Below are 144179 nucleotides of genomic sequence, written 5' to 3' on the forward strand. Positions count from 1 at the left end.
TAAAATAGATTATATCATGTAATTGGCTAAAATTACAAGACTTGAAAATGGATTTCATACAAACCATACACTAAATGCATGTTGGTGTATGGTGTAAAAGTTTTCTCAAACTAGAATTAACGAAAACTTAAAATCCCTTAATCGACAAGGTAAACAAGTTTAACGCCATCCTTTTGTGGGACACTTAAACATAGTAGGGAACTCATAATGGGATAAAGGTCACCTAACCATTATGAGCTAACTAATATGGTTAAGGTAAAATTCGCATGCTTGTGGGATAAAGGTCACCTAACCACTTGTATGTTAATTTTACATGTTTACACAAGTAGGACGACTTGATTTGGGAATCATGAACTTAGGGTCACCGAAGCATGAGGAACAAATAGGCGTTGATGGGATAAATATGCCATGCAAAAGGATTGCATGATCCCATAATTTGGAAGTTGCAAAAGGATTGCAATTGTCATATAAATGACTACCTAGCTAAATCAAATAACGGGATAAAGGTCACCTAACCGAAATTTGATTTATCGTTGGATTCTAATATTTAATAAGTCAATTAAAATTTAAAAGGGTATTGTTTATTAAATTTAAAATCGATACTTAAATGAACTTTGTTAAATTTTGTAGATGGCCGCCAATAACAACAACATGCAAAACGCACCTATTAACTTGAACAACCTATCGTTAAGGTCTCTCCTCGAGAAAGACAAACTCAACCATACGAACTTTATGGATTGGTTCCGCAATCTTAGGATTGTCCTCAAACTTGAGGATAAGGCGTATGTGTTGGAAGACCCCATTCCCGATCAACCCGACGAGGATGATATGGAAGGCATGGCTTATTGGGATAAGTATTGCGCCGATTCGGTGCAAGTCGCTTGCCTAATGCTTGGGACTATGATACCCGAACTCCAAAAGGATTTCGAGCATCATACTGCATACGACATGATCACGCAATTGAAGGAGATGTTCCTTCAACAAGCACGTGTCGAGCGCTTCGAGACCGTTCGAGCGCTTCATGCATATCGTATGGATGACTCCCAATCCGTTTCATCTTATGTCCTTAAGATGAAAAGCCTCATTGATCGCGCAAACCGTCTTAATCTCAACATATCTAATGAGCTAGCCACGGATCTTATCCTAAACTCCTTGTCAAAGAGGTTTGACCAATTTGTAATTAATTACAATATGAATGGGATGGATAAGACCATTGGCGAACTTCATGGCATGCTTAGGACAGCGGAAACTAGCATGGGTAAGAGGACTTCACCCGTGCTAATGATCAATGATGGTGGGTCCAAAGGTAACAACACCTCTAAGCCAAAGGCAGCTAAGAGAAAAGGACCCGCCCATCAAGGCAAGGGAAAGGGGAGAATGGTTACCCCAACCAAAAACAAGAGCAAGAAGCAAAAGGTTACCGGACAAGCAAACCACAAAGAAGACCCGTGCTTTGGTTGCGGTGAAATGGGTCACTGGAAACGCAACTGCCCGGTCTACCTTAAGGAGTTGAAGGAAAAGAGGGATGCGGGGCAAACCTCAGGTAATATATATATGGTATATATAGAGCTTAGTGTTACTTCTTCTAATACATGGGTATTAGACACTGGATGTGGAACTCACATTTGCAATTCTTTGCAGGGGTTCAAAAGAAGTAGCAAGCAAATGGGAACATCAAGTCTCTTTATGGGTAATGGAGCCAAAGTGCAAGTGAAGGCTCAAGGAGACTTTGTATTAAATCTTCCAAGTGGTTTGGAACTTATTTTGAACAATGCTTTGTATGCACCGAATTTATGTCGAAACATTATTTCAGTTTCCCGTTTAAAACAATGTGGTTTTTATCTTAATTTTGTTAATGATGATATCCACGTTTATTTAGATAATGTATTCTATTTTAAGGCTTCGCCTTCAAATGGAATTTATGAATTGATTCATGATGACACATCATCTAGTAGCTCAATATACCATACTAGCACCAAGAAACTCAAAAGGGATTTGAGTGATTCCTACTTATGGCATTGTCGCCTTGGTCACATAAACAAGAATTGAATGCATACACTTCAAAAGAATGGCCTTTTGAAATCAAATGAACTAGACTCGTTTGATGTATGTGAATCTTGTTTACAAGGCAAAATGACTAAAGCACCTTTCAAAGGGACCTATGAAAGGGCTAAGGACTTATTAGGATTAATACATTCGGATGTATGTGGACCCTTTAAGCCCATAACTAGGAACGGTGAAAGATACTTCGTTACTTTCATTGATGACTTCAGTCGTTTCGGATATGTCTACTTATTAAGACACAAGGACGAAACTTTTGAAGCATTCAAGGAATATCAAAACGAAGTACAAAATCAACTCAATAAGACAATCATGGTACTTCGTACCGATAGAGGAGGTGAATACCTAAGCAATGCTTTCCAAGATCATCTTAAAAGTTGTGGGATTATCTCGCAACTTACTCCTCCTGGAACACCCCAACTTAATGGAGTTTCTGAAAGGAGGAACCGAACCCTAATGGATATGGTTCGATCTATGATGGCTAGAACCTCATTACCTCTATCATTTTGGGGTTATTGTCTATGCTCCACGGCTCGTATTTTAAATATGGCCCCAACCAAGAAAGTGGAACGAACTCCTCATGAGATGTGGTTTGGAAAACCTCCATCTCTATCATACTTAAAGGTATGGGGATGTGAAGCTTATCCTAAGCATTACGTCCCTAATAAGTTGAATGCTCGATCCACGAAGTGTATCTTCATAGGATATCCCAAGGATGATATGGGATATTATTTCTATGATCCTTCCGAGCAGAATGTATTTGTTGCTCGGAAGGCGGAATTCCTTGAAACTAAGTTCCTAATGGAAGGTAATCGTGAAAGGAAGATAGATCTTGAAGAGGTTCAAGATCAAGTAGATGATACACAATTGGTTGACACTAGCACTCAACATGAAAATGTTGAGAATGATCAAATGGATGATCAAAGTATACAAGACGTTTGCAAATCTGGTAGGATTAGTAATCCTCCTGAGAGATATGGGTTTCTCATGGATGATTGCTATGTGGTTGATTTGGATGAACTAACTAACTACCAAGATGCTTTATCAAGGATTGATAAAGATAAATGGCAGGAAGCCATGAACGCTGAGATGCAATCCATGTATGACAACCAAGTTTGGGAACTAGTTGTACAACATGCTAGCTCCAAGTTAGTTGATTGTAAATGGATTTTCAAGATGAAAACCGACATGCATGGAAACTTAAATACATATAAAGCCAGACTTGTAGCAAAAGGTTTCACTCAAACTCAAGGGGTTGACTATGATGAAACCTTTTTGCCTGTGGCAATGCTAAAGTCTATTAGGATATTATTTGCCATTGCTGCTCATTATGATTATGAAATTTGGCAAATGGATGTCAAAACTGCTTTCCTAAATGGATATCTTGAGGAAGATGTCTATATGGTTCAACCTGAGGGTTTTGTCGATCCGAAACATCCTAACAAAGTATGTAAGTTAAAGAAATCAATCTACGGATTGAAACAAGCATCTAGAATGTGAAATCATCGTTTTAATGAGGAAGCCAAGAAATTTGGCTTCATTAAAAATGGTGATGAAGCTTGTGTATACAAGAAAGCTAGTGGGAGCACTATCATGTTCCTTGTATTATATGTGGATGATATATTGTTATTTGGAAACGATATTCCGACAATGCAAGGTGTTAAGACTTGGCTAAAAAGCTGCTTCTCCATTAAGGATCTTGAAGAAGCACAATACATTTTGGGGATTAGGATCTACAGGGATAGATCCAAGAAATTGATAGGTTTGAATCAAAGTGCATACATTGAAAAGATCTTGAAAAGGTTCAAGATGGAGAACTCTAAGAAAGGTTTGGTACCTATTCAAAGAGGAACGCTCCTTAGTTCATCTCAGTGTCCCACCACAAAAGATGAACAGGAAAGAATGAAGAAAGTCTCATATGCGTCTGCTATTGGGTCAATCATGTATGCAATGATATGCACTAGACCGGATGTGTCATGCGCTCTTAGCCTGACAAGTAGATACCAGAATAACCCAGGAAACAGTCATTGGATTGCTGTTAAAAGTATATTGAAATACCTTAGGAGGACTAAGGATATGTTTCAAATATATGGGTCTGGTGAGGAGGAGCTCACTGTGAAAGGTTACGTGGACGCGAGTTTCCAAACTGATCGTGATGATTCTCGATCACAATCCGGTTATGTCTTCACATTAAATGGAGGTGCGGTCTCTTGGAAGAGTTCAAAACAGGATGTTGTTGCCTTATCCACTACAGAATCGAAGTACATTGCCGCCTCATTGGCAGCTCAGGAAGCTGCATGGATGAAGAAATTCATCGACGACTTAGGAGTAGTCCCTTCCATTCAGGACCCTCTTGAGATCTTTTGTGACAACGAGGGTGCGATTGCTCAAATCATGGAACCTCGTGCTCACCAAAAGACACGTCACATTGAGCGGAGATTCAACTACATAAGGGATGAAGTTGAAAAGGGAAAGATATGTATTCGAAAAGTTCACACAGATCTTAATATAGCGGATCCTCTCACGAAGCTCTTACATGGAGCAAAACATGCAGGACATGTTTGTGCATTAGGGCTTCGATATTCTAGTGATTGGTCATGATCTGTTTTAAGTATTGTAACGGAACGAAATTTGTTCAAACTCATTAATATAATTATGATGTTAATTTATTAATCATGAGTCAGGTTCCTATTTTGCATATTTTATCCATGAATAAGCTATTATTCTAAATTCCGTAGTCGATCACATTTGTGGGAGCAAGTGTGAGGTTTAGACTATTATGAACTTGGATTGGTATACATTCACGGAATGAATGTGGGGCAAGGTTGCAACCAAGGTTCATAGATATTTGTGGGATACAAATATTGGAAGACCCGCCCTCAAAATTTACTGAATGGAGCCTTTGTGGTTGATCACGTGTAATCTTGAGTAAAGGCGAATATCATTGTATCCTCTGACCTGAGATACATATTGAGTTCAGATATTTATCGAGTATTGTGCCTTGATTCTTTCCTTTGCTATTCTAAAATATGGTAGTTCATAAGGAAGAGCTCAGGTATAATGCAAGGTATATATTTAGGACGTATGTAGTCAAGATGGAATTTTTCCCTCTTATTCATTGAGAGTCAGATGTCTAAGGCCTGATAAAGTTAAATCTAAAAGAGAGTGATCACTCTGTATCTCTTGGATTTAACATGACATCTAGGACGAAAGGATGTGATGAAAGATTCACCTATTCATATTCGATATGGGAACTCGAAAGGGATGATGTTATTGAATGGCACAAAGTCATAACATATTGGGGGTGATGGACGGTCGTTAGGTGGTATCCATCACTTGCATTAATTTCTTATGTTTCTCGTGCAAGTGGGAGATTGAAGGTTTTCGTATGCCCGAGAGACATATTTAATTAATGTGGCTAATATGTTATGATCCAAGTCGGGTCATACCCAATAACAAGCTTACCAACACCTTAATCGTATTTGATCTTAATGAATGGATCATTAAATCAATACGCAACACTTGGATTTTTGAAAATCGGTTTTCTAAAATATTATTACTTGAGATAAATTATTTGGATAATTTGTAAATTAAGGACTTAATTGTTTATAAGGATAAACAATACATTGTGTTATATTTTATAAAAGGTTTATAAAATAAATATGTATGTAACTTAACAAGTCATGTTTTTTTTTTATATACAAGTTTTATAAAAATAAAAGGGTTATTTTATATAAAACCCATGTGAAGTGGAATGCAGATTTTGGGACTCCAAGACAAGCATCCCATGCTTGTTTTGTTACTTTTAACATAACACAAGTATTAAGGTACATGGGTATCAAGTCCTTGACTCAAGAGAGAATACATAATACATCCATACATGCAAAAACACTCTCTTTTTCAAACTTGCTGCATTCTGGCCGAATTTTGGAGCTAGAATAGAGAGTCCTTGAGCTTGTTTGGAAGCTTATCTTCAAGTGTCAATAAATCCTAACCATAGTATTAGGTGTTGGGTAAAAGTTTGGGGTATTATCTCTTGAGGTTTCATAGTTTTGAGGCTCCATTCACCATCATCTTTCTAGTTGCTGCTGATCAGAATTTTGGGTGCAAATAAAACGGTTTTAAGCTTGATTAATTAGCTAGTTAAGTGTCTAAATCTTAACTAACTTAAAGGGTGGTGTTGGTTCATCAAAGGATTAGGGTATTGCACACTTGAGGGTTCATTTTAAAGCTCCATTCTTCAACATCTTCATCATCACTTACAAGCTTGGAGTAGGTATAAACTCTTTACTTGCTTGTAGTTTGTAAGCATACTTCATAACTTGATCCTAATTGGGATTTAACTTTAATTGGTTAAAGATTAACAAGTTTAAATGGTAATAACAACATGCTTCCGCTTTAATTTGATTCTTAAAAGGTTTTATGTATCATGAAACTTGTTAAATCCCAACATATATATATATATATATATATATATATATATATATATATATATATATATATATATATATATATATATATATATATATATATATACATATATATATATATATATATACTAGTGAAATGACCCGTGGAATCACGGGTTTGTTTAAACGAAAGAGTTTAATGATATGTCTTAAGTATTATGTGAACGTAAATGCTAAAGTCATTTAGTTTAATGACCAGTGGAACCACAGAGTCCGACTAAGAAACTCGACAGCTGAACATTTCATCAGACACCTAAAATGCATATTAAACAATCCACATCCAATCATAAGAGATAATATTAGTTGTCATTTTATTTTAAAAGTGTAAATTAAAATATAAATTTAGAATTGGTTTCTTTGCCTAGCTTTTTTACCTTCTCGTACTAAATTTAAAATAATTAATTAAAATAATTCAAAATTATTTAATTTTAATAATTAAAATAATTATTAATAAGATTTAATAATAATAATTAATTGATAAGATTTAATTTTAAGTATAAATTATTTAAATTAATGACATCACCCATCATGTTTAGATTTTTTTTCTTTTATTTTTTAATTTTTTTAACAAAGGAATTAGCCTAATAATGACATCATCATTATAGAATTTTAATAGAAACTATAGATTAATATTTTTGCCAAAAAAAAATATTGGTAGAGAATTCAGAAATTGCAGTAGTTGTGTTAAGATTAATGAATTTATTAGTAATATTCTTTATTAAACCCGTGAAATCACGGGTCCTTCAACTAGTATAATTTATTTTGCTAAATTCTACCCATATATTTTGCTAAATCTACACATAATCATATTCTTTATTTACTTATTAATCATAATCATAATTTTCATTGTACTATTTAATAATGATTAATTAATCAATTAGAATTTCTATAAATAATAATATGATAATGATTATGACTTTTTTTATATTATTTATATTTTAGCTAATTACAACATCATTATCATTTTGTAATTACATCAATAAAAATACAAAATATGTAAAGACCTTAACAATTAATTCTCTGTGAGTGATGCTGATACTGTCATTCTAAAAAAATTGTAACTGCGACCTATAAATAGTTTCTCATGTAGATGAAGACGAACCGATATTGCAAGGACGCCAATGAGGTGTAATACGTGGCATCGGTACTCTCCTTGTATTCCACCATGACCTAATATGTTCTATCAATTACCAGGGCAATTGTGATAGCTCTATGATGATGAGCCTCTTTGCGACTATTCCAAAATAGAAAAATAGTCGTAATGTATGACTTGCTTAAGAAATGGACTATTACAGCTAACTTATTGGCAATCAATATACCCGCCTCGGGTATTTTCATTCAGCGATCTGTAGGAAAAGACAATCCAACGAAACACAAATATGTATACAATAAAAATTACATCATCGCTAAACATCTCTCGGTATTTATAATATAAGTTAGATAACTCTTCTTTCATTTGTTTCGAATGTACTCATAATAATCATGCTCGTTTAATCCGATACAAACTACCAATGCTCGATATCCACAATTTCCATCGCTGGCGAAGTTGTGTATATTTGTTATGTACGGATGAAATACTTTCGGAATATCATATAGCATATTTGAACCATTCATAGATGGCACGTCGTTCAAATCTATCGTGTATGTTCTCATGATCTTATATGGAACCTCGTTGAAGTCTATCACCTCTTGCTGGCTCTCTAACCGAATTTGAGCTAATAAAATCGGACGTGGCATAACAACTATATTTGCGGGAATATTGACAAAAAGGATTAACATGCCATTCATGTTTTGGCCTAATAGTTTGCCTATAGTTAGTATATTCTGCTCACTGTGCCACCTCGAATCTTTAAATTTAAATTTACCGCAACGATCCCACATCAGTACCACTCTATACACGAAACCATAAGAATTTTTATTTGATCTTTTTTTTAATGACGACAAAACTAATCGCACAAAAAGAACATGGTGCATCTGTAGCAAAAAATGATGAAAATAAAAAATGGAGCGCTTAACGGTGGTATAATAAATCTGATGATATAAATTGAGTTACATGTGATCTGTTGAAGTGATCTGTTTGAGTAGATTTTACGACCTACTTGAACAATAACATTAAAGTAACCTTTAAATAAAATATTGCAACAAATGAAACAACCGATTCCTCACAACTTTACGCATCTCGACTCAAATGAATCAATAGAAGATTGAACGCCTTGAAAATTATAGATGGCGAAAACTTGCTGCACTTTGATGAAACCAGATCCGACTCAAAACTTTAAGACTTTCAAACCATCCCAATTAACCACCTCATCGAACGCCTACACACAATATAATAGTGAACACCTGGTTCCGAACACAATGAACTAGCATACGTATCGAGGAAGCAGACTTGTAAGCTTGGCACATCCGGTGGTGCTTCAACAAGATATAAGACTGACACTTAAGGAGAAAAACCCAAGTAAAGGAAAGACCATAGAGTAAAAAAGAACCGAAATATAGAGAGAAATAGTTATGAAAAACACGGTAAAAAATGATTCAAAAATATCTTTGGAGAAATAGTTATGAAACAAGTACATCCATCATTGAAAATATTTTAAGGTACCAAACCACTACAACCCACTCTATTTCGTCGACCAAGCCCCTTATATATATATATTTTGTATCTTTTTATTCGTTTTAGCGTAATTTTTGTATTTTTCGTATTTAGTTCTAAGTTATAGTTTTTGCCATAGTTATTTTTATTTCTAGATTTTTAGGCTTTGCCGTAAAATCCCTTAAGTGCTTTTTCTTTAAACTAAGATTTAGGTGCTTTAGAATTTTGCGACGCCGTTTTTATATTTTAGTACCTTTTTAAGTTATTGCCGTTTTGGGATATAGTATTTCTCTAAGCTTTAATATTTTTAGACGCAACTTTTAATTCTTAGTTTTTAGTTCCTTTTTAAGTTTCGACGCGCTACTTTCTTTTTATTTTTCGACCTTTTATTTTTCGACATTTTTCGACGCGCAATCTTTTTCTTTCTTATTTCTCGACGCTCTAGTTTATAGGACATAGAATTTTTTTTCTATTTCTTCTCTAAAATTTCAAAACGAAAAATTATTTTAAGTGGTTAAATTGATAGACATTCATTTTCTGGTTCGTAGTAATAGTTGGATTTGTACGTGGACCGGGTTATTGGAGCCAAACAGTACTCAATTATATTGAGACCAAACGAATCCTGCCCCCCTGCTGCATCTTTTGGCTATTCGAAACGTGGGCAAAATCAGAAAAGTCTATTAATTTGATAACTTATATAATTTTTATCTTTTATAACTAATAGGATATTCAGTGAATGCACCGAGCAAAACGTTTACCACCTTTTATACGTTCACCACCTGTAACTCGATCAAGACATCTAGCCAATATTGTCGCCGTTGATTTTTCTTTAGAATCATCATCCAGTCGACCAAGTACTCCAATTCAAATTTCCGATAATCCATTTTTTGAACCCGACCTCACAATTGAGAACCCGGAGGATATTCAGGGACAATTCAGAGATCCTGAACCACTAATCTTTCCTCCGGAACCACCAATCATTCAAACAGAGATTGTCGAGGAACCAACCATTAAATCAGAATCCTATAGTGATTCAGATTCAACAAATTCAATCATGGAGAATCTGGAACCTCTAAGTATGGAAGACCGAATGAGAGCTAAACGCACTGGCCAAGGTCACACAATTACTCAACCTGACATTAATGCGCTAGATTATGAAATCAAAGGACAAATCCTACACATGATAACTAATCAATGCCAATTTAGTGGTGCACCGAAGGAAGATCCAAATGAACATCTTCGTACTTTTAATAGAATCTGTACTTTATTCAAAATAAGAGAAGTGAAGGATGAACAGATATATCTCATGTTATTTCCCTGGACTTTAAAGGGAGAAGCCAAAGATTGGTTAGAATCGTTACCTGAAGGGGCGATTGATACATGAGACGTTTTAGTTGAAAATTTTCTTAAACAATTCTTTCCGGCATCTAAAGCCGTGAGACTTCAAGGAGAAATTGTTACGTTCACACAAAAGCCAAATGAAACTCTATATGAGGCGTGGACAAGATTTGGAAAGTTATTAAGAGGATGTCCGCAACATGGTTTAGACACTTATCAAATAGTACAAATATTCTACCAAGGATGCGACATCACTACACGAAAAGACATCGATATAGCAGCTGATGGTTCCATTATGAAGAAAACCGCAACTGATGCTTACAAAATTATTGATAACACTGCTTCCCACTCACATGAGTGGCACCAAGAAAAATATATCATTAGATCATCTAAAGCAGCTAGAGCCGATTCTAGCCATGACTTAAATTCCATTTCCGCAAAGATAGATGCTGTCGAGAGACGAATGGAAAAGATGACTAAGGATATTCACTCAATACGAATTAGTTGTGAGCAGTGTGGAGGACCACATTTAACAAAAGATTGTCTCAATATTGAACAAACAATGGAACAAAGAGAGAATGTTTCATACATGAACTAAAGGCCTGGAAATAATTATCAGAATAATTATCAACCGCCAAGACCAATCTACAATCAAAATCAGAATTATAACCGAAATGTTCCATACAACAACCAACAAGGTCCTAGTAATCAACAAGTATCCAATAATACTTACAATCAGCAAAGACCTATTTTTCAAAATAAAACACCACAAACCGATGATAAAAAGCCAAATTTTGAAGATATGATGTCGAAGCTGGTTGATTCTCAAACACAGTTTTTCACATCTCAGAAACAAACTAATGAACAAAATGCTCAAGCATTTAGAAATCAACAAGCTTCTATTCAAAATTTGGAACAAGAAGTAAGTAACCTAGCAAGGTTAATAGGTGAAAGAAAACCGAGAAGTCTACCTAGTGATACAAATGCTAACCCCCGGAATGAAACAGCTAAAGCTATTACCACAAGAAGTGGTATCACACTTAAACCACCTGAAATACCTGTAATTTCTAAAGACTCTATTCCTACTCCACAAGAACCACAACCTGAATAAGATAAGAAAACAGAACCGATAGTTGAAAAGGTTAATGAAGATAACACAGTTAAGGCTAAACGTTATGTTAAACCATACCAACCACCACTTCCTTACCCAAGTAAAATGAGAAAAGAGAGACTTGAAGCCGAGCAATCCAAATTCTTGGATATGTTTAAACAGATAAATGTCAATCTTCCTTTCATTGATGTAATTTCAGGAATGCCTAGATATGCTAAAATTCTGAAAGATCTAATCACAAATAGAAAGAAAATGGAAGAACTCTCGGCTGTTACTATGAATGCTAATTGTTCTGCAGTACTGTTGAATAAGATACCAGAAAAATTATCAGATCCAGGAAGTTTCACAATTCTATGTTTTCTGGGTAGTCTTAGTTCAATAGAAGCATTGGAAGACTTAGGTGCTAGTATAAATCTAATGTCGTATTCATTATACGCTAAACTAGACCTTGGAGAATTGAAACCAACAAGAATAAGCATACAACTAGCCGATCGATCAGTAAAATATCCTAGAGTGATAATGGAAAACATGCTAGTTAAAGTTGGTACTTTAGTATTTCCAGTAGATTTTGTTATTCTAGACATGGAAGAAGATTCTCGAGTTCCTCTCATATTAGGAAGACCATTTTTAAACACGGCTAAAGAAATAATAGACGTGTTTGGTAAGAAACTGACCTTAAGTATAGAGGACGAGAGTGTTACCTTTTCAGTTGATAGAGCCATGCAACAACCGCAATCTGCAGATGATACATGTTATTATATTCAAACTATAGATTCACATGCAGAATTGTTAGAAGAATTTCCAGAATTACAAGGAACAGGAGAATGTTCTTTAGGAGAAGGAACTGAACCAATTGATGAAGCTGAAATATTAGCTACACTTATGGCTAATGGATATGAACCAACAACAGAAGAAATTCAAATGCTAAAAGAGGAAGACAGATATCGATATAAATCATCGATAGAAGAACCACCGACATTAGAGTTAAAGCCACTTCCAAACCATTTGGAATACGCTTATTTACATGGTGAATCTGAATTACCTGTAATAATATCGTCTTCTCTTACTGAAAATGAAAAATCTCAACTCATTTCTGTATTAAAAGCTCATAAACCAGCTATTGCATGGAAGATTCATGATATTAAAGGAATAAGTCCTTCGTATTGCACACATAAAATCCTTATGGAAGAAGGTCATAAAACGTATGTGCAACGCCAACGAAGACTAAATCCTAATATGCAAGATGTTGTTAAGAAAGAAATTATTAAACTGCTAGATGCAGGTTTAATTTATCCCATCTCTGATAGTCCATGGGTAAGCCCAGTTCAATGCGTACCTAAGAAGGGTGGCATGACTGTCATCACAAATGAGAAAAATGAGCTTATTTCTACTAGGACTGTAACAGGATGGCGTGTTTGTATTGATTATAGAAAATTAAATGACACCACCAGAAAAGATCACTTCCCTTACCTTTCATTGATCAAATGTTGGAAAGATTAGCCAGAAATAGTTACTATTGTTTTCTTGATGGTTTTTCCGAATATTTTCAAATTCCAATAGCACCCGAGGACCAAGAGAAAACCACATCCACATGCCCTCATGGTACTTTTGCTTACAAACGCATGCCATTTGGACTTTGCAACGCCCCTGCAACCTTTCAAAGGTGCATGATGGCGATTTTTCACGACATGATAGAAGAATGCATGGAAGTTTTCATGGATGACTTTTCAGTCTTCGGTGATACTTTTGAATCATGTCTAGTTAATCTTGAACGAATGCTTATTAGATGTAAACAATCAAATCTAGTACTTAATTTGGAGAAATGCCATTTCATGGTTAAAGAAGGCATCGTTCTTGGACATAAAATTTCAAAGGAAGGAATTGAAGTGGATAGAGCTAAAGTAGATGTAATTGCTAAACTTCCACATCCCACCAATGTTAGAGGAGTTAGGAGTTTTCTAGGGCATGCCGGTTTTTACCGACGTTTCATAAAAGATTTTTCTAAAATTGCCACTCCTATGAATAAACTCCTAGAAAAGGATGCTCCATTCATCTTTTCAGATGAATGCATCAAATCTTTTAATATTCTTAAAGAAAAACTCACTAATGCGCCGATCATGATAACTCCAAATTGGAATCTACCGTTTGAACTTATGTGCGATGCAAGTGATTTTGCAATGGGAGCCGTTTTAGGACAATGGATTGAAAAACGATTTCAACCTATTTATTATGCTAGTAAGACTTTACAAGGAGCACAAACGAATTACACAACTACTGAAAAAGAACTCCTTGCCATTGTCTTTGCTTTTGACAAATTTCGTTCATATCTCGTTCTAGCTAAAACGGTGGTCTATACTGACCATTCTGCTCTTAGATACCTATTTTCGAAACAAGATGCCAAACTACGATTAATTCGTTGGATCTTACTCTTACAAGAGTTCGATATTGAAATCCGAGATAAAAAGGGAGCAGAAAATCTCGCCGCTGATCATCTTTCTCGTCTTGAAAATCCTGAATTAGAAGTTCTAAATGAATCGGCCATACAAGATAACTTTCCTGATGAATATCTATTAAAGATAGATTATAGTGAAATTCCATGGTTTGCAGACTATGCAAACTACTTAGTATGTGGATTCCTTGAAAAAGGGTTGTCGTACCAAAAACGAAAGAAATTCTTTAGTGATATAAAACACTATTTCTGGGAAGATCCACATTTGTTTAAAAGTTGTCCCGATGGAATAATACGCCGATGTGTATTCGGAGATGAAGCTAGTCAAATCTTAAACCATTGTCACACAGGACCAACAGGAGGGCATTATGGGTCTCAACTTACAGCAAGAAAAGTTTACGATGCTGGATTCTATTGGCCTACAATTTTCAAAGACGCGCACCTTCTTTGCAAATCCTGTGATGCTTGTCAAAGGGCCGGAAAAATAAGTCAACGTGATGAAATGCCACAAAATGTCATTCAAGTATGTGAAGTATTTGACATTTGAGGTATTGACTTTATGGGTCCATTTCCAAAATCTCATAATAATCTCTACATTCTCGTTGCCATTGATTATGTATCTAAATGGGCAGAAGCACAAGCTCTCCCAACTAACGATGCACGAGTTGTAGTCAACTTTTTAAAACGTCTTTTTGCTAGGTTTAGAACACCGAAAGCTTTAATAAGTGATCGGGGTACTCATTTTTGTAATAACCAACTTGAGAAAGTTCTTAAAAGATATGGAGTAACTCATAAAATCTCAACCGCTTACCATCCACAAATAAGTGGACAAGTTGAAAATACCAACCGAGCTTTAAAACGTATTCTAAAGAAAACCGTAGGATCAAATCCGAAGGAATGGTCAATGAAATTGGAGGATACACTCTGGGCTTTTAGAACAGCCTACAAAACTCCAATTGGAACCACACCTTTCAGACTCGTTTACGGAAAAGCATGTCATCTTCCAGTAGAAATTGAGCACAAAGCATTTTGGGCTTTGAAGACATGTACTCTTGATTTACATGAAGCTGGACATCTACGGTTAAGTCAATTAAACGAATTAGAAGAATTAAGACATGAAGCATATGAAAATTCGTTAATCTATAAGGAAAGAACGAAGAAATGGCATGATAAAAGAATCAGAAGTTCAAAAGAATTTAAAGAAGGAGACAGAGTTCTTCTTTTCAATTCACGATTCAAGCTATTTCCTGGAAAATTGAAATCAAGATGGTCTGGACCATTCATAGTCAAAAGAGTTTTCCCGTACGGAACAGTAGAGTTAATAAATTCAAATGGGATTGAATTTAAAGTTACTGGTCACAGAGTTAAACATTACATAGATAGTCCAATGGAAGTTGAAAATGAAGTTAATCACAATTTCGACACCACAGCTAACTAAGTGTGGGAAGGTTCGAATCTTTTTAGGGTAATGTGTATTTCTGTTAGAGATAGATATTCTATTTTCGTGTAGTTTCAGAGAATGGAATCCGAATGGTCTTTCCCTAGCAGACCCTAAAGAACTAGTCTTCTCCCCCTATTCTGAATTTTTTATTTTTTTAGGTTTTACGAGATGAAGAATTCCTTTGATCTGAACCATGGTCTAATGCTACACGCTTTGATTACTAAACGTAATAATGACACACTCCCGAGTGACCTGGTGTCAGTAATAAGAAGCAGATGTGACGAAGTAACGAAAGAACTCAGAAAAGATCATCATAAGACACATTTTGGTAAAGGCAAATCAAAATCCGCAACAAAAAGAAGAGCACGACACCTTGAAAGATGTTACAAATGCGGAAAATGGTCACACGAAGGTAAATGTTCAAATAATCAAACATATTCAAATACCGAATTTGTTACTCTATGCAGAGAAGGACCGTTTATATGTTTAGAAGAAAAGATATTGAAGATTCGAGGTTATGCTTACGTAGCTATGGAAAACCAAATCACACGAATCTCTTATGAGTCGGCTAAAGCAGGTCTCTGAGAATTCTTTCTCATAGGTAATTATGTACAGTTTTTATTTTTATTTTTATTATTTTTAACCTTTTGATAATAAACGCTAATTCATTCGCTATAAAGTATTAAATTGGTATTCAATTAAATTAGGTATGCTCAATCAAAATTATTGATATCATACAAAAATTTATTACATCACTGCGAAATTTACCGTTTATTCTTAAGGTATAAATATCTTTAATCAATCAACCCAAAATATTTCAGAAATTCGTCAGGAGTAAAACTAGGTTATGGAACCGAAATTACTTTACCGAAAAGTGGGGCGTATATTTTTGATAATATTTGATTGATTAAAGTGGGATAAAAAGACCAAAAAGATTTTTAATTTTAATTTTTACTTTGTTTTTAAAATTAATATTAAATTATTATTATAAACTTTTTAAAATCAATATATTTAAGTTTGTAAATATTTTAAACTACTATTTTTAATATAAGTTTGTAAAATTAAAAATATTAATTACATTTAAATGAATTTTTAATTTTATGCATTTTAAATTTAAGTTTGGTGTGAATTTAAAAACAAATATATACTTTATTTCACTATGATAAAAATATGATTTTTAAAATTCGTCGTGAGTTGAAGACTAGGTCATTGAACCGAAATTGCTTTACCCGAGGGCGGGACGAGAAATTTTATTATCATTATTTTTAATCTTATTGATCTAAAGTATGCCAAAAACATTTAAAAAAAAAACAAACAAAAGCCAATATGTTTGGAAACTTTGGTAAAATTTAATCATTTTTCTACGCTAATGACCCTCAATAATTTAAATTGTACTGATTTCTTGCAAATGAGGGCATTGCAAGATCTTAAGTGTGGGAAGGGGTTAAATTCTTTCGGATTTTTAAAATTTTTAGACTTATACACTTGGTTACCATTAGAAATACTCGTAACGCAGTAGTTATATTAGAATCTAGTGCTCTCTGATAATAAAGAACAGCCCTAGTCTTATATACTGACTACCCAATTCTAGTAAAAATTTTCAAAATTTTTAATTAAATGAACTCAAAATCATGTTTATACATATTTATGAACGATAAAACTAGGTGTTAATTCCGAAATTATTATTACCTCGGAAAGGACATAAATTGAGAAACAACCCAAAATGTTAGAATTCATTTAAAATGGAATAGAGGACAATAAAAAGGCAAAGAAAGGAAAATAAAAGCCAAGTGTGGGAAAAATTTACCAAGTTATTTAAAACACATATCACATATTTTTGTACAAATAATTGAAAATACTTTTGCTTTAGACTTAACTAATCAGTTTTACCCGATTTATTGTAATACCTTTGAAAGAAAAGATGGATCTACACGATGAATCAATTCCATCATTAAAAGGAAGTAAAGTCTTCCGAAAAAGAAACGAGCTTCTTGATTTAGGTCAGGAAGTTGTCGTCCAGACCAGTTGTAGAGTCTACGAAAAACCTTGAAAAGTTTTCTCGAAAATCAGCTGGAAATCCACGGACCTCAGCATCAAACAGGGTCGCCAAGTGGTTAGACTTATCCTAACCATGAGAAGATCTGTCTCGTAAAATGGGGAGGGCGCCGTGCAAATTAGCTTGATAAGACTAATGAATCGGACCCCCAGAAAAGGATAATCTCCTTAAAGATCAAAAATCAGCTTTTAAGCCTGATATTACTCAATCCTAGAGATTGACCTTAAAGATTGAGAATTACAAACTCATGGAATTCAATGATATCTAAACTCGAGCTTGAACGAGAAAATATTTTAATCAAAATTACAAACCGATTTGTTTTCTGAAAACCCATTTTTAATGCGTTCATTACCATTGAACGTAAAATCCTAGGAATTCACCTGGAATTCATTAGGTCACCTGAACCAAATCGGGTGTCAACTGTAAGAACGGTGGTTGCATAGCATGGTCAAAGACAGGACCTTGTGCCAGACCGAAGAACTATAGGGTGAGCATTACTATTACTCCTACAAAGGATAGTAATTGCATCCGACACGTTATATACCATAATTAAAAGCATGTCATGGGACATTGCCTTAACAGTTGCTTGTTTAACGCTTTCCTTTACAACCGGACGGTAGTTTACCGAAAAGTAATATACGGAGCAAGTATACTGGACGTGTTGCTTTCCTAATACAAGGTTAGCAAGTGGGTGACACAAAACCGCAAGTTTTAAGCTAAAATTTTCAAATTTGAAATCCACTAAACCCACAAAAACAATTTCCAAACACCGGTGAAGGGTTATTCCGGAAAACTTATCTAGGGTAAAAGATAGATTGTATTTTCAAAAGATCAAATGTTTTCATAAAAGATCCAATTTCCTTAAGGATCTAAATTTTCATAGTCATGTGGGACTGTAAACCACAACGTTACTATCATTGTTTATACCGCCGTATAGAAATCACTGATGTACAAAGTGTGAAGAATAAAGAAGTGATTCTAGTATTTGTATTTCAAGACTATATTGCTTGAGGACAAGCAACGCTCAAGTGTGAAAATATTTGATAATGCTAAAAACGAACATATATTTCATAGCATTATCCCTCAAGAAAGACAAGCTTTTAGTTGCAGTTGTTCTATTTACAAGTGATATTCGTTTATGTAATAAAAGGTGAAGACAAAAGACAGATTCGATGATTTGAAGACGCAAACAACCAAAAAGCTAAAAAGTACAAAGTACAATCAAAGTGGTTCAAATTATTGATGAGAAACGTCTCAAAATACAAGAGTACAAGATGCAAAACGCAAAGTACAAGATATTAAATAGTACGCAAGGACGTTCAAAAATCCGGAACCGAGACATGAACCAACTTTCAGTGCGCGACGCAACGGACCAAAAATTACAAGTCAACTATGCATAAGAATAAAATATAATATATAATTAATTATATATATTATAATATAATATAATTTTACGCAGCCCACGTTTTGGATCTAATATGTGAGCTGGTTTCCAGACATCCGCACTCGCGGTACTTTTGTGAAGGATACCACCACACTCGCGGAACTCTACAGTACAACGTGGGCCTTTAAAAGCCATCGAATTCTGCACGAATTTTACACACCTTTTTCTAATTCATTCTCTCTATCTCAACGTATATATATATATATATTTATATTATAATTTTAATTTTAATTATAAATTCTAATAATAAGGGTATGTTAGCGAATGTTGTAAGGGTGTAAGTCGAAATTCTGTCCGTGTAACGCTACGCTATTTTTAATCATTGTAAGTTATGTTCAACCTTTTTAAATTAATGTCTCGTAGCTAAGTTATTATTATGCTTATTTAAATTGAAGTAATCATGATGTTGGGCTAAATATTAAAGACGGGGTAATTGGGCTTTGTACCATAATTGGGGTTTGGACAAAAGAACGACACTTGTGGAAATTAGACTATGGGCTATTAATGGGCTTTATATTTGTTTAATTAAATAATAGTTTGTTAATTTAATATAAAGATTTACAATTGGATGTACCTATAAATAACCATATACACTCGATCGGACACGATGGGCGGGATATTTATAAGTACTAATAATCGTTCATTTAACCGGACACGGGAATGGATTAATAGTTAATAGACTTATTAAAACAGGGGTAAATTATGTACAAGGACACTTGGCATAATTGTTAACAAAGAATTAAAACCTTGGGTTACACGCAGTCGATATCCTGGTGTAATTATTAAATAAAGTATTAAGACCTTGTTACAGTTTAAGTCCCCAATTAGTTGGAATATTTGACTTCGGATATAAGAATAATTTGACGAGGACACTTGCACTTTATATTTATGACTGATGGACTGTTATGGATAAAAACCAGATGGACATATTGAATAATCCAGGACAAAGGACAATTAACCCATGGTAATAAACTAAAATCAACACATCAAACATCATGATTACGGAAGTTTAAATAAGCATAATTTATTTTATTTTATATTTAATTGCACTTTTAATTATCGCACTTTTATTTATTGTCATTTTATTTAATTGCACTTTTAATTATCGTACTCTTTAATTATCGCAATTTTATTTTATCGCACTTTTATTTATCACAATTTCATTATCGTTATTTAATTTACGCTTTAATTTAAGTTATATTTATTTTTAATATTTTACATTAGGTTTTAACTGCGACTAAAGTTTTAAAATCGACAAACCGGTCATTAAATGGTAAAAACCCCCTTTTATAATAATAATAATACTGCTTATATATTTATATATTTACAAATATAGTTTTTAAAATATAGCGTTAAACTTGGCGAGTTCCCTGTGGACGAACTGGACTTACTAAAAACTACACTACTGTACGATTAGGTAAACTGCCTATAAGTGTTGTAGCAAGGTTTAGGTATATCCATTCTATAAATAAATAAATATCTTGTGTAAAATTGTATCGTATTTAATAGTATTTTCTTGTAAAAATATAACTATTTTGTATACACCTTTACGCACATCATATGCATGCCGTCAAATTTCGATGTGATGAAAGTTTGTCTTTTAAAAATGAATGCAATGTTTGTAAAATGTATCATTTAGAGGTCAAATACCTCGCAATGAAATCAACTATCGTGAATCGTTTATAATTGGTATGAACGAGTCCTTTCAGTTGGTATCAGAGCGGTGGTCTTAGCGAACCAGGTCTTGCATTAGTGTGTCTAACTGATAGTTGTTTAGATGCATTAGTGGGTCTGGACTTCGACCGTGTCTGCATGTCAAAAGTTTTGCTTATCATTTTATGTCGAAAATTACGTGCTTATCATTCTTAGGGAATCACTTGCTTATCACTCTTAGTCTAAACACATCTTACTGCATTGATTGCATGAATAATGTATAGACAAAATTCATATCTTAGCGTATCTGCTAATTCATATCTTAGCGTATCTTTTACTGTAAACTTTGCCTGACATATTCCGTAAATTCCTCCGTAATCTATGAAATCTTTTGCTCTATATATATAGATATTCTATGTAATTAGAATACCACCCGATAGCCGGAAAATCATTTCATATCGAAAAATCCTTTATTCAATCGTACGAAATGGAATTCGTCATTAGTTCAAGTCCCTCGAGTTCCGAAATGGAATCTCACTCAAGCTCCGAAAGCAGTGTGACTGGAATGGATCATCCAATCAGCCATCATCTATTCTGGATGAATTGGGGATGGGTTCGTAGCCTCCTCAATCATTGAAGACAAGAAGAAGGTGATCCCTTCCATCCACCACATTGCCCTCTTGGTGAAGAACCTGAAGCACTTACCGGCGAACCTGTCTGAAATACCTTCTTCTCTCTCATTTCCAGAGTATCTCATCATGATTATATACTATATCAAATTCTAGATCTTATTTATCCGCTTGTCCGAACCGATAATCATTCCGGAGTAATAGAAGAAGTCAACGAGCTTCACACTCGGGTAGTGGCTTTAGAGAATATGGTGCAAAGGTTACAAGCACCAGCAGCATCACCGACATCAACAGTACCACCATCAGCAGCACCAGTAGCATAATCAGTACCACCAACAATCCAATTTTCAACATCACACGTCTCAACATCATAATCCATACCTCGAACTTAATCATCGTTCTACGAATCGTTCTACATTATTTATCTTCGTTCTACATGAAGATTATGTAATCTCTAAAGTCTTAGAGATTATTTAGTCTAGTTCAAACCGAAAAGCAAATGAGATTAATATCATATTAACTCATTAAATCCATGATTGCATCTGAAGAAAATATACATGTATGTATATTTTTATAAAGATTGTAATTAAAAATTCTTTTGTACAAACTGTTAATGGTGAAAATATTTTAACGGGTAGGTAATACCCGAGGAATATTTAGATTTCACATTAATAAGTTACACTGTACATTCTTCGAATCTGATTCAAAAGTCATTTATTATCCTACTTACATCCACATATATACGAATCCGTTCACCACAGAATAACCATTTTCATTCAATTTCATATTTAGATTTTGACCTACCAGAATCCAACAAGTGGCATAATGAAGAAAACATTTGACAAAATAAAAATTTGTTAGAAACAAACAAATTAACTATGAGAAATTTTGTTAAGAATCCACGCTAACAAAATCCTAGCTAACTGTTCCTAGCTAACTGCTAATTCCTTATTACATTTTATTTATCGCAATTTATTTATCACAATTTTAATTCTCGCAATTTTATTTATCGTCAGTTAATTTCTGTTATTTATTTTACGCACTTTAAATATCGTCGTATAAATCGGGACACATATACAATGCTTTGACATATCATATCGACGTCATCTATATATATTATTTAGAATAACCATAGACACTCTATATGCGGTAATGCTCGAGTTAGCTATACAGGGTTGAGGTTGATTCTAAATAATATATATACTTTGAGTTGTGATTGAGTCTGAGACATGTATATAATGGGTCACGACACGTATTAATTAATTCAAATATTATATATTAAACTATATATGAATTATTGAATTACTAATTGTGGACTACTAACTGTGGACTAATAACATTGGACAATTAAAATAAATTAAAATATTGATTATAACATATGAAACTAAACATTTCTTCAAGTTTGCCACTTGATCTCATCTTAAACCTCATTTGTATCTTGACGATTACAATCTGCGTTCAAACCTTTCATGATTCTTGAAAACACCTCAATCAAGAGGATGAACCAACCGCACTTCATCTACGAGAAGAAGATTTAAGCAATAATCCTGCACCTGGAAAACTCTCGGAAACTTTGTAAAAGTTTAACACGAATCCGTATCAGATCCTGTAAGCATTTTTATTATAACTTGGTAATTCCTTTCAAAGTAGCAAATTTTGTCACAGCTCCAACCAGAAAACTTCGACTTTTCGTTCGAAACAACCTTATTATAACCTTGATATATATGCGAGCTCTTTTATTGTTACGGGGAACCTTTTATATTCCACCATATTACCAGCAGACGTACCAGCAACCTCGTTGCTCCTTGGCATAAATCTCTCCGACAAATCACTATATTATCTATCGAAGTCTTATCATGAACTTATCGGCATCTTGTAACGATAATTTCCATACCAAATACCGAGAGGCATCAATCAAAAATCTCGAATTTCTAAGCGATTCTACGACAACAAATATATATATATATATAACTTCTATCTCATGGATTTACGAACTTCAATTCTGAATTTCTGAAAAGCACTTTAGCCTATGAATCAGTTTTCTGAGTTTTGAAAAAGCTGATGAGACAGTGAAAACTGAAGGCTGCCTTAACAGTCAAAAGTTTGATGATAAAGAATGGAATGTTGAAAAAGCTCAAAGATTTTGATACTGAAAAATGAATTGAGCAAACCATGAAGGAGACTCTGAACAAATCACAAGGAATAAACTTGTACATAAAGAATCTTGATGATTCTGTTCTGATGAAGTCTTTAGCGAATACCCTGCTCCTTACTCTAGACCCTTGTGGACGATATTCTTCATCACCCTCTGATCTTAGATATTCCAAGATATCATCGTATCTTTCATTATAAATATCCTCCATATTTCTAAAGATATTTTCATAACTATTCTACCTGAAATTATTTATCCCTTCGCGCTATTAATGTTACATCATAAGGGAAACTGTTTCAGTTTCTAAATTCTGAAAAATTCGAATTTAAAATATGAATGTTTTTGAAGTATTGTTGGGAACTGAAGCATGAGTTAGTATAATATAATGACACTAGATCAACGTGACTATATTACAGTAAGTCATGCTGAGTTCTAATGAAACGTGATGATTCACAGACCCTACCGTCATCATGTGCCATGTTACACGACTCTTACATTCTATCTAATCTATAAACACATCAAGAACATATTTTCTTGATAGTTCTATCTTTTCTCTTGAATTCTGGTAATTTAACCAATCAAAATCGTGCCATTACAATTTCTCTCTTAGAACATTTGTCATGTTCCTTCGAAACTCCATACTTACGAATTCTGGACCATTATTCGCTTGACTTAAAGTCGGGAAGAGAAAACAAAAGTATGGAACTCTAAAATATAAAGAAAATGGAGAGGGCGGATTTATAGTAAAATATCCGACAGAAAAAATCAAAACAGATTATCTCATTTAACCAAAGAAGATCCTATTTCCTTAATTACCAGAGAATCAAATACGAAGATTTCCACTAAACCCCTCGAATTCTGGAAATCAACCGTGACTACGTCACCGGTTAAGACAAACCTACATTTACTCATTTTGCTCTTTTGTGATAGCTTCATTCGTACTCTTCGAATACTAGAATTATTTTATTCTTATTACTCTATGGTAATAAAACCCTAGTTATCAACTCATAGTCGTCATGAAAATATTTTTATTGTTAGCCATGACGATCTCGATCAAATTTCGGGACGAAATTTCTTTAACGGGTAGGTACTGTGATGACCCGGAAATTTTCGACCAAATTTAAACTTAATCTTTATATGGTTTCGACATGATAAGCAAAGTCTATTAAATTGAATTTCAAAATTTTTGAACTAGTATATGAAATCATTTGACCTTCGACCAGTTCCGACGATTCACGAACAATTAATTGTAAATAGATATATGTGCATGTATATATAAATAATAATTCAAAATATAATTTGAAGTATTATATGATGTTGTTATTAAAAATTAATAAAATAAAAATAGGATATTATAATAATTATTATTTAAAATATATCTCTATATATAAATAAAGTATATTAAAAATAAATATTAAGTGATTGTAATATTCATTTGATGTTTCGATTGATATTAAGCAAGTTAAATTTAAAATTATATTATTTTAAAATAAACGGTGATCCAAAAATGAGTTATATAAATTATAGTTTTATTAATAGTATATTTAGGATCTAATTATTAAATTTTAATACTTTTTATATTTTACCTGGAATCGAGCGCGGACAGTTGAGTAAATTTTTATCTAATAAAATATAAACAATTAATGACCAAATTTTATACCATAATGACCGAAATAAATAGAGATGACTAATTTAAAATTTTGGGATTTTTTCTAAATTCTTTTATCCAACACTGATTAACAATGGAGCACGATATATCCCTGCTTTAAAACGTCGGCACAAGAAATTAAAAACGATGGCTGCTAAGTTTTCATTTTCACACGTTTATATTTTTTTTTATTATTATGATTATTATAATATTAAAGTTGTTAATTATTACACTAACTTTACAGTTATATATGCAAATTTCATGAATATGATTTGATGAATGAAGCCATCACCTTTAACCCACTTGCAAGTGTAGATTTCCAATTCTATTTCACTATTTAATCATTCCCTTTAATGATATATATATAGATATACACACGCATGCATACAAAATAAAACACTACCACTTGCATCCTACTTCTATTATTCCATCACCAAGACTTATGTACACATAAACAACACACCCCACTTGAAAGTTAAAACCAACGCGGTATCACATGTTTCTGTTTAAATCAATACTTTCTAACACCAATCACTATCATACTTTATCATATTTTGTATATATACACGTTTTTCCTTTGAAGAATCACCAACCTTTTGGTTGATACTTTTAAGCATGTTTATTCTCAGGTATAAAAGAAATCTTCCGCTGTGCATTTGCTCATTTTAGAGATATTACTTGGAGTCATTCATGGCATATTTCAAAAGACGTTGCATTCGAGTCGTTGAGTTCATCAAGAATATTATTAGGTCATTTATAGTTGGATATATTATGAAATGGTATGCATGCCGTCAAATTTCGATGTGATGAAAGTTTGTCTTTTAAAAACGAATGCAATGTTTGTAAAATGTATCATTTAGAGGTCAAATACCTCGCAATGAAATCAACTATCGTGAATCGTTTATAATCGGTATGAACGAGTCCTTTCATAATATATTAAATATAATATTCAATCAAGTAAACAAATAAAAAATCAAAACGAGTAGTTCAATTTTAACATTCCCCACTAGGTAACATGACCTTTGCCACGTCAAAGTCAACATGCTAAAAAGTGTACACACTGACTTCACGTCAACGTCAACTAAGGTCACGGGTTAGAAGTGGTCTTAGACACACATCAAACAGTTGCACGCTAAATATAACTAACTATTTCTTGCAAAAAACTACCATATGTACCACTTATTTATGTATACATTTATTTCTTAATGGACAAAATTGCGCGAATGACACATCAACTTTGTAACAAAAAACATGGTAAACCCTCATATAGTCATCTTTTTTTCCGACTTAGATGACCCTAAACTATCAATATAAAGCACTGATGGCCTAACCACTAACCTCTGTTATCTTTTAATCCGTTAGGTTATGGTTTGTGCTTGTCACATGAGGGCAAAGTAGTCCACAGATGTTATATTTGCTGTAGAGTAAACGGTTATTATGGATTCCAAATAACTGTTTAATCTAAAACCAAACCCTTCGACTATTAAAAAAGGATGTAACAAAACTATAAACATAAGCACACAATCTAACACAACAAAAATTCCGATTGATTCATTCTATTCGATCAGAACTGAATATAGGCTCGAAAAACTGATGGAATTATATCAAGTTGTTTATTATAAACTGGACTACCAAAATCATCATTTTGTAATCTTTAAAGTCATATTACCTTTTTGATTTTAATTGAAAAGATTGACGTGTTTGACTGAAAAAGTCAATAATCCGTTTCTTCTCAATTAGCTTGTCAAGAAACCTAACTACATGATGTTATTACACGATACACTGAGGCTCATAGATTTAAAGCACGAATTGATGTTGGACATCAACATCGCACCACCCCAACGGCGGTGACACGTTGGCGGTTCTTCATGTTCTTGGTCGGAGCAATGTTTTACCTCCTATTGAGTAGTATCTGCCACCTTTTCGGTTGCCACTCACACCGTCTAAACCTTCAGCTCCTTCAACCCGATTACGTCGGTATCACAGTCATGATCATCACCTCATTTTTCCCACCAATTTATTACGTCTTCCAATGAGATCCTCGCTGGCAATTCATCTACCTTGGAGGCATCACCATCACGGGGATTTTCACAGTTATAAGGTGTAGTGACCCGAACTTTTCCATGTTTATATATATATTAAATGAAATTGTTATTTACATGATTAAGTGTTTCTAACATATTAAGCAATCAAACTTGTTAAGACTTGATTAATTGAAATAGGTTTCATATAGACAATTGACCACCCAAGTTGACCGGTGATTCACGAACGTTAAAACTTGTAAAAACTATATGATGACATATATATGGTTATATATATAGTTAACATGATATTATGATAAGTAAAGATATCATTAAGTATATTAATAATGAACTACATATGTAAAAACAAGACTACTAACTTAATGATTTTGAAACGAGACATATATGTAACGATTATCGTTGTAACGACATTTAATGTATATATATCATATTAAGAGATATTCGTACATCATAATATCATGATAATATAATAATTTAAAATCTCATTTGATATTATAAACATTGGGTTAACAACATTTAACAAGATCGTTAACCTAAAGGTTTCAAAACAGCACTTACATGTAACGACTAACGATGACTTAACGACTCAGTTAAAATGTATATACATGTAGTGTTTTAATATGTATTCATACACTTTTGAAAGACTTCAAGACACTTATCAAAATACTTCTAGTTAACAAAAATGCTTACAATTACATCCTCGTTCAGTTTCATCAACAATTCTACTCGTATGCACCCGTATTCGTACTCGTACAATACACAGCTTTTAGATGTATGTACTATTAGTATATATACTCCAATGATCAGCTCTTAGCAGCCCATGTGAGTCACCTAACACATGTGGGAACCTTCATTTGGCAACTAGCATGAAATATCTCATAAAATTACAAAAATATGAGTAATCATTCATGACTTATTTACATGAAAACAAAATTACATATCCTTTATATCTAATCCATACACCAACGACCAAAAACACCTACAAACACTTTCATTCTTCAATTTTCTTCATCTAATTGATCTCTCTCAAGTTCTATCTTCAATTTCTAAGTGTTCTTCATAAATTCTACAAGTTCTAGTTTCATAAAATCAAGAATACTTCCAAGTTTGCTAGCTTACTTCCAATATTGTAGAGTGATCATCCAACCTCAAGAAATCTTTCTTATTTATAGTGAGATATCTTTCTAATACAAGGTAATACTCATATTCAAACTTTGATTCAATTTCTATAACTATAACAATCTTATTTCGAGTGAAAATCTTACTTGAACTGTTTTCGTGTCATGATTCTGCTTCAAGAACTTTCAAGCCATCCAAGGATCCTTTGAAGCTAGATCTGTTTTTCTCATTTCCAGTAGCTTTATCCAGAAAACTTGAGGTAGTAATGATGTTCATAACATCATTCGATTCATACATATAAAGCTATCTTATTCGAAGGTTTAAACTTGTAATCACTAGAACATAGTTTAGTTAATTCTAAACTTGTTCGCAAACAAAAGTTAATCCTTCTAACTTGACTTTTAAAATCAACTAAACACATGTTCTATATCTATATGATATGCTAACTTAATGATTTAAAACATGGAAACACGAAAAGCACCGTAAAACCGGATTTACGCCGTCGTAGTAACACCGCGGGCTGTTTTGGGTTAGTTAATTAAAAACTATGATAAACTTTGATTTAAAAGTTGTTCTTTTGGGAAAATGATTTTTCTTATGAACATGAAACTATATCCAAAAATCATGGTTAAACTCAAAGTGGAAGTATGTTTTCTAAAATGGTCATCTAGACGTCGTTCTTTCGACTGAAATGACTACCTTTACAAAAACGACTTGTAACTTATATTTCCGACTATAAACCTATACTTTTTATGTTTAGATTCATAAAATAGAGTTCAATTTGAAACCATAGCAATTTGATTCACTCAAAACGGATTTAAAATGAAGAAGTTTTGGGTAAAAGAAGATTGGATAATTTTTCTTGTTGTAGCAACGTAAAAATTGGTAACAAATCTATATTAATCATATCCTAGCTAACTTATATTGTATTATACATTTATTCTAATATATTATATAATCTTGGGATACCATAGACACGTATGCAAATGTTTTGACATATCATATCGACCCATGTGTATATATTATTTGGAACAACCATAGACACTATATATGCAGTAATGTGGGAGTTAGCTATACAGGGTTGAGGTTGATTCCAAAAATATATATACTTTGAGTTATGATCTAGCCTGAGACGTGTATACACTGGGTCTTGGATTGATTCAAGATAATATATATCAATTTTTTTCTGTACATCTAACGTTGGACAACTAGGTGTATGTTACTAACGAGGACAGCTGACTTAATAAACTTAAAACATCAAAATGTATTAAAAGTGTTGTAAATATATTTTGAAAATACTTTGATATATATGTACATATTTGTTATAGGTTCGTGAATTGACCAGTGGCCAAGTCTTACTTCCCAACGAAGTAAAAATCTGTGAAAGTGAGTTATAGTCCCACTTTTAAAATCTAACATTTTTGGGATGAGAATACATGCAGGTTTTATAAATGATTTACAAAATAGACACAAGTACGTGAAACTACATTTTATGGTTGAATTATCGAAATCGAATATGCCCCTTTTTATTAAGTCTGGTAATCTAAGAATTAGGGAACAGACACCCTAATTGACGCGAATCCTAAAGATAGATCTATTGGGCCTAACAAACCCCATCCAAAGTACAGGATGCTTTAGTACTTCGAAATTTATATCATATCCGAAGGGTGTCCCGGAATGATGGGGATTTTCTTATATATGCATCTTGTTAATGTCGGTTACCAGGTGTTCACCATATGAATGATTTTTATCTCTATGTATGGGATGTATATTGAAATATGAAATCACGTGGTCTATTGTTACGATTTGATATATATAGGTTAAACCTATAACTCACCAACATTTTTGTTGACGTTTAAAGCATGTTTATTCTCAGGTGAATATTAAGAGCTTCCGCTGTTGCATACTAAAATAAGGACAAGATTTGGAGTCCATGTTTGTATGATATTATGTAAAAACTGCATTCAAGAAACATATGTCGATGTAATATATTTCTATTGTAAACCATTATGTAATGGTCGTGTGTAAACAGTATATTTTAGATTATCTTTATTTGATAATCTACGTAATGCTTTTGAAACCTTTATTGAAAAAATAAAGGTTATGGTTGTTTTAAAAATGAATGCAGTCTTTGAAAAACGTCTCATATAGAGGTCAAAACCTCGCAACGAAATCAATTAATATGGAACGTTTATAATCAATATGAACGGGACATTTCAGTTGGTATCAGAGCGTTGGTCTTAGAGAACCAGAATTTTGCATTAGTGTGTCTTATCGAGTTTCTTAGGATGCATTAGTGAGTCTGGACTTCGACCGTGTTTACTTGAAAAATGATTGCTTAACAAATTTTGTTGGAAACTATATATTTTTAACATGTGAATATTATGTGATATTTTAATCTCTTAACGCGTTTGATATTATGTGATAGATGTCTACCTCTAGAACAAGTTCCATTGACTCACCTAATAATAATGAAGAGTCAAATGTAAATTGGAATGATTCGTGGACTGATTCACAAGTTCCCGAAGAGGAACCGGAAGAAGAGTCGGAACCGGAAGAAGAATCGGAACCGGAAGAAGAATCGGAACCGGAAGAAGAAATAGAACCAGTGGGGGAAATAATAAAACGGTTAAGTAGAAGAAAATCCTCAACCAACCGACCAAAGTTAATTATGGTCAATGGTGTTTCCGCCAAGGAAGCAAAGTATTGGGAGGATTACCAATTCTCCGATGAATCGGATCCCGACAAGGATTCCGATGATGTTATAGAAATTACCCCAACACAATTTAATAAGGCAAAAGAGAACAATAAGGGAAAGGGCATAAAAATAGAGAAATTTGATTCCAAACCCGATGAACTTTATATGTATCGTCAACACCCGTATTTCTTAAGTTGTGACAATAACCCGGGAACCTCTAAACCACCAGGTTTTTCTAAACCAATGTGGAAAACGACGGCTCGTATTAGGGGAACATCATATATCCCTAGAAACTTGGTAAAACGAACCAAAACCGAAGAAGAAGAAACGAGCGAGTCGGAATAAGATAGTTGTATTCGTGTGGTGTAATATATGTAATATAGTGTGCTTATGCTTTATGATATATGTAAAAATTGCTTGTATTAATAAGTATTTTTTTATGAATCTAACTCTTGTCTATTTTATAGTATAAAAACACAAAATGGATAGACAACTCAATATTTTAAGAGACCTACCCGGAGACATGATTGATGAAATCCTGTCTAGAGTCGGTTAGAATTCCTTGGCACAACTATTTAAGGCGAGATCAGTTTGTAAGACATTCGAAGAACGTTCCAAGAATGCCTTGGTTTATAAAAGGCTTTCATTCGAAAGATGGGGGATATCACATTGGGAAATCCATAAGTTACGATGTGTTTACTTTGACGCATATATTGCGGGGAACCCAAATGCTATTTTACGCAACGGGTTAAGAAATTATTTTGACTCAATATATCCGAATATAGGACTTTGTGATTTAGAAAAAGCGGCTAACATGCAACATAAAGAAGCATGTTATGCTTACGGGTTAGTAATGTTCGCTTCTCACCAAAGTGAGAACAAGAACATCGGGCTACAACTATTAAACAAAACGTTCCCACAAGTGACGGAGTTGGTAATTGGGGTAAGAAATGAGGTTTTTAGATTGTTACAGGACTGTTGGACATTACGTAACCCTCGTCCCTTTGACGACGTTACAACACGCTGTCTTATCAACGGCCATAACGGTTATGTTCCACAAGACCAAAGATGGGAAGTAGTCCTAGTAAAACCAGAATGCATGACTTGTTTCTGGACGTATGAATTACGTGTCTTTATTGCCTTTGCTGAACGACTTGTGTACTAGGTAGAATTATCTTCACAACCATCTTGTATCAAATTTATTGTGTGTTATATTTCATGCTATATGTAAAATAAGCGGTATTGTAAGTTTGTAAAATATTGTGTAAAAGTTTGAACGCGAAATATTATTATAATCAATTTTTCATATAGAATTGTAGTAGTTGAATTGTATATTAGCTACTAAGTATGAACTTAACGGGTAGGTACTACCCAAATTTAAACTTATAAAACGCTAATATGAAGAAAAAGCTTTTATAAATGAGTTCATATTATGCTACGAGATACTATTGACTACTCTTAATATTCTGTATGATTAACTTGTTCCATTTGACTATTTTGAAGGAAATGGCACCAACTACTCGACACACCTTGAATATGAGTGAAGAGGAATTTCGTGCCTTTCTTGCTTCAAACATAGCCGCAGTACAGGCTGCGCTACATACCAACAATAACCTTGGATCTAGCAGTACAGAAAATCGTGTAGGATGCACCTACAAAGAATTCACTGCCTGCAAACCTTTGGAATTTGATGGAACCGAAGGACCGATCGGATTGAAACGGTGGACCGAGAAGGTCGAATCGGTGTTTGCCATAAGTAAGTGTACTGAAGAGGACAAAGTGAAGTACGCTATGCATACCTTCACAGGTTCTGCGTTAACATGGTGGAATACCTATCTAGAGCAAGTGGGACAAGATGATGCTTAAACACTACCGTGGTCAGCATTCAAGCACTTGATGAACGAGAAGTACCGTCCCAAAACCGAGGTCAATAAGCTCAAGATAGAACTTAGAGGGTTACGAACCCAAGGATTTGATATTACCACGTACGAAAGACGATTCACAGAATTATGCCTATTGTGTCTGGGAGCGTTCAAAGATGAGGAAGAGAAGATCGATGCGTTTGTGAAAGGATTACCGGAAAGAATCCAAGAAGATATAAGTTCACACGAGCCCGCCTCCATACAACAGGCATGTAGAATGGCTCACAAACTAGTGAACCAGATTGAAGAAATAATTAAAGAACAGACTGCTGAAGAAGCTAATGTGAAGCAAGTCAAAAGAAAGTGGGAGGAAAACGGTGATAAGAATCACCAATACAACAACAACAGCAATTACAACAATAATCGCAACAACTATCCCAACAATCGCAACATCAATCGCAACTACAACAAATGGCCCAACAACAACAACATCAACTACAACAATCATCCCAACAACAATAATAACCGCAACAACAACAACAATCAGAAGCAGCTATGCCAAAGGTGTGAAAAGAATCACTCGGGGTTCTGCACCAAATTTTGCAACAAGTGTAAAATAAATGGTCATAGCGCGGCGAAGTGTGAGGTCTACGGACCAGGGGTTAACAGAATGAAAGGAACAAATGGTGTCGGAACGAGTAAGGGCGGAGCAAGTAGTGTCAGAGCAAGTTATGCCAATGTAGTTTATTATAAATGTGGAAAACCGGGTCACATTATTAGAAATTGCCCGAACCAGGAAAACACGAATGGACAAGGCCGCGGAAGAGTTTCAATATTAATGCGGCAGAGGCACAGGAAGACCCGGAGCTTGTTACGGGTACGTTTCTTATTGACAATAAATCTGCTTACGTTTTATTTGATTCGGGTGTGGATAGAAGCTATATGAGTAGAGATTTTTGTGCTAAATTAAGTTGTCCATTGACGCCTTTGGATAGTAAATTTTTACTCGAATTAGCAAATGGTAAATTAATTTCAGCAGATAATATATGTCGGAATTGAGAAATTAAACTGGTTAGCGAAACATTTAAGATTGACTTGATACCAGTAGAGTTAGGGAGTTTTGATGTGATAATCGGTATGGACTGGTTGAAAGAAGTGAAAGCAGAGATCGTTTGTTACAAAAATGCAATTCGCATTATACGAGAAAAAGGAAAACCCTTAATGGTGTACGGAGAAAAGGGCAACACGAAGCTACATCTTATTAGTAATTTGAAGGCACAAAAACTAATAAGAAAAGGTTGCTATGCTGTTCTAGCACACGTCAAGAAAGTACAAACTGAAGAAAAGAGCATCAATGATGTTCCCGTCTCAAAAGAATTTCCCGATGTATTTCCGAAAGAATTACCGGGATTACCCCCACATCGATCCGTTGCATTTCAAATAGATCTTGTACCAGGAGCTGCACCAATAGCTCGTGCTCCTTACAGACTCGCACCCAGCGAGATGAAAGAACTGCAAAGCCAATTACAAGAACTTTTAGAGCGTGGTTTCATTTGACCAAGCACATCACCGTGGGGAGCTCCTGTTTTGTTTGTCAAGAAGAAAGATGGTACATTCAGATTGTGTATCGACTACCGAGAGTTGAACAAACTTAACATCAAGAACCGCTACCCACTACTGAGAATCGATGACTTATTTGATCAACTACAAGGCTCGTCTATTTATTCAAAGATTGACTTACGTTCCGGGTATCATCAAATGCGGGTGAAAGAAGATGATATTCCAAAGACTGCTTTCAGAACACGTTACGGTCATTACGAGTTTATGGTCATGCCGTTGGGTTTAACTAATGTACCAGCTGTGTTCATGGACCTTATGAACCGAGTGTGTGGACCATACCTTGACAAGTTTGTCATTGTTTTCATTGATGACATACTTATTTACTCAAAGAATGACCAAGAACACGGTGAACATTTGAGAAAGGTGTTAGAAGTATTGAGGAAAGAAGAATTGTACGCTAAGTTTTTAAAGTGTGCATTTTGGTTGGAAGAAGTTCAATTCCTCGATCACATAGTGAACAAAGAAGGTATTAAGGTGGATCCGGCAAAGATAGAAACTGTTGAAAAGTGGGAAACCCCGAAAACTCCGAAACACATACGCCAGTTTTTAGGACTAGCTGGTTACTACAGAAGGTTCATCCAAGACTTTTCCAGAATAGCAAAATCCTTGACTGCATTAACGCATAAAGGGAAGAAATTTGAATGGAAGGATGAACAAGAGAAAGCTTTTCAGTTATTGAAGAAAAAGCTAACTACGGCACCTATATTGTCATTGCCTGAAGGTAATGATGATTTTGTGATTTATTGTGACGCATCAAAGCAAGGTCTCGGTTGTGTATTAATGCAACGAACGAAGGTGATTACTTATGCGTCTAGACAATTGAAGATTCACGAACAAAATTATACGACGCATGATTTGGAATTAGGCGCGGTTGTTTTTGTATTAAAGACTTGGAGGCACTACTTATATGGGGTCAGAAGTATTATATATACCGACTACAAAAGTCTTCAACACATATTTAATCAGAAACAGCTGAATATGAGGCAGCGTAGGTGGATTGAATTATTGAATGATTACGACTTTGAGATTCGTTACCACCCGGGGAAGGCGAATGTGGTAGCCGACGCCTTGAGCAGGAAGGACAGAGAACCCATTCGAGTAAAATCTATGAATATAATGATTCACAATAACCTTACTACTCAAATATAGGAGGCGCAACAAGGAGTTTTAAATGAGGGAAATTTAAAGGATGAAATACCCAAAGGATCGGAGAAGCATCTTAATATTCGGGAAGACGGAACCCGGTATAGGGCTGAAAGGATTTGGGTACCAAAATTTGGAGATATGAGAGAAATGGTACTTAGAGAAGCTCATAAAACCAGATACTCAATACATCCTGGAACGGGGAAGATGTACAAGGATCTCAAGAAACATTTTTGGTGGCCGGGTATGAAAGCCGATGTTGCTAAATACGTAGGAGAATGTTTGACGTGTTCTAAGGTCAAAGCTGAGCATCAGAAACCATAAGGTCTACTTCAACAACCCGAAATCCCGGAATAGAAATGGGAAAATATTACCATGGATTTCATCACTAAATTGCCAAGGACTGCAAGTGGTTTTGATACTATTTGGGTAATAGTTGATCGTCTCACCAAATCAGCACACTTCCTGCCAATAAGAGAAGATGACAAGATGGAGAAGTTAGCACGACTGTATTTGAAGGAAGTCGTCTCCAGACATGGAATACCAATCTCTATTATCTCTGATAGGGATGGCAAATTTATTTCAAGATTCTGGCAGACATTACAGCAAGCATTAGGAACTCGTCTAGACATGAGTACTGCCTATCATCCATAAACTGATGGGCAGAGCGAAAGAACGATACAAACGCTTGAAGACATGCTACGAGCATGTGTTATTGATTTCGGAAACAGTTGGGATCGACATCTACCGTTATCAGAACTTTCCTACAACAACAGCTACTATTCAAGCATTGAGATGGCGCCGTTTGAAGCACTTTATGGTAGAAAGTGCAGGTCTCTGATTTGTTGGAGTGAAGTGGGGGATAGACAGATTACGGGTCCGGAGATAATACAAGAAACTACCGAGAAGATCATCCAAATTCAACAACGGTTGAAAACCGCCCAAAGTCGACAAAAGAGCTACGCTGACATTAAAAGAAAAGATATAGAATTTGAAATTGGAGAGATGGTCATGCTTAAAGTTGCACCTTGGAAAGGTGTTGTTCGATTTGGTAAACGAGGGAAATTAAATCCAAGGTATATCGGACCATTCAAGATTATTGATCGTGTCGGACCAGTAGCTTACCGACTTGAGTTACCTCAACAACTCGTGGCTGTACATAACACTTTTCACGTCTCGAATTTGAAGAAATGTTTTGCTAAGGAAGATCTCACTATTCCGTTAGATGAAATCCAAATCAATGAAAAACTTCAATTCATCGAAGAACCCGTCGAAATAATGGATCGTGAGGTTAAAAGACTTAAGCAAAACAAGATACCAATTGTTAAGGTTCGATGGAATGCTCGTAGAGGACCCGAGTTCACCTGGGAATGAGAAGATCAGATGAAGAAGAAATACCCGCATTTATTTCCAGAAGATACGTCAACACCTCCAACTGCTTAAAATTTCGGGACGAAATTTATTTTTCCCGAAATTTATTTAACTGGTAGGTACTGTAGTGACCCGAACTTTTCCATGTTTATATATATATATATATATATATATATATATATATATATATATATATATATATATATATATATATATATATATATATATATATATATATTAAATGAAATTGTTATTTACATGATTAAGTGTTTCCAACATATTAAGCAATCAAACTTGTTAAGACTTGATTAATTGAAATAGGTTTCATATAGACAATTGACCACCCAAGTTGACCGGTGATTCACGAACGTTAATACTTGTAAAAACTATATGATGACATATATATGGTTATATATATAGTTAACATGATATTATGATAAGTAAACATATCATTAAGTATATTAATAATGAACTACATATGTAAAAACAAGACTACTAACTTAATGATTTTGAAACGAGACATAAATGTAACGATTATCGTTGTAACGACATTTAATGTATATATATCATATTAAGAGATATTCGTACATCATAATATCATGATAATATAATAATTTAAAATCTCATTTGATATTATAAACATTGGGTTAACAACATTTAACAAGATCGTTAACCTAAAGGTTTCAAAACAACACTTACATGTAACGACTAACGATGACTTAACGACTCAGTTAAAATGTATATACATGTAGTGTTTTAATATGTATTCATACACTTTTGAAAGACTTCAAGACACTTATCAAAATACTTCTACTTAACAAAAATGCTTACAATTACATCCTCGTTCAGTTTCATCAACAATTCTACTCGTATGCACCCGTATTCGTACTCGCACAATACACAGCTTTTAGATGTATGTACTATTGGTATATTGTGACGACCCGGAAGTTTCTGACCAAATTTAAACTTAACCTTTATATGTTTCTGACACGATAAGCAGAATTTGTAATGTTGAATCTCAAAAAGTTTGGAACTACATTCATGTAATCAATTACCCTTTGACCGTGTTCAACGATTCACGAACAATTATGTGTATATAGATATGTATATATAATATATAATATTAACTGAAAACATTAACAAAGTATTAGATATATGATACTTTACATGAACGTATTTGTTTCGATATATTTATCGACAGAATTAAGAGATAATATCAAATGATTGAATTATCAGATATATTATGATATGATTACGGGCCTATGTTATGAGGTCCACTGTGATTTAAGAAATCTATTCTTTTTGACAACATTCGGAAAATGGTAAAGTGATTTATAAGTAAGAACAAATGTGTCAATTAACGGGAACTAGACAAGGGTTAGTGGAAATTCCTGTTTAATTTCCAAGGCATGTTTTATAATATTTTCCTCGTGACCTTGATAAGATAACTATGTTAACTTTCATTTTATTTAATATGAAAATAAGAACGTGGAGTGTAAATAACTTAGATGTTGGATATCAACAAGTTAAGTAACTCGACATTTTTCATTAAGATAATTTCATACGTTTATTTAACCTTTGGACTTTATCCCATGCTTCACCAACAGACTATAATTTAAAAACTTGAAACCTATTATGAATATATATAATCCTATTTTTCTAAAATGTTTTATGATATAACGATTTCCATTATTTTAACCTTTTCACAAAATGATTCTTAAATATATTTAGTTTTGGAAAATAAAATAATCATATTTATTTGATTTAGTTTCAAAAGTACAAAAAAAAAAAAAAAAGTTTTCAGTTTAAAAAGAACTTTATTATTAAAACATATATATCTTTTATAAATATCTAGAACCACTTTTGACAACTCATTACTTAACCAGTATGATAAAGATAACGATAATTATATTTTATTTTATTAAATATATATAACGATTTAAATTAATATTATATATATTTATACGCATATTATACGTACATAGTTTTATACTTTTACTATACTTTAACTTTACCTTTACTTTACTTTTACTTTACTTTAACTTTAATAATTCATACTTTAATAATTCACTTTAATAATTCATACTTTAATAATTCACTTTAATAATTCACTTTAATAATTCATACTTTAATAATTCACTTTAATAATTCATACTTTAATAATTCATACTTTAATAATTCACTTTAATAATTCATACTTTAATAATTCACTTTAATAATTCATACTTTAATAATTCACTTTAATAATTCAAAAATCTATTATAAATAGAATTCAATAGGTTTCATTATTTCATAGAAACTTGAAAATATATTTCTCTAAACTCTTTCAATCGAATTACATATATATATTTACTTAGTATTATTTCAAGATATTATTAGTATACATAAAATACTACGACGGAGTTATATTCAGACGATTTCAAAATAAGTTTTCAAACGGGATAGAGCTAAGGAAATTATGGGTTATAGCTATGGAGGTTATGGGTATTGATCGAGGGTATTGCTCGTGAGGTCAACCTAACGTTTATCATTTTCGTTGCGTCTACGTACTTTCCTGCAATATTGAATCACAATATTGATACGTGAGCATTCATATCTTATCTTTTATATATTAATAGTGTATCCCTGACTAGTGCTCGAGTATATATGATTATGCATGTTTGTATGCTTAGTTTCATCGTTAAATAGTTTATGATAAATCACGAATTTGATACATATGCTACTGAGATAAGGTATATGATATGCATGTCTTTGAAAAGATGAAAAAAATTAATAACTTTTCATTTAGAAATCGTGTGGTTTCGATGAACGGATTAAAAAATATGGTCAACTGAATTATCATTAATTTTAATATTATTATTAAAACGATTATTATAATTGTTATTAGTTGATGTTATTACTAAAATTATCTTTATTACTAAAAATTAATATTTTTATTGAAACTATCATTTTATTATTTTTATCATTATTATTATTATCAATATTATTTTATCAAATAAATATACGTACAAAGATATTTTTACCACACGTAATATAATTACATTAATAATACATACCACTATATTTTTATGATATTAAGTGAATTTTATAAATTTTATTACTTGAGATATATAAAAGTATATTTTTATCATATATGAATTTTAATGTAAATTTTTATTTATTAATAAATGACTTGTATTATTTAGTATAATAAGATCTGATAAATATATTTAAATATATAAAACGACTATATATAAGTTATATAATAATCATGTATAGATTTTGGAAGTCATTTTGGGTCAAGTTGACTTTTGTTGACTTTTGCATGTCGGTCTCGAGCATTAGGATTGGTGATACACTACGACTTGGTCTAAATTGTTAGACAGATATTGACCAACATATAAATATATATACTTAATATAGGTTCGTGAATCCGAGACAAACCCTGCACTTGTTCAGTGCCATCATATACATAATTGCTACGAAATACAGTATTGTGAGTTTCATTACTCCCTTTTTATATATATTTTTGGGCTGAGAATACATGCGCTGTTTTATAAATGTTTTACGAAATAGGCACAAGTACTAAAACTAATTCTATGTGGGTTTAAACCAGAAATATACCCTTAGCTTGGTAACATTAAACTACTTGTCTATGTACGGTAGGCACGAATCCTAAAGATAGATCTATTTGGCCTGACAAACCCCATCCTGACTATGGGATGCTTTAGTACTTCGAGGTTATTTTAAACACACCTGATCTGGTGTACTTCAGAGGGTAAAACATGAACGTTAAGGCTTGTTACCGGGTGCCTACAACTTATAGAATACTTTTATACACTTGCGAGTGTACGAATATTTATAGAAACTGAAATCTTGTGGTCTATTACTATTATGGAAATGATTGATTATGATAAACTAATGAACTCACCAACCTTTTGGTTGACACTTTAAAGCATGTTTATTCTCAGGTATTAAAGAAATCTTCCGTTGTGCATTAGCTCATTTTAAGGATATTACTTGGAGTCATTCATGACATACTTTGAAAGACGTTGCATTCGAGTCGTTGAGTTCATCAAGATTAATATTAAGTCAATTATAGTTGGATGTAATATGAAATGGTATGCATGCCGTCAATTTTTGATGTAAAGAAAGTTTGTCTTTTAAAAACGAATGCAATGTTTGTAAAACGTATCATATAGAGGTCAAATACCTCGCGATGTAATCAACTATTGTGAATCGTTTATAATGTTTATGTTCTTTTCATATATACACTCCAATGATCAGCTCTTAGCAGCCCATGTGAGTCACCTAACACATGTGGGAACCATCATTTGGCAACTAGCATGAAATATCTCATAAAATTACAAAAATATGAGTAATCATTCATGACTTATTTACATGAAAACAAAATTACATATCCTTTATATCTAATCCATACACTGTAGTGACCCGAACTTTTCCATGTTTATATATATTAATTGAGATTGATATTTACATGATTAAATGTTTCCAACATGTTAAGCAATCAAACTTGTTAAGACTTGATTAATTGAAATATGTTTCATATAGACAATTGACCACCCAAGTTGATCGGTGATTCACGAACGTTAAAACTTGTAAAAACTATATGATGACATATATATGGATATATATATATAGTTAACATGATACTATGATAAGAAAACATATCATAAAGTATATTAACAATGAACTACATATGTAAAAACAAGACTACTAACTTAATGATTTTTAAACGAGACATATATGTAACGATTATCGTTGTAAAGACATTTAATGTATATATATCATATTAAGAGATATTCATACATGATAATATCATGATAATATAATAATTTAAAATCTCATTTGATATTATAAACATTGGGTTAACAACATTTAACAAGATCGTTAACCTAAAGGTTTCAAAACAACACTTACATGTAACGACTAACGATGACTTAACGACTCAGTTAAAATGTATATACATGTAGTGTTTTAATATGTATTTATACACTTTTGAAAGACTTCAATACACTTATCAAAATACTTCTACTTAACAAAAATGCTTACAATTACATTCTCGTTCAGTTTCATCAACAATTCTACTCGTATGCACCCGTATTCGTACTCGTACAATACACAGCTTTTAGATGTATGTACTATTGGTATATACACTCCAATGATCAGCTCTTAGCAGCCCATGTGAGTCACCTAACACATGTGGGAACCATCATTTGGCAACTAGCATGAAATATCTCATAAGATTACAAAAATATGAGTAATCATTCATGACTTATTTACATGAAAACAAAATTACATATCCTTTATATCTAATCCATACACCAACGACCAAAAACACCTACAAACACTTTCATTCTTCAATTTTCTTCATCTAATTGATCTCTCTCAAGTTCTATCTTCAAGTTCTAAGTGTTCTTCATAAATTCCAAAAGTTCTAGTTTCATAAAATCAAGAATACTTTCAAGTTTGCTAGCTCACTTCCAATCTTGTAAGGTGATCATCCAACCTCAAGAAATCTTTGTTTCTTACAGTAGGTTATCATTCTAATACAAGGTAATAATCATATTCAAACTTTGGTTCAATTTCTATAACTATAACAATCTTATTTCAAGTGATGATCTTACTTGAACTTGTTTTCGTGTCATGATTTTGCTTCAAGAACTTTGAGCCATCCAAGGATCCATTGAAGCTAGATCCATTTTTCTCTTTTCCAGTAGGTTCATCCAAGGAACTTAAGGTAGTAATGATGTTCATAACATCATTCGATTCATACATATAAAGCTATCTTATTCGAAGGTTTAAACTTGTAATCACTAGAACATAGTTTAGTTAATTCTAAACTTGTTCGCAAACAAAAGTTAATCCTTCTAACTTGACTTTTAAAATCAACTAAACACATGTTCTATATCTATATGATATGCTAACTTAATGATTTAAAACCTGGAAACACGAAAAACACCGTAAAACCGGATTTACGCCGTCGTAGTAACACCGTGGGCTGTTTTGGGTTAGTTAATTAAAAACTATGATAAACTTTGATTTAAAAGTTGTTATTCTGAGAAAATGATTTTTATTATGAACATGAAACTATATCCAAAAATTATGGTTAAACTCAAAGTGGAAGTATGTTTTCTAAAATGGTCATCTAGACGTCGTTCTTTCGACTGAAATGACTACCTTTACAAAAACGACTTGTAACTTATTTTTCCGACTAGAAACCTATACTTTTTTTGTTTAGATTCATAAAATAGAGTTCAATATGAAACCATAGCAATTTGATTCACTCAAAACGGATTTAAAATGAAGAAGTTATGGGTAAAACAAGATTGGATAATTTTTCTCATTTTAGCTACGTGAAAATTGGTAACAAATCTATTCCAACCATAACTTAATCAACTTGTATTATATATTATGTAATCTTGAGATACCATAGACACGTATACAATGTTTCGACCTATCATGTCGACACATCTATATATATTTCGGAACAACCATAGACACTCTATATGTGAATGTTGGAGTTAGCTATACAGGGTTGAGGTTGATTCCAAAATATATATAGTTTGAGTTGTGATCAATACTGAGATACGTATACACTGGGTCGTGGATTGATTCAAGATAATATTTATCGATTTATTTCTGTACATCTAACTGTGGACAACTAGTTGTAGGTTACTAACGAGGACAGCTGACTTAATAAACTTAAAACATCAAAATATATTAAAAGTGTTGTAAATATATTTTGAACATACTTTGATATATATGTATATATTGTTATAGGTTCGTGAATCAACCAGTGGCCAAGTCTTACTTCCCGACGAAGTAAAAATCTGTGAAAGTGAGTTATAGTCCCACTTTTAAAATCTAATATTTTTGGGATGAGAATACATGCAGGTTTTATAAATGATTTACAAAATAGACACAAGTACGTGAAACTACATTCTATGGTTGAATTATCGAAATCGAATATGCCCCTTTTTATTAAGTCTGGTAATCTAAGAATTAGGGAACAGACACCCTAATTGACGCGAATCCTAAAGATAGATCTATTGGGCCTAACAAACCCCATCCAAAGTACCGGATGCTTTAGTACTTCGAAATTTATATCATATCCGAAGGGTGTCCCGGAATGATGGGGATATTCTTATATATGCATCTTGTTATTGTTGGTTACCAGGTGTTCACCATATGAATGATTTTTATCTCTATGTATGGGATGTGTATTGAAATATGAAATCTTGTGGTCTATTGTTACGATTTGATATATATAGGTTAAACCTATAACTCACCAACATTTTTGTTGACGTTTTAAGCATGTTTATTCTCAGGTGATTATTAAGAGCTTCCGCTGTCGCATACTTAAATAAGGACAAGATTTGGAGTCCATGCTTGTATGATATTGTGTAAAAACTGCATTCAAGAAACTTATTTTGTTGTAACATATTTGTATTGTAAACCATTATGTAATGGTCGTGTGTAAACAGGATATTTTAGATTATCATTATTTGATAATCTACGTAAAGCTTTTTAAACCTTTATTGATGAAATAAAGGTTATGGTTTGTTTAAAAATGAATGCAGTCTTTGAAAAACGTCTCATATAGAGGTCAAAACCTCGCAACGAAATCAATTAATATGGAACGTTTTTAATCAATAAGAACGGGAAATTTCAGTTGGTATCCGAGCGTTGGTCTTAGAGAACCAGAATTTTTCATTAGTGTGTCTTATCGAGTTTGTTAGGATGCATTAGTGAGTCTGGACTTCGACCGTGTTTACTTGAAAAATGATTGCTTAACAAATTTTGTTGGAAACTATATATTTTTAACATGTGAATATTATGTGATATATTAATCTCTTAACGTGTTTGATATTATGTGATAGATGTCTACCTCTAGAACAAGTCCCATTGACTCACCTAATAATAATGAAGAGTCAAATGTAAATTGGAATGATTCGTGGACTGATTCACAAGTTCCCGAAGAGGAACCGGAAGAAGAATCGGAACCGGAAGAAGAATCGGAACCGGATGAAGAAATAGAACCGGTGGGGGAAATAATAAAACGGTTAAGTAAAAGAAAATCCTCAACCAACCGACCAAAGTTAATTATGGTCAATGGTGTTTCCGCCAAGGAAGCAAAATATTGGGAGGATTACCAATTCTCCGATGAATCGGATTCCGACGAGAATTCCGATGATGTTATAGAAATTACCCCAACTGAATTTAAAAAGGCAAAAGAAAATAATAAGGGAAAGGGCATAAAAATAGAGAAATCTAATTCCAACCCCGATGAACTTTATATGTATCGTCAACCCCCGAAGTCCTTAAGTTGTAACAATGACCCGGGAACCTCTAAACCACCAGGTTTTTCTAAACCAATGTGGACAACGACGGCTCGTATTAGGGGAACATCATATATCCCTAGAAACTTGGCAAAACGAACCAAAACCGAAGAAGAAGAAACGAGCGAGTCGGAATAAGATAGTTGTATTCGTGTGGTGTAATATATGGAATATAGTGTTCTTATGCTTTATGATATATGTAAAAATTGCTTGTATTAATAAGTATTTTTTTTATGAATCTAACTCTTGTCTATTTTACAGTTTAAAAACACAAAATGGATAGACAACCCAATATTTTAAGAGACCTACCCGGAGACATGATTGATGAAATCTTGTCTAGAGTCGGCCAGAATTCTTCGGCACAACTATTTAAGGCGAGATCAGTTTGTAAGACATTCGAAGAACGTTCCAAGAATGTCTTGGTTTATAAGAGACTTTCGTTTGAAAGATGGGGGATATCACATTGGGAAACCCATAAGTTACGATGTGTTTACTTTGACGCATATATTGCGGGGAACCCAAATGCTATTTTACGCAACGGGTTAAGAAATTATTTTGACTCAATATATCCGAATATTGGACTTCGTGATTTAGAAAAAGCGGCTAACATGCAACATAAAGAAGCATGTTATGCTTACGGATTAGTAATGTTCGCTTCTCACCAAAGTGAGAACAAGAACATCGGGCTACAACTATTAAACAAAACGTTTCCACAAGTGACGGAGTCGGTAATTGGGGTAAGAAATGAGGTTTTTAGATTATTACGGGACTGTTGGACATTACGTAACCCTCGTCCCTTTGATGACGTTACAACACGCTGTCTTATCAACGGCCATAACGGTTATGTTGCACAAGACCAAGGATGGGAAGTAGTTCTAGTAAAACCAGAATGCATGACTTGTTTCTGGACGTATGAATTACGTGTCTTTATTGCCTTTGCCGAACGACTTGTGTACTAGCTAGAATTGTCTTCACAGCTATCTTGTATCAAAGTTATTGTGTGCTATATTTCATGCTTTATGTAAAATAAGCGGTATTGTAAGTTTGTAAAATATTGTATAAAAGTTTGAACGTGAAATATTATTACAATCAGTTTTTCATATAGAATTGTAGTAGTTGAATTGTATATTAGCTACTAAGTATGAACTTAACGGGTAGGTACTACCCGAATTTAAACTTATAAAACGCTAATATGAAGAAAAAGCTTTTATAAATGAGTTCATATTATGCTACGAAATACTATTAACTACTCTTAATATTCTGTATGATTAACTTGTTCCATTTAACTATTTTGAAGGAAATGGCACCGACTACTCGACACACCGTGAATATGAATGAAGAGGAATTCCGTACTTTTCTAGCTTCAAACATAGCCGCAGTACAGGCTGCGCTACATACCAACAATAACCTTGGATCTAGCAGTACAGGAAATCGTGTAGGATGCACCTACAAAGAATTCACTGCCTGCAAACCTTTGGAATTTGATGGAACCGAAGGACCGATCGGATTGAAACGGTGGACCGAGAAGGTTGAATCGGTGTTTGCCATAAGTAAGTGTACTGAAGAGGACAAAGTGAAGTACGCTACGCATACCTTCACAGGTTCTGCGTTAACATGGTGGAATACCTATCTAGAGCAAGTGGGACAAGATGATGCGTACGCACTACCGTGGTCAGCATTCAAGCACTTGATGAACGAGAAGTACCGTCCCAGAACCGAGGTCAATAAGCTCAAGACAGAACTTAGAGGGTTACGAACCCAAGGATTTGATATTACCACGTACGAAAGACGATTCACAGAATTGTGCCTATTGTGTCCGGGAGCATTCGAAGATGAGGAAGAGAAGATCGACGCGTTTGTGAAAGGATTACCGGAAAGAATCCAAGAAGATATAAGTTCACACGAGCCCGCCTCCATACAACAGGCATGTAGAATGGCTCACAAACTAGTGAACCAGATTGAAGAAAGAATTAAAGAACAGACTGCTGAAGAGGCCAATGTGAAGCAAGTCAAAAGAAAGTGGGAGGAAAACGGTGATAAGAATCACCAATACAGCAATTACAACAATAATCGCAACAATTATCCCAACAATCGCAACATCAATCGCAACTACAACAAACGGCCCAACAACAACAACAACAACAACAACAACAACAACAGCAACTACAACAATCATCCCAACAACAATAATAACCGCAACAACAACAACAATCAGAAGCAGCTATGCCAAAGGTGTGAAAAGAATCACTCGGGGTTCTGCACCAAATTTTGCAACAAGTGTAAAAGAAATGGTCATAGCGCGGCGAAGTGTGAGGTCTACGGACCAGGGGTTAATAGAACGAAAGGAACAAATGGTGTCGGAACGAGTAATGGCGGAGCAAGTAGTGTCGGAGCAAGTTATGCGAATGTAGTTTGTTATAAATGTGGAAAACCAGGCCACATTATTAGAAATTGCCCGAACCAGGAGAACACGAATGGACAAGGCCGTGGAAGAGTTTTCAATATTAATGCGGTAGAGGCACAGGAAGACCCGGAGCTTGTTACGGGTACGTTTCTTATTGACAATAAATCTGCTTACGTTTTATTTGATTCGGGTGCGGATAGAAGCTATATGAGTAGAGATTTTTGTGCTAAATTAAGTTGTCCATTGACGCCTTTGGATAGTAAATTTTTACTCGAATTAGCAAATGGTAAATTAATTTCAGCAGATAATATATGTCGGAATCGAGAAATTAAACTGGTTAGCGAAACATTTAAGATTGATTTGATACCAGTAGAGTTAGGGAGTTTTGATGTGATAATCGGTATGGACTGGTTGAAAGAAGTGAAAGCGGAGATCGTTTGTTACAAAAATGCAATTCGCATTATACGAGAAAAAGGAAAACCCTTAATGGTGTACGGAGAAAAGGGCAACACGAAGCTACATCTTATTAGTAATTTGAAGGCACAAAAACTAATAAGAAAAGGTTGCTATGCTGTTCTAGCACACGTCGAGAAAGTACAAACTGAAGAAAAGAGCATCAATGATGTTCCCATTGCAAAAGAATTTACCGATGTATTTCCGAAAGAATTACCGGGATTACCCCCACATCGATCCGTTGAATTTCAAATAGATCTTGTACCAGGAGCTGCACCAATAGCTCGTGCTCCTTACAGACTCGCACCCAGCGAGATGAAAGAACTGCAAAGCCAATTACAAGAACTTTTAGAGCGTGGTTTCATTCGACCAAGCACATCACCGTGGGGAGCTCCTGTTTTGTTTGTCAAGAAGAAAGATGGTACATTCAGGTTGTGTATCGACTACCGAGAGTTGAACAAACTTACCATCAAGAACCGCTACCCACTACCGAGAATCGACGACTTATTTGATCAACTACAAGGCTCGTCTGTTTATTCAAAGATTGACTTACGTTCCGGGTATCATCAAATGCGGGTGAAAGAAGATGATATTCCAAAGACTGCTTTCAGAACACGTTACGGTCATTACGAGTTTATGGTCATGCCGTTTGGTTTAACTAATGCACCAGCTGTGTTCATGGACCTTATGAACCGAGTGTGTGGACCATACCTTGACAAGTTTGTCATTGTTTTCATTGATGACATACTTATTTACTCAAAGAATGACCAAGAACACGGTGAACATTTGAGAAAGGTGTTAGAAGTATTGAGGAAAGAAGAATTGTACGCTAAGTTTTCAAAGTGTGCATTTTGGTTGGAAGAAGTTCAATTCCTCGGTCACATAGTGAACAAAGAAGGTATTAAGGTGGATCCGGCAAAGATAGAAACTGTTGAAAAGTGGGAAACCCCGAAAACTCCGAAACACATACGCCAGTTTTTAGGACTAGCTGGTTACTACAGAAGGTTCATCCAAGACTTTTCCAGAATAGCAAAACCCTTGACTGCATTAACGCATAAAGGGAAGAAATTTGAATGGAATGATGAACAAGAGAAAGCGTTTCAGTTATTGAAGAAAAAGCTAACTACGGCACCTATATTGTCATTGCCTGAAGGGAATGATGATTTTGTGATTTATTGTGACGCATCAAAGCAAGGTCTCGGTTGTGTATTAATGCAACGAACGAAGGTGATTGCTTATGCGTCTAGACAATTGAAGATTCACGAACAAAATTATACGACGCATGATTTGGAATTAGGCGCGGTTGTTTTTGCATTAAAGACTTGGAGGCACTACTTATATGGGGTCAAAAGTATTATATATACCGACCACAAAAGTCTTCAACACATATTTAATCAGAAACAACTGAATATGAGGCAGCGTAGGTGGATTGAATTATTGAATGATTACGACTTTGAGATTCGTTACCACCCGGGGAAGGCAAATGTGGTAGCCGATGCCTTGAGCAGGAAGGACAGAGAACCCATTCGAGTAAAATCTATGAATATAATGATTCATAATAACATTACTACTCAAATAAAGGAGGCGCAACAAGGAGTTTTAAAAGAGGGAAATTTAAAGGATGAAATACCCAAAGGATCGGAGAAGCATCTTAATATTCGGGAAGACGGAACCCGGTATAGGGCTGAAAGGATTTGGGTACCAAAATTTGGAGATATGAGAGAAATGGTACTTAGAGAAGCTCATAAAACCAGATACTCAATACATCCTGGAACGGGGAAGATGTACAAGGATCTCAAGAAACATTTTTGGTGGCCGGGTATGAAAGCCGATGTTGCTAAATACGTAGGAGAATGTTTGACGTGTTCTAAGGTCAAAGCTGAGCATCAGAAACCATCAGGTCTACTTCAACAACCCGAAATCCCGGAATGGAAATGGGAAAACATTACCATGGATTTCATCACTAAATTGCCAAGGACTGCAAGTGGTTTTGATACTATTTGGGTAATAGTTGATCGTCTCACCAAATCAGCACACTTCCTGCCAATAAGAGAAGATGACAAGATGGAGAAGTTAGCACGACTGTATTTGAAGGAAGTCGTCTCCAGACATGGAATACCAATCTCTATTATCTCTGATAGGGATGGCAGATTTATTTCAAGATTCTGGCAGACATTACAGCAAGCATTAGGAACTCGTCTAGACATGAGTACTGCCTATCATCCACAAACTGATGGGCAGAGTGAAAGGACGATACAAACGCTTGAAGACATGCTACGAGCATGTGTTATTGATTTCGGAAACAGTTGGGATCGACATCTACCATTAGCAGAATTTTCCTACAACAACAGCTACCATTCAAGCATTGAGATGGCGCCGTTTGAAGCACTTTATGGTAGAAAGTGCAGGTCTCCGATTTGTTGGAGTGAAGTGGGGGATAGACAGATTACGGGTCCGGAGATTATACAAGAAACTACCGAGAAGATCATCCAAATTCAACAACGGTTGAAAACCGCCCAAAGTCGACAAAAGAGCTACGCTGACATTAAAAGAAAAGATATAGAATTTGAAATTGGAGAGATGGTCATGCTTAAAGTTGCACCTTGGAAAGGCGTTGTTCGATTTGGTAAACGAGGGAAATTAAATCCAAGGTATATTGGACCATTCAAGATTATTGATCGTGTCGGACCAGTAGCTTACCGACTTGAGTTACCTCAACAACTCGCGGCTGTACATAACACTTTCCACGTCTCGAATTTGAAGAAATGTTTTGCTAAAGAAGATCTCACTATTCCGTTAGATGAAATCCAAATCAACGAAAAACTTCAATTCATCGAAGAACCCGTCGAAATAATGGATCGTGAGGTTAAAAGACTTAAGCAAAACAAGATACCAATTGTTAAGGTTCGATGGAATGCTCGTAGAGGACCCGAGTTCACCTGGGAGCGTGAAGATCAGATGAAGAAGAAATACCCGCATCTATTTCCAGAAGATTCGTCAACACCTTCAACAGCTTAAAATTTCGGGACGAAATTTATTTAACGGGTAGGTACTGTAGTGACCCGAACTTTTCCATGTTTATATATATTAATTGAGATTGATATTTACATGATTAAATGTTTCCAACATGTTAAGCAATCAAACTTGTTAAGAATTGATTAATTGAAATATGTTTCATATAGACAATTGACCACCCAAGTTGATCGGTGATTCACGAACGTTAAAACTTGTAAAAACTATATGATGACATATATATGGATATATATATATATATAGTTAACATGATACTATGATAAGAAAACATATCATAAAGTATATTAACAATGAACTACATATGTAAAAACAAGACTACTAACTTAATGATTTTTAAACGAGACATATATGTAACGATTATCGTTGTAAAGACATTTAATGTATATATATCATATTAAGAGATATTCATACATGATAATATCATGATAATATAATAATTTAAAATCTCATTTGATATTATAAACATTGGGTTAACAACATTTAACAAGATCGTTAACCTAAAGGTTTCAAAACAACACTTACATGTAACGACTAACGATGACTTAACGACTCAGTTAAAATGTATATACATGTAGTGTTTTAATATGTATTTATACACTTTTGAAAGACTTCAATACACTTATCAAAATACTTCTACTTAACAAAAATGCTTACAATTACATTCTCGTTCAGTTTCATCAACAATTCTACTCGTATGCACCCGTATTCGTACTCGTACAATACACAGCTTTTAGATGTATGTACTATTGGTATATACACTCCAATGATCAGCTCTTAGCAGCCCATGTGAGTCACCTAACACATGTGGGAACCATCATTTGGCAACTAGCATGAAATATCTCATAAGATTACAAAAATATGAGTAATCATTCATGACTTATTTACATGAAAACAAAATTACATATCCTTTATATCTAATCCATACACCAACGACCAAAAACACCTACAAACACTTTCATTCTTCAATTTTCTTCATCTAATTGATCTCTCTCAAGTTCTATCTTCAAGTTCTAAGTGTTCTTCATAAATTCCAAAAGTTCTAGTTTCATAAAATCAAGAATACTTTCAAGTTTGCTAGCTCACTTCCAATCTTGTAAGGTGATCATCCAACCTCAAGAAATCTTTGTTTCTTACAGTAGGTTATCATTCTAATACAAGGTAATAATCATATTCAAACTTTGGTTCAATTTCTATAACTATAACAATCTTATTTCAAGTGATGATCTTACTTGAACTTGTTTTCGTGTCATGATTTTGCTTCAAGAACTTTGAGCCATCCAAGGATCCATTGAAGCTAGATCCATTTTTCTCTTTTCCAGTAGGTTCATCCAAGGAACTTAAGGTAGTAATGATGTTCATAACATCATTCGATTCATACATATAAAGCTATCTTATTCGAAGGTTTAAACTTGTAATCACTAGAACATAGTTTAGTTAATTCTAAACTTGTTCGCAAACAAAAGTTAATCCTTCTAACTTGACTTTTAAAATCAACTAAACACATGTTCTATATCTATATGATATGCTAACTTAATGATTTAAAACCTGGAAACACGAAAAACACCGTAAAACCGGATTTACGCCGTCGTAGTAACACCGCGGGCTGTTTTGGGTTAGTTAATTAAAAACTATGATAAACTTTGATTTAAAAGTTGTTATTCTGAGAAAATGATTTTTATTATGAACATGAAACTATATCCAAAAATTATGGTTAAACTCAAAGTGGAAGTATGTTTTCTAAAATGGTCATCTAGACGTCGTTCTTTCGACTGAAATGACTACCTTTACAAAAACGACTTGTAACTTATTTTTCCGACTAGAAACCTATACTTTTTTTGTTTAGATTCATAAAATAGAGTTCAATATGAAACCATAGCAATTTGATTCACTCAAAACGGATTTAAAATGAAGAAGTTATGGGTAAAACAAGATTGGATAATTTTTCTCATTTTAGCTACGTGAAAATTGGTAACAAATCTATTCCAACCATAACTTAATCAACTTGTATTATATATTATGTAATCTTGAGATACCATAGACACGTATACAATGTTTCGACCTATCATGTCGACACATCTATATATATTTCGGAACAACCATAGACACTCTATATGTGAATGTTGGAGTTAGCTATACAGGGTTGAGGTTGATTCCAAAATATATATAGTTTGAGTTGTGATCAATACTGAGATACGTATACACTGGGTCGTGGATTGATTCAAGATAATATTTATCGATTTATTTCTGTACATCTAACTGTGGACAACTAGTTGTAGGTTACTAACGAGGACAGCTGACTTAATAAACTTAAAACATCAAAATATATTAAAAGTGTTGTAAATATATTTTGAACATACTTTGATATATATGTATATATTGTTATAGGTTCGTGAATCAACCAGTGGCCAAGTCTTACTTCCCGACGAAGTAAAAATCTGTGAAAGTGAGTTATAGTCCCACTTTTAAAATCTAATATTTTTGGGATGAGAATACATGCAGGTTTTATAAATGATTTACAAAATAGACACAAGTACGTGAAACTACATTCTATGGTTGAATTATCGAAATCGAATATGCCCCTTTTTATTAAGTCTGGTAATCTAAGAATTAGGGAACAGACACCCTAATTGACGCGAATCCTAAAGATAGATCTATTGGGCCTAACAAACCCCATCCAAAGTACCGGATGCTTTAGTACTTCGAAATTTATATCATATCCGAAGGGTGTCCCGGAATGATGGGGATATTCTTATATATGCATCTTGTTATTGTTGGTTACCAGGTGTTCACCATATGAATGATTTTTATCTCTATGTATGGGATGTGTATTGAAATATGAAATCTTGTGGTCTATTGTTACGATTTGATATATATAGGTTAAACCTATAACTCACCAACATTTTTGTTGACGTTTTAAGCATGTTTATTCTCAGGTGATTATTAAGAGCTTCCGCTGTCGCATACTTAAATAAGGACAAGATTTGGAGTCCATGCTTGTATGATATTGTGTAAAAACTGCATTCAAGAAACTTATTTTGTTGTAACATATTTGTATTGTAAACCATTATGTAATGGTCGTGTGTAAACAGGATATTTTAGATTATCATTATTTGATAATCTACGTAAAGCTTTTTAAACCTTTATTGATGAAATAAAGGTTATGGTTTGTTTAAAAATGAATGCAGTCTTTGAAAAACGTCTCATATAGAGGTCAAAACCTCGCAACGAAATCAATTAATATGGAACGTTTTTAATCAATAAGAACGGGACATTTCATACACCAACGACCAAAAACACCTACAAACACTTTTATTCTTAAATTTTCTTCATCTAATTGATCTCTCTCAAGTTCTATCTTCAAGTTCTAAGTGTTCTTCATAAATTCTACAAGTTCTAGTTTCATAAAATCAAGAATACTTCCAAGTTTGCTAGCTTACTTCCAATCTTGTAGAGTGATCATCAAACCTCAAGAAATCTTTCTTATTTACAGTAAGATATCTTTCTAATACAAGGTAATACTCATATTCAAACTTTGATTCAATTTCTATAACTATAACAATCTTATTTCGAGTGAAAATCTTAATTGAACTGTTTTCGTGTCATGATTCTGCTTCAAGAACTTTCAAGCCATCCAAGGATCCTTTGAAGCTAGATCCATTTTTCTCATTTCCAGTAGCTTTATCCAGAATACTTGAGGTAGTAATGATGTTCATAACATCATTCGATTCATACATATAAAGCTATCTTATTCGAAGGTTTAAACTTGTAATCACTAGAACATAGTTTAGTTAATTCTAAACTTGTTCGCAAACAAAAGTTAATCCTTCTAACTTGACTTTTAAAATCAACTAAACACATGTTCTATATCTATATGATATGCTAACTTAATGATTTAAAACCTGGAAACACGAAAAACACCGTAAAACCGGATCTACGCCGTCGTAGAAACACCGCGGGCTGTTTTGGGTTAGTTAATTAAAAACTATGATAAACTTTGATTTAAAAGTTGTTATTCTGGGAAAATGATTTTTATTATGAACATGAAACTATATCCAAAAATCATGGTTAAACTCAAAGTGAAAGTATGTTTTCTAAAATGGTCATCTAGACGTCGTTCTTTCGACTGAAATGACTACCTTTACAAAAATGACTTGTAACTTATATTTCCGACTATAAACCTATACTTTTTCTGTTTAGATTCATAAAATAGAGATCAATATGAAACCATAGCAATTTGATTCACTCAAAACGGATTTAAAATGAAGAAGTTATGGGTAAAACAAGATTGGATAATTTTTCTTGTTGTAGCAACGTGAAAATTGGTAACAAATCTATATTAATCATATCCTAGCTAACTTATATTGTATTATACATGTATTCTAATATATTATGTAATGTTGGGATACCATAGACACGTATACAAATGTTTTGACATATCATATCGACCCATGTGTATATATTATTTGGAACAACCATAGACACTCTATATGCAGTAATGTGGGAGTTAGCTATACAGGGTTGAGGTTGATTCCAAAAATATATATACTTTGAGTTGTGATCTAGCCTGAGATGTGTATACACTGGGTCGTGGATTGATTCAAGATAATATATATCAATTTTTTTCTGTACATCTAACGTTGGACAACTATTTGTAGGTTACTAACGAGGACAGCTGACTTAATAAACTTAAAACGTCAAAATGTATTAAAAGTGTTGTAAATATATTTTGAATATACTTTGGTATATATGTACATATTTGTTATAGGTTCGTGAATCGACCAGTGGCCAAGTCTTACTTCCCGACGAAGTAAAAATCTGTGAAAGTGAGTTATAGTCCCACTTTTAAAATCTAATATTTTTGGAATGAGAATACATGCAGGTTTTATAAATGATTTACAAAATAGACACAAGTACGTGAAACTACATTCTATGGTTGAATTATCGAAATCGAATATGCCCCTGATAATGCTAAAAACGAACATATATTTCATAGCATTATTCCTCAAGAAAGACAAGCTTTTAGTTGCAATTGTCCTATTTACAAGTGATATTCATTTAGATAATAAAAGGTGAAGACAAAAGACAGATTCGACGAATTGAAGACGCAAACGACCAAAAAGCTCAAAAGTACAAAATACAATCAAAGAGGTTCCAATTATTGATAAGAAACGTCTCAAAATTACAAGAGTACAAGATTCAAAACGCAAAGTATAAGATATTAAATTGTACGCAAGGACGTTCGAAAATCCGGAACCGGGACCAGAGTCAACTCTCAACGCTCGACGCAACGGACTAAAAATTACAAGTCAACTATGCACATAAATATAATATAATATTTAAATAATTACTAAAATTATTTATATATTATATTTATTTATATAATCCGTCGACAAGCTAGGAGTCAAGGCTTGGTGAGCTGTAAAAACAAACTCCGCGACTCGCGGAGTTTAAAGGCAAAAAATGTCGCGAGTTGCGGAGACACCCTGGACGAAAATCCCTATAAAAGGCAACGCAGTTTGATCGTTTAAAATATCAATAAATCAATCTCTCTCTATATATGTATACGTAATATTTATATTTATATTTTATATTTTAATTTTAATTTTAATTTTAAATCCTAATAATAAGGGTATGTTAGCGAATGTTGTAAGGGTGTAAATCGAAATTCTGTCCGTGTAACGCTACGCTATTTTTAATCATTGTAAGTTATGTTCAACCTTTTTAATTTAATGTCTCGTAGCTAAGTTATTATTATGCTTGTTTAAAACGAAGTAATCATGATGTTGGGCTAATTACTAAAATTGGGTAATTGGGTTTTGTACCATAATTGGGGTTTGGACAAAAGAACGACACTTGTGAAAATTAGATTATGGGCTATTAATGGGCTTTATATTTGTTTAACTAAATGATAGTTTGTTAATTTTAATATAAAGATTTACAATTGGACGTCCCTATAAATAACCATATACACTCGATCGGATACGATGTGCGGGGTATTTATATGTACGAATAATCGTTCATTTAACCGGACACGGGAATGGATTAATAGCCACTAGAATTATTAAAACAGGGGTGAAATTATGTACAAGGACACTTGGCATAATTGTTAACAAAGTATTAAAACCTTGGGTTACACGCAGTCGATAATCTGGTGTAATTATTAAACAAAGTATTAAAATCTTGTTACAGTTTAAGTCCCCAATTAGTTGGAATATTTAACTTCGGGTATAAGGATAATTTGACGAGGACACTCGCACTTTATATTTATGACTGATGGACTGTTATGGACAAAAACCAGACGGACATATTAAATAATCCAGGACAAAGGACAATTAACCCATGAGCATAAAACTAAAATCAACACGTCAAACATCATGATTACGGAAGTTTAAATAAGCATAATTCTTTTATTTCATATTTAATTTCCTTTATTTTATATTTAATTGCACTTCTAATTATCGCACTTTTATTTATTGTTATTGTATTTAATTGCACTTTTAATTATCGTACTTTTTAATTATCGCAATTTTATTTATCGCAATTTCATTATCGTTATTTATTTTACGCTTTAAATTAATTTGTATTTATTTTTATTATTTTACATTTGGTTTTAACTGCAACTTAAGTTTTAAAATCGACAAACCGGTCATTAAATGGTAAAAAACCCCCTTTATAATAATAATATTACTTATATATATATTTGTATTTTTATAAAATAAAACTAATATAGCGTTAAGCTTTGTTTAAAAGATTCCCTGTGGACCGAACTGGACTTACTAACTGGACTTACTAAAAACTATACTACTGTACGATTAGGTACACTGCCTATAAGTGTTGTAGCAAGGTTTAAGTATATCCATTCTCTAAATAAATAAATATCTTGTGTAAAATTGTATCGTATTTAATAGTATTTCCTAGTAAAATATAAGCTATTTCATATACACCTCGCATAACATCAAGTATTTTTGGCGCCGCTGCCGGGGAACTTAAAATCTAGCTTAAAAGCCGGAAGCGCAACGCTAAATAAAAAAAAATTATTTTTAGTTTACTTTTATAAAAATACGTTTTTTTAAAAATACGTTTTAAATATTCGAAAACATAGAAAAGAAAACAAAAATATAAATATTTTTAAGAGTTTGTTAAATATTTAAGTTTTATAAAGTTTCTTTATTTTTATTTTATAAAAATATAAGTCTTATTTAAATATTTTGTTTTTATTAAAAACATAAAAAAACAAAAAAAATATATATATATAAATCTAGTTTTAAGATTTTTATTTATAAAATTATAAAGTATTTTATTTTTATTTTTTTAAATATAAGTTTTATTTAAATTATATAAATATATTAATTAAATTAAAAACAGAAAAATAAAAAAAAATAATTACGTCGAAACCTGTCAAACGAGTTCACCTAATCTGAAATTTGAAACCCCGCGACTCGCGGAGTTTGGAGCCAGGAATACCGCAAGTCGCGGAGCAGCCCTGACACGGGTACACAGGAACCCTAACAACATTAATTACGGGATAATTATTATTATTATTAATTCTAAACCCTAATTAGGGTATTTTTATTATAATATTTAGTTTTAATTAGTTTATTTTGTTTTATTTAATTTTATTTAGTTTAATTAAATTATAAAATTAATAGTTTTAATAAATGAATAATATAAAAATAATATTTTTATAAAAATTGTACTTTTTACAACTTTTAGTATATTTTTATATTTTGTCCCTTTTTAATTGTTTTAGCGTAATATTTGTGTTTTTCGCTAGTTTTTAGTTTTAAACTCAGTTTTTGCCATAGTTATTTTTACTTCTAGATTTTTAGGCTTTGCCGTAAAATCCCTTAAGTGCTTTTTCTTTAGACTAAGATTTAGGTGCTTTAGAATTTTGCGACGCCTTTTATAGTTTTAGTACCTTTTTAAGATATTGCCATTTGGGATATAGTTTTTCCTGTAAGCTTTAATATTTTTACACGCCTTTTACCTATGTATCAATTATCATTCCAATTAGTAATCTCAATTTGCGATTATAATTTTAAGTTAGTAATAGTAATAAGGTTGGGTTAGTCGAGTGTTTTTAAGTTTTATAAGTTTCTTTCATTTTTCGACGCCTTTTATTTTTCAATTTTTTTTTTATTTTTCGACCTTTTTCGACGCGCTCTTTTTCTTTCTTATTTCTCGCCATTCTAGTTTTTAGGACATAGATTTTTATTCTACTTCTTATCTAAATTTCTTAAAATTACGAAAATTTATTTTAAGTGGTTAAATTGATAGACATCAAAATTTTCTGGTTCGTAGTAATAGTTGGATTTGTACGTGGACCGGGTTATTGGAGCCAAACAGTCCTCAAGTATATTGAGACCAAACGAATCCTGCCCCTCTGCTGTATCTTTTGGCTATTCGAAACGGGGGCAAAATCAGAAAAGTCTATTAATTGGATAACTTATATAATTTTTCTTTCCTTTTAAAAACTAATAGGATATTCAGTGAATGCACCGAGCAAGACGTTCACCACCTTTTGTACGTTCACCACCTGTAACTCGATCAAGACATCTAGCTAATATTGTCGCCGTTGATAATCCATTTTTTGAACCCGACCTCACAATTGAGAATTCGGAGAATATTCAGGGACGATTCGTAGATCCTGAACCATTAATTTTTCCTCCGGAACCACCAATCATTCAAACAGAGATTGTTGAGGAACGAACCATTAAATCAGAATCCTCTAGTGATTCCGATTCAACAAATTCAATTATGGAGAATCTGGAACCTTTAAGTATGGAAGACCGAATGAGAGCTAAACGCACTGGCCAAGGTCACGCAATTACTCATCCAGACATTAATGCGCCAGATTATGAAATCAAAGGACAAATTCTACATATGGTGACTAATCAATGCCAATTTAGTGGTGCGCTGAAGGAAGATCCAAATGAACATCTTCGTACCTTTAATAGGATCTGCACACTATTTAAAATAAGAGAAGTTGAGGATGAACAGATATATCTCATGTTATTTCCCTGGACTTTAAAGGGAGAAGCCAAAGATTGGTTGGAATCGTTACCTGAAGGGGCGATTGATACATGAGACGTTTTAGTTGAAAAATTTCTTAAACAATTCTTTCCTGCATCTAAAGCCGTAAGACTTCAAGGAGAAATTGTTACGTTCACACAGAAACCGAATGAAACTCTATATGAGGCATGGACAAGATTTGGAAAGTTATTAAGAGGATGTCCGCAACATGGTTTAGACACCTGTCAAATAGTACAAATATTCTACCAAGGATGCGACATCACTACAAGGAAAGACATCGATATAGCAGCTGGTGGTTCTATTATGAAGAAAACTGAAACTGATGCTTACAAAATTATTGATAACACTGCTTCCCACTCACATGAGTGGCACCAAGAAAAAGATATCGTTAGATCATCTAAAGCAGCTAGAGCCGATTCTAGTCATGACTTAGATTCCATTTCCGCAAAGATAGATGCTGTCGAGAGACGAATGGAAAAGATGACTAAAGATATCCACTCAATACGAATTAGTTGTGAGCAGTGTGGAGGACCACATTTGACAAAAGATTGTCTCAGTATTAAATTAACAATGGAACAAAGAGAGAATATTTCATACATAAACCAAAAGCCTGGAAATAATTATCAGAATAATTATCAACCGCCAAGACCGATTTACAATCAAAATCAGAATTATAATCGAAATGTTCCATACAATAACCAACAAGGTCCTAGCAATCAACAAGTATCCAATAATACTTACAACCAGCAAAGACCTAATTTTCAAAACAAACCACCACAACCCGATGATAAAAAGCCGAATTTAGAAGATATGATGACGAAACTAGTTGAAACTCAAACGCAGTTTTTCACATCTCAGAAACAAACTAATGAACAAAATGCTCAAGCATTTAGAAATCAACAAGCTTCTATTCAAAACTTGAAACAAGAAGTAAGTAACCTAGCAAGGTTAATAGGTGAAAGAAAACCGGAAAGTCTACCTAGTGATACAAATGCAAACCCCCGGAATGAAACAGCTAAAGCCATTACCACAAGAAGTGGTACAACACTTAAACCACCTGAAATACCAGTAACTTCTGATGAAGCTATTCCTACTCCACAAGAACCACAACCTGATCAAGATAAGGAAAAAGAACCGGTAGTTGAAAAGGTTAATGAAGATAATACAGTTAAGGCTAAACCTTATGTTAAACCATACCAACCACCACTTCCTTACCCGAGTAAAATGAAAAAAGAGAAACTTGAAGCCGAGCAATCCAAATTCTTGGATATGTTTAAATAAATAAATGTAAATCTTCCTTTCATTGATGTAATTTCAGGAATGCCTAGATATACTAAATTTCTGAAAGATCTAATCACAAATAGAAAGAAAATGGAAGAACTCTCGGCTGTTACTATGAATGCTAATTGTTCAGCAGTGCTGTTGAATAAGATACCAGAAAAACTATCTGATCCAGGAAGTTTCACAATTCCATGTTTTCTGGGTAGTCTTAGTTCAATAGAAGCATTGGCAGACTTAGGTGCTAGTATAAATTTAATGTCGTATTCACTATACACTAAACTAGACCTTGGAGAATTGAAACCAACAAGAATAAGTATACAACTAGCCGATCGATCAATAAAATATTCTAGAGGGATAATGGAGAACATGCTAGTTAAAGTTGGTACTTTAGTATTTCCAGTAGATTTTGTTGTTCTGGACATGGAAGAAGATTCTCAAGTTCCTCTCATATTAGGAAGACCATTCTTAAACACGGCTAAAGCAATGATAGACGTGTTTGGTAAAAAATTGACCCTAAGTATAGAGGACGAGAGTGTTACCTTTTCAGTTGATAGAGCAATGCAACAACCGCAATCTGCAGATGATACATGTTATTATATTCAAACTATAGATTCACATGCAGAATTGTTAGAAGAATTTCCAGAATTACAAGGAACAGGAGAATGTTCTTTAGGAGAAGGAACTGAACCAATTGATGAAGCTGAAATGTTAGCTACACTAATAGCTAATGGATATGAACCAACAACAGAAGAAATTCAAATGCTAAAAGAAGAAGACAGATATCGATATAAATCATCGATAGAAGAACCACCGACATTAGAGTTAAAGCCACTTCCAAACCATTTGGAATACACTTATTTACATGGTGAATCTGAATTACCTGTAATAATATCGTCTTCTCTTACTGAAAATGAGAAATCACAACTCATTTCTGTGTTGAAAGCTCATAAACCAGCCATTGCATGGAAGATTCATGATATTAAAGGAATAAGTCCTTCGTATTGCACACATAAAATCCTTATGGAAGAAGGTCATAAAACGTATGTGCAACGCCAACGAAGACTAAATCCTAATATGCAAGATGTTGATAAGAAAGAAATAATTAAACTGCTAGATGCAGGTTTAATTTATCCAATTTATGATAGTCCATGGGTAAGCCCAGTTCAATGCGTGCCTAAGAAGGGTGGCATAACTGTCATTACAAATGAGAAAAATGAGCATATTCCTACTAGGACTGTAACAGGATGGCGTGTATGTATTGATTATAGAAAATTAAATGACGCCACCAGAAAAGATCACTTTCCCTTACCTTTTATTGATCAAATGTTGGAAAGATTAGCCGGAAATAGTTACTATTGTTTTCTTGATGGTTTTTCCGGATATTTTCAAATTCCAATAGCACCCGAAGATCAAGAGAAAACCACATTCACGTGCCCTTATGGTACTTTTGCTTACAAACGCATGCCATTTGGACTTTGCAATGCCCCTGCAACCTTTCAAAGGTGCATGATGGCGATTTTTCACGACATGATAGAAGAATGCATGGAAGTTTTCATGGATGACTTTTCAGTCTTCAGTGATACATTTGAATCATGTCTAGTTAATCTGGAATGAATGCTTATTAGATGCGAACAATCAAATCTAGTACTTAATTGGGAGAAATGTCATTTCATGGTTAAAGAAGGCATCGTTCTTGGTCATAAAATTTCAAAGAAAGGAATTGAAGTGGATAGAGCTAAAGTAGATGTAATTGCTAAACTTCCACATCCCACCAATGTTAGAGGAGTTAGGAGTTTTCTAGGGCATGCCGGTTTTTACCGACGTTTCATAAAAGATTTTTCTAAAATTGCCACTCCTATGAATAAACTCCTAGAAAAGGATGCTCCATTCATCTTTTTAGATGAATGTATCAAATCTTTTAATATTCTTAAAAAGAAACTCACTAATGTGCCGATCATGATAACACCAAATTGGAATCTACCGTTTGAACTTATGTGCGATGCAAGTGATTTTGCAATGGGAGCCGTTTTAGGACAAAGGATTGAAAAACAATTTCAACCTATATATTATGCTAGTAAGAGGTAACAAGGAGCACAAACGAATTACACAACTACTGAAAAAGAACTCCTTGCTATTGTCTTTGCTTTTGACAAATTTCGTTCATATCTCGTTCTAGCAAAAACGGTGGTCTATACTGACCATTCTGCTCTTAGATACCTATTTTCGAAACAAGATGCCAAACCAAGATTAATCCGTTGGATCTTACTCTTACAAGAGTTCGATATTGAAATCCGAGATAAAAGAGGAGCAGAAAATCTCGCCGCTGATCATCTTTCTCGTCTTGAAAATCCCGAATTAGAAGTTCTAAATGAATCGGCCATACAAGACAACTTTACTGATGAATATATATTGAAGATAGATTATAATGAAATTCCATGGTTTGCAGACTATGCAAACTACTTAGTATGTGGATTCCTTGAAAAAGGATTATCGTACCAAAAACGAAAGAAATTCTTCAGTGATATAAAACACTATTTTTGGGAAGATCCACATCTGTTTAAAAGTTGTCCCGATGGAATAATACGCTGATGTGTATTCGGAGATGAAGCTAGTAAAATTTTAAACCATTGTCACGCAGGACCAACAGGAGGGCACTATGGGCCTCAACTAATAGCAAGAAAAGTTTATGATGCTGGATTCTATTGGCCTACAATTTACAAAGACGCACACCTTCTTTGCAAATCATGTGATGCTTGTTAAAGGGCCGGAAAAATAAGTCAACGTGATGAAATGCCACAAAATGTCATTCAAGTATGTGAAGTATTTGACATTTGGGGTATTGACTTTATGGGTCCATTTCCAAAATCTCATAATAATCTCTATATTCTCGTAGCCATCGATTATGTATCTAAATGGGCGGAAGCACAAGCTCTCCCAACTAACGATGCACGAATTGTAGTAAACTTTTTAAAACGTCTTTTTGCAAGGTTTGGAACACCGAAAGCTTTAATAAGTGATCGGGGAACTCATTTCTGTAATAATCAACTTGAGAAAGTTCTTAAAAGATATGGAGTAACTCATAAAATCTCCACTGCATATCATCCACAAACAAGTGGACAAGTTGAAAATACCAACCGAGCTTTAAAACGTATTCTAGAAAAAACCGTAGGATCAAATCCGAAGGAATGGTCCATTAAATTGGAGGATGCACTCTGGGCTTTTAGAACAGCCTACAAAACTCCAATTGGAACCACACCTTTTAAACTCGTTTACGGAAAAGCATGTCATCATCCAGTAGAAATTGAACACAAATCATTTTGGGCTTTGAAGACATGTAATCTTGATTTACATGAAGCTGTACGTCTACGGTTAAGTCAACTAAACAAATTAGAAGAATTAAGACATGAAGCATACGAAAATTCGTTAATCTATAAGGAAAGAACGAAGAAATGGCATGATAAAAGAATCAGAAGTTCAAAAGAATTTAAAGAAGGAGACAGAGTTCTTCTTTTCAATTCACGATTCAAGCTATTTCCTGGAAAATTGAAATCAAGATGGTCGGGACCATTCATAGTCAAAAGAGTTTTCCCATACGGAACGATAGAATTAATAAATTCAAATGGAATTGAATTTAAAGTTAATGGTCACAGAGTTAAACATTACATAGATAGTCCAATGGAAGTTAACAATGAAGTTAATCACAATTTCGATACCACAGCTAACTAAGTGTGGGGAGAATCAAGTCTTTTAAAGGATAATATGTATTTCTGTTAGAGTTAGATTTTCTGTTTTCGTGTAGTTCTCGAAAATGGAACTCGAATGGTCTTTCCCTAGCAGACCCTAAAGAACTAGTCTTCTCCCCCCATTCTGAATTTTTATTTTTTTAGGTTTTTACGAAATGAAGACTTCCTGTGAACTAAACCATGGTCTAATGCTACACGCTTTGATCACTAAACGTAATAATGACACACTTCCGAGTGAACTAGTATCAGTAATCAGAGAAAGATTGGACGGAGTAAGAAAAGAATCCAGATGCGAAGATAATAAGTTACAATTTGGTAAAGGAAAATCAAAATCGGCAGCGAAAAGAAGAGCACGACACCTAGAAAGATGTCACAAATGCGGAAAATGGTCCCATGGAGGTAAATGTTCAAATAATCAAACCTATTCAAACACCGAATTTGTTACGTTATGCAGAGACGGACCGTTCATATGTTTAGAAGAAAAAACACTGAATGCTCGAGGTTACGCCTATGTAGCCAAGGAAAATCAATTAAACCGACTATCTTATGAATGGGATAGATCATATCACTAAGAATACTATCTCACAGGTAAGTCTGTACAGTTTTTATTTTTTATTTTCATTTTTAACCTTTTGATAATAAACGCTAATTTGTTCGCTATAAAGTATTAAATTGGTATTCGATGAAATTAGGTTTGGCGACCGAAATTATTGATATCATTCAAAAATTTATTACATCACTGCGAAATTTAACGTTTATTCTTAAGGTATAAATATCTTTAATCAATCAAACCAAAATATTTCAAAAATTCGTCATGAGTTAAATTAGGTCATGGAACCGAAATTACTTTACCGAAAAGAGGGGCGTATATTTTTGATAATATTTGATTGATTAAAGTGAGATAAAAGACCAAAAAGATTTTTAATTTTATTTTTACCATGTTTTTAAAATTAATATATAAATCTTAAATTAATATTGTGAACTCTGTAAATTCAATATATTTAAGTTTGTCAATATTTGAAAAATTAATATTTTTAATATAAGTTTGTATGTATAAAAACAAAAATATAATATAAGTTTGGTGTGAATTTTTAATATTATGCATTTTTAATTAAGTTTGATGTAAATTTTTAATTTTATGCATTTTTAAATTTAAGTTGTGTGAATTTAAAAACAAAAATTTACTTTATGTCGCTAAGTTAAAAATATGATTTTTAAAATTCGTCGTAAGTTGAAGACTAGGTCTTTGAACCGAAATTGCTTTACCCGAGGGATGGACGAGAACTTTTATTATCATTATTTTTAATCTTATTGAATTAAAGTATGCCAAAAACATTAAAAAAACCCAAAAATCTAAGCTTTTAAAACAATCGCTTGAAAAAGACAAATTTTAAAATTTTGTCGAGGGACGGACTAGGACATCGATCCGAAACGACCTCATCCTAAAACAAAGGAAAACAAAATTTTAAATTTATTTTATATTTGTTTTATAAGTTAAGGCTTATTAAAAAAAATAATACAAACTCCGCGACTCGCGGAGTTTGAAGGGTAAATTTGCCGCGACTCGCGGAGGACCGAAATTACATAAAAAAATAAAAAGGGCCGAACAGCTCAGTTGCACACCACCACACCACAAAATACTGCGAAAAACACTCAAAAACACACACGAAATTCGCAAATTTTCACCATTTTTCATCAAATCTTTCACAAAATCATGTTGAGAAGGATGCTATCAAGGAATTACTCAAGGAAAACGGTAAATTTCTACACCAAAACACCCTTTAATCCGAAAAATTAGTGTTCTTGAGCAATTTTATACCCAATTCGATTTTGATGCTTTTTAGTGTAATTATGCTTAAATTGTTTATGTATTATGCTTGTATAACCTAGATTGATGCTATTTAACATGATTAGAAGCCCTAAACTTCAAATTTTGAGTAATCTAGGGTTTGTGTTCTTGAGCAAATTTGGGAGTTTTTGATATAAACAGGTTATGGCCGATTTTTGTCATGAATTTTTGCTAAATTAAGTAGTGTAACATGTTTAGGTAGTTAAATGATCCAAACTTTGAGCCTAAACATGATTTTGAGAATTAAAGTGGACTTTTTCAAGTCTAAAATTCATGAACTTGATTTTTGAGAGATAATGCCATTTGAAACTTGTTTAATTGCTAGTAATGATTATTTTGACATGTTATTTGAGTTGAATGCTTATGAACTTGGCGAACATTTTCGTATATGCTTATTTGAAAAAGTGTAGATTTGATAAAAATATCAAAATGAGCATAAGTTTGATATAAATTGGACATGTCATTGTAATTATTTTGATTGATGATTTTGCTGACACTAATGCATATTTGGATGCACAAAAATTGTGTTTGATGTGTTTTGCAGACTGAAAGGGGTGAATCTTCATCCTAAGCTCGCAATGCTCCTCCTGAGAATGTGGAACAACAGGATGTTGATAGCTATTATAAACAAGATATACCTCATCCAGTTATGACATTTTCAGATATGCACTTGGAAGATTTGCACCCGAACTTGAGATTTGACAGACGTTGGATAGATTATCCAAAATACCAAAGGGGCTTGCATACTCTTCATTCTAAAGTTGTTGAAGTACCCAGGGTAATAGAATGGGGACCATTAGAAGCTGTAGAATTGGCCGGGCCAATTAGAGAATTACTTACACAGAGGTATGGTAATTCTACTTTTAACGATTGGGTACGATTATTCAGCATGCGTAGACCTGTATATAAATTATGGTGTGAAGAATTATTGTGTGGTATAGAAATAAATGATCGGGTAGTTAGTTTAACCGATCGATCTTTTATTAGATTTTTGTTAGGAGGTTCGATGCGCCACATGTCTTTACTAGACATGGCTCAGGCCTTACGTATATATACGCCTGAGGAGTTAGCATCTGTCGATTGTAGAGGGTTGATATTGAACGGTAGGAAAATTGATGAAAATTTTGATACGCATGGTGTATGGAGTCAAATGACTAGCCATCACCGATTTAAAGGGGGAAATTACTCTTATTTGGATATAGATAGAGCAGAGTTAAGAGTAATTCATAGGTTTTTAGCCAATCCAATTACACAACGAGGTAAGAATAAGGAAAAGGTAAATGAACAGGATTTGTTTTACCACATGTGTATTCGAGACCCACAAAGCGCTGTAAGTATACCTTATTGTGTGGGTTATTATTTATCAGCTATGGTTAGGGGGATGAGACCACAAAGTATAATAGGAGGTGGCATATTTATTACACTAATTGCTGAGTATCTCAATGTGGATATAAGTCGGGGGGATTATTAGTCGAAGAACCAGAACTCCACGATACAATTGGTTTAAATGTATACCATGGTGCGAAGGTTTTGAAGAGGTGAAATAACGCCGCAGTACAATACCATGGTAGACATCCACAGGTTGAGAGAAACCAACAACCAGGTAATGTGGGAGGGGGAAATGAAATGACAGAAATGCAAAGGTTTATAGCTTCACAAGAGTATGAAAATGCTAGACATCGAGCATTTGAAGATTGGCAAGTTCATCAAAACCAAATCATAGCTCATTGCCAACATGTAGGTAGAAACTATATTCCTACTCCATCGCCCGTATTTCCTCCCTGTTCTATAGAGATCCAACCACCGTATCCTACGTATAACCCAGCCGAAGCATTCTATAACACATACGGTTATGCATGGAACCCCTACTGGTATCAGTATCATCCCTAGTCTACTTAGTTTAATTTATTTTATTATTTGTAATGTTGATACATTTAATACTTATGTTAATATTGTAATAGTTTTTATAATTTTCTAACTTTTATTATTAGATTTTAATAATTTTTGAATGTGGGGTAATATACCAAACTTCAAAAATATGTATATATGTTTACAGTTTATCTTATGTATACAACAGGGTAAAACAATGCATTTTCAAAGACTGGCATTAAGTTCAGCAAAAGCAACTAATTTTGACGACAAGATGCAAAATATATGTGAAATAACAACAAGACGAAATGAACAAATGATGTGCACCATTTATCATTCAACACAAACAACAATATGTTTGGAAACTTTGGTAAAATTTAATCATTTCTATGCTAATTGTAACGACCCTGGAATTTCCAACGTTTATTTATTAATAATTACTATTATTAATACGTGTGATTAAACGAATGTATGTTATTACATTTACATGTTGCTATGATTGCCCGTACTTGACTTTTAAGTGCCCGAAACGTCTTTGTGACACCCGGAACTTTCACGAATAATATTTTTAGATATTATTTACATTCATGATTAAATTTATTAATCATTTTAATTAACTAAGGCTATTAGTTAGTTACTTGGGCTTTAATTGGTTTAACTTGTGATTTATTTGAACTTGGGCTTTGTTAGTGTAATGGACTCATGTTATTGGACTTCCAAGCCCACCCTACCTTTTAAGTGGACTTAGTTAGCCCATGTCTTCAAGTGTAAGTATCATTTAGTGAGGTAACTAGTTAGTTAACTTGCTTGGAATCTAGTTTGCTCTTAATCCCCATGTAACCACCCCTTTTATCTACCTTTTCAAACTTTAACAAGCATGTAACCACAAAACAACTCCATCCCCCCCTTGAGAGGCTGCTGGCCGTAGCTTTTTGTGGAAGAGGAGGGAGTCAAAAAAATTTTTTTACTTACTACTTACTCACAAACTCTCTCATTCTCAAACACACACAAAGAATACTTGTAACTTTTCTCTCAAACTCTCTCTTTCTTGTAAGTGTTTTGAACAACTTCTTCTCTTCTTTTCTTCAAACAAAATCGAAATCTACATCTTCATCATCATCATTCTTTTATTTAAATGTTACTTGTCTTTGATTACTAGTTATTTAAGTCATGTTGTAGTTACTTATCTTCATGTTACAAGAATAAACTCACTAGTTTGATTCTTCATTTTTATCTTGTTATAACAAGAACAACAAGACATAATCTATCTAGTTATGTTCTACCTTACTTGTTTCAAAAGATTATAAAGTTCATGTGTTGATTAAAATCATACTTGTAGTTCTTGAAGTAAACTTAAAGTTTACTTTACTTAAAGATCAAACCTTGGTTGAATCTTTAAAAGTATGAACAAACCATGAACCTTTTACTTGTTTATTTAATGTTACTTGCACTTTAATTGTATGATTTTGGTTGTTGTTGGTCAAGTACTACAAGTTAGTCTTGATCTCATATCTCTTGGAACTAAAAGATAACTTAAAGGTTCAAGAACATGTAAATAAGTTTTCTTTAAAAATAACTTTGTATACTTATGCTTGATCTAGACTTTTGGGTCTTGGATCTTCAAGATCTAACTAAAGAACTATGTTCTACATCTTAAGATCTTGATTAGTTAGTTTACTTTCAAGTTTGTAACTTGTTATTGGCTTTAAAGTTCATGTAGGTGTTAGATCTAAGACTTTGATGTAACCTTGGTTCATCAAACTTCATACAACTCTTAAGTGAGTTGTGCTTCATGTCTTAGACTTACACTAGGGTTATGATGGTCAAGACTTGGTTAAGATGATGTAGATACATCAATGAGTTGTACACTTGAATCTATATGCATCAAGGACGAGAACCATGATGAACATCAAGCACCAAGACCACCGGAACCCACTTAAACTCACTGCTTCTGTCCAAAACCTACTGACCTGATGCTTATGGAACAGACCAGTAGACCTGGGCTGTTCTAACCTTGAATTTTAGATAGAACTTTTTGATTAGATAACTTTTCATATAGGACTCGTCTTAATCCGAGTTACGGTTTAGGATTTATGGCCCTCCGATCGTTACTATGTCCTTTAATGTTGTGCAGAAATTTCTGACCTACTCGCACTTAGACCGTCGCCATGGTCAAAACAAGACGAGTTTGCTTCTGTAAATTTTACCACACTTAAGGGACTCATAGACGGAGCCATGGCCACTGGTCTCACCTTAATTCAGTAAGGGTAGAGGCCGTGGTGACTGACTAAATTCAGACTTTGTTGAAAACTACTTTCATAAACGAAACTTACTTTACGCCTTTTGTTTGATGATGAATGATGATGACCCTTAAGACCTTAATTACATACTTTTAAACCTATTAAGACGATTTACTGACTTAGTACTATTTGACTTAGGTTGAGGACTTCGGACCATTTACTTGCACACCTTTCCTGACTACTACTTTACAGCTACATATCATTGTGAGTTATAGCATTCCCTTTTTACTTTAACTTATTTTGGGAACTGAGAATACATGCGGATTTTATGTTTTACATACTAGGAACGAGTACTTAAACTTATATATGTGTGGGTTATACAATGGCATAAACATTCCCTTTAGCTCGGTAACGTTTAATCATTGGTTTTTGAACCGTGAACGCGAATCTTAGATATGGATCCATATGGTTTGACATCCCCACTCGGGCTAGTAGCGCTAGCATTTAACTTGTGTTTAATACTTCGTAGACATACACACTTGCCAAGTGTACTTTCAGGGGGTATAAACGTTAAGTTAGTTACCAAGTGCCCACGGTTAACATATACTTTATCATACTGTTTTGAAACGCTCTTTGTAGCACTGAAATCTCGTGGCCTACCATACATACTGTTATACTTAAACTATAGCTTACCAACCTTTGTGTTGACATTTTTAAGCATGTTTTTCTCAGGTGCTTGAGGTTAGCTTCCGCTGTCTTACTTGTTATGCTGTAGACACCCGCTGCTTAGAGTTGTCCACGCATGAACTACTTTACTTTGCATTCAAACATTCGTACTTTTGAACTATGACTTGTAACGACCATTGTGGTCACGTACACTTAATTATTGCTTCTACTTAGTGAAGCATACGTTTGGAATGTAAAACATTTGATGTCGGTTATGACATCACCTTTTTATCGTGAATGCAACTTCTTTTGTTACAGCATATAGTACTTAACCTTGTAGTGATCCTGTTGTTGATGATTCGTACACAATGGTGTTGTACGGGGCATCACATTTGGTATCAGAGCATTGGTTGTAGGGAATTAGGTTGCATTAGTGAGTCTAAGACCGACCCGAGTAGGATTCACTAATAGGACTAATCTACAACTTGCTAGTTTACTTGTTTCCACTGAGCTTACTACATGCTAATACTTACTTTTTCTGCTATATGCCGTATGCTACTACATGATATCACTACTGCATGATGCTACTTGCTTTTGATTTCATGCTACTTTCATACGAATTGCTGTTATTGCCATGCTAGTTACTGTTATACATGATTTAAACTGTTGGCCTATTAATTGCTTGCTTTATGACATACTGACATGGAAAATTTATTTTTCCTTGTTCAGATGTCGGATGTTCCACCTACTGGCATTTCGGGCAGTACAGACTCAGACCCCGTCGCCCTACCTACTGCTACACCTGCTGCTGCTACTGCCGATACACCGGCGCCGACACCCACTAGTGATCCCGGCGCTTCTACTTCCGGAGCTGGTACTAGTGCACCTGCCCCAGTGTCTGCTCCCGGACCCTCGAGGTCACAGCCCCGCATTGGTGGTATTGAGATCCCCGTGGAGTTCGGGGAAGGGCCATTTCGTAACCACATGCGCACGCCTTGCTGACGCACTCCCGATGGACGTTTAGTCGTGATTCCGCCAGGCAGACACAGACAGATGTTGGCTGCCTTCGGACGCTTCGGATTACCAGCTCAGCCACCAGTGTCACCACCACACGATTCGGATGACTCATCATCCGCCGATTCTTCATCATCAGACGACTCCAGTGATGATGAGGATCCTGCTGATAGACCTATTCAGGCACCCTCCACCCCGCCGAAGAAGCGGTACCATTTCGACGGCACCGTCATTCCAGGGGTGAATGGAGGTCGTGCTTTTACTGACGCATTTGGCCATCGTCGTAGGGTTACTGCTCGTAAACGAGTTGTGCCATACCCTGCTGACCCACAGATACGTAAGGTTCCCCGTTACGTATTGACTATTCCTGGAACCGTACTACCTAGATTTAGATACGGACCACTTACATCTAGGGACGTACCGTCTACATCCGGAGCCGGACCATCTACATCAGCACCACCCGCACCACCCGCCCCACCTGCACTGCCTGCCCCACCAGCTCCCTCTAACGAGGAACTGATGAGGGAGATAGAGACTCTCCGAGCTCGAGTCACTGAGCTCGAGGAGCAGTTGGCTCGAGGAGCAGTTCACCCGCCTTCACCGTAGGACCTTGTATTTAGATTTCATGATGTAATCTAGATATAGTTTCATGTATTTCATATGTATTGTACGAACTTATTCAGATGTATGAAACTTATTATTATTAATGAATGGAACTTTGTGTTATTTAATTCTTGCACGATGTTCTATTTACATTGCTGTACGATGATTCTGTGGTATTTGTACCTAGATGCATTATTTAATAACATGTGATGTTTTGATTCCATGTTGGTCACTATATACTGTATTATTACTACTTGCATACTGGATTTTGACTTGAGTCAAAAATTTTGTTTAGAATACCATGGCTAACGGAAGATCCACACCTACCGCCGCCCAGATTGAGGACATGATAAACGAACGAGTCGCTGCAACCCTAGCAGAAAGAAATCTCGAAGCTCCACCGCCACCACCACCGGTTATTCCACCCGTTCGAAATGGGTGTACATACAAGGAATTCCAGAGCTGCAAACCGCATAACTTCAGCGGCACCGAGGGACCAGTTGGTCTCACCAGATGGTTCGAGAAACTTGAATCAGTATTCCGAGTTAGCAACTGTTCAGAGGACAATAAGACCAAGTTTGCATCTTGCACGCTATCTGACAGCGCGCTAATGTGGTGGAACACGTTAGCTCAAGCGAAAGGTATCGATGAGGCGTATGCTACGCCATGGGAGGAATTCAAGGCGGCTATGATTGATGAGTATTGTCCGAGAACCGAAATTCAGAAGATGGAAATTGAATTCATGCAGTTGAAGGCCGTAGGGAACGACCTTAACAGTTACAATCGTAGGTTTTTGGAGTTAGCACTGATGTCTCTGACCATGGTCACCCCCGAATTCAAGCGCATGGAGAAATACTTCTCGGGACTCCCTAAGTCCATCAAAGGAAACGTCACCTCATCCAAACCACCGAATGTTCCCGAAGCAATGCGCATGGCGCATACTCTCATGAATCAGATTCTTATTGATGAGCCGGAGAAGGCTAAGTTTGAGGCTGGTAGTAGCGAAAAGAGGAAATGGGACAACAACCACAACAACCACAACAACAACAACAACAGCAATAGGGGGAGAAACTACGATCAAACCCCCGCCAAGAGGCACAACAACGGTGGAAACCCTAATCCCAACAACAACACCAACACCAACCCGAACTACAAAGGAACCTTACCACAATGCAAGCGGTGCTACAAGCACCATACTGGATATTGCAATGTTATCTGTGAGAAGTGCCAATGGGCTGGGCATATCGGAAAGGACTGCAAGGTCACCACTTTGAATGGGAAACCGAACACCAATGGACCTAAGAAGTGCTACGAATGTGGACAGATGGGCCATTTCAGAAATGCATGCCCCAACAAGCGAAAAGATGGCAGGCCACCCCGTGGTAGAGCTTTTAATGTTAATGCAAGGGATGCACGTGATAACCCCGACTTGGTGACAGGTATATTCACAATCAATAATCTTTTAGCTTCTGTCTTGTTTGATACTGGTGCGGATAGAAGTTATGTATGTAAACATTTTTGCGATAAGATTAATTGGTCATTAGTCCCGTTAAAAGAGAGTATGCTTGTCGAGGTCGCCAATGGAAAACTTGAAAAGGTTGACCATATTAGTCGTGGAGCTATTATCAACATAGCTGGTGCAGATTTCGAAATTGATTTGATACCTATCAAACTGGGAAGCTTTGACGTGATCGTCGGTATGGATTGGTTGAGCAAGACAAAGGCCGATATTATCTGTGGAGATAAAGCACTTCGCATACCACAAGGAGATGGCGAACCACTGGTTATCTATGGAGAGAGATGTACCTCGAAGTTGAACCTCATTAGTTGCGTGAAAGCGCAAAAGATTATGAAGAAGGGACGTTTTGCTGTCCTAGCACATGTGAAAGCGGTAGAAACTGAGGTGAAGAGCGTGAACGACGTTTGAATTGTGAACGAATTTTCTGATGTCTTCCCAGAGGAATTACCTGGATTGCCGCTGCAGAGAGCAGTAGAGTTTCAGATTGATTTAGTGCCAGGAGCAGCACCTGTAGCTCGCGCACCTTATAGACTCGCACCTTCCGAGATGCAAGAATTACAGAGTCAACTACAAGAGCTATTAGATCGAGGGTTTATCCAACCAAGCTTCTCGTCTTGGGACGTACCTGTGTTGTTTGTGAAGAAGAAGGATGGATCCTTCCGTATGTGTATCGACTACCGTGAACTCAACAAATTGACTATCAAGAATCGGTATCCTCTTCCACGAATTGACGATCTTTTTGATCAACTACAAGGATCGAGCGTTTATTCAAAGATCGATTTGCGATCCGGCTATCACTAGTTGAGGGTGAAGGAAAGTGACGTGATGAAAACTGCATTCAGGACTCGTTATGGTCATTATGAGTTTCTCGTGATGCCGTTCGGTTTAAAAAATGCACCTGCCGTGTTCATGGACCTCATGAATCGTGTCTGCAAGCCTTACTTGGATAAGTTTGTTATCGTCTTCATAGATGATATCCTCATCTACTCTAGGAGTGAAGAAGAGCACGAGCAACACCTCCGACTAGTACTTGAACTCTTGAGACAAGAGCAACTTTACGCCAAATTCTCCAAGTGTGAATTTTGGTTGAAGGAAGTACAATTTCTGGCTCATGTTGTGTGAAATGTCCCGTTCTTATTGATTAAAAACGTTCCATATTAATTGATTTCGTTGCGAGGTTTTGACCTCTATATGAGACGTTTTTCAAAGACTGCATTCATTTTTAAACAAACCATAACCTTTATTTCATCAATAAAGGTTTAAAAAGCTTTACGTAGATTATCAAATAATGATAATCTAAAATATCCTGTTTACACACGACCATTACATAATGGTTTACAATACAAATATGTTACAACAAAAATAAGTTTCTTGAATGCAGTTTTTACACAATATCATACAAGCATGGACTCCAAATCTTGTCCTTATTTAAGTATGCGACAGCGGAAGCTCTTAATAATCACCTGAGAATAAACATGCTTAAAACGTCAACAAAAATGTTGGTGAGTTATAGGTTTAACCTATATATATCAAATCGTAACAATAGACCACAAGATTTCATATTTCAATACACATCCCATACATAGAGATAAAAATCATTCATATGGTGAACACCTGGTAACCGACAATAACAAGATGCATATATAAGAATATCCCCATCATTCCGGGACACCCTTCGGATATGATATAAATTTCGAAGTACTAAAGCATCCGGTACTTTGGATGGGGTTTGTTAGGCCCAATAGATCTATCTTTAGGATTCGCGTCAATTAGGGTGTCTGTTCCCTAATTCTTAGATTACCAGACTTAATAAAAAGGGGCATATTCGATTTCGATAATTCAACCATAGAATGTAGTTTCACGTACTTGTGTCTATTTTGTAAATCATTTATAAAACCTGCATGTATTCTCATCCCAAAAATATTAGATTTTAAAAGTGGGACTATAACTCACTTTCACAGATTTTTACTTCGTCGGGAAGTAAGACTTGGCCACTGGTTGATTCACGAACCTATAACAATATATACATTTATATCAAAGTATGTTCAAAATATATTTACAACACTTTTAATATATTTTGATGTTTTAAGTTTATTAAGTCAGCTGTCCTCGTTAGTAACCTACAACTAGTTGTCCACAGTTAGATGTACAGAAATAAATCGATAAATATTATCTTGAATCAATCCACGACCCAGTGTATACGTATCTCAGTATTGATCACAACTCAAACTATATATATTTTGGAATCAACCTCAACCCTGTATAGCTAACTCCAACATTCACATATAGAGTGTCTATGGTTGTTCCGAAATATATATAGATGTGTCGACATGATAGGTCGAAACATTGTATACGTGTCTATGGTATCTCAAGATTACATAATATATAATACAAGTTGATTAAGTTATGGTTGGAATAGATTTGTTACCAATTTTCACGTAGCTAAAATGAGAAAAATTATCCAATCTTGTTTTACCCATAACTTCTTCATTTTAAATCCGTTTTGAGTGAATCAAATTGCTATGGTTTCATATTGAACTCTATTTTATGAATCTAAACAGAAAAGTATAGGTTTATAGTCGGAAAAATAAGTTACAAGTCGTTTTTGTAAAGGTAGTCATTTCAGTCGCAAGAACGACGTCTAGATGACCATTTTAGAAAACATACTTCCACTTTGAGTTTAACCATAATTTTTGGATATAGTTTCATGTTCATAATAAAAATCATTTTCGCAGAATAACAACTTTTAAATCAAAGTTTATCATAGTTTTTAATTAACTAACCCAAAACAGCCCGCGGTGTTACTACGACGGCGTAAATCCGGTTTTACGGTGTTTTTCGTGTTTCCAGGTTTTAAATCATTAAGTTAGCATATCATATAGATATAGAACATGTGTTTAGTTGATTTTAAAAGTCAAGTTAGAAGGATTAACTTTTGTTTGCGAACAAGTTTAGAATTAACTAAACTATGTTCTAGTGATTACAAGTTTAAACCTTCGAATAAGATAGCTTTATATGTATGAATCGAATGATGTTATGAACATCATTACTACCTTAAGTTCCTTGGATGAACCTACTGGAAAATAGGAAAATGGATCTAGCTTCAATGGATCCTTGGATGGCTCAAAGTTCTTGAAGCAAAATCATGACACGAAAACAAGTTCAAGTAAGATCATCACTTGAAATAAGATTGTTATAGTTATAGAAATTGAACCAAAGTTTGAATATGATTATTACCTTGTATTAGAATGATAACCTACTGTAAGAAACAAAGATTTCTTGAGGTTGGATGATCACCTTACAAGATTGGAAGTGAGCTAGCAAACTTGAAAGTATTCTTGATTTTATGAAACTAGAACTTTTGGAATTTATGAAGAACACTTAGAACTTGAAGATAGAACTTGAGAGAGTTCAATTAGATGAAGAAAATTGAAGAATGAAAGTGTTTGTAGGTGTTTTTGGTCGTTGGTGTATGGATTAAATATAAAGGATATGTAATTTTGTTTTCATGTAAATAAGTCATGAATGATTACTCATATTTTTGTAATCTTATGAGATATTTCATGCTAGTTTCCAAATGATGGTTCCCACATGTGTTAGGTGACTCACATGGGCTGCTAAGAGCTGATCATTGGAGTGTATATACCAATAGTACATACATCTAAAAGCTGTGTATTGTACGAGTACGAATACGGGTGCATACGAGTAGAATTGTTGATGAAACTGAACGAGAATGTAATTGTAAGCATTTTTGTTAAGTAGAAGTATTTTGATAAGTGTATTGAAGTCTTTCAAAAGTTTATAAATACATATTAAAACACTACATGTATATACATTTTAACTGAGTCGTTAAGTCATCGTTAGTCGTTACATGTAAGTGTTGTTTTGAAACCTTTAGGTTAACGATCTTGTTAAATGTTGTTAACCCAATGTTTATAATATCAAAAGAGATTTTAAATTATTATATTATCATGATATTATGATGTACGAATATCTCTTAATATGATATATATACATTAAATGTCGTTACCACGATAAACGTTACATATATGTCTCGTTTCAAAATCATTAAGTTAGTAGTCTTGTTTTTACATATGTAGTTCATTGTTAATATAATTAATGATATGTTTACTTATCATAATATCATGTTAACTATATATATAACCATATATATGTCATCATATAGTTTTTTTACAAGTTTTAACGTTCGTGAATCACCGGTCAACTTGGGTGGTCAATTGTCTATATGAAACATATTTCAATTAATCAAGTCTTAACAAGTTTGATTGCTTAACATGTTGGAAACATTTAATCATGTAAATATCAATCTCAATTAATATATATAAACATGGAAAAGTTCGGGTCACTACAGTACCTACCCGTTAAATAAATTTCGTCCCGAAATTTTAAGCTGTTGAAGGTGTTGACGAATCTTCTGGAAATAGATGCGGGTATTTCTTCTTCATCTGATCTTCACGCTCCCAGGTGAACTCGGGTCCTCTACGAGCATTCCATCGAACCTTAACAATTGGTATCTTGTTTTGCTTAAGTCTTTTAACCTCACGATCCATTATTTCGACGGGTTCTTCGATGAATTGAAGTTTTTCGTTGATTTGGATTTCATCTAGCGGAATAGTGAGATCTTCTTTAGCAAAACATTTCTTTAAATTCGAGACGTGGAAAGTGTTATGTACAGCCGCGAGTTGTTGAGGTAACTCTAGTCGGTAAGCTACAGGTCCGACACGATCAATAATCTTGAATGGTCCAATATACCTTGGATTTAATTTCCCTCGTTTACCAAATCGAACAACGCCTTTCCAAGGTGCAACTTTAAGCATGACCATCTCTCCAATTTCAAATTCTATATCTTTTCTTTTAATGTCAGCGTAGCTCTTTTGTCGACTTTGGGCGGTTTTCAACCGTTGTTGAATTTGGATGATCTTCTCGGTAGTTTCTTGTATAATCTCCGGACCCGTAATCTGTCTATCCCCCACTTCACTCCAACAAATCGGAGACCTGCACTTTCTACCATAAAGTGCTTCAAACGGCGCCATCTCAATGCTTGAATGGTAGCTGTTGTTGTAGGAAAATTCTGCTAACGGTAGATGTCGATCCCAACTGTTTCCGAAATCAATAACACATGCTCGTAGCATGTCTTCAAGCATTTGTATCGTCCTTTCGCTCTGCCCATCAGTTTGTGGATGATAGGCAGTACTCATGTCTAGACGAGTTCCTAATGCTTGCTGTAATGTCTGCCAGAATCTTGAAATAAATCTGCCATCCCTATCAGAGATAATAGAGATTGGTATTCCATGTCTGGAGACGACTTCCTTCAAATACAGTCGTGCTAACTTCTCCATCTTGTCATCTTCTCTTATTGGCAGAAAGTGTGCTGATTTGGTGAGACGATCAACTATTACCCAAATAGTATCAAAACCACTTGCAGTCCTTGGCAATTTAGTGATGAAATCCATGGTAATGTTTTCCCATTTCCATTCCGGGATTTCGGGTTGTTGAAGTAGACCTGATGGTTTCCGATACTCAGCTTTGACCTTAGAACACGTCAAACATTCTCCTACGTATTTAGCAACATCGGCTTTCATACCCGGCCACCAAAAATGTTTCTTGAGATCCTTGTACATCTTCCCCGTTCCAGGATGTATTGAGTATCTGGTTTTATGAGCTTCTCTAAGTACCATTTCTCTCATATCTCCAAATTTTGGTACCCAAATTCTTTCAGCCCTATACCGGGTTCCGTCTTCCCGAATATTAAGATGCTTCTCCGATCCTTTGGGTATTTCATCCTTTAAATTTCCCTCTTTAAAAACTCCTTGTTGCGCCTCCTTTATTTGAGTAGTAATGTTATTATGAATCATTATATTCATAGATTTTACTCGAATGGGTTCTCTATCCTTCCTGCTCAAGGCATCGGCTACCACATTTGCCTTCCCCGGGTGGTAACGAATCTCAAAATCGTAATCATTCAATAATTCAATCCACCTACGCTGCCTCATATTCAGTTGTTTCTGATTAAATATGTGTTGAAGACTTTTATGGTCGGTATATATAATACTTTTGACCCCATATAAGTAGTGCCTCCAAGTCTTTAATGCAAAAACAACCGCGCCTAATTCCAAATCATGCGTCGTATAATTTTGTTCGTGAATCTTCAATTGTCTAGACGCATAAGCAATCACCTTCGTTCGTTGCATTAATACACAACCGAGACCTTGCTTTGATGCGTCACAATAAATCACAAAATCATCATTCCCTTCAGGCAATGACAATATAGGTGCCGTAGTTAGCTTTTTCTTCAATAACTGAAACGCTTTCTCTTGTTCATCATTCCATTCAAATTTCTTCCCTTTATGCGTTAATGCAGTCAAGGGTTTTGCTATTCTGGAAAAGTCTTGGATGAACCTTCTGTAGTAACCAGCTAGTCCTAAAAACTGGCGTATGTGTTTCGGAGTTTTCGGGGTTTCCCACTTTTCAACAGTTTCTATCTTTGCCGGATCCACCTTAATACCTTCTTTGTTCACTATGTGACCGAGGAATTGAACTTCTTCCAACCAAAATGCACACTTTGAAAACTTAGCGTACAATTCTTCCTTCCTCAATACTTCTAACACCTTTCTCAAATGTTCACCGTGTTCTTGGTCATTCTTTGAGTAAATAAGTATGTCATCAATGAAAACAATGACAAACTTGTCAAGGTATGGTCCACACACTCGGTTCATAAGGTCCATGAACACAGCTGGTGCATTAGTTAAACCAAACGGCATGACCATAAACTCGTAATGACCGTAACGTGTTCTGAAAGCAGTCTTTGGAATATCATCTTCTTTCACCCGCATTTGATGATACCCGGATCGTAAGTCAATCTTTGAATAAACAGACGAGCCTTGTAGTTGATCAAATAAGTCGTCGATTCTCGGTAGTGGGTAGCGGTTCTTGATGGTAAGTTTGTTCAACTCTCGGTAGTCGATACACAACCTGAATGTACCATCTTTCTTCTTGACAAACAAAACAGGAGCTCCCCACGGTGATGTGCTTGGTCGAATGAAACCACGCTCTAAAAGTTCTTGTAATTGGCTTTGCAGTTCTTTCATCTCGCTGGGTGCGAGTCTGTAAGGAGCACGAGCTATTGGTGCAGCTCCTGGTACAAGATCTATTTGAAATTCAACGGATCGATGTGGGGGTAATCCCGGTAATTCTTTCGGAAATACATCGGGAAATTCTTTTGCAATGGGAACATCATTGATGCTCTTTTCTTCAGTTTGTACTTTCTCGACGTGTGCTAGAACAGCATAGCAACCTTTTCTTATTAGTTTTTGTGCCTTCAAATTACTAATAAGATGTAGCTTCGTGTTGCCCTTTTCTCCGTACACCATTAAGTGTTTTCCTTTTTCTCGTATAATGCGAATTGCATTTTTGTAACAAACGATCTCCGCTTTCACTTCTTTCAACCAGTCCATACCGATTATCACATCAAAACTCCCTAACTCTACTGGTATCAAATCAATCTTAAATGTTTCGCTAACCAGTTTAATTTCTCGATTCCGACATATATTATCTGCTGAAATTAATTTACCATTTGCTAATTCGAGTAAAAATTTACTATCCAAAGGCGTCAATGGACAACTTAATTTAGCACAAAAATCTCTACTCATATAGCTTCTATCCGCACCCGAATCAAATAAAACGTAAGCAGATTTATTGTCAATAAGAAACGTACCCGTAACAAGCTCCGGGTCTTCCTGTGCCTCTACCGCATTAATATTGAAAACTCTTCCACGGCCTTGTCCATTCGTGTTCTCCTGGTTCGGGCAATTTCTAATAATGTGGCCTGGTTTTCCACATTTATAACAAACTACATTGGCATAACTTGCTCCGACACTACTTGCTCCGCCATTACTCGTTCCGACACCATTTGTTCCTTTCGTTCTATTAACCCCTGGTCCGTAGACCTCACACTTCGCCGCGCTATGACCATTTCTTTTACACTTGTTGCAAAATTTGGTGCAGAACCCCGAGTGATTCTTTTCACACCTTTGGCATAGCTGCTTCTGATTGTTGTTGTTGTTGCGGTTATTATTGTTGTTAGGATGATTGTTGTAGTTGCTGTTGTTGTTGTTGTTGTTGTTGTTGTTGTTGTTGTTGTTGGGCCGTTTGTTGTAGTTGCGATTGATGTTGCGATTGTTGGGATAATTGTTGCGATTATTGTTGTAATTGCTGTTGTTGTTGTATTGGTGATTCTTATCACCGTTTTCCTCCCACTTTCTTTTGACTTGCTTCACATTGGCCTCTTCAGCAGTCTGTTCTTTAATTCTTTCTTCAATATGGTTCACTAGTTTGTGAGCCATTCTACATGCCTGTTGTATGGATGCGGGCTCGTGTGAACTTATATCTTCTTGGATTCTTTCCGGTAATCCTTTCACAAACGCGTCGATCTTCTCTTCCTCATCTTCGAATGCTCCTGGACACAATAGGCACAATTCTGTGAATCGTCTTTCGTACGTGGTAATATCAAATCCTTGGGTTCGTAACCCTCTAAGTTCTGTCTTGAGCTTATTGACCTCGGTTCTGGGACGGTACTTCTCGTTCATCAAGTGCTTGAATGCTGACCACGGTAGTGCGTACGCATCATCTTGTCCCACTTGCTCTAGATAGGTATTCCACCATGTTAACGCAGAACCTGTGAAGGTATGCGTAGCGTACTTCACTTTGTCCTCTTCAGTACACTTACTTATGGCAAACACCGATTCAACCTTCTCGGTCCACCGTTTCAATCCGATCGGTCCTTCGGTTCCATCAAATTCTAAAGGTTTGCAGGCAGTGAATTCTTTGTAGGTGCATCCTACACGATTTCCTGTACTGCTAGATCCAAGGTTATTGTTGGTATGTAGCGCAGCCTGTACTGCGGCTATGTTTGAAGCTAGAAAAGTACAGAATTCCTCTTCATTCATATTCACGGTATGTCGAGTAGTCGGTGCCATTTCCTTCAAAATAGTCAAATGGAACAAGTTAATCATACAGAATATTAAGAGTAGTTAATAGTATTTCATAGCATAATATGAACTCATTTATAAAAGCTTTTTCTTCATATTAGCGTTTTATAAGTTTAAATTCGGGTAGTACCTACCCGTTAAGTTCATACTTAGTAGCTAATATACAATTCAACTACTACAATTCTATATGAAAAACTGATTATAATAATATTTCGCGTTCAAACTTTTATACAATATTTTACAAACTTACAATACTGCTTATTTTACATAAAGCATGAAATATAGCACACAATAACTTTGATACAAGATAGTTGTGAAGATAATTCTAGCTAGTACACAAGTCGTTCAGCAAAGGCAATAAAGACACGTAATTCATACGTCCAGAAACAAGTCATGCATTCTGGTTTTACTAGGACTACTTCCCATCCTTGGTCTTGTGCAACATAACCGTTATGGCCGTTTATAAGACAGCGTGTTGTAACGTCATCAAAGGGACGAGGGTTACGTAATGTCCAACAGTCCCGTAATAATCTAAAAACCTCATTTCTTACCCCAATTACCGACTCCGTCACTTGTGGAAACGTTTTGTTTAATAGTTGTAGCCCGATGTTCTTGTTCTCACTTTGGTGAGAAGCGAACATTACTAATCCGTAAGCATAACATGCTTCTTTATGTTGCATGTTAGCCGCTTTTTCTAAATCACGAAGTCCAATATTCGGATATATTGAGTCAAAATGATTTCTTAACCCGTTGCGTAAAATAGCATTTGGGTTCCCCGCAATATATGCGTCAAAGTAAACACATCGTAACTTATGGGTTTCCCAATGTGATATCCCCCATCGTTCAAACGAAAGTCTCTTATAAACCAAGACATTCTTGGAACGTTCTTCGAATGTCTTACAAACTGATCTCGCCTTAAATAGTTGTGCCGAAGAATTCTGGCCGACTCTAGACAAGATTTCATCAATCATGTCTCCGGGTAGGTCTCTTAAAATATTGGGTTGTCTATCCATTTTGTGTTTTTAAACTGTAAAATAGACAAGAGTTAGATTCATAAAAAAAAAATACTTATTAATACAAGCAATTTTTACATATATCATAAAGCATAAGAACACTATATTCCATATATTACACCACACGAATACAACTATCTTATTCCGACTCGCTCGTTTCTTCTTCTTCGGTTTTGGTTCGTTTTGCCAAGTTTCTAGGGATATATGATGTTCCCCTAATACGAGTCGTCGTTGTCCACATTGGTTTAGAAAAACCTGGTGGTTTAGAGGTTCCCGGGTCATTGTTACAACTTAAGGACTTCGGGGGTTGACGATACATATAAAGTTCATCGGGGTTGGAATTAGATTTCTCTATTTTTATGCCCTTTCCCTTATTATTTTCTTTTGCCTTTTTAAATTCAGTTGGGGTAATTTCTATAACATCATCGGAATTCTCGTCGGAATCCGATTCATCGGAGAATTGGTAATCCTCCCAATATTTTGCTTCCTTGGCGGAAACACCATTGACCATAATTAACTTTGGTCGGTTGGTTGAGGATTTTCTTTTACTTAACCGTTTTATTATTTCCCCCACCGGTTCTATTTCTTCATCCGGTTCCGATTCTTCTTCCGGTTCCGATTCTTCTTCCGGTTCCGACTCTTCTTCCGGTTCCTCTTCGGGAACTTGTGAATCAGTCCACAAATCATTCCAATTTACATTTGACTCTTCATTATTATTAGGTGAGTCAATGGGACTTGTTCTAGAGGTAGACATCTATCACATAATATCAAACACGTTAAGAGATTAATATATCACATAATATTCATATGTTAAAAATATATAGTTTCCAACAAAAATGTTAAGCAATCATTTTTAAAGAAAACACGGTCGAAGTCCAGACTCACTAATGCATCCTAACAAACTCGATAAGACACACTAATGCAAATTTTCTGGTTCTCTAAGACCAACGCTCGGATACCAACTGAAATGTCCCGTTCTTATTGATTAAAAACGTTCCATATTAATTGATTTCGTTGCGAGGTTTTGACCTCTATATGAGACGTTTTTCAAAGACTGCATTCATTTTTAAACAAACCATAACCTTTATTTCATCAATAAAGGTTTAAAAAGCTTTACGTAGATTATCAAATAATGATAATCTAAAATATCCTGTTTACACACGACCATTACATAATGGTTTACAATACAAATATGTTACAACAAAAATAAGTTTCTTGAATGCAGTTTTTACACAATATCATACAAGCATGGACTCCAAATCTTGTCCTTATTTAAGTATGCGACAGCGGAAGCTCTTAATAATCACCTGAGAATAAACATGCTTAAAACGTCAACAAAAATGTTGGTGAGTTATAGGTTTAACCTATATATATCAAATCGTAACAATAGACCACAAGATTTCATATTTCAATACACATCCCATACATAGAGATAAAAATCATTCATATGGTGAACACCTGGTAACCGACAATAACAAGATGCATATATAAGAATATCCCCATCATTCCGGGACACCCTTCGGATATGATATAAATTTCGAAGTACTAAAGCATCCGGTACTTTGGATGGGGTTTGTTAGGCCCAATAGATCTATCTTTAGGATTCGCGTCAATTAGGGTGTCTGTTCCCTAATTCTTAGATTACCAGACTTAATAAAAAGGGTCATATTCGATTTCGATAATTCAACCATAGAATGTAGTTTCACGTACTTGTGTCTATTTTGTAAATCATTTATAAAACCTGCATGTATTCTCATCCCAAAAATATTAGATTTTAAAAGTGGGACTATAACTCACTTTCACAGATTTTTACTTCGTCGGGAAGTAAGACTTGGCCACTGGTTGATTCACGAACCTATAACAATATATACATATATATCAAAGTATGTTCAAAATATATTTACAACACTTTTAATATATTTTGATGTTTTAAGTTTATTAAGTCAGCTGTCCTCGTTAGTAACCTACAACTAGTTGTCCACAGTTAGATGTACAGAAATAAATCGATAAATATTATCTTGAATCAATCCACGACCCAGTGTATACGTATCTCAGTATTGATCACAACTCAAACTATATATATTTTGGAATCAACCTCAACCCTGTATAGCTAACTCCAACATTCACATATAGAGTGTCTATGGTTGTTCCGAAATATATATAGATGTGTCGACATGATAGGTCAAAACATTGTATACGTGTCTATGGTATCTCAAGATTACATAATATATAATACAAGTTGATTAAGTTATGGTTGGAATAGATTTGTTACCAATTTTCACGTAGCTAAAATGAGAAAAATTATCCAATCTTGTTTTACCCATAACTTCTTCATTTTAAATCCGTTTTGAGTGAATCAAATTGCTATGGTTTCATATTGAACTCTATTTTATGAATCTAAACAGAAAAGTATAGGTTTATAGTCGGAAAAATAAGTTACAAGTCGTTTTTGTAAAGGTAGTCATTTCAGTCGCAAGAACGACGTCTAGATGACCATTTTAGAAAACATACTTCCACTTTGAGTTTAACCATAATTTTTGGATATAGTTTCATGTTCATAATAAAAATCATTTTCTCAGAATAACAACTTTTAAATCAAAGTTTATCATAGTTTTTAATTAACTAACCCAAAACAGCCCGCGGTGTTACTACGACGGCGTAAATCCGGTTTTACGGTGTTTTTCGTGTTTCCAGGTTTTAAATCATTAAGTTAGCATATCATATAGATATAGAACATGTGTTTAGTTGATTTTAAAAGTCAAGTTAGAAGGATTAACTTTTGTTTGTGAACAAGTTTAGAATTAACTAAACTATGTTCTAGTGATTACAAGTTTAAACCTTCGAATAAGATAGCTTTATATGTATGAATCGAATGATGTTATGAACATCATTACTACCTTAAGTTCCTTGGATGAACCTACTGGAAAATAGGAAAATGGATCTAGCTTCAATGGATCCTTGGATGGCTCAAAGTTCTTGAAGCAAAATCATGACACGAAAACAAGTTCAAGTAAGATCATCACTTGAAATAAGATTGTTATAGTTATAGAAATTGAACCAAAGTTTGAATATGATTATTACCTTGTATTAGAATGATAACCTACTGTAAGAAACAAAGATTTCTTGAGGTTGGATGATCACCTTACAAGATTGGAAGTGAGCTAGCAAACTTGAAAGTATTCTTGATTTTATGAAACTAGAACTTTTGGAATTTATGAAGAACACTTAGAACTTGAAGATAGAACTTGAGAGAGTTCAATTAGATGAAGAAAATTGAAGAATGAAAGTGTTTGTAGGTGTTTTTGGTCGTTGGTATATGGATTAGATATAAAGGATATGTAATTTTGTTTTCATGTAAATAAGTCATGAATGATTACTCATATTTTTGTAATCTTATGAGATATTTCATGCTAGTTTCCAAATGATGGTTCCCACATGTGTTAGGTGACTCACATGGGCTGCTAAGAGCTGATCATTGGAGTGTATATACCAATAGTACATACATCTAAAAGCTGTGTATTGTACGAGTACGAATACGGGTGCATACGAGTAGAATTGTTGATGAAACTGAACGAGAATGTAATTGTAAGCATTTTTGTTAAGTAGAAGTATTTTGATAAGTGTATTGAAGTCTTTCAAAAGTGTATAAATACATATTAAAACACTACATGTATATACATTTTAACTGAGTCGTTAAGTCATCGTTAGTCGTTACATGTAAGTGTTGTTTTGAAACCTTTAGGTTAACGATCTTGTTAAATGTTGTTAACCCAATGTTTATAATATCAAAAGAGATTTTAAATTATTATATTATCATGATATTATGATGTACGAATATCTCTTAATATGATATATATACATTAAATGTCGTTACCACGATAAACGTTACATATATGTCTCGTTTCAAAATCATTAAGTTAGTAGTCTTGTTTTTACATATGTAGTTCATTGTTAATATAATTAATGATATGTTTACTTATCATAATATCATGTTAACTATATATATAACCATATATATGTCATCATATAGTTTTTTTACAAGTTTTAACGTTCGTGAATCACCGGTCAACTTGGGTGGTCAATTGTCTATATGAAACATATTTCAATTAATCAAGTCTTAACAAGTTTGATTGCTTAACATGTTGGAAACATTTAATCATGTAAATATCAATCTCAATTAATATATATAAACATGGAAAAGTTCGGGTCACTACATTGTGAGCGACCAGGGTATCAAAGTTGATCCCGCCAAGATTGAAGCCATCAGCAAGTGGGAGACCCCCACTACTCCGACGCATATTTGCCAATTCCTAGGTCTTGCCGGTTATTATCGAAGGTTTCTCTCTGATTGCGCGTCCTTTAACCGCGCTGACTCACAAGGGCAAGAAGTTCATTTGGTAACCCGCACATGAATCAGCATTCCAAACTTTGAAGAAGAAGTTAACCACCGCTCCTATCCTGTCACTTCCCGAGGGCAGTGACGACTTTGTTGTTTATTGTGATGCATCGAAGAGTGGTTTTGGTTGTGTACTGATGCAACGATCAAAGGTTATTGCCTATGCCTCCCGACAATTGAAGATTCACGAGCAGAACTACACTACGCATGATCTTGAACTTGGAGCTGTTGTCTTTGCGCTCAAATTGTGGAGATATTATTTGTATGGAACTAAGAGCACTATTTTCACCGATCACAAGAGTCTCCAGCACATCTTTGATCAGAAGCAACTGAATATGAGACAGCGTCGATGGATCGAGACGCTCAACGACTACGACTGTGAACTTCGCTATCACCCTGGCAAGGCCAATGTTGTAGCTGACGCTTTAAGCCGAAAGGAGAGGACGGCACCTCTTTGTGTTAGGGCTCTGAACATCACCATTCATTCGAACCTCAACAACCAGATCAGAGTAGCCCAAGTTGAGGCTCTCAAAGAGGAGAACATATCCCATGAACATTTGAACATACTTGTCTCTCGATTCGAGGTTAGGGAGTCTGGACTCCGATGTTATGCCGGAAGAATTTGGGTACCTTATTATGGAGATCTACGGAATCGGATACTTGATGAAGCACACAAATCAAGATATTCGATTCATCCTGGAGCGGGCAAAATGTACCACGACCTTAAAGAACAGTATTGGTGGCTGAATCTTAAGAAGGACGTTGCAACTTATGTTGGTAAGTGTTTGACTTGCTCGAAGGTTAAAGCCGAGCATCAGAGACCTTCTGGTTTACTTCAATAATCAGAAATCCCACAATGGAAGTGGGAAAGGATAATAATGGACTTCATCACCAAGCTACCAAAGACGGTGGGCGGATACGATACCATCTGGGTTATTGTTGACCGCCTCACCAAATCTGCACACTTTCTAGCGATGAAGGAAACTGATACAATGGAAAGACTTGCTCAATTATACATTAAGGAGGTTGTATCTCGTCATGGTGTACCTTTATCGATCATCTCCGATCGCGATCCCCGTTTTGCCTCTAGATTTTGGCGTTCTTTGCAAGAAGCCATGGTAACTCGTCTCGACATGAGTACTGCGTATCATCCACAGACTAACGGGCAAAGTGAGCGAACGATTCAGACCTTGGAAGACATGCTGCGTGCATGTGTCATTGATTTCGGAAAGGCCTGGGAAAGACATTTGCCACTCGCCGAATTCTCGTACAACAACAGTTATCACTCTAGCATTAATGCTGCACCTTTTGAAGCATTGTATGGCCGCAAGGGCCGATCTCCTATTTGTTGGGCCGAAGTAGGCGAAGATTGCTCAGATTCAATCACCAGACCTGAGGTAGTCCATGAAACAACGGAGAAGATTGCTCAGATTCAAGCTAGACTTAAGACTGCCCGCGATCGTCAAAAGAGTTATGCCGATCTTAAACGTAAGGACTTTGAATTCAATGTTGGTGATCTTGTAATGTTGAAGGTTGCACCTTGGAAAGGTGTGATTTGCTTTGGAAAATGTGGAAAGTTAAACCCACGATACATTGGTCCTTTTGAAATCTTAGAACGTGTTGGACCCGTTGCTTACCGTTTGGATCTACCAGCACAATTGAGCTCAGTTCATCCTACCTTCCATGTGTCAAACTTGAAGAAGTGTCTTGGTGCACCGGAACTTATCATACCACTGGAAGAACTTACAATTGATGACAAACTCCACTTTGTGGAGGAACCAGTTGAGATTATGGATCGTGAGATCAAAACTTTGAAACGCAACAAGATTCCGATCATCTGAGTACGATGGAATGCCAAACGAGGACCTGAGTTTACTTGGGAACGAGAGGATCAAATGATGCGGAAGTATCCTCACCTTTTCCCGACTCCTCCATCTACCTCAGCTTAAATTTCGGGACGAAATTTTCTTTAACAGGTGGGTAATGTAACGACCCTGGAATTTCCAACGTTTATTTATTAATAATTACTATTATTAATACGTGTGATTAAACGAATGTATGTTATTACATTTACATGTTGCTATGATTGCCCGTACTTGACTTTTAAGTGCCCGAAACGTCTTTGTGACACCCGAAACTTTCACGAATAATATTTTTAGATATTATTTACATTCATGATTAAATTTATTAATCATTTTAATTAACTAAGGCTATTAGTTAGTTACTTGGGCTTTAATTGGTTTAACTTGTGATTTATTTGAACTTGGGCTTTGTTAGTGTAATGGACTCATGTTATTGGACTTCCAAGCCCACCCTACCTTTTAAGTGGACTTAGTTAGCCCATGTCTTCAAGTGTAAGTATCATTTAGTGAGGTAACTAGTTAGTTAACTTGCTTGAAATCTAGTTTGCTCATAATCCCCATGTAACCACCCCTTTTATCCACCTTTTCAAACTTTAACAAGCATGTAACCACAAAACAACTCCATCCCCCCCTTGAGAGGTTGCTGGCCGTAGCTTTTTGTGGAAGAGGAGGGAGTCAAAAAAAATTTTTTACTTACTACTTACTCACAAACTCTCTCATTCTCAAACACACACAAAGAACACTTGTAACTTTTCTCTCAAACTCTCTCTTTCTTGTAAGTGTTTTGAACAACTTCTTCTCTTCTTTTCTTCAAACAAAACCGAAATCTACATCTTCATCATCATCATTCTTTTATTTAAATGTTACTTGTCTTTGATTACTAGCTATTTAAGTCATGTTGTTGTTACTTATCTTCATGTTACAAGAATAAACTCACTAGTTTGATTCTTCATTTTTATCTTGTTATAACAAGAACAACAAGACATAATCTATCTAGTTATGTTCTACCTTACTTGTTTCAAAAGATTATAAAGTTCATGTGTTGATTAAAATCATACTTGTAGTTCTTGAAGTAAACTTAAAGTTTACTTTACTTAAAGATCAAACCTTGGTTGAATCTTTAAAAGTATGAACAAACCATGAACCTTTTACTTGTGTATTTAATGTTACTTGCACTTTAATTGTATGATTTTGGTTGTTGTTGGTCAAGTACTACAAGTTAGTCTTGATCTCATATCTCTTGGAACTAAAAGATAACTTAAAGGTTCAAGAACATGTAAATAAGTTTTCTTTAAAAATAACTTGTATACTTATGCTTGATCTAGACTTTTGGGTCTTGGATCTTCAAGATCTAACTAAAGAACTATGTTCTACATCTTAAGATCTTGATTAGTTAGTTTACTTTCAAGTTTGTAACTTGTTATTGGCTTTAAAGTTCATGTAGGTGTTAGATCTAAGACTTTGATGTAACCTTGGTTCATCAAACTTCATACAACTCTTAAGTGAGTTGTGCTTCATGTCTTAGACTTGCACTAGGGTTATGATGGTCAAGACTTGGTTAAGATGATGTAGATACATCAATGAGTTGTACACTTGAAGCTATATGCATCAAGGACGAGAAACATGATGAACATCAAGCACCAAGACCACCGGAACCCACTTAAACTCACTGCTTCTGTCCAAAACCTACTGACCTGATGCTTCTGGAACATACCAGTAGACCTGGGCTGTTCTAACCTTGAATTTTAGATAGAACTTTTCGAGTAGATAACTTTTCATATAGGACTCGTCTTAATCCGAGTTACGGTTTAGGATTTATGGCCCTCCGATCGTTACTATGTCCTTTAACGTTGTGCAGAAATTTCTGACCTACTCGCACTTAGACCGTCGCCATGGTCAAACCAAGACGAGTTTGCTTCTGTAAATTTTACCACACTTAAGGGACTCATAGACGGAGCCATGGCCACTGGTGTTACCTTAATTCAGTAAGGGTAGAGGCCGTGGTGACTGACTGAATCAGACTTTGTTGAAAACTACTTTCATAAACGAAACTTACTTTACGCCTTTTGTTTGATGATGAATGATGATGACCCTTAAGACCTTAATTACATACTTTTAAATCTATTAAGACGATTTACTAACTTAGTACTATTTGACTTAGGTTGAGGACTTCGGACCATTTACTTGCACACCTTTCCTGACTACTACTTTACCGCTACATATCATTGTGAGTTATAGCATTCCCTTTTTACTTTAACTTATTTTGGGAACTGAGAATACATGCGGATTTTATGTTTTACATACTAGGCATGAGTACTTAAACTTATATATGTGTGGGTTATACAATGGCATAAACATTCCCTTTAGCTCGGTAACGTTTAATCATTGGTTTTTGAACCGTGAACGCGAATCTTAGATATGGATCCATAGGGTTTGACATCCCCACTCGGGCTAGTAGCGCTAGCATTTAACGAGTGTTTAATACTTCATAGACATACGCACTTTCCAAGTGTACTTTCAGGGGGTATAAACGTTAAGTTAGTTACCAAGTGCCCACGGTTAACATATACTTTATCATACTATTTTGAAACGCTCTTTGTAGCACTGAAATCTCGTGGCCTACCATACATACTGTTATACTTAAACTATAGCTCACCAACCTTTGTGTTGACGTTTTTAAGCATGTTTTTCTCAGGTGCTTGAGGTTAGCTTCCGCTGTCTTACTTGTTATGCTGTAGACACCCGCTGCTTAGAGTTGTCCACGCATGAACTACTTTACTTTACATTCAAACATTCGAACTTTTGAACTATGACTTGTAACGACCATTGTGGTCACGTACACTTAATTATTGCTTCTACTTAGTGAAGCATACGTTTGGAATGTAAAACATTTGATGTCGGTTATGACATCACCTTTTTATCGTGAATGCAACTTCTTTTGTTACAGCATATAGTACTTAACCTTGTAGTGATCCTGTTGTTGATGATTCGTACACGATGGTTTTGTACGGGGCATCACACTAATCACCCTCAATAATTTAAATTGTTACTGATTTCTTGCAAATGAGGGCATTGCAAGATCTTAAGTGTGGAAAGGGGTTAAATTCTTTCGGATTTTTAAAATTTTTATCTTAAACACTTGGTTACCATTAAAAATACTAGTAAAGCAGTAGTTGTATTAGAATCTAGTGCTCTCTGATAATAAAGAACAGCCCTAGTCTTATATACTGACTACCCAATTCTAGTAAAATTTTTCAAAATTTTCAATTAAATGAACTCAAAATCATGTTTATACATATTTATGAATGATAAAACTAGGTTTTAACACCGAAATTATTGTTACCTCGGAAAGGACATAAATTGAGAAACAAACCAAAATGTTAGAATTCATTTAAAATGGAATAGAGGACAATAAAAAGGAAAATAAAAGCCAAGTGTGGGAAAATTTACCAAGTTATTTTAAACATATGTCACATATTTCTGTAACAAATAACTGAAAATACTTTTGCTTTGGACTAAACTAAACTGTTTTACCCGATGAAAGAAAAGAAAAGATGGATCTACACGATGAATCAATTTCATCATTAAAAGGAAGTAAAGTCTTCCAAAAAAGAAACGCGCTTCTTGATTTAGGTCAGGAAATTGTCATCCAGACCAGCTGTAGGTTGACGAAAAATCTAGAAAAGTCATCTCTAAAATCAGCAGGAAATCCACGGACCTCAGCATAAAACAGGGTTGCCAAGTGGTCAGATTTATCCTAACCATGAGAAGGATTTATCTCGTACAATGGGGGGCACCGTGCAAGTTAGCTGGATAAGACTAATGAATCAGATCCCCAGAAAGGATAATATCCTTAAAGATCAAAAATCAGCTTTTAAGACTGATATTACTCAATCCTAGAGATTGACCTTAAAGATTGAGAATTATAAACTCATGGAATTCGATGATATCTAAACTCGAGCTTGAACGAGAAAATATTTTGATCAAATTAAAACCGATTTGTTTTCTGAAAACCCTATTTTCAATGCGTTCATTACCTTTGAACGTAAAATCCTAGGAATTCACCTGGAATTCATTAGGTCACCTGAACCAAATCGGGTGTCAACCGTAAGAACGGTGGTTGCATAGCATGGTCAAAGACAGGACCTTGTGCCAGACCGAAAAATTATAAGGGTGAACTTTACTATTGCTTCTACAAAGGATAGTAATTGCGTCCGACACGTTATAGACCATAATTAAAAGCATGTCAGGGGACATTGCCTTAAACAGTGCTTGTTCAACGCTTTCCTTTACAACCGGACGGTAGTTTACCGAAAGGTAGTATACGAAACAAGTAAACTGGATGTGTTGCTTTCCCAATACAAGGTTAGCAAGTGGGTGACACAAAACCACAAGTTTTGAGCTAAAATTTCAAATCTGAAACCTACCAAACCCACAAAAAGAATTTGCAAACACCGGTGAAGGGTTATTCCGGAAAACTTATCTAGGGTAAAAGCTAGATTGAATTTTCAAAAAGATCAAATGTTTTCATAAAGATCCAATTTCCTTAAAGGATCTAAATTTTATAGTCATGTGGGACTGTAAACCACATCGTTACTACCATTGTTTATACCGCAGTAAAGAAATCACTGATGTACAAAGTGTGAAGAATAAAGAAGTGATTCTAGTATTTCAAGACTATATTGCTTGAGGACAAGCAACGCTCAAGTGTGGGAATATTTGATAATGCTAAAAACGGACATATATTTCATAGCATTATTCCTCAAGAAAGACAAGCTTTTAGTTGCAATTGTCCTATTTACAAGTGATATTCGTTTAAATAATAAAAGGTGAAGACAAAAGACAGATTCGACGAATTGAAGACGCAAACGACCAAAAAGCTCAAAAGTACAAAATACAATCAAAGAGGTTCCAATTATTGATAAGAAACGTCTCAAAATTACAAGAGTATAAGATTCAAAATGCAAAGTATAAGATATTAAATTGTACGCAAGGACGTTCGAAAATCCGGAACCGGGACCAGAGTCAACTCTCAACGCTCGACGCAACGGACTAAAAATTACAAGTCAACTATGCACATAAACATAATATAATATTTAAATAATTACTAAAATTATTTATATATTATATTTATTTATATAATCCCTCGACAAGCTAGGAGCCAAGGCTTGGTGAGCTGTAAAACAAACTCCGCGACTCGCGGAGTTTGAAGGCAAAAAATGCCGCGAGTTGCGGAGACACCCTGGACGAAAATCCCTATAAAAGGCAACGCAGTTTGATCGTTTAAAATATCAATAAATCAATCTCTCTCTATATATGTATACGTAATATTTATATTTATATTTTATATTTTAATTTTAATTTTAATTTTAATTTTAGATCCTAATAATAAAGGTATGTTAGCGAATGTTGTAAGGGTGTAAGTCGAAATTCTGTCCGTGTAACGCTACGCTATTTTTAATCATTGTAAGTTATGTTCAACCTTTTTAATTTAATGTCTCGTAGCTAAGTTATTATTATGCTTATTTAAAACGAAGTAATCATGATGTTGGGCTAATTACTAAAATTGAGTAATTGGGCTTTGTACCATAATTGGGGTTTGGACAAAAGAACGACACTTGTGGAAATTAGATTATGGGCTATTAATGGGCTTTATATTTGTTTAACTAAATAATAGTTTGTTAATTTTAATATAAAGATTTACAATTGGACGTCCCTATAAATAACCATATACACTCGATCGGATACGATGGGCGGGGTATTTATATGTACGAATAATCGTTCATTTAACCGGACACGGGAATGGATTAATAGCCACTAGAATTATTAAAACAGGGGTGAAATTATGTACAAGGACACTTGGCATAATTGTTAACAAAGTATTAAAACCTTGGGTTACACGCAGTCGATAATCTGGTGTAATTATTAAACAAAGTATTAAAATCTTGTTACAGTTTAAGTCCCCAATTAGTTGGAATATTTAACTTCGGGTATAAGGATAATTTGACGAGGACACTCGCACTTTATATTTATGACTGATGGACTGTTATGGACAAAAACCAGACGGACATATTAAATAATCCAGGACAAAGGACAATTAACCCATGGGCATAAAACTAAAATCAACACGTCAAACATCATGATTACGGAAGTTTAAATAAGCATAATTCTTTTATTTCATATTTAATTTCCTTTATTTTATATTTAATTGCACTTCTAATTATCGCACTTTTATTTATTGTTATTGTATTTAATTGCACTTTTAATTATCGTACTTTTTAATTATCGCAATTTTATTTATCGCAATTTCATTATCGTTATTTATTTTACGCTTTAAATTAAGTTGTATTTATTTTTATTATTTTACATTTGGTTTTAACTGCAACTTAAGTTTTAAAATCGACAAATCGGTCATTAAACGGTAAAAACCCCCCTTTATAATAATAATATTACTTATATATATATTTGTATTTTTATAAAATAAAACTAATATAGCGTTAAGCTTTGTTTAAAAGATTCCCTGTGGACCGAACCGGACTTACTAAAAACTACACTACTGTACGATTAGGTACACTGCCTATAAGTGTTGTAGCAATGTTTAAGTATATCCATTCTCTAAATAAATAAATATCTTGTGTAAAATTGTATCGTATTTAATAGTATTTCCTAGTAAAATATAAGCTATTTCATATACACCTCGCATAACATCAGCCCCTTTTTATTAAGTCTGGTAATCTAAGAATTAGGGAACAGACACCCTAATTGACGTGAATCCTAAAGATAGATCTATTGGGCCTAACAAACCCCATCCAAAGTACCGGATGCTTTAGTACTTCGAAATTTATATCATATCCGAAGGGTGTCCCGGAATGATGGGGATATTCTTATATATGCATCTTGTTAATGTCAGTTACCAGGTGTTCACCATATGAATGATTTTTATCTCTATGTATGGGATGTATATTGAAATATGAAATATTGTGGTCTATTGTTACGATTTGATATATATAGGTTAAACCTATAACTCACCAACATTTTTGTTGACATTTAAAGCATGTTTATTCTCAGGTGAATATTAAGAGCTTCCGCTGTTGCATACTAAAATAAGGACAAGATTTGGAGTCCATGTTTGTATGATATTATGTAAAAACTGCATTCAAGAAACATATGTCGATGTAATATATTTCTATTGTAAACCATTATGTAATGGTCGTGTGTAAACAGTATATTTTAGATTATCATTATTTGATAATCTACGTAATGCTTTTGAAACCTTTATTGATAAAATAAAGGTTATGGTTGTTTTAAAAATGAATGCAGTCTTTGAAAAACGTCTCATATAGAGGTCAAAACCTCGCAACGAAATCAATTAATATGGAACGTTTATAATCAATATGAACGGGACATTTCAGTTGATATCAGAGTGATTGCTTAACAAATTTTGTTGGAAACTATATATTTTTAACATGTGAATATTATGTGATATATTAATCTCTTAACGCGTTTGATATTATGTGATAGATGTCTACCTCTAGAACAAGTCCCATTGACTCACCTAATAATAATGAAGAGTCAAATGTAAATTGGAATGATTCGTGAACTGATTCACAAGTTCCCGAAGAGGAACCGGAAGAAGAGTCGGAACCGGAAGAAGAATCGGAACTGGAAGAAGAATCGGAACTGGAAGAAGAATCGGAACCGGAAGAAAAAATAGAACCAGTGGGGGAAATAATAAAACGGTTAAGTAGAAGAAAATCCTCAACCAACCGACCAAAGTTAATTATGGTCAATGGTGTTTCCGCCAAGGAAGCAAAGTATTAGGAGGATTACCAATTCTCCGATGAATCGGATCCCGACAAGGATTCCGATGATGTTATAGAAATTACCTCAACACAATTTAATAAGGCAAAAGAGAACAATAAGGGAAAGGGCATAAAAATAGAGAAATTTGATTCCAAACCCGATGAACTTTATATGTATCGTCAACACCCGTATTTCTTATGTTGTGACAATAACCCGGGAACCTCTAAACCACCAGGTTTTTCTAAACCAATGTGGAAAACGACGGATCATATTAGGGGAACATCATATATCCCTAGAAACTTGGCAAAACGAACCAAAACCGAAGAAGAAGAAGAAACGAGCGAGTCGGAATAAGATAGTTGTATTCGTGTGGTGTAATATATGTAATATAGTGTGCTTATGCTTTATGATATATGTAAAAATTGCTTGTATTAATAAGTATTTTTTTTATGAATCTAACTCTTGTCTATTTTACAGTATAAAAACACAAAATGGATAGACAACTCAATATTTTAAGAGACCTACCCGGAGACATGATTGATGAAATCTTGTCTAGAGTCGGTCAGAATTCCTCGGCACAACTATTTAAGGCGAGATCAGTTTGTAAGACATTCGAAGAACGTTCCAAGAATGCCTTGGTTTATAAAAGGCTTTCGTTCGAAAGATGGGGGATATCACATTGGGAAATCCATAAGTTACGATGTGTTTACTTTGACGCATATATTGCGGGGAACCCAAATGCTATTTTACGCAACGGGTTAAGAAATTATTTTGACTCAATATATCCGAATATAGGACTTTGTGATTTAGAAAAAGCGGCTAACATGCAACATAAAGAAGCATGTTATGCTTACGGGTTAGTAATGTTCGCTTCTCACCAAAGTGAGAACAAGAACATCGGGCTACAACTGTTAAACAAAACGTTCCCACAAGTGACGGAGTTGGTAATTGGGGTAAGAAATGAGGTTTTTAGATTGTTACAAGACTGTTGGACATTACAAAACCCTTGTCCCTTTGACGACGTTACAACATGCTGTCTTATCAACGGCCATAACGGTTATGTTCCACAAGACCAAGGATGGGAAGTAGTCCTAGTAAAACCAGAATGCATGACTTCTTTCTGGACGTATGAATTACGTGTCTTTATTGCCTTTGCTGAACGACTTGTGTACTAGCTAGAATTATCTTCACAACCATCTTGTATCAAATTTATTGTGTGCTATATTTCATGCTATATGTAAAATAAGCGGTATTGTAAGTTTGTAAAATATTGTGTAAAAGTTTGAACGCGAAATATTATTATAATCAGTTTTTCATATAGAATTGTAGTAGTTGAATTGTATATTAGCTACTAAGTATGAACTTAACGGGTAGGTACTACCCGAATTTAAACTTATAAAACACTAATATGAAGAAAAAGCTTTTATAAATGAGTTCATATTATGCTACGAGATACTATTGACTACTCTTAATATTCTGTATGATTAACTTTTTTCATTTGACTATTTTGAAGGAAATGGCACCAACTACTCGACACACCTTGAATATGAGCGAAGAGGAATTTCGTGCCTTTCTTGCTTCAAACATAGCCGCAGTACAGGCTGCGCTACATACCAACAATAACCTTGGATCTAGCAGTACAGGGAATCGTGTAGGATGTACCTACAAAGAATTCACTGCCTGCAAACCTTTGGAATTTGATGGAACCGAAGGACCGATCGGATTGAAACGGTGGACTGAGAAGGTCGAATCGGTGTTTGCCATAAGTAAGTGTACTGAAGAGGACAAAGTGAAGTACGCTACGCATACCTTCACAGGTTCTGCGTTAACATGGTGGAATACCTATCTAGAGCAAGTGGGACAAGATGATGCTTACGCACTACCGTGGTCAGCATTCAAGCACTTGATGAACGAGAAGTACCGTCCCAGAACCGAGGTCAATAAGCTCAAGACAGAACTTAGAGGGTTACGAACCCAAGGATTTGATATTACCACGTACGAAAGACGATTCACAGAATTATGCCTATTGTGTTCGGGAGCGTTCAAAGATGAGGAAGAGAAGATCGACGCATTTGTGAAAGGATTACCGGAAAGAATCCAAGAAGATATAAGTTCACACGAGCCCGCCTCCATAAAACAGGCATGTAGAATGGCTCACAAACTAGTGAACCAGATTGAAGAAAGAATTAAAGAACAGACTGCTGAAGAGGCTAATGTGAAGCAAGTCAAAATAAAGTGGGAGGAAAACGGTGATAAGAATCACCAATACAACAACAACAGCAATTACAACAATAATCGCAACAACTATCCCAACAATCGCAACATCAATCGCAACTACAACAAACGGCCCAACAACAACAACAACAACATCAACTACAACAATCATCCCAACAACAATAATAACCGCAACAACAACAACAACAATCAGAAGCAGCTATGCCAAAGGTGTGAAAAGTATCACTCGGGGTTCTGCACCAAATTTTGCAACAAGTGTAAAAGAAATGGTCATAGCGCGGTGAAGTGTGAGGTCTACGGACCAGGGGTTAACAGAACGAAAGGAACAAATGGTGTCGGAACGAGTAATGGCGGAGCAAGTAGTGTCGGAGCAAGTTATGCCAATGTAGTTTGTTATAAATGTGGAAAACCAAGCCACATTATTATAAATTTCCCGAACCAGGAGAACACGAATGGACAAGGCCGCGAAAGAGTTTTCAATATTAATGCGGCAGAGGCACAGGAAGACCCGGAGCTTGTTACGGGTACGTTTCTTATTGACAATAAATCTGCTTACGTTTTATTTGATTCGGGTGCGGATAGAAGCTATATGAGTAGAGATTTTTGTGCTAAATTAAGTTGTCCATTGACGCCTTTGGATAGTAAATTTTTACTCGAATTAGCAAATGGTAAATTAATTTCAGCAGATAATATATGTCGGAATCGAGAAATTAAACTGGTTAGTGAAACATTTAAGATTGACTTAATACCAGTAGAGTTAGGGAGTTTTGATGTGATAATCGGTATGGACTGGTTGAAAGAAGTGAAAGCAGAGATCGTTTGTTACAAAAATGCAATTCGCATTATACGAGAAAAAGGAAAACCCTTAATGGTGTACGGAGAAAAGGGCAACACGAAGCTACATCTTATTAGTAATTTGAAGGCACAAAAACTAATAAGAAAAGGTTGCTATGCTGTTCTAGCACACGTCGAGAAAGTACAAACTGAAGAAAAGAACATCAATGATGTTCCCGTCGCAAAAGAATTTCCCGATGTATTTCCGAAAGAATTACCGGGATTACCCCCACATCGATCCGTTGAATTTCAAATAGATCTTGTACCAGGAGCTGCACCAATAGCTCGTGCTCCTTACAGACTCGCACCCAGCGAGATGAAAGAACTGCAAAGCCAATTACAAGAACTTTTAGAGCGTGGTTTCATTCGACCAAGCACATCACTGTGGGGAGCTCCTGTTTTGTTTGTCAAGAAGAAAGATGGTACATTCAGATTGTGTATCGACTACCGAGAGTTGAACAAACTTACCATCAAGAATCGCTACCCACTACCGATAATCGATGACTTATTTGATCAACTACAAGGCTCGTCTGTTTATTCAAAGATTGACTTACGTTCCGGGTATCATCAAATGCGGGTGAAAGAAGATGATATTCCAAAGACTGCTTTCAGAACACGTTACGGTCATTACGAGTTTATGGTCATGCCGTTTGGTTTAACTAATGCACCAGCTATGTTCATGGACCTTATGAACCGAGTGTGTGGACCATACCTTGACAAGTTTGTCATTGTTTTCATTGATGACATACTTATTTACTCAAAGAATGACCAAGAACACGGTGAACATTTGAGAAAGGTGTTAGAAGTATTGAGGAAGGAAGAATTGTACGCTAAGTTTTCAAAGTGTGCATTTTGGTTGGAAGAAGTTCAATTCCTCAGTCACATAGTGAACAAAGAAGGTATTAAGGTGGATCCGGCAAAGATAGAAACTGTTGAAAAGTGGAAAACCCCGAAAACTCCGAAACACATATGTAGTGACCCGAACTTTTCCATGGTTATATATATTAATTGAGATTGATATTTACATGATTAAATGTTTCCAACATGTTAAGCAATCAAACTTGTTAAGACTTGATTAATTGAAATATGTTTCATATAGACAATTGACCACCCAAGTTGACCGGTGATTCACGAACGTTAAAACTTGTAAAAACTATACAATGACATATATATGGTTATATATATAGTTAACATGTTTTTATTATAAGTATGTATCTCATTAGGTATTTTAACAATGAGTTATATACATAAAAATGAGACTATTAATTTAAGAAACTCGAAAACGATATATATAACGATTATCGTTATAACAACGTCTTACTGGGTACATATGAATCATATTAAGATATTGATACACTTGGTTAATTATGTTAAATGATAAGTAAATATATTATTAAGTGTATTAACAATGAAATACATATGTAAAAATAAGACTACTAACTTAATGATTTCGAAACGAGACATATATGTAACGATTATCGTTGTAACGACATTTAACTGTATATACATCATACTAAGATATATTATATATCATAATATCATGATAATATAATAATTTAACATCTCATTTGTTATAATAAACAATGGGTTAACAACATTCAACAAGATCGTTAACCTAAAGGTTTCAAAACAACATTTACATGTAACGACTAACGATGACTTAACGACTCAGTTAAAATGTATATACATGTAGTGTTTTAATATGTATTCATACACTTTTGAAAGACTTCAAGACACTTATCAAAATACTTCTACTTAACAAAAATGCTTACAATTACATCCTCGTTCAGTTTCATCAACAATTCTACTCGTATGCACCCGTATTCGTACTCGTACAATACACAGCTTATAGATGTATGTAATATTGGTATATACACTCCAATGATCAACTCTTAGCAGCCCATGTGAGTCACCTAACATATGTGGGAACCATCATTTGGCAACTAGCATGAAATATCTCATAAAATTACAAAAAATATGAGTAATCATTCATGACTTATTTACATGAAAACAAAATTACATATCCTTTATATCTAATCCATACACCAACGACCAAAAACACCTACAAACACTTGCATTCTTCAATTTTCTTCATCTAATTGATCTCTCTCAAGTTCTATCTTCAAGTTCTAAGTGTTCTTCATATATTCTACAAGTTCTAGTTACATAAAATCAAGAATACTTTCAAGTTTGCTAGCTCACTTCCAATCTTGTAAGGTGATCATCCAACCTCAAGAAATCTTTGTTTCTTACAGTAGGTTATCATTTTAATACAAGGTAATAATCATATTCAAACTTTGGTTCAATTTCTATAACTATAACAATCTTATTTCAAGTGATGATCTTACTTGAACTTGTTTTCGTGTCATGATTCTGCTTCAAGAACTTCGAGCCATCCAAGGATCCATTGAAGCTAGATCCATTTTTCTCTTTTCCAGTAGGTTTATCCAAGGAACTTAAGGTAGTAATGATGTTCATAACATCATTCGATTCATATATATAAAGCTATCTTATTCGAAGGTTTAAACTTGTAATCACTAGAACATAGTTTAGTTAATTCTAAACTTGTTCGCAAACAAAAGTTAATCCTTCTAACTTGACTTTTAAAATCAACTAAACACATGTTCTATATCTATATTATATGCTAACTTAATGATTTAAAACCTGGAAACACGAAAAACACCGTAAAACCGGATTTACGCTGTCGTAGTAACACCGCGGGCTGTTTTGGGTTAGTTAATTAAAAACTATGATAAAATTTGATTTAAAAGTTGTTATTCTGAGAAAATGATTTTTATTATGAACATGAAACTATATCCAAAAATTATGGTTAAACTCAAAGTGGAAGTATGTTTTCTAAAATGGTCATCTAGACGTCGTTCTTTCGACTGAAATGACTACCTTTACAAAAACGACTTGTAACTTATTTTTTCGACTATAAACCTATACTTTTCTGTTTAGATTCATAAAATAGAGTTCAATATAAAACCATAGCAATTTGATTCACTCAAAACGGATTTAAAATGAAGAAGTTATGGGTAAAACAAGATTGGATAATTTTTCTCATTTTAGCTACGTGAAAATTGGTAACAAATCTATTCCAACCATAACTTAATCAACTTGTATTGTATATTATGTAATCTTGAGATACCATAGACACGTATACAATGTTTCGACCTATCATGTCGACACATCTATATATATTTCGGAACAACCATAGACACTCTATATGTGAATGTTGGAGTTAGCTATACAGGGTTGAGGTTGATTCCAAAATATATATAGTTTGAGTTGTGATCAATACTGAGATACGTATACACTGGGTCGTGGATTGATTCAAGATAATATTTATCGATTTATTTCTGTACATCTAACTGTGGACAACTAGTTGTCGGTTACTAACGAGGACAGCTGACTTAATAAACTTAAAACATCAAAATATATTAAAAGTGTTGTAAATATATTTTAAACAGACTTTGATATATATGTATATATTGTTATAGGTTCGTGAATCAACCAGTGGCCAAGTCCTACTTCCTGACGAAGTAAAAATCTGTGAAAGTGAGTTATAGTCCCACTTTTAAAATCTAATATTTTTGGGATGAGAATACATGCAGGTTTTATAAATGATTTACAAAATAGACACAAGTACGTGAAACTACGTTCTATGGTTGAATTATCGAAATCGAATATGCCCCTTTTTATTAAGTCTGGTAATCTAAGAATTAGGGAACAGACACCCTAATTGACGCGAATCCTAAAGATAGATCTATTGGGCCTAACAAACCCCATCCAAAGTACCGGATGCTTTAGTACTTCGAAATTTATATCATATCCGAAGGGTGTCCCGGAATGATGGGGATATTCTTATATATGCATCTTGTTAATGTCGGTTACCAGGTGTTCACCATATGAATGATTTTTATCTCTATGTATGGGATGTGTATTGAAATATGAAATCTTGTGGTCTATTATTATGATTTGATATATATAGGTTAAACCTATAACTCACCAACATTTTTGTTGACGTTTTAAGCATGTTTATTCTCAGGTGATTATTAAGAGCTTCCGCTGTCGCATACTTAAATAAGGACGAGATTTGGAGTCCATGCTTGTATGATATTGTGTAAAAACTGCATTCAAGAAACTTATTTTGTTGTAACATATTTGTATTGTAAACCATTATGTAATGGTCGTGTGTAAACAAGATATTTTAGATTATCATTATTTGATAATCTACGTAAAGCTTTTTAAACCTTTATTGATGAAATAAAGGTTATGGTTTGTTTTAAAATGAATGCAGTCTTTGAAAAACGTCTCATATAGAGGTCAAAACCTCGCAACGAAATCAATTAATATGGAACGTTTTTAATCAATAAGAACGGGACATTTCAGTTGGTATCCGAGCGTTGGTCTTAGAGAACCAGAAAATTTGCATTAGTGTGTCTTATCGAGTTTGTTAGGATGCATTAGTGAGTCTGGACTTCGACCGTGTTTTCTTTAAAAATGATTGCTTAACATTTTTGTTGGAAACTATATATTTTTAACATATGAATATTATGTGATATATTAATCTCTTAACGTGTTTGATATTATGTGATAGATGTCTACCTCTAGAACAAGTCCCATTGACTCACCTAATAATAATGAAGAGTCAAATGTAAATTGGAATGATTCGTGGACTGATTCACAAGTTCCCGAAGAGGAACCGGAAGAAGAGTCGGAACCGGAAGAAGAATCGGAACCGGAAGAAGAATCGGAACCGGAAGAAGAAATAGAACCGGTGGGGGAAATAATAAAACGGTTAAGTAAAAGAGAATCCTCAACCAACCGACCAAGGTTAATTATGGTCAATGGTGTTTCCGCCAAGGAAGCAAAATATTGGGAGGATTACCAATTCTCCGATGAATCGGATTCCGACGAGAATTCCGATGATGTTATAGAAATTACCCCAACTGAATTTAAAAAGGCAAAAGAAAATAATAAGGGAAAGGGCATAAAAATAGAGAAATCTAATTCCAACCCCGATGAACTTTATATGTATCGTCAACCCCCGAAGTCCTTAAGTTGTAACAATGACCCGGGAACCTCTAAACCACCAGGTTTTTCTAAACCAATGTGGACAACGACGGTTCGTATTAGGGGAACATCATATATCCCTAGAAACTTGGCAAAACGAACCAAAACCGAACAAGAAGAAACGAGCGAGTCGGAATAAGATAGTTGTATTCGTGTGGTGTAATATATGTAATATATTGTGCTTATGCTTTATGATATATGTAAAAATTGCTTGTATTAATAAGTATTTTTTTTATGAATCTAACTCGTCTATTTTACAGTATAAAAACATAAAATGGATAGACAACCCAATATTTTAAGAGACATACCGGGAGACATGATTGATGAAATCTTGTCTAGAGTCGGTCAGAATTCCTCGGCACAACTATTTAAGGCGAGATCAGTTTGTAAAACATTCGAAGAACGTTCCAAGAATGCCTTGGTTTATAAAAGGCTTTCGTTCGAAAGATGGGGGATATCACATTGGGAAATCCATAAGTTACGATGTGTTTACTTTGACGCATATATTGCGGGGAACCCAAATGCTATTTTACGCAACGGGTTAAGAAATTATTTTGACTCAGTATATCCGAATATTGGACTTCGTGATTTAGAAAAAGCGGCTAACATGCAACATAAAGAAGCATGTTATGCTTACGGATTAGTAATGTTCGCTTCTCACCAAAGTGAGAACAAGAACATTGGCCTACAACTATTAAACAAAACGTTCCAACAAGTGACGGAGTCGGTAATTGGGGTAAGAAATGAGGTTTTTAGGTTATTACGAGACTGTTGGTCATTACGTAACCCTCGTCCCTTTAACGACGTTACAACATGATGTCTTATCAACGGCCATAACGGTTATGTTCCACAAGACCAAGGATGGGAAGTAGTCCTAGTAAAACCAGAATGCATGACTTATTTCTGGACGTATGAATTACGTGTCTTTATTGCCTTTGCTGAACGACTTGTGTACTAGCTAGAATTATCTTCACAACTATCTTGTATCAAAGTTATTGTGTGCTATATTTCATGCTTTATGTAAAATAAGCGGTATTGTAAGTTTGTAAAATATTGTATAAAAGTTTGAACGCGAAATATTATTATAATCAGTTTTTCATATAGAATTGTAGTAGTTGAATTGTATATTAGCTACTAAGTATGAACTTAACGGGTAGGTACTACCCGAATTTAAACTTATAAAACGCTAATATGAAGAAAAAGCTTTTATAAATGAGTTCATATTATGCTACGAAATACTATTAACTACTCTTAATATTCTGTATGATTAACTTGTTCCATTTGACTATTTTGAAGGAAATGGCACCGACTACTCGACACACCGTGAATATGAATGAAGAGGAATTCCGTACTTTTCTAGCTTCAAACATAGCCGCAGTATAGGCTGCGCTACATACCAACAATAACCTTGGATCTGGCAGTACAGGAAATCATGTAGGATGCACCTACAAAGAATTCACTGCCTGCAAACCTTTGGAATTTGATGGAACCGAAGGACCGATCGGATTGAAACGGTGGACCGAGAAGGTCGAATCGGTGTTTGAAATAAGTAAGTGTACTGAAGAGGACAAAGTGAAGTATGCTACGCATACCTTCACAGGTTCTGCGTTAACATGGTGGAATACCTATCTAGAGCAAGTGGGACAAGATGATGCGTACGCACTACCGTGGTCAGCATTCAAGCACTTGATGAACGAGAAGTACCGTCCCAGAACCGAGGTCAATAAGCTCAAGACAGAACTTAGAGGGTTACGAACCCAAGGATTTGATATTACCACGTACGAAAGACGATTCACAGAATTGTGCCTATTGTGTCCGGGAGCATTCGAAGATGAGGAAGAGAAGATCGACGCGTTTGTGAAAGGATTACCGGAAAGAATCCAAGAAGATATAAGTTCACACGAGCCCGCCTCCATACAACAGGCATGTAGAATGGCTCATAAACTAGTGAACCAGATTGAAGAAAGAATTAAAGAACAGACTGCTGAAGAGGCCAATGTGAAGAAGTCAAAAGAAAGTGGGAGGAAAACGGTGATAAGAATCACCAATACAACAACAACAGCAATTACAACAATAATCGCAACAATTATCCCAACAATCGCAACATCAATCGCAACTACAACAAACGGCCCAACAACAACAACAACAACAACAACAACAACAGCAACTACAACAATCATCTCAACAACAATAATAACCACAACAACAACAACAATCAGAAGCAGCTATGCCAAAGGTGTGAAAAGTATCACTCGGGGTTCTACACCAAATTTTGCAACAAGTGTAAAAGAAATGGTCATAGCGCGGCGAAGTGTGAGGTCTACGGACCAGGGGTTAAAAGAACGAAAGGAACAAATGGTGTCGGAACGAGTAATGGCGGAGCAAGTAGTGTCGGAGCAAGTTATGCCAATGTAGTTTGTTATAAATGTGGAAAACCGGGCCACATTATTAGAAATTGCCCGAACCAGGAGAACACGAATGGACTAGGCCGCGGAAGAGTTTTCAATATTAATGCGGCAGAGGCACAAGAAGACCCGGAGCTTGTTACGGGTACGTTTCTTATTGACAATAAATCTGCTTACGTTTTATTTGATTCGGGTACGGATAGAAGCTATATGAGTAGAGATTTTTGTGCTAAATTAAGTTGTCCATTGACGCCTTTGGATAGTAAATTTTTACTCAAATTAGCAAATGGTAAATTAATTTCAGCAGATAATATATGTCGGAATCGAGAAATTAAACTGGTTAGCGAAACATTTAAGATTGATTTGATACCAGTAGAGTTAGGGAGTTTTGATGTGATAATCGGTATGGACTGGTTGAAAGAAGTGAAAGCAGAGATCGTCTGTTACAAAAATGCAATTCGCATTATACGAGAAAAAGGAAAACCCTTAATGGTGTACGGAGAAAAGGGCAACACGAAGCTACATCTTATTAGTAATTTGAAGGCACAAAAACTAATAAGAAAAGGTTGCTATGCTGTTCTAGCATACGTCGAGAAAGTACAAACTGAAGAAAAGAGCATCAATGATGTTCCCATTGCAAAAGAATTTCCCGATGTATTTCTGAAAGAATTACCGGGATTACCCCCACATCGATCTGTTGAATTTCAAATAGATCTTGTACCAGGAGCTGCACCAATAGCTTGTGCTCCTTACAGACTCGTACCCAGCGAGATGAAAGAACTGCAAAGCTAATTACAAGAACTTTTAGAGCGTGGTTTCATTCAACCAAGCACATCACCGTGGGGAGCTCCTGTTTTGTTTGTCAAGAAGAAAGATGGTACATTCAGGTTGTGTATCGACTACCGAGAGTTGAACAAACTTACCATCAAGAACCGCTACCCACTACCGAGAATCGATGACTTATTTGATCAACTACAAGGCTCGTCTGTTTATTCAAAGATTGACTTACGTTCCGGGTATCATCAAATGCGGGTGAAAGAAGATGATATTCCAAAGACTGCTTTCAGAACACGTTATGGTCATTACGAGTTTATGGTCATGCCGTTTGGTTTAACTAATGCACCAGCTGTGTTCATGGACCTTATGAACCGAGTGTGTGGACCATACCTTGACAAGTTTGTCATTGTTTTCATTGATGACATACTTATTTACTCAAAGAATGACCAAGAACACGGTGAACATTTGAGAAAGGTGTTAGAAGTATTGAGGAAGGAAGAATTGTACGCTAAGTTTTCAAAGTGTGCATTTTGGTTGGAAGAAGTTCAATTCCTCGGTCACATAGTGAACAAAGAAGGTATTAAGGTGGATCCGGCAAAGATAGAAACTGTTGAAAAGTGGGAAACCCCGAAAACTCCGAAACACATACGCCAGTTTTTAGGACTAGCAGGTTACTACAGAAGGTTCATCCAAGACTTTTCCAGAATAGGAAAACCCTTGACTGCATTAACGCATAAAGGGAAGAAATTTGAATGGAATGATGAACAAGAGAAAGCGTTTCAGTTATTGAAGAAAAAGCTAACTACGGCACCTATATTGTCATTGCCTGAAGGGAATGATGATTTTGTGATTTATTGTGACGCATCAAAGCAAGGTCTCGGTTGTGTATTAATGCAACGAATGAAGGTGATTGCTTATGCGTCTAGACAATTGAAGATTCACGAACAAAATTATACGACGCATGATTTGGAATTAGGCGCGGTTGTTTTTGCATTAAATACTTGGAGGCACTACTTATATGGGGTCAAAAGTATTATATATACCGACCACAAAAGTCTTCAACACATATTTAATCAGAAACAGCTGAATATGAGGCAGCGTAGGTGGATTGAATTATTGAATGATTACGACTTTGAGATTCGTTACCACCCGGGGAAGGCAAATGTGGTAGCCGATGCCTTGAGCATGAAGGACAGAGAACCCATTCGAGTAAAATCTATGAATATAATGATTCATAATAACCTTACCACTCAAATAAAAGAGGCGCAACAAGGAGTTTTAAAAGAGGGAAATTTAAAGGATGAAATACCCAAAGGATCGGAGAAGCATCTTAATATTCGGGAAGACGGAACCTGGTATAGGGCTGAAAGGATTTGGGTACCAAAATTTGGAGATATGAGAGAAATGGTACTTAGAGAAGCTCATAAAACCAGATACTCAATACATCCTGGAACGGGGAAGATGTACAAGGATCTCAAGAAACATTTTTGGTGGCCGGGTATGAAAGCCGATGTTGCTAAATACGTAGGAGAATGTTTGACATGTTCTAAAGTCAAAGCTGAGCATCAGAAACCATCAGGTCTACTTCAATAACCCGAAATCCCGGAATGGAAATGGGAAAACATTACCATGGATTTCATCACTAAATTGCCAAGGACTGCAAGTGGTTTTGATACTATTTGGGTAATAGTTGATCGTCTCACCAAATCAGCACACTTCCTGCCAATAAGAGAAGATGACAAGATGGAGAAGCTAGCACGACTGTATTTGAAGGAAGTCGGCTCCAGACATGGAATACCAATCTCTATTATCTCTGATAGGGATGGCAGATTTATTTCAAGATTCTGGCAGACATTACAGCAAGCATTAGGAACTCGTCTAGACATGAGTACTGCCTATCATCCACAAACTGATGGGCAGAGCGAAAGGACGATACAAACGCTTGAAGACATGCTACGAGCATGTGTTATTGATTTCGGAAACAGTTGGGATCGACATCTACCGTTAGCAGAATTTTCCTACAACAACAGCTACCATTCAAGCATTGAGATGGCGCCATTTGAAGCACTTTATGGTAGAAAGTGCAGGTCTCCGATTTGTTGGAGTGAAGTGGGGGATAGACAGATTACGGGTCCGGAGATTATACAAGAAACTACCGAGAAGATCATCCAAATTCAACAACGGTTGAAAACCGCCCAAAGTCGACAAAAGAGCTACGCTGACATTAAAAGAAAAGATATAGAATTTGAAATTGGAGAGATGGTCATGCTTAAAGTTGCACCTTGGAAAGGCGTTGTTCGATTTGGTAAACGAGGGAAATTAAATCCAAGGTATATTGGACCATTCAAGATTATTGATCATGTCGGACCAGTAGCTTACCGACTTAAGTTACCTCAACAACTCGCGGCTGTACATAACACTTTCCACGTCTCGAATTTGAAGAAATGTTTTGCTAAAGAATATCTCACTATTCCGTTAGATGAAATCCAAATCAACGAAAAACTTCAATTCATCGAAGAACCCGTCGAAATAATGGATCGTGAGGTTAAAAGACTTAAGCAAAACAAGATACCAATTGTTAAGGTTCTATGGAATGCTCGTAGAGGACCCGAGTTCACCTGGGAGCGTGAAGATCAGATGAAGAAGAAATACCCGCATCTATTTCTAGAAGATTCGTCAACACCTTCAACAGCTTAAAATTTCGGGACGAAATTTATTTAACGGGTAGGTACTGTAGTGACCCAAACTTTTCCATGGTTATATATATATTAATTGAGATTGATATTTACATGATTAAATGTTTCCAACATGTTAAGCAATCAAACTTGTTAAGACTTGATTAATTGAAATATGTTTCATATAGACAATTGACCACCCAAGTTGACCGGTGATTCACGAACGTTAAAACTTGTAAAAACTATACAATGACATATATATGGTTATATATATAGTTAACATATTTTTATTATAAGTATGTATCTCATTAGGTATTTTAACAATGAGTTATATACATAAAAATGAGACTATTAATTTAAGAAACTCGAAAACGATATATATAACGATTATCGTTATAACAACGTCTTACTAGGTACATATGAATCATATTAAGATATTGATACACTTGGTTAATTATGTTAAATGATAAGTAAATATATTATTAAGTGTATTAACAATGAAATACATATGTAAAAATAAGACTACTAACTTAATGATTTCGAAACGAGACATATATGTAACGATTATCGTTGTAACGACATTTAACTGTATATACATCATACTAAGATATATTATATATCATAATATCATGATAATATAATAATTTAACATCTCATTTGTTATAATAAACAATGGGTTAACAACATTCAACAAGATCGTTAACCTAAAGGTTTCAAAACAACATTTACATGTAACGACTAACGATGACTTAACGACTCAGTTAAAATGTATATACATGTAGTGTTTTAATATGTATTCATACACTTTTGAAAGACTTCAAGACACTTATCAAAATACTTCTACTTAACAAAAATGCTTACAATTACATCCTCGTTCAGTTTCATCAACAATTCTACTCGTATGCACCCGTATTCGTACTCGTACAATACACAGCTTTTAGATGTATGTACAATTAGTATATACACTCCAATGATCAGATCTTAGCAGCCCATGTGAGTCACCTAACACATGTGGGAACCATCATTTGGCAACTAGCATGAAATATCTCATAAAATTACAAAAAATATGAGTAATCATTCATGACTTATTTACATGAAAACAAAATTACATATCCTTTATATCTAATCCATACACCAACGACCAAAAACACCTACAAACACTTTCATTCTTCAATTTTCTTCATCTAATTGATCTCTCTCAAGTTCTATCTTCAAGTTCTAAGTGTTCTTCATATATTCTACAAGTTCTATTTACATAAAATCAAGAATACTTTCAAGTTTGCTAGCTCACTTCCAATCTTGTAAGGTGATCATTCAACCTCAAGAAATCTTTGTTTCTTACAGTAGGTTATCATTCTAATACAAGGTAATAATCATATTCAAACTTTGGTTCAATTTCTATAACTATAACAATCTTATTTCAAGTGATGATCTTACTTGAACTTGTTTTCGTGTCATGATTCTGCTTCAAGAACTTCGAGCCATCCAAGGATCCATTGAAGCTAGATCCATTTTTCTCTTTTCCAGTAGGTTTATCCAAGGAACTTAAGGTAGTAATGATGTTCATAACATCATTCGATTCATATATATAAAGCTATCTTATTCGAAGGTTTAAACTTGTAATCACTAGAACATAGTTTAGTTAATTCTAAACTTGTTCGCAAACAAAAGTTAATCCTTCTAACTTGACTTTTAAAATCAACTAAACACATGTTCTATATCTATATGATATGCTAACTTAATGATTTAAAACCTGGAAACACGAAAAACACCGTAAAACCGGATTTACGCCGTCGTAGTAACACCGCGGGCTGTTTTGGGTTAGTTAATTAAAAACTATGATAAACTTTGATTTAAAAGTTGTTATTCTGAGAAAATGATTTTTATTATGAACATGAAACTATATCCAAAAATTATGGTTAAACTCAAAGTGGAAGTATGTTTTCTAAAATGGTCATCTAGACGTCGTTCTTTCGACTGAAATGACTACCTTTACAAAAATGACTTGTAACTTATTTTTCCGACTATAAACCTATACTTTTCTGTTTAGATTCATAAAATAGAGTTCAATATGAAACCATAGCAATTTGATTCACTCAAAACGGATTTAAAATGAAGAAGTTATGGGTAAAACAAGATTGGATAATTTTTCTCATTTTGGCTACGTGAAAATTGGTAATAAATCTATTCCAACCATAACTTAATCAACTTGTATTGTATATTATGTAATCTTGAGATACCATAGACACGTATACAATGTTTCGACCTATCATGTCGACACATCTATATATATTTCGGAACAACCATAGACACTCTATATGTGAATGTTGGAGTTAGCTATACAGGGTTGAGGTTGATTCCAAAATATATATAGTTTGAGTTGTGATCAATACTGAGATACGTATACACTGGGTCGTGGATTGATTCAAGATAATATTTATCGATTTATTTCTGTACATCTAACTGTGGACAACTAGTTGTCGGTTACTAACGAGGACAGCTGACTTAATAAACTTAAAACATCAAAATATATTAAAAGTGTTGTAAATATATTTTAAACATACTTTGATATATATGTATATATTGTTATAGGTTCGTGAATCAACCAGTGGCCAAGTCCTACTTCCCGACGAAGTAAAAATCTGTGAAAGTGAGTTATAGTCCCACTTTTAAAATCTAATATTTTTGGGATGAGAATACATGCAGGTTTTATAAATGATTTACAAAATAGACACAAGTACGTGAAACTACGTTCTATGGTTGAATTATCGAAATCGAATATGCCCCTTTTTATTAAGTCTGGTAATCTAAGAATTAGGGAACAGACACCCTAATTGACACGAATCCTAAAGATAGATCTATTGGGCCTAACAAACCCCATCCAAAGTACCGGATGCTTTAGTACTTCGAAATTTATATCATATCCGAAGGGTGTCCCGGAATGATGGGGATATTCTTATATATGCATCTTGTTAATGTCGGTTACCAGGTGTTCACCATATGAATGATTTTTATCTCTATGTATGGGATGTGTATTGAAATATGAAATCTTGTGGTCTATTATTATGATTTGATATATATAGGTTAAACCTATAACTCACCAACATTTTTGTTGACGTTTTAAGCATGTTTATTCTCAGGTGAATATTAAGAGCTTCCGTTGTCGCATACTTAAATAAGGACGAGATTTGGAGTCCATGCTTGTATGATATTGTGTAAAAACTGCATTCAAGAAACTTATTTTGTTGTAACATATTTGTATTGTAAACCATTATGTAATGGTCGTGTGTAAACAAGATATTTTAGATTATCATTATTTGATAATCTACGTAAAGCTTTTTAAACCTTTATTGATGAAATAAAGGTTATGGTTTGTTTTAAAATGAATGCAGTCTTTGAAAAACGTCTCATATAGAGGTCAAAACCTCGCAACGAAATCAATTAATATGGAACGTTTTTAATCAATAAGAACGGGACATTTCAACATACGCCAGTTTTTAGGACTAGCTGGTTACTATAGAAGGTTCATCCAAGACTTTTCCAGAATAGCAAAATCCTTGACTGCATTAACGCATAAAGGGAAGAAATTTGAATGGAAGGGTGAACAAGAGAAATCGTTTCAGTTATTGAAGAAAAAGCTAACTACGGCACCTATATTGTCATTGCCTGAAAGAAATGATGATTTTGTGATTTATTGTGACGCATCAAAGCAAGGTTTCGGTTGTGTATTAATGCAACGAACGAAGGTGATTGCTTATGTGTGTAGACAATTGAAGATTCACGAACAAAATTATACGACGCATGATTTGGAATTAGGCGCGGTTGTTTTTGCATTAAAGACTTGGAAGCACTACTTATATGGGGTCAAAAGTATTATATATACCAACCACAAAAGTCTTCAACACATATTTAATCAGAAATAACTGAATATGAGGCAGCGTAGGTGGATTGAATTGTTGAATGATTACGACTTTGAGATTCGTTACCATCCGGGGAAGGAAAATGTGGTAGCCGACGCCTTGAGCAGGAAGGACAGAGAACCCATTCGAGTAAAATCTATGAATATAATGATTCACAATAACCTTACTACTCAAATAAAGGAGGCGCAACAAGGAGTTTTAAAAGTGGGAAATTTAAAGGATGAAATATCCAAAGGATCGGAGAAGCATCTTAATATTCGGGAAGACGGAACCCGGTATAGGGCTGAAAGGATTTGGATACCAAAATTTGGAGATATGAGAGAAATGGTACTTAGAGAATCTCATAAAACCAGATACTCAATACATCCTGGAACGGGGAAGATGTATAAGGATCTCAAGAAACATTTTTGGTGGCCGGGTATGAAAGCCGATGTTGCTAAATACGTAGGAGAATGTTTGACATGTTCTAAAGTCAAAGCTGAGCATCAGAAACCATCAGGTCTACTTCAACAACCCGAAATCCCGGAATGGAAATGGGAAAACATTACCATGGATTTCATCACTAAATTGCCAAGGACTGCAAGTGGTTTTGATACTATTTGGGTAATAGTTGATCGTCTCACCAAATCAACACACTTCCTGCCAATAAGAGAAGATGACAAGATGAAGAAGTTAGCACGACTGTATTTGAAGGAAGTCGTCTCCAGACATGGAATACCAATCTCTATTATCTCTGATAGGGATGGCAGATTTATTTCAAGATTCTGGCAGACATTACAGCAAGCATTAGGAACTCGTCTAGACATGAGTACTGCCTATCATCCACAAACTGATGGGCAGAGTGAAAGGAAGATACAAACGCTTGAAGACATGCTACGAGCATGTGTTATTGATTTCGGAAACAGTTGGGATCGACATCTACCGTTAGCAGAATTTTTCTACAACAACAGCTACCATTCAAGCATTGAGATGGCACCGTTTGAAGCACTTTATGGTAGAAAGTGCAGGTCTCCGATTTGTTGGAGTGAAATGGGGGATAGACAGATTACGGGTCCGGAGATAATACAAGAAACTACCGAGAAGATCATCCAAATTCAACAACGGTTGAAAACCGCCCAAAGTCGACAAAAGAGCTACGCTGACATTAAAAGAAAAGATATAGAATTTGAAATTAGAGAGATGGTCATGCTTAAAGTTGCACCTTGTAAAGGTGTTGTTCGATTTGGTAAACGAGGGAAATTAAATCCAAGGTATATCGGACCATTCAAGATTATTGATCGTGTCGGACCAGTAGCTTACCGACTTGAGTTACCTCAACAACTCGCGGCTGTACATAACACTTTTCATGTCTCGAATTTGAAGAAATATTTTGCTAAAGAAGATCTCACTATTCCGTTAGATGAAATCCAAATCAACAAAAAACTTCAATTCATTGAAAGAACCCGTCGAAATAATGGATCGTGAGGTTAAAAGACTTAAGTAAAACAAGATACCAATTGTTAAGGTTCGATGGAATGCTCGTAGAGGACCCGAGTTCACCTGGGAACGAGAAGATCAGATGAAGAAGAAATACCCGCATTTATTTCCAGAACATACGTCAACATCTCCAACTGCTTAAAATTTCGAGACGAAATTTATTTAACTGGTAGGTACTGTAGTGACCCGAACTTTTCCATGTTTATATATATATTAAATGAAATTGTTATTTACATGATTAAGTGTTTCTAACATATTAAGCAATCAAACTTTTTAAGACTTGATTAATTGAAATAGGTTTCATATAGACAATTGACCACCCAAGTTGACCGGTGATTCACGAACGTTAAAACTTGTAAAAACTATATGATGACATATATATGGTTATATATATAGTTAACATGATATTATGATAAGTAAACATATCATTAAGTATATTAATAATGAACTACATATGTAAAAACAAGACTACTAACTTAATGATTTTGAAACGAGACATATATGTAACGATTATCGTTGTAACGACATTTAATGTATATATATCATATTAAGAGATATTCGTACATCATAATATCATGATAATATAATAATTTAAAATCTCATTTGATATTATAAACATTGGGTTAACAACATTTAACAAGATCGTTAACCTAAAGGTTTCAAAACAACACTTACATGTAACGACTAACGATGACTTAACGACTCAGTTAAAATGTATATACATGTAGTGTTTTAATATGTATTCATACACTTTTGAAAGACTTCAAGACACTTATCAAAATACTTCTACTTAACAAAAATGCTTACAATTACATCCTCGTTCAGTTTCATCAACAATTCTACTCGTATGTACCCGTATTCGTACTCGTACAATACATAGCTTTTAGATGTATGTACTATTGGTATATTCTAATAACCCGAACTAATCCATCCGGACGACGTCCATATTGATTATAAACGAATTACATTAGTTGATAACATCGCGAGGTACTTGACCTCTATATGATACATTTTACAAACGTTGCATTTATTCTTAAAGGCAATCTATCATTACATCAAGAATTGACATGTTCGCCTAACATTTCATAATAATCAAATGACCTAATCTGTCATTTACTTAATAATAGTCTCTAATGATCTTCAATGACTCGAATGCAACGTTCTTGTATTATAGCTTAAAGGGTCCCAAGTAGTATCCTTAACATGAGCTAATGCACAGCGGAAGTCTTAATTCATACCTGAGAATAACATGCTTTAAAACGTCAACATAAAGTTGGTGAGATATATAGGTTTGATGCTAGCAGCGTTATAACAATGGACCACAAGATTTCGTATATAAACATTTCAATAAAAATATTCTAAGTGGTTGAGCACTTGGTAACCATACTTAACATTTAATCACGTCGCATATTCCCTTTAATATGAAATCTTACTACACCGTACCAAGGTGTAGTCACGAAACGAAGTACTGTGCAACCGTTGAATACTGGTCGTCCAGTCCGGTTGGGGTTGTCAGGCCCGATAGATCTATCAACAGGATTCGCGTTTACAATACCGCTGTAAATAGTAGTTACCAAGCTACAGGGAAGTATGCCAGTGGTACAACTCAACGTAGAATATATTTTTCAGTTACTTGTGTCCATATCGTAAAACATAAAATGCATGTATTCTCATCCCGAAATATTTAGAGTTTAAAAGTGGGACTATATACTCACCTAGTGTATTTTGTAGTAAAAATACATATAACACCATTGGTAACTTATAAGGTTGGCCTTCGATTCACGAACCTAATTAATTATATATTTATATATTGGTTAATAACTAATTAACAAAATAAAGTCAATTTACAGTGTTCCACAATCCTAATGCTCGAGACCAATATGTAAAAGTTAATAAAAATTCGTTTGACTCAAAAAGATTTCCAAAAATTCTAAATATAACTATATATCACTGTTTTATATCCTCAAATATTTTTACAATACTTATTAAGGTAAATAATAATATAATTCTTTTTATAATATCTTAAAATTATACCAAATTTTGATATAAAGATACTTTTTTTTACTTTTAAACAATATTTTTAAATAATAATTTTAGTATTAATATTATTGATAATAATAATTTTATAGTTTTAGTATCAATAATATTTTTAATTACAATAAAAATAATAACTTTATAGTTTTGATAAAAAATATTATTTTCTTTGAAATATTAATAACAACAATCATAATAATCGTAAAAATAATATTTTTAGTAAAATGATATTTAATAGTTTTAATAACAATAACAATTAAAATAATAATTTTATAGTTGTTAATAAAAATATTAGTTTTCCCATAAAAATCATAATATCAATAATAATAGAAATTTATAACATCGACGTAATGTTAAAATATTCATTTTTGATAATTTGTACAAAAGTTCAATTGACTATAACTTCAAATCCATCCGTCGAATCCATTCGACATCTAAATGAAAAGTTTATAGTTTTTCGCCACCTTTCCAAAAACATATTATTCATATACCTTATCTTAACCGCAAGAGTAACTAATTCAGATTCTATCCTAAATATATTTTAACAAAAATAGATATAAAAATGTACACGATCCTAACTTCTCGAGCACTAGTCAGGGACACACTAAAAGTAAATAAAAGTTAAGTTTAGAGTGCTCACGTATCAATATTGAGATTCAATATTGCAGGATATTATTTAAACGCAACGGAGATGACAAACACTAGTTTGTCTCATGAGAAAAACCCCTGAACATTACCCATAACCTCCATAGCTATAACCCATAATCTAGCTCAATCACTCCCACTCATGAAACCATTTTTGAAAACATTTGGGCAGAACCACGTCGTAGTATTTCATGTATAATACTAATATTATTGCTCGAAATAATTCTAATACTAGAAATATTAAGATTAATATTGATAATCTTAATAATCTTAATAATTTTGATAATATAGATAATAATAAAAATAATAAATAATACTCTGTAATAAAAGAAGAAAGAAAGAGAGAAGGAAAAGAAAAGAAAAAGATATATAAATTATAAAACACATACGTCCGAATTTTATAGACAATGTGATCCACCTAACCACAACATTACACGTTTCGTGTAGATGGGTACACGATTCGTGTAAGGTATAGTCACGAAAGTTGTAGATTTTTGAGTTACGGTCGTTTGGACACCAAGATCACCCTTTTTCGAGTCCGAATGAATTAGTTATGATTTTTCTCGTGCAAGTGTGCAGGTTTAGTGATTTCCAACATTTTAACTTACAATCATGTGATTAAATGTTGTAGTCTTTTGGTGCTTATTTAAAATCTTTACTTTATCATTATTTTTATTTTTATATCATTGGAAATCCATAAAAATATTTTATAATCGAATTCTATTATATCGAAAAATGTGTTCGTTGTTTAACTAAGTATTTTTAAATACAAAACGTTTTATATTTAGTTAAAGACTATATTTAATTATTTTGAAAAATACATAAATATATATTTAATAAACACGCTTTATTTAAATATTTATTTTTGTTAAAATCACGGACCGTTATCATTTACAATTTATCAAAAGGTTTCTAGAAAAGTTTCGACTTTTTAAAATAACGTTAAAAACCTTTATTGACTCGTTAATAGTTTGACAAAGACAGGTTCAGATATTTGTAAAATCTTATTATCTTTTACTCTCATCGTTAAATATAATATTCTTATATCGAAACTTATTATATCTAATACTTTGTTATCGTTAACAATTAATAAGTATATATCGTAATCGCACATAAATGTTCGTGAATCGTCAGGCTTGGTCAAGAGGGTAACTAAACATCCAGATATAGATTTCAGACTTTCTAAACTCAACATTGAGGTTTTTGCTTTTCGTGTCGAAAACATATAGAGTTTAAGGTTTAAATTTGGTCGGAAATTTCTGGGTCGTTACAGTACCCACCCGTTAAAGAAATTTCGTCCCCGAAATTTTGGTAGAGGTTGTCATAAATAACAATAGGAATGTTTTTCATGACAAATATGAGGTAATAATAGAGTTTTATCATTATTGAAAGATATGGATAAGACGATTCGATCATGTGAAGCGCACGAGTGAAGCTATCACAAAAGAATGAAATGCGTGAATATGTAATTGTTTTAACCGATGACGTGATTGGGATTGGTTTCCGGAATTTATGGGATTTAAAGAAAATCTTACGTAATAAGATTTGGTTCTTCGGCGATTTAGAAAACAGGATTTCCTTTGATTTAATGCGACAAATCTGCTGTGATTTCTTTGTCGGATATTTCACTTATAAAACTATCCCCATCCTTTCCTTATTTCCATATCCTACATCTCCTCCTATTCGCTGTGATTTTACCCCAATTCTTATTGCAGGGTTTTGTCCCTCCGTTTCTTCTTCCCGTCCCCAAGTCAAGCGAGCAATGGTCCGGAATTCGTAGATATAAAATTTGGAATGAATATCGCTAGTGTTCTCAGAAATAAATGGTAATGGTACGATTTTAATTTGTCAAATTACCAGAACATTTTCGGAAAATTAGAACTATCAAGGTGATACGTTCTATTATATTTGGAGAGTGGATAGAATGTAAGAGCCGTGTAACATGGCACATGATGATGGTACTGTGAATCATCATGCTTCATTAGAAACTTAACATGACTTACTGTAATATAATGAAGTTGATCAAGTTCCATTATATTATATTAATTCATGCATCAATTCCCAACATTTCTTCAAAACATTCATATTTTAAATTCGAAGATTTCAGAATTTAGAGACTAACACAGTTTCTTTTATATTGTAACACAGATATTACGGAGGAATAAATGATTTCAGATAAGAATAGCTGTGAAAACATCTTCAGAAATATTGAAGATATTTATAATGAAAGATATGATAATATCTTGGAATTTCAAATGTCGAAGGATGATGATGAAGATTGACCCGTAAGGGTTTAAATTCGGAAGCAAGGTGTTTACTACAGAATCATCATGATTCTTTATGTACAAGTTTAGTCCTTGTAATTTGTTCAGAGTCTCCTTCACGGTTTGGTCAATCCGGTTTTCAGTACCAAATTTTCTATCGAGCGTTCCTAACACTTCCTCCTCTTATCATCAACTTTTGGTCATTAAGACCGTCTACATCATGCTGCTTCGTTAGTATTTTAAGAACTACTTCATAGTTCAAGACGTTTTTTTTTTTTTTTTTTTTTTTTTTTTTTTTTTTTTTTTAGAAACTTTACATTCGGGATATGAAATTCTTAGAGATAAACGTCATAAGTATAGCTGGAGAAGTTCTGCCAGATTTTCAAAATACGACTTGCGGATTCCGCCAAAGGGATGCCGAGCTGCTGATACATCTGCTGATGATGTCGTGAAATATAAAAGGTTCTCTGGTGGTAACGGCGAAGGGGCAAGGTATAAATTTCGAGGTTATGATAAGAGTAGTCTCACTGAGAAGTTGAAGTGGAGCTGTGACAAAATTAGCTAATTGAAAAGGAATCGTATGATTGTTTTTGAATGATAAGGAATTCGACGCGAATACGCTTTAACTATATCTTTGGTTTTGAAAGTTTTTCAGGTGCATAAATGTATGCATAATTCTTTCTTCCGTAGACGAGGTGCGGCGGGTTCAACTTCTCGATCGAGGTGTTTTCAAGAATCATGAAAAGTTGTGAATGCGAATTGTAATTGTCAAGATACGAATGAGGTTTATGATAGAATCAAGTGGCAAACTTGAAGAATTATTTAGTTTCATATATGTTATAATCAATATTTTAATTAATTTTACTTGTCCATAGTTAGCAGTCTGTTAGTTCGATTGTCCAATAGTTTAAATATATATATATATATATATATATATGTAATATTCGAATTAAATAATACATATCGTAACCCGTGTACCGGTCTCGGTGTCGATCACAACTCAAAGTATATATATATTTTGGAATCAACTCCGACCCTGTATAGCCAACTCCCACCTTCACATATAGAGTGTCTACGGTTGTTCCGAAATATATATATAGATGAGTCAATATGATAAGTCGAAACCTTGTATACGTGTCCCGTTTATTTAAAGTGCGTAAAATAAATAAATATATATCATGACCCATGTACCGTGTTGTCTCAGAATTAATCCGACGTGTTGCGTACATGTGTCCCGACTTGAAAATGCATAAAAGTAAATAACAGAAATTAAATGACAATAAATAAAATTGCGAGAATGTAATTTGCGATAAATTAAATGTTAGCCGGGAACAGTTAGCTAGGATCAGTTAGCGTGGATTCCTAACAATATTTCAATTAGTTAATTCGTCTGTTTCTAACAAATTTTATCATATCCAATGTTTTCTTCGTTATGCCACTTGTTGGTTTCTGATAGGTAAAAATTCAAATATGAAATTTGAATGAAAATGGTTATTCTGAGGTGAGCGGATACGAATATCGGTGATTGTAAGTAGGATAGTAGATAATCGTTGAATCAGATTCAAAGGATGTACAGTGTAACTTATTAATGTGAATTCTAAATATTCCTCGGGTACTACCCACCCGTTAAAATATTTTCATCATTAACAGTTTGTACGAGAGAATTTTTAATTACATTCTTTATGAAAATATACTTGCATATATATTTTCATCGGATGTAATCATGGATTTAATGAGTCAATAAGATATTAAACTCATTTGATTTATCGTTAGCACCGGATTACATGATCTCTAAAACATTAGAGATTACATGATTGCCATGTCGAACGAAGATATATGAGGTAAAACGTAAAGCGAAGGTAATCGATTTAGAATGATATGTCAAACGAAAATTTAGTAGATAGAACGATACATAGAACGGTGACTATACTCAAGGTATAGTTTATGACGTTGAGGTTTACGACGCGGTTGTGGCTGCTGCTGATGTTTGTAACCGTCTCACCATATTTTCCATAGCCGTCACACGAGCGCGAAGTTTGTTAACTTATGCTTGTACACCGGAATGATTGACGATTGAAGCGAGTGGATGTATAAAATTCGGAATATGAGATGGTATGTAATTATGATGAGATATCCGTAAAAAGGGGAAAAGAAATGGTTTTTCGAACAGGTTCGTCGGTAAGTGTTTCAGGTTTATCGCCAAAAGGATAATTTAGTGGATGGAAAGGTTCCTCGATGTGATATGATTTTCGGATGTCGTATGATATTCTAACAATATAGAATATCTATATATTTTACCAAAGATTCCATAGACTTCAAAGGAATTTACGGCATATGTCAAGCAAATCTATAATGCGCTAAGATATGAATTTCGTCTATACACTATCGATGCACTAAATACAGTAAGACGTGTCTAGACTAGAGAATGATAGGCAGGCAATTCCCTAAGGATGATAAGCAGATGGTTTCCGACTAGAAATGATAAGCAAAACTTTCTAGCAGGTAGATATGGTCAAAGTCCAGACTCACTAATGTATCCTAACAACTACCTGTTAGACACACTAATGCAAGGCCTGGTTCGCTAAGACCAACGCTCTGATACCAACTCTAATAACCCGAACTAATCCATCCGGACGACGTCCATATTGATTATAAACGAATTACAATAGTTGATAACATCGCGAGGTACTTGACCTCTATATGATACATTTTACAAACGTTGCATTTATTCTTAAAGGCAATCTATCATTACATCAAGAATTGACATGTTCGCCTAACATTTCATAATAATCAAATGACCTAATCTGTCATTTACTTAATAATAGTCTCTAATGATCTTCAATGACTCGAATGCAACGTTCTTGTATTATAGCTTAAAGGGTCCCAAGTAGTATCCTTAACATGAGCTAATGCACAGCGGAAGTCTTAATTCATACCTGAGAATAACATGCTTTAAAACGTCAACATAAAGTTGGTGAGATATATAGGTTTGATGCTAGCAGCGTTATAACAATGGACCACAAGATTTCGTATATAAACATTTCAATAAAAATATTCTAAGTGGTTGAGCACTTGGTAACCATACTTAACATTTAATCACGTCGCATATTCCCTTTAATATGAAATCTTACTACACCGTACCAAGGTGTAGTCACGAAACGAAGTACTGTGCAACCGTTGAATACTGGTCGTCCAGTCCGGTTGGGGTTGTCAGGCCCGATAGATCTATCAACAGGATTCGCGTTTACAATACCGCTGTAAATAGTAGTTACCAAGCTACAGGGAAGTATGCCAGTGGTACAACTCAACGTAGAATATATTTTTCAGTTACTTGTGTCCATATCGTAAAACATAAAATGCATGTATTCTCATCCCGAAATATTTAGAGTTTAAAAGTGGGACTATATACTCACCTAGTGTATTTTGTAGTAAAAATACATATAACACCATTGGTAACTTATAAGGTTGGCCTTCGATTCACGAACCTAATTAATTATATATTTATATATTGGTTAATAACTAATTAACAAAATAAAGTCAATTTACAGTGTTCCACAATCCTAATGCTCGAGACCAATATGTAAAAGTTAATAAAAATTCGTTTGACTCAAAAAGATTTCCAAAAATTCTAAATATAACTATATATCACTGTTTTATATCCTCAAATATTTTTACAATACTTATTAAGGTAAATAATAATATAATTCTTTTTATAATATCTTAAAATTATACCAAATTTTGATATAAAGATACTTTTTTTTACTTTTAAACAATATTTTTAAATAATAATTTTAGTATTAATATTATTGATAATAATAATTTTATAGTTTTAGTATCAATAATATTTTTAATTACAATAAAAATAATAACTTTATAGTTTTGATAAAAAATATTATTTTCTTTGAAATATTAATAACAACAATCATAATAATCGTAAAAATAATATTTTTAGTAAAATGATATTTAATAGTTTTAATAACAATAACAATTAAAATAATAATTTTATAGTTGTTAATAAAAATATTAGTTTTCCCATAAAAATCATAATATCAATAATAATAGAAATTTATAACATCGACGTAATGTTAAAATATTCATTTTTGATAATTTGTACAAAAGTTCAATTGACTATAACTTCAAATCCATCCGTCGAATCCATTCGACATCTAAATGAAAAGTTTATAGTTTTTCGCCACCTTTCCAAAAGCATATTATTCATATACCTTATCTTAACCGCAAGAGTAACTAATTCAGATTCTATCCTAAATATATTTTAACAAAAATAGATATAAAAATGTGCACGATCCTAACTTCTCGAGCACTAGTCAGGGACACACTAAAAGTAAATAAAAGTTAAGTTTAGAGTGCTCACGTATCAATATTGAGATTCAATATTGCAGGATATTATTTAAACGCAACGGAGATGACAAACACTAGTTTGTCTCATGAGAAAAACCCCTGAACATTACCCATAACCTCCATAGCTATAACCCATAATCTAGCTCAATCACTCCCACTCATGAAACCATTTTTGAAAACATTTGGGCAGAACCACGTCGTAGTATTTCATGTATAATACTAATATTATTGCTCGAAATAATTCTAATACTAGAAATATTAAGATTAATATTGATAATCTTAATAATCTTAATAATTTTGATAATATAGATAATAATAAAAATAATAAATAATACTCTGTAATAAAAGAAGAAAGAAAGAGAGAAGGAAAAGAAAAGAAAAAGATATATAAATTATAAAACACATACGTCCGAATTTTATAGACAATGTGATCCACCTAACCACAACATTACACGTTTCGTGTAGATGGGTACACGATTCGTGTAAGGTATAGTCACGAAAGTTGTAGATTTTTGAGTTACGGTCGTTTGGACACCAAGATCACCCTTTTTCGAGTCCGAATGAATTAGTTATGATTTTTCTCGTGCAAGTGTGCAGGTTTAGTGATTTCCAACATTTTAACTTACAATCATGTGATTAAATGTTGTAGTCTTTTGGTGCTTATTTAAAATCTTTACTTTATCATTATTTTTATTTTTATATCATTGGAAATCCATAAAAATATTTTATAATCGAATTCTATTATATCGAAAAATGTGTTCGTTGTTTAACTAAGTATTTTTAAATACAAAACGTTTTATATTTAGTTAAAGACTATATTTAATTATTTTGAAAAATACATAAATATATATTTAATAAACACGCTTTATTTAAATATTTATTTTTGTTAAAATCACGGACCGTTATCATTTACAATTTATCAAAAGGTTTCTAGAAAAGTTTCGACTTTTTAAAATAACGTTAAAAACCTTTATTGACTCGTTAATAGTTTGACAAAGACAGGTTCAGATATTTGTAAAATCTTATTATCTTTTACTCTCATCGTTAAATATAATATTCTTATATCGAAACTTATTATATCTAATACTTTGTTATCGTTAACAATTAATAAGTATATATCGTAATCGCACATAAATGTTCGTGAATCGTCAGGCTTGGTCAAGAGGGTAACTAAACATCCAGATATAGATTTCAGACTTTCTAAACTCAACATTGAGGTTTTTGCTTTTCGTGTCGAAAACATATAGAGTTTAAGGTTTAAATTTGGTCGGAAATTTCTGGGTCGTTACATATATACACTCCAATGATCAGCTCTTAGAAGCCGATGTGAGTCACCTAACACATGTAGGAACCATAATTTGGCAACTAGCATGAAATATCTCATAAAATTACAAAAATATGAGTAATCATTCATGACTTATTTGCATGAAAACAAAATTACATATCCTTTATATCTAATCCATACACCAACGACCAAAAACACCTACAAACACTTTCATTCTTAAATTTTCTTCATCTAATTGATCTATCTCAAGTTCTATCTTCAAGTTCTAAGTGTTCTTCATAAATTCTACAAGTTCTAGTTTCATAAAATCAAGAATACTTCCAAGTTTGCTAGCTTACTTCCAATCTTGTAGAGTGATCATCCAACCTTAAGAAATCTTTCTTATTTACAGTAAGATATCTTTCTAATACAAGGTAATACTCATATTCAAACTTTGATTCAATTTCTATAACTATAACAATCTTATTTTGAGTGAAAATCTTACTTGAACTGTTTTCGTGTCATGATTCTGCTTCAAGAACTTTCAAGCCATCCAAGGATCCTTTGAAGCTAGATCCATTTTTCTCATTTCCAGTAGCTTTATCCAGAAAACTTGAGGTAGTAATGATGTTGATAATGCTAAAAACGAATATATATTTCATAGCATTATTCCTCAAGAAAGACAAGCTTTTAGTTGCAATTGTTCTATTTACAAGTGATATTCGTTTAAATAATAAAAGGTGAAGACAAAAGACAGATTCGACGAATTGAAGACGCAAACGACCAAAAAGCTCAAAAGAACAAAAGACAATCAAAGAGGTTCCAATTATTGATAAGAAACGTCTCGAAATTACAAGAGTACAAGATTAAAAACGTAAAGTACAAGATATTAAATTGTACGCAAGGACGTTCGAAAATCCGGAACCGGGACCAGAGTCAACTCTCAACGCTCGACGCAACGGACTAAAAATTACAAGTTAACTATGTATATAAATATAATATAATATATAATTAATTATATTAATTATATATATATTATATATATATTATAAACCGTCGGCAGAGAAAGACTCCAAGGGTGTGAGCTGTAAATTCATTCTCCGCGACTCGCGGAGTTTGAAGAGGATTTTGTCGCGAGTCGCGGAGCCCCAAAAATCGACTCTGCCTATAAAGCAAACCAAATTCTGATCATTTTTATCATTCTATTTTCTCTCTTCTCTCATATATACGATATATATATATATATATATATAATTTATATTTTAATTTTAATTTTAATTCTAATAATAAGGGTATGTTAGCGAATGTTGTAAGGGTGTAAGTCGAAATTCTGTCCGTGTAACGCTACGCTATTTTTAATTATTGTAAGTTATGTTCAACCTTTTTATATTAATGTCTCGTAGCTAAGTTATTATTATGTTTATTTAAAACGAAGTAATCATGATGTTGGGCTAATTACTAAAATTGGGTAATTGGGCTTTGTACCATAATTGGGGTTTGGACAAAAGAACGACACTTGTGGAAATTAGACTATGGGCTATTAATGGGCTTTATATTTGTTTAACTAAATGAAAGTTTGTTAATGTTAATATAAAGATTTACAATTGGGCGTCCCTATAAATTACCATATACACTCAATCGGACACGATGGGCGGGGTAATTATATGTACGAATAATCGTTCATTTAACCGGACACGGGAATGAATTAATAGCCACTAGAATAATTAAAACAGGGGTGAAATTACATTCAAGGGTAATTGGTGTAATTGTTAACAAAGTAGTAAAACCTTGGTTTACACGCAGTCGATAACCTGGTGTATTCATTAAACAAAGTATTAAAACCTTGTTACAATTCGAATCCCCAATTAGTTGGAATATTTAACTTCGGGTATAATAATAATTTGACGAGGACACTCGCACTTTATATTTATGACTGATGGACTGTTATGGACAAAAACCAGACGGACATATTAAATAATCCAGGACAAAGGACAATTAACCCATGGGCATAAAACTAAAATCAACACGTCAAACATCATGATTACGGAAGTTTAAATAAGCATAATTCTTTTATTTCATATTTAATTTCCTTTATTTTATATTTAATTGCACTTCTAATTATCGCACTTTTATTTATTGTTATTTAATTGCACTTTTAATTATCGTCATTTTTAATTATCGCAAGTTTATTTTATCGCACTTTTATTATTCGCAATTTCATTATCGTTATTTACTTTACGCTTTAATTTAAGTCTTGTATTTATTTTATATTTTACATTAGGTTTTAACTGCGACTAAAGTCTTAAAATCGACAAACCGGTCATTAAACGGTAAAAACCCCCCTTTATAATAATAATATTACTTATATATATATTTGTATTTTTATAAAAGTAAACTAATATAGCGTTGAGCTTTGTTTAAAGATTTCCCTGTGGAACGAACCGGACTTACTAAAAACTACACTACTTTACGATTAGGTACACTGCCTATAAGTGTTGTAGCAAGGTTTAAGTATATCCATTCTATAAATAAATAAATATCTTGTGTAAAATTGTATCGTATTTAATAGTTTTTCCTAGTAAAATATAAACTATTTCGTATACACCTCGCATAACATCAAATATTTTTGGCGCCGCTGCCGGGGACTCTCTTAAACGCCGGAAGCGCAACGCTAATATAATATAAAAAAAAAAGATTTTTAGTTAACTTTTATTAAAATTCGTTTTTATAAAAATACGTTTTAATTATTCAAAAATATAAAAAGAAAAACAAAAATATAAGTATTTTTAAGATTTTGTTAAATATTTAAGTTTTATAAGTTTCTTTATCTTTATTTTAGTTTATAATAATATAAATTTTATTAAATATCTTTTATTTATAGAAAAAACAGAAAACAGAAAATAAAAAAAAATAAAAAACGCGTAAAAATTTCAAACTGCTCCAGATCTGAAATTCTGAACCCCGCGACTCGCGGGGTTTGATGCAATAAATACCGCGACTCGCGGAGGGTACCTGACACACGGACAGAAGCCCTAATTCAGCATTAATTACGGGTTTTAATTAATTATTATTATTATTTAACCCTAATTATTATTATTATTATTATTAGTTTTATTTTAAGATTTACTTTTTATTTAATTTATGTATTTAGTATTAATTAGTTTTAATTAAATTGTAAAATTAGTAGTTTTATTAAATAAATAATATAAAAATAATATTTTTATAAAAATTGTACTTTTTACAACTTTTTGTATATTTTTATATTTTGTCCTTTTTAATCATTGTAGCGTAATATTTGTATTTTTAGCTCATAATTAATTTTAAACTTAGTTTTTGCTATAGTGATTTTTACTCCTAGATTTTTAGACGTTGCCGTAGAATTCCTTAAGTGCTTTTTCTTTAGACTAAGATTTAGGTACTTTAGAATTTTGCAACGCCTTTTTAAGTTTTAGTTTCTTTTTAAGTTATTTCCATTTGGTATTTAGTTTTTCCTGTAAGCTTTAATATTTTTAGACCTTTTACTATGTATCAATTATCATTCCAATTAGTAATTTCAATTTGCGATTATAATTTTAAGTTAGTTGTAGTAATAAGGTTAGGTTAGTCAAGTATTTTTAAGTTTTTATAAGTTTCTTTTATTTTTCCGTCACCTTTTATTTTTCAACCATTTTTTTCTTTTTCGACCTTTTTTCGACGAACTCTTTTTCTCTCTTATTTCTCGCTATTCTAGTTTTTAGGACATAGATTTTTATTCTACTTCTTATCTAAATTTCTTAAAATTACGAAAATTTATTTTAAGTGGTTAAATTGATAGACATCAAAATTTTCTGGTTCGTAGTAATAGTTGGATTTGTACGTGGACCGGGTTATTGGAGCCAAACAGTCCTCAATTATATTGAGACCAAACGAATCCTGCCCCTCTGTTGCATCTTTTGGCTATTCGAAACGTGGGCAAAATCAGAAAAGTCTATTAATTGGATAACTTATTATAATTTTTCTTTCCTTTTTAAAAACTAATAGGATATTCAGTGAATGCACCGAGCAAGACGTTCACCACCTTTTGTACGTTCACCACCTGTAACTAGATCAAGACATTTAGCAAATATAACCGCCGTTGATTTTTCTTTAGAATCGTCATCCAGTCGACCAAGTACTTCAGTTCAAATTTCCGATAATCCATTTTTTGAACCCGACCTCACAATTGAGAATCCGGAGAATATTCAGGAACGGTTCGTAGATCCTGAACCATTAAACTTTCCTCCGGAGCCACCAATCATTCAAACAGAGATTGTTGAGGAACGAACCATTAAATCAGAATCATCTAGTGATACCGATTCAACAAATTCAATTATGGAGAATCTGGAACCTTTAAGTATGGAAGACCGAATGAGAGCTAAACGCACTGGCCAAGGTCACGCAATTACTCATCCAGACATTAATGCGCCAGATTATGAAATCAAAGGACAAATTCTACACATGGTGACTAATCAATGCCAATTTAGTGGTGCGCCGAAGGAAGATCCAAATGAACATCTACGTACCTTTAATAGGATCTGCACACTATTTAAAATCCGAGAAGTGGAGGATGAACAGATATATCTCATGTTATTTCCCTGGACTTTAAAGGGAGAAGCCAAAGATTGGTTGGAATCGTTACCTGAAGGGGCGATTGATACATGGGACGTTTTAGTTGACAAATTTCTTAAACAATTCTTTCCTGCATCTAAAGCCTTAAGACTTCAAGCAGAAATTGTTACGTTCACACAGAAACCAAATGAAACTCTATATGAGGCGTGGACAAGATATGGAAAGTTGTTAAGAGGATGTCCGCAACATGGTTTAGACACCTGTCAAATAGTACAAATATTCTACCAAGGATGCGACATCACTACAAGAAAAGACATAGATATAGCAGCTGGTGGTTCTATTATGAAGAAAACCGAAACTGATGCTTACAAAATTATTGATAACACTGCTTCCCACTCACATGAGTGGCACCAAGAAAAAGATATCGTTAGATCATCTAAAGCAGCTAGAGCCGATTCTAGCCATGACTTAGATTCCATTTCCGCAAAGATAGATGCTGTGGAGAGACGAATGGAAAAGATGACTAAGGATATTCACTCAATACGAATTAGTTGTGAGCAGTGTGGAGGACCACATTTGACAAAAGATTGTCTCAGTATTGAATTAACAATGGAACAAAGAGAGAATATTTCATACATAAACCAAAGGCCTGGAAATAATTATCAGAATAATTATCAACCGCCAAGACCAATTTACAATCAAAACCAGAATTATAACCGAAATATTCCATACAACAACCAACAAGGTCCTAGCAATCAACAAGTATCCAATAATACTTATAACCAGCAAAGACCTAATTTTCAAAACAAACCACCACAACAAACCGATGATAAAAAGCCGAATTTAGAAGATATGATGACGAAGCTAGTTGAAACTCAAACGCAGTTTTTCACATCTCAAAAACAAACTAATGAACAAAATGCTCAAGCATTTAGAAATCAACAAGCTTCTATTCAAAATCTGGAACAAGAAGTAAGTAACCTAGCAAGGTTAATAGGTGAAAGAAAACCGGAAAGTCTACCTAGTGATACAAATGCTAACCCCAGGAATGAAACAGCTAAAGCTATTACCACAAGAAGTGGTACAACACTTAAATCACCTGAAATACCTGTAACTTCTGATGAAGCCATTCCTACTCCACAAGAACCACAACCTGATCAAGATAAGGAAAAAGAACCGGTAGTTAAAAAAGTTAATGAAGATAACACAGTTAAGGATAAACCTTATGTTAAACCATACCAACCACCACTTCCTTACCCGAGTAAAATGAAGAAAGAGAAACTTGAAGCCGAGCAATCCAAATTCTTGGATATGTTTAAACAGATAAATGTAAATCTTCCTTTCATTGATGTGATTTCAGGAATGCCAAGATATGCTAAATTCTTGAAAGATCTAATCTCAAATAGAAAGAAAATGGAAGAACTCTCGGCTGTTACTATGAATGCTAATTGTTCAGCAGTGCTGTTGAATAAGATACCAGAAAAACTATCTGATCCAGGAAGTTTCACAATTCCATGTTTTCTGGGTAGTCTTAGTTCAATAGAAGCATTGGCAGACTTAGTTGCTAGTATAAATCTAATGCCGTATTCACTATACGCTAAACTAGACCTTGGAGAATTAAAACCAACCAGAATAAGCATACAACTAGCCGATAGATCAATAAAATATCCTAGAGGGATAATGGAGAACATGCTAGTTAAAGTTGGTACTTTAGTATTTCCAGTAGATTTTGTTGTTTTGGACATGGAAGAAGATTCTCAAGTTCCTCTCATATTAGGAAGACCATTCTTAAACACGGCTAAAGCAATGATAGACGTGTTCGGTAAGAAATTGACCCTAAGTATAGAGGATGAGAGTGTTACCTTTTCAGTTGATAGAGCAATGCAACAACCACAATCTGCAGATGATACATGTTATTATATTCAAACTATAGATGCACATGCAGAATTATTAGAAGAATTTCCAGAATTACAAGGAACAGGAGAATGTTCTTTAGGAGAAGGTAATGAACCAATTGATGAAGCTGAAATGTTAGCTACACTTATAGCTAATGGATATGAACCAACAACAGAAGAAATTCAAATGCTAAAAGAAGAAGACAGATATCGATATAAATCATCGATAGAAGAACCTCCGAAATTAGAGTTAAAGCCACTTCCAAACCATTTGGAATACGCTTATTTACATGGTGAATCTGAATTACCTGTAATAATATCGTCTTCTCTTACTGAAAATGAGAAATCACAACTCATTTCTGTGTTGAAAGCTCATAAACCAGCCATTGCATGGAAGATTCATGATATTAAAGGAATAAGTCCTTCGTATTGCACACATAAAATCCTTATGGAAGAAGGTCATAAAACGTATGTGCAACGCCAACGAAGACTAAATCCTAATATGCAAGATGTAGTTAAGAAAGAGATTATTAAACTGCTAGATGCAGGTTTAATTTATCCAATCTCTGATAGTCCATGGGTAAGCCCAGTTCAATGCGTACCTAAGAAGGGTGGCATGACTGTCATTACAAATGAGAAAAATGAGCTTATTCCTACTAGGACTGTAACAGGATGGCGTGTATGTATTGATTATAGAAAATTAAATGACGCCACCAGAAAAGATCACTTTCCCTTACCTTTCATAGATCAAATGTTGGAAAGATTAGCCGGAAATAGTTACTATTGTTTTCTAGATGGATTTTCCGGATATTTTCAAATTCCAATAGCACCCGAAGATCAAGAGAAAACCACATTCACGTGCCCTTATGGTACTTTTGCTTACAAACGCATGCCATTTGGACTTTGTAACGCCCCTGCAACCTTTCAAAGGTGTATGATGGCGATTTTTCACGACATGATAGAAGAATGCATGGAAGTTTTCATGGATGACTTTTCAGTCTTCGGTGATACATTTAAATCATGTCTAGTTAATCTGGAACGAATGCTAATTAGATGCGAACAATCAAATCTAGTACTTAATTGGGAGAAATGCCATTTCATGGTTAAAGAAGGCATCGTTCTTGGACATAAAATTTCAAAAGAAGGAATTGAAGTGGATAGAGCTAAAGTAGATGTAATTGCTAAACTTCCACATCCCACCAATGTAAGAGGAGTTAGGAGTTTTCTAGGGCATGCCGGTTTTTACCGACGTTTCATAAAAGATTTTTCTAAAATTGCCACTCCTATGAATAAACTCCTAGAAAAGGATGCTCCATTCATCTTTTCAGATGAGTGTATCAAATCTTTTAATATTCTTAAAGAAAAACTCACTAATGCACCGATCATGATAACACCAAATTGGAATCTACCATTTGAACTAATGTGCGATGCAAGTGATTTTGCAATGGGAGCCGTTTTAGGACAAAGGATTGAAAAACGATTTCAACCTATATATTATGCTAGTAAGACATTACAAGGAGCACAAACGAACTATACAACTACTGAAAAAGAACTCCTTGCTATTGTCTTTGCTTTTGACAAATTTCGATCATATCTCGTTCTAGCAAAAACGGTGGTCTATACCGACCATTCTGCTCTTAGATACCTATTTTCAAAACAAGATGCTAAACCAAGATTAATCCGTTGGATCTTACTCTTACAAGAGTATGATATTGAAATCCGAGATAAAAGAGGAGCAGAAAATCTCGCTGCTAATCATCTTTCTCGTCTTGAAAATCCTGAGTTAGAAGTTCTAAATGAATCGGCCATACAAGACAACTTTCCTGATGAATATCTATTGAAGATAGATTATAAAGAAATCCCATGGTTTGCAGACTATGCAAACTACTTAGTTTGTGGATTCCTTGAAAAAGGATTATCGTACCAAAGACGAAAGAAATTCTTCAGTGATATAAAACACTATTTCTGGGAAGATCCACATCTGTTTAAAAGTTGTCCCGATGGAATAATACGCCGATGTGTATTTGGAGATGAAGCTAGTAAAATTTTAAACCATTGTCACACAGGACCAACAGGAGGGCATTATGGGCCTCAACTAACAGCAAGAAAAGTTTATGAAGCTGGATTCTATTGGCCTACAATTTACAAAGACGCACACCTTCTTTGTAAATCCTGTGATGCATGTCAAAGGGCCGGAAAAATAAGTCAACGTGATGAAATGCCACAAAATGTCATCCAAGTATGTGAAGTATTTGACATTTGGGGTATTGACTTTATGAGTCCATTTCCAAAATCTCATAATAATCTATATATACTCGTAGCCATTGATTATGTATCTAAATGGGCGGAAGCACAAGCTCTCCCAACTAACGATGCACGAGTTGTAGTCAACTTTTTAAAACGTCTTTTTGCAAGGTTTGGAACACCGAAAGCTTTAATAAGTGATCGGGGTACTCATTTCTGTAATAATCAACTTGAGAAAGTTCTTAAAAGATATGGAGTAACTCATAAAATCTCCACCGCATATCATCCACAAACAAGTGGACAAGTTGAAAATACCAACCGAGCTTTAAAACGTATTCTAGAGAAAACCGTAGGATCAAATCCGAAGGAATGGTCCATTAAATTGGAGGATGCACTCTGGGCTTTTAGAACAGCCTACAAAACTCCAATTGGAACCACACCTTTTAGACTTGTTTATGGAAAAGCATGTCATCTTCCAGTAGAAATTGTACACAAAGCATTTTGGGCTTTGAAAACATGTAATCTTGATTTACATGAAGCTGGACGTCTACGATTAAGTCAACTAAACGAATTAGAAGAATTAAGACATAAAGCATACGAAAATTCGTTAATCTATAAGGAAAGAACGAAGAAATGGCATGATAAAAGAATCAGAAGTTCAAAAGAATTTAAAGAAGGAGACAGAGTTCTTCTTTTCAATTCACGATTCAAGCTATTTCCTGGAAAATTGAAATCAAGATGGTCTGGACCATTCATAGTCAAAAGAGTTTTCCCATACGGAACGATAGAATTAATAAATTCAAATGGGATTGAATTTAAAGTTAATGGTCACAGAGTTAAACATTACATACATGGTCCGATGGAAGTCGACAACGAAGTTAATCACAATTTCGACACCACAGCTAACTAAGTGTGGGGAGAATCAAGTCTTTAAAGGATAATATGTATTTCTGTTAGAGTTAGATTGTCTGTTTTTAAATTTATTTTTACCATGTTTTAAAAATTAATATTTAAATCTTAAATTAATATTGTAAACTTTGTAAAAACAATATTTTTAAAATTATAATTATTTGATTTTTTAAATTAAGTTTGGTGTGAACTTTTAATTTTTAAAATATAAATTTTTAATTTTATGCATTTCAAATTTTAAGTTTGGTGTGAATTTTTAATATTAATTTTGAATTTTATATTTAAGTTGTGTGAATTTAAAAAACAAAAATTTACTTTATCTCATTAAGTTAAGAATATGATTTTTAAAATTCGTCGTAAGTTGAAGACTAGGTCTTTGAACCGAAATTGCTTTACCCGAGGGAGGGACGAGAACTTTTATTATCATTATTTTTAATCTTATTGAATTAAAGTATGCCAAAAACATTGAAAAAACCCAAAAATCTTAGCTTTTAAAACAATCGCTACAAAAAGACAAATTTTAAAATTTTGTCAAAGGACAGACTAGGACATCGATCCGAAACGACCTCGTCCTAAATAACAAGGGAAACAAAATTTTAAAATTAATTACTTAATTGTTTTAATAAGTTAATGATTAAAAAAAAAAAAAAAAAAAAAAAAAAAAAAAAAACCAAACTCCGCGACTCGCGGAGTTTGGAGGGTAAATCCCCGCGACTCGCGGAGGGGTCGGAAATCAGAAAAAAAATAAAGAGCTGCAAACTGATCAGTCCAACCCCCAACTCAAAAATAACTGCGAAAAACTGCACCCGAAAAACCCGCAAAATACACCCCAAAATCACAATTTTTAACCGTTAATCACCAAATCTTTTGCTAAAATCATGTTGAGAAGGATGCTATCTAAGAATTACTCAAGAAAAACGGTAAATTTCTACACCTAAACACCATTTAATCCGAAATTTGGTGTTCTTGAGCTATTTTTTCCCCAAATTGATTTTGATGCTTTTTAGTGTAATTAGACTTAAATTGTTTATGTATTATGCTTGTATAACCTAGATTGATGCTGTTTAACATGATTAGAAGCCTTGAACTTCAAATTTTGAGTAATCTAGGGTTTGTGTTCTTGAGCAAATTTGGGGCTTTTTGATATAAACAGGTTATGGCCGATTTTTGTCATGAATTGTTGCTAAATTGAGTAGTGTAACATGTCTAGGTAGTTAAATGATCCAAACTTTGAGCCTAAACATGATTTTGAGAATTAAAGTGGACTTTTTCAAGTCTAAAATTCATGAACTTGATTTTTGAAAGATAATGCCATTTGAGACTTGTTTAATTGCTAGTAATGATTATTTTGACATGTTATTTGAGTTGAATGTTTATGAACTTGGCGAACATTTTCGTATATGCTTATTTGAAAAAGTGTAGATTTGATAAAAATGTGAAAATGAGCTTATGTTTGATATAAATTGATAATGTCATTGTAATTATTTTGATTGATGATTTTGCTGACACTAATGCATATTTGGATGCACAAAAATTGTGTTTGATGTGTTTTGCAGAATGAAAGGGGTGAATCTTCATCCCAAGCCCGCAATGCTCCTGCTGAGAATTTTGAACAACAGGAGGTGGATAACTACTACAAGCAGGAGATACCTCATCCAGTCATGACCTTTTCTGATATGCACTTGGAAGAGTTGCACCCGAACCTGAGATTTGACAGACTTTGGATAGATTATCCAAAATATCAACGGGGTTTGCATACTCTTCATTCTAAGGTTGTTGAGGTACCGAGGGTCATAGAATGGGGACCCTTAGAAGCTGTAGAATTGGCCGGGCCAATTAGGGAATTACTTGTACAGAGGTATGGTAATTCTTCTTTTAATGACTGGGTATGTTTATTCACCATACGTAGACCTGTATATAAAGTATGGTGTGAAGAATTGTTATGTAGTATAGAGTTGAATGATCGGGTAGCTAGTTTAACCGATCGTTCTTTTATTAGATTTTTGTTAGGCGGTTCGATGCGCCACATGTCTTTACTGGACATGGCTCAGGCTTTACGTATATATACGCCTGAGGAGTTAGCGTCTGCCGATTGTAGAGGATTGATACTAAACGGTAGAAAGATAGATGAAAATTTTGATACACACGGTGTGTGGAGTCAAATGACAAGCCATCACCGTTTCAAAGGGGGAAATTACTCTTATTTGGATATAGATAGAGCCGAATTAAGAGTGATACATAGGTTTTTAGCTAATTCGATTACACAAAGGGGTAAAAACAAGGAAAAAGTAAATGAACAGGATTTGTTTTACCATATGTGTATTCGAGACCCACAAAGCGCTGTAAGTATACCATATTGTGTGGGTTATTATTTATCAGCTATGGTTCGGGGGATGCGACCACATAGCATAATAGGAGGTGGTATTTTTATTACTTTGATTGGTGAATATCTCGGTGTGGATATAAGTCGGGGGGATTATTAGTAGAAGAACCGGAACCCCGCGATACTATAGGTTTAAATGTATACCATGGTGCGAAAGTTTTGAAGAGGCGAAATAACGCCGCAGTACGATACCATGGTAGACATCCACAAGTGGAGAGAAACCAGCAGCAAGGTAATGTAGGAGGGGGGAATGAGATGCAAGAAATGCATAGGTTTATAGCTTCTCAGGAATACGAAAATGCTAGACAGAGAGCATTTGAAGATTGGCAAGTTCATCAGAACCAAATCATAGCTCATTGCCAACATATAGGTAGAAACTATATTCCTACACCGAAACCCATCTTCCCTCCTTGGTCTATAGAGATGCAGCCACCATATCCTACGTATGACCCTACCGAAGCATTCTATAGCACTTATGGTTATGCCTGGAACCCCTATTGGTACCAATATCATCCTTAGTTTACTTATTATTTTTTTTATTTTGTAATTTGTAATTATTGATACGTTTAATACTTTTGTTAATATTGTAATCATTTTTATAATTATCTAACTTTTATTCTTAGATTTTAATAATTTTTGAATGTGGGGTAATATACCAAACTTCAAAAATATGTATATATATTTGCAGTTTATCTTATGTACACAACAGGGTAAAACAACGCATTTTCAAAGACTGGCATTAAGTTCAGCAAAAGCAACTAATTTTGACGACAAGATGCAAAATATATGTGAAATAACAACAAGACGGAATGAATAAATGATGTGCACCATTTATCATTCAGCAAACAAACGCCAATATATTTGGAAACTTTGGTAAAATTTAATCATTTTCACACTAATCACCCTCAATAATTTAAATTGTTACTGATTTCTTGCAAATGAGGGCATTGCAAGATCTTAAGTGTGGGAAGGGGTTAAATTCTTTCGGATTTTAAAATTTTTATCTTAAACACTTGGTTACCATTAAAAATACTAGTAAAGCAGTAGTTGTATTAGAATCTAGTGCTCTCTGATAAAAAAGAACAGCCCTAGTCTTATATACTGACTACCCAATTCTAGTAAAATTTTTCAAAATTTTCAATTAAATGAATTCAAAATCATGTTTATACATATTTATGAACGATAAAACTAGGTTTTAACACCGAAATTATTGTTACCTCGGAAAGGACATAAATTAAGAAACAAACTAAAATGTCAAAATTCATTTAAAATGGAATAGAGGACGATAAAAAGAAAAATAAAAAGCCAAGTGTGGGAAAATTTACCAAGTTATTTTAAACATATGTCACATATATCTGTAACAAATAACTGAAAATACTTTTGCTTTGGACTAAACTAAACTGTTTTACCCAATGAAAGAAAAGAAGAGATGGATCTACACGATGAATCAATTCCATCATTAAAAGGAAGTAAAGTCTTCCGAAAAAGACACGCGCTTCTTGATTTAGGTCATGAAGTTGTCGTCCAGACCAGCTGTAGGTTGACGAAAAATCTAGAAAAGTCATCACTAAAATCAGCAGGAAATCCACGGACCTCAGCATTAAACAGGGTCGCCAAGTGGTCAGATTTATCCTAACCATGAGAAGGATTTATCTCGTACAATGGGGGGCACCATGCAAATTAGCTGGATAAGACTAATGAATCAGATCCCCAGAAAGGATAATCTCCTTAAAGATTAAAAATCAGCTTTTAAGACTGATATTACTCAATCCTAGAGATTGACCTTAAAGATTGAGAATTACAAACTCATGGAATTCAATGATATCTAAACTCGAGCTTAAACGAGAAAATATTTTGATCAAAATTACAAACCGATTTGTTTTATGAAAACCCTATTTTCAATGCGTTCATTACCATTGAACGTAAAATCCTAGGAATTCACCTGAAATTCATTAGGTCACCTGAACTAAATCGGGTGTCAACCGTAAGAACGGTGGTTGCATAGTGGTCAAAGACAGAACCTTGTGCCAGACCGAAAAATTATAAGGGTGAGCTTTACTATTGCTCCTACCAAGGATAGTAATTGCGTCCGACACGTTATAGACCATAATCAAAAGCATGTCACGGGACATTGCCTTAACAGTTGCTTGTTCAACGCTTTCCTTTACAACCGGACGGTAGTTTGCCGAAAGGTAATATACGGAACAAGTAAACTGGACGTGTTGCTCTCCTAATACAAGGTTAGCAAGTGGGTGACACAAAACAGCAAGTTTTGAGCTAAAATTTTCAATTCTGAAACCCACCAAACCCACAAAAATATTTTGCAAACACCGGTAAAGGGTTATCCCGGAAAACTTATCTAGGGTAAAAACTAGATTTAATTTTCAAAAGATCAAATGTTTTCATAAAGATCCAATTTCCTTAATGGATCTAAATTTTTATAGTCATGTGGGACTGTAAACCATATCGTTACTACCATTGTTTATACCGCCGTATAGAAATCACTGATGTACAAAGTGTGAAGAATAAAGAAGTGATTCTTGTATTTCAAGACGATATTGCTTGAGGACAAGCAACGCTCAAGTGTGGGAATATTTGATAATGCTAAAAACGAACATATATTTCATAGCATTATTCCTCAAGAAAGACAAGCTTTTAGTTGCAATTGTTCTATTTACAAGTGATATTCATTTAAATAATAAAAGGTGAAGACAAAAGACAGATTCGACGAATTGAAGACGCAAACGACCAAAAAGCTCAAAAGAACAAAAGACAATCAAAGAGGTTCCAATTATTGATAAGAAACGTCTCGAAATTACAAGAGTACAAGATTAAAAACGTAAAGTACAAGATATTAAATTGTACGCAAGGACGTTCGAAAATCCGGAACCGGGACCAGAGTCAACTCTCAACGCTCGACGCAACGGACTAAAAATTACAAGTTAACTATGTATATAAATATAATATAATATATAATTAATTATATATATTATATATATATTATATATATATATTATAAACCGTCGGCAGAGAAAGACTCCAAGGGTGTGAGCTGTAAATTCATTCTCCGCGACTCGCGGAGTTTGAAGAGGATTTTGCCGCGAGTCGCGGAGCCCCAAAAATCGACTCTGCCTATAAAGCAAACCAAATTCTGATCATTTTTA

The sequence above is a fragment of the Rutidosis leptorrhynchoides genome, chromosome 2 (genome assembly GCF_046630445.1).
Source record: "Rutidosis leptorrhynchoides isolate AG116_Rl617_1_P2 chromosome 2, CSIRO_AGI_Rlap_v1, whole genome shotgun sequence".
Classification (NCBI taxonomy): domain Eukaryota; kingdom Viridiplantae; phylum Streptophyta; class Magnoliopsida; order Asterales; family Asteraceae; genus Rutidosis; species Rutidosis leptorrhynchoides.